At 51.8% G+C, this 144,179-nt stretch overlaps 4 protein-coding genes and 1 long non-coding RNA gene across 11 annotated transcripts in view; 3 read left to right on the forward strand and 2 right to left on the reverse strand.

The window, feature by feature from the left end:
- Positions 1-12,241: 12,241 nt before the first annotated feature.
- Positions 12,242-41,736, forward strand: TSC22D4 (TSC22 domain family member 4). 2 transcript variants are annotated; one of them, XM_069950038.1, is made up of 6 exons: positions 12,242-12,333; positions 15,715-15,762; positions 38,615-39,040; positions 39,153-39,316; positions 39,548-39,596; positions 41,160-41,736. In XM_069950038.1, the coding sequence occupies exons 3-6, from the start codon at positions 38,627-38,629 to the stop codon at positions 41,346-41,348; spliced, it is 816 nt and encodes a 271-aa protein (XP_069806139.1). In that variant the 5' UTR covers positions 12,242-12,333; positions 15,715-15,762; positions 38,615-38,626; the 3' UTR covers positions 41,349-41,736. The 2 variants fall into 2 exon arrangements, with proteins under 2 accessions (XP_069806139.1, XP_069806131.1); XM_069950030.1 differs by lacking the exons at positions 12,242-12,333; positions 15,715-15,762 and adding an exon at positions 34,740-34,949.
- A 7,470-nt stretch (positions 41,737-49,206) lies between these two features.
- On the forward strand, positions 49,207-74,627 carry SRRT (serrate, RNA effector molecule). Of its 3 annotated transcripts, none has more exons than XM_069949970.1 (20): positions 49,207-49,316; positions 57,470-57,600; positions 58,445-58,573; positions 58,711-58,857; positions 59,438-59,626; positions 62,107-62,276; positions 64,878-65,029; positions 65,265-65,369; positions 66,486-66,603; positions 66,693-66,847; positions 68,106-68,167; positions 69,830-69,908; positions 70,019-70,195; positions 71,418-71,591; positions 72,227-72,380; positions 72,676-72,869; positions 72,970-73,126; positions 73,928-74,017; positions 74,090-74,186; positions 74,266-74,627. In XM_069949970.1, exons 2-20 carry the CDS (start codon positions 57,482-57,484, stop codon positions 74,339-74,341), a joined length of 2,544 nt encoding a protein of 847 aa, XP_069806071.1. In that variant the 5' UTR covers positions 49,207-49,316; positions 57,470-57,481; the 3' UTR covers positions 74,342-74,627. The 3 variants fall into 3 exon arrangements, with proteins under 3 accessions (XP_069806071.1, XP_069806081.1, XP_069806064.1); XM_069949980.1 differs by having other exon boundaries at positions 74,093-74,186; XM_069949963.1 differs by having other exon boundaries at positions 73,928-74,186.
- Positions 74,628-85,477: 10,850 nt separating this feature from the next.
- Positions 85,478-121,967, reverse strand: LOC138770789 (beta-1,3-galactosyltransferase 5-like). The gene is made up of 3 exons (XM_069950017.1): positions 121,946-121,967; positions 88,562-89,147; positions 85,478-85,964 (listed from the first exon to the last, which is right to left on the reverse strand). The coding sequence occupies exons 2-3, from the start codon at positions 89,142-89,144 to the stop codon at positions 85,531-85,533; spliced, it is 1,017 nt and encodes a 338-aa protein (XP_069806118.1). The 5' UTR covers positions 89,145-89,147; positions 121,946-121,967; the 3' UTR covers positions 85,478-85,530.
- A 7,710-nt stretch (positions 121,968-129,677) lies between these two features.
- LOC138770804 (uncharacterized) lies at positions 129,678-130,205 on the forward strand. Its single transcript, XR_011359505.1, has 2 exons — positions 129,678-129,758; positions 129,944-130,205. It is a non-coding gene; the product is annotated as an uncharacterized lncRNA (long non-coding RNA).
- The window catches only part of LOC138770765 (beta-1,3-galactosyltransferase 5-like), a 107,743-nt gene continuing 93,460 nt past the window's right edge, over positions 129,897-144,179 (reverse strand). For 3 of the 4 annotated variants that reach the window (XM_069949998.1, XM_069950006.1, XM_069950011.1), the window contains exon 3: positions 129,898-130,753. In XM_069949998.1, the coding sequence (XP_069806099.1) occupies positions 130,299-130,753 (455 nt within the window). In that variant the 3' untranslated portion in view covers positions 129,898-130,298. Of the gene's footprint in view, positions 130,754-144,179 lie in introns of all 4 variants that reach the window. The other variant, XM_069949990.1, reaches the window with a different exon arrangement.

Genomic DNA, 144,179 nt, shown 5'->3' on the forward strand with positions numbered 1-144,179 from the left:
ACGCCTGATCAGGCGGTCTTCCTGCGGGTCAGTGAGCCTTGGAAGTTCTGCTGGGGACCAGCGCTCCCTGCCCCATTTACTCCCCCATTGGCCCCCATACACCTCAGACTATTGTCTGCCTAACCTGAGGATTCAGCCATCAATCTAACATGTATGGGGCCGTCCTGAACCAACACCATCAGTGATGATAGAGGTCAGCCGTGAAGGAAAATCATCGCCGACCCCTTTGTTCCAAAAGAGATAAGCCGTAGTGAGCGCACTTTCACTGTGGATTACCCCTCCCTATAGACAACACGGGAGAGATCCTCTGTGCCAAGCGCTCGGCTCTATGGGAAGGACAGGCGGGAGATTTAACTGCTTCTTACATCTACAGGGACTCATGTTATGGCCGATCCCTCCGATGAAGCGCCCCCTTGTGGACTGCAGTCAGTACTACCACTCTCTCGCCTCTTTATTTGTTCCCTGCAGCGGTGTTCACCGGTCAGGATGAAGTCATGATGGGTGTAGTTGTCTGGTCGGCCTGCGATCTGCCTCGGCATGCTTTGTGATGACTGTAGTTTGTCAGGTGTCTGACTTCAGAGTCTCTTACAGTCACTATTACATATGGTCTCCACATGATAGCAGCTCACTACCTCCTTCTGCTCCAATCCTGTAGGCTCCTGTCCTTTCTATATCAGGCAGAGGCTACACCCCTGCATACCCCTGTATATGACGCCATATAGGATGGAAATATAGTGCAGGATATAAAGGTTTGGTATAGCACTACGCCTTTTCCCATCCCATGTATTCAGCTTTTAGTAAGGGGAAAGCTGCGCTCTCTCCACCACTCGGTGCAGCACTGCCATCTGCTGGACACCAGGCACACTGCAGGCCCTGCGCTCAGCCACCTCAGGGCCAGTATCCAGTTTAGTCACATTCCAACCTTTCACTTGTTAAAACTTTTTACAAATATGTAAAACTTGTGGCGTAAAAACCTACAGAGCAGCACCAAGGTAACCCAACCTCCCCACATCCTGCCCCAGGGGGTAAATCCTATATATATATAATCCCACTATAAAATCCAGGAGCTGGTTGTAACACCCTATTATTTGGATACACCTCATTATTAGGATACACCCCTTTCATACACCACATTGTTGAATTCCTTCCCAAGTTGCATTGGGAGGACACAAAGTCCTTCTCTCCTGGTACATAGCAGCTCGCTTCCTGAAGAAGAAGCCAAGAGGATGCACACATGTTCCCTGCGGGCCTCATAGTCATGAAGGTAACTGTGTGAGCTCCTCTGGAGAGCGCACGGCTTGTGGTGGCCATGTCCTACATCAACAGTCAGAACAGGACATTGTGCTGCTACTTATACCGAGGTGAATGCTGTATGTGTGCGGCGTGATGGTGAAATATAATATGCTACATATCATCACTACAGCGGAGACCCCCATCACTACAGCAGAGACCCCCATCACTACTGCAGAGACCCCCATCACTACAGCGGAGACCCCTATCACTACAGCAGAGACCCCCCCCCCCCATCACTACAGCGGAGCCCCCCTATCACTACTGCAGAGACCCCCATCACTACAGCGGAGCCCCCCTATCACTACTGCAGAGACCCCCATCACTACTGCAGAGACCCCCATCACTACTGCAGAGACCCCCATCACTACAGCGGAGACCCCTATCACTACAGCAGAGACCCCCCCCATCACTACAGCGGAGCCCCCCTATCACTACTGCAGAGACCCCCATCACTACAGCGGAGACCCCCCATCACTACAGCGGAGACCCCCCATCACTACAGCGGAGACCCCCATCACTACTGCAGAGACCCCCTATCACTACAGCAGAGACCCCCCATCACTACAGCGGAGACCCCCTATCACTACAGCGGAGAACCCCCATCACTACAGTGGAGAACCCCTATCTATCTATCTATCTCCTATCTATCTATCTATCTATCTATCTATCTATCTATCTATCTATCTATCTCCTATCTATCTCCTATCTATCTATCTCCTATCTATCTCCTATCTATCTATCTATCTATCTCCTATCTATCTCCTATCTATCTATCTATCTATCTCCTATCTATCTATCTCCTATCTATCTATCTATCTATCTCCTATCTATCTATCTATCTATCTATCTATCTATCTATCTCCTATCTATCTCCTATCTATCTATCTATCTCCTATCTATCTATCTATCTATCTATCTATCTATCTATCTATCTATCTATCTATCTATCTATCTCCTATCTATCTATCTCCTATCTATCTATCTATCTATCTATCTATCTATCTCCTATCTATCTATCTATCTATCTATCTATCTATCTATCTATCTCCTATCTATCTCCTATCTATCTATCTATCTCCTATCTATCTCCTATCTATCTATCTATCTATCTCCTATCTATCTCCTATCTATCTATCTCCTATCTATCTATCTATCTATCTATCTATCTCCTATCTATCTATCTATCTATCTATCTATCTCCTATCTATCTCCTATCTATCTATCTATCTATCTATCTCCTATCTCCTATCTATCTATCTATCTATCTATCTCCTATCTATCTCCTATCTATCTATCTATCTATCTATCTATCTCCTATCTATCTATCTATCTATCTATCTATCTATCTATCTATCTCCTATCTATCATCTATCTCCTATCTATCTATCTATCTACAAAAGAAAATCCGTAGCACACCAGCGTCCGGTGAAAAAGAAGTGGTTTTTCTTTTGTATTTGTTGGGATCCCGTGCCAAGGGACTTACTCCGTATAGCACCCGCTACTTGGATTCGGAAGTGCGGCTTTCTCCTTTTTCTATTTATTTATCTATCTATTTATCTATCTCCTATCTATTTATCTGTCTATCTGTCAGGATTCGCCCTGTTGCCAAATGGCTTAGAAACTGCCCTTGCTATAATGTAAAGGTGTATAACAGGGTGAGCCCTTCCATTGTCTCTCCCATGCAGGATGGGCCTCTGCAGCATTCAGAAACCTTGGCGGCTGGGACCACAGTACTTTATTTCTAGTCAGCATAGTGGTCAGGTACCACACATGGAGGGCATTGTGTTTAGTATCAACCCCCATTGGATGAGCTGGTTAGGTGACCTGGTGAAGGTGCGTTCTCTGGAGTACGGGACGCTGGGGGCTGCTACAGCCTCTTGTTATTTGAGGGGTTCTCGCTTGCCTCAGGCCCATATTACACGGCCGAGTCACCAAGGTAAACAAGTGCTAATCTGCTAGATCTGCTCTCATTTACTGAGCCTATTATAAGGCTCGACTATCGGGCAGTAAGGGCTGCACAGACATTGTTAGCGATGTCCATGTGGTCCTTGCCTTTAGTGCAAAATAATGATGCTTAAAGGGGTTATCCAGTGCTACAAAAACATGGCCACTTTCTTTCAGAGACAACACGACTCTTGTCTCCAGTTCAGGTTCAGTTTGCAATTAAAGGGGTTATCCAACGCTACAAAAACATGGCCACTTTTCCCCCTACCGTTGTCTCCAGTTCAGGTGCAGTTCGCAATTAAAGGGGTTATCCAACGCTACAAAAACATGGCCACCTTTCCCCCTACCGTTGTCTCCAGTTCAGGTGCGGTTTGCAATAAAGCTCAATTTACTTCAATGGAACTGAGTTTCAAAACCCCACCCAATCTGGAGACAATAGTAGGGGTAAAGTGGCCATGTTTTTGTAGTGCTGGATAACCCCTTTAAGCTCCATTCACTTCAATGGAACTGAGCAACAAAACCCTGTGCAAGCTGAAGACAAGAGTGGGGCTGTCTCTGGAAGAAAGTGGCCATGTTTTTGTAGCGCTGGATAACCCCTTTAAACATACCTGTCCACTCTCCACATGCCCACGGTGTCTTCCTGGCTTCTGCCTGCTGCTGCTGTGACAACTGTAGAGATGGTCTCTGAAGTGAGAGGCTGCCCAGCCAATCACTGCCAGTTATTGGCTGAGCGGCTTGTCCTTTCAGAGACTGACTCTGAGCGGGCTGAAGCCAGGAATACACTGGGGAGGGGGCCGAAGCTGGGAATACACCAGGGAGCGGGCAGAAGCCAGCAATACACCTGGGAGCGGGCAGAAGCCAGCAATACACCTGGGAGCGGGCAGAAGCCAGGAATACACCTGGGAGCGGGCAGAAGCCATGAACACACCGGAGAGCGGGCAGAAGCCATAAACACACCGGAGAGCGGGCAGAAGCCAGGAACACACCTGGGAGCGGGCAGAAGCCATGAACACACCGGAGAGCGGGCAGAAGCCATAAACACACCGGAGAGCGGGCAGAAGCCAGGAACACACCGGTGAGCAGGCAGAAGCCAGGAACACACCGGAGAGCGGGCAGAAGCCAGGAACACACCGGAGAGCGGGCAGAAGCCAGGAACACACCGGGGAGCAGGCAGAAGCCAGGAATACACCGGGGAGCGGGCAGAAGCCAGGAGTACACCAGGGAGCGGGCAGAAGCCAGGAGTACACCGGGGAGCGGGCAGAAGCCAGGAGTACCTTGGGGAACGGGCAGAAGCCAGGAACACACCGGGGAGGAGGCAGAAGCCAGGAATACACCGGGGAGCAGGCAGAAGCCAGGAATACACCGGGGAGCGGGCAGAAGCCAGGAGTACACCGGGGAGCGGGCAGAAGCCAGGAGTACACCGGGGAGCGGGCAGAAGCCAGAAGTACCTTGGGGAACGGGCAGAAGCCAGGAACACACCGGGGAGGAGGCAGAAGCCAGGAATACACCGGGGAGCAGGCAGAAGCCAGGAATACACCGGGGAGCGGGCAGAAGCCAAGAATACACTTGGGAGCGGGCAGAAGCCAGGAACACACTGGGGAGCAGGCAGAAGCCAGGAACACAGGGGAGATGGCAGAAGCCAGCAATACACCTGGGAGCGGGCAGAAGCCAGCAATACACCTGGGAGCGGGCAGAAGCCAGGAACACACTGGGGAGCACTCAGAAGCCAGGAACACAGGGGAGATGGCAGAAGCCAGAAATACACCTGGGAGCGGGCAGAAGCCAGCAATACACCTGGGAGCGGGCAGAAGCCAGGAACACACCGGGGAGCGGGCAGAAGCCAGGAACACACCGGGGAGGAGGCCAAAGCCAGGAATACACCGGGGAACGGGCCGAAGCCAGGAATACACCGGGGAGCGGGAAGAAGCCAGCAATACACCTGGGAGCGGGCAGACGCCAGGAATACACCGGGGAGGAGGCCAAAGCCAGGAATACACCAGGGAACGGGCCGAAGCCGGGAATACACCGGGGAGCAGGCAGAAGCCAGAAATACACCGGGGAGCGGGCCGAAGCCAGGAATACACCGGGGAGGGGGCAGAAGCCAGGAATACACCGGGGAGCGGGCAGAAGCCAGCAATACACCTGGGAGGGGGCAGAAGTCAGGAACACACCGGGGAGGAGGCAGAAGCCAGGAACACAGGGGAGAGGGCCAAAGCCAGGAATACACCAGGGAGCGGGCAGAAGCCAGGAATACACCAGGGAGCGGGCAGAAGCCAGCAATACACCTGGGAGCGGGCAGAAGCCAGGAATACACCAGGGAGGAGGCCGAAGCTGGGAATACATCGGGGAGCGAGCAGACGCCAGGAATACTTCGGGGAGCGGGCAGAAGCCAGCAATACACCAGGGAGCGGGCAGAAGCCAGCAATATACCAGGGAGCGGGCAGAAGCCATGAACACACCGGGGAGTGGGCAGAAGCCAGGAACACACCGGGGAACAGACAGAAGCCAGGAATACACCAGGGAGTGGGCAGAAGCCAGGAACACATCGGGGAGCAGACAGAAGCCAGGAATACACCAGGGAGCGGGCAGAAGCCAGCAATACACCTGGGAGCGGGCAGAAGCCAGGAACACACCGGGGAGCGGGCAGAAGCCAGGAACACAGGGGAGAGGGCCAAAGCCAGGAATACATCTGGGAGTGGGCAGAAGCCGGGAATACACCAGGGAGCGGGCCGAAGCCAGGAATACACCGGGGAGGGGGCAGAAGCCAGCAATAGACCTGGGAGCGGGCAGAAGTCAGGAACACACCGGGGAGGAGGCCAAAGTCAGGAATACACCGGGGAGCGGGCCGAAGCCAGAAATACACCGGGGAGCGGGCAGAAACCAGGAATACACCGGGGAGCGGGCAGAAGCCAGGAATACACCGGGTAGCGGGCAAAAGTCAGGAATACACCGGGGAGTGGGCAGAAGCCAGGAATACACCGGGGAGTGGGCAGAAGCCAGCAATACACCTGGGAGCAGGCAAAATCCAGGAATACACCGGGAAGTGGGCAGAAGCCAGGAATACACTGGAGAAGGGGCAGAAGCCAGGAATACACCGGAGAAGGGGCAGAAGCCAGGAATACACCAGGGAGCGGGAAGAAGCCAGGAATACACCGGGGGGCGGGGTTTAGCCAGGAATACACTGGGGAGTGGGCAGAAGCCAGGAATACAGCTGAAAGTGGGCAGAAGCCAGGACTACACCGAGGAGCGGGCAGAAGCCAGGAATACACCGGGGAGCGGGCAGAAACCAGCAATACACCAGGGAGCGGGCCGAAGCCAGGAATACACCGAGGAGGAGGCCAAGAATACACCGGGGATCGTAAAGAAGGCAGGAATACACCGGGGAGTGGGCAGAAGCCAGGAATACACTGGGGAGTGTGCAGACGCCAGGAATACAGCTAAAAGTGGGCAGAAGCCAGGACTACACCGGGGAGCGGGCAGAAGCATTGGGAAGCATAGGCAGTTGTTTAAATACTTTATTATTTTCTTTACACATTCATCAAGCGTTGGTTACATATCGCTATTACACTTAACAATGCGCAGTCGGAGGCTGACAAAAAGACATGAACAGCTGATGATCGTTCCAATTCACCAGATGATCGTTGTCTTTATTACATGGAGCAATAACCTGCCAAGGTGGCCTGAGTCGGTAGAGTATTGCGTAATACGGCCCTGCGACTCCTCTTCTGGTGGTGGCTGATGCTGGCACATTAGGCTTCTGTGTTGTAGTTATCCTGGAATATAGGACTCCTGGGGCTCTAAGCTTGTGTATTTCTTTATATGTTAGTGTATTCTATTTTCGTTTTGTATATATATAGTCTCTTTGTGAGCACCTGGTGTTAGGGTTTAGAGCTAGGTAGGGGTGGAGAGGGTTTCAGTGGGAGTTTGGTAAGACTTACATACATGTATATAGAAAATCCTGGGCTTCTTCATGGATATCCGTGATCATGGGTATGTTTATATTAAAGTATTATATAGGTGTAGTATATATAGCTTATTAACATGTTACAGTTTATAGAAGTATAAAAATAATAAAAAGTATAGTAATATACGGACATGGAGAGAAAGGAGCGGCTGCCCATCACACCTATGGCGGACACTAATCCCTCTTGGCTACATTTAAAATCCAACGCCAGGATGTTGGTATATAATTTGATCGAACCATATTGCCCCATGTACCACATGCAGGTCCCCTGGTTCACGAGTCCCTACACGAACTCCACACTGTGTTGGTCAGGGACCGCCAACCCTGCAGAGCGAGCGCAAGCAGGGCAGGAAGGAATGGCCCTGCAACCCCACTGTCACCGGACCAAACTCTAAGGGCCTCCCCCAAACCCAGCAGGCGGCGCCGGCGGAGAAAGCAGCCACCAAGCAGTAAGACCTTGTTCACACTGTGTTGCTTGGTGTCCTCTTTCTCTGCCGGTGGCATCTGCTGGATTGGGGGGGGGGCACTTGGGGTTTGGTCCTGTAACAGTGGTATTGCAGGGCCATTCCGTGGCCTCCCTTCCCTGCTTGCGCTTGCTCTGCGGGGTTGGCGGTCGCTGACCGACACAGTGTTGAGTTAGTGTAGGCACTCATGTGGGCCAGGGGACCTGCACATGGTACATGAGGCAATATGGTTTTAATAGTATAATTAATACTATAGTATTATAGTATAGATTGTTCTATGAAAGATGTGCAGGGGTGGACGGGCGTTGTAACCTTATGCAATGGGGCACGTTACCATATCCATTTCTGAGTTTCGCAGATTTTTTTTGTAATGTTCTGGTAAGATACAGAATGTTTATTTCCATCATTATTTATGTCCTTACAGGATATGTTATTATGTTCTGATAAGATATAATAGGTCTAATTCTGGGATTATTATTATTATATTTTAAAATGTAATAAAACCATTAGGCTGTATCTTAAAGCATCAGCACACAGTAACGTCCTCGTCAGTATAGTGGTAAGTATCCCCCCTGGTTCAATTCCCCAATAGGGAGGCAAGGTTTCACTTCTATCTATATTCAACACTATCGGCAAACACATCACACTTACACATGCTCTGTCCACCGGAGATACTGGTTGGTGTACAGCCCACGCAGCATCATGTACTATCATATTTTAGTTGAGTTTTGAGCTTTTCACTATTACCTGAGAGATTGTAAGCCCTTGTGGGCAGGAACTCTCACCTATTTTACCTGATGATGGCTTGCTGTGATGACATAATTCTTCCTGACCAGTGTCCATGCGCTGATGATGACGATGGACGGTAGAGAGTTATCCCTTCACTAGTGTCCTCTCCTTCTCATCCTGGCTGGGTATAACGTATAACAGACCTATAATCATCTGGGGCATTCATAATCTTAGAGGGCTTTCCCACTTCATCCACCCCTTGGCTCGCGGGCACTTTTCCAGTTGTTTATGTCGTACACTGGGACTTTATCCAAGACATTTGCAGTAAGCTGCTCCCGAGTGTCCACTAATAATAATGTCTGGTAAGGTTCATTCCTCCTGAGCTCAGCACCTGCCGCCATCGCTCACAGCTTTCCTTCTATTAAGCCTGGCCTCTTCACTTCAGCTTTATATAAAGGCCAAGGTTGCTCTGCGAACGTCCAGGTCTTGGCTGCACTTTGTGTGTATGTTTATGACTTCTTCACACTTTTAGTTATTGCTGTCACTGACCATCTTGTATTACAGTAGTAATAAGGCAATCCTACCCTTATGCTGGCTATGCCCGGAGTGCGTCCAAGGAGATCTTGCGGGATGTATATGGTGGCCATGCATGGTGAGAAGCATATAGCGACCTGGAGCCTTGTAACGGTGAGCAGAACAGGTTGCCTTGGTTCACTGTTCCCAGGTAACAAGCAGGCTTTCTGAAGGGTGCGTGAACACCCGGGTGAGTCACCACCTACAGAATATCACCCTCTGGTGAAGGACATGATGAGGTTCATCCTCCTCTGTGGAAGCTGAGGAAATGGTAAGAAGAGGAGACATACAATGAGAAGAGACCAGGAAGTCCTCAGTATGACCGACATTGACAGCGTACAGAGAAGGTTTGGAAGAAGTCTACAAGTAATGGACTTTGTAAGTACTTCCCGCATTACTCATAAGTGACCTTGCATCCCCTGCTTGTTCAATTCTTAAAAGTTTACATACGACGCTAGAATTTTAGTTTTTTTTTGTCTTTTTTTTAAAGACTATGAATAACATAAACACCCCTCCCCCCTACAGGTTAGTGGTCGGATGACGCCATTTATTCTTACACTACTGTATTTTCTAATTTTTTTTTTAGATCAGAATGACAACCAAAACCATCCAAATGATCCTGATGAAAAGTTCCCATCCCTCAGTTCTTAATCCCGTGTATTGCCCCCTCTAACATCAATGGCAGCTTGGAGTCTTTGGCGCAGTTGTAAATAGGGCTCTTCATGTTCTCAGATGGTAAAGCCGCCCATTCTTCTTGGCAAAAAGCCTACATGGGGGAGTGGCCAGCATAAAGCCAGTACTGCGCAAATGCCACAAAGTATCTCACCTACCATACGCCAAACAGCACAGAGACAGAGAGGACAGAGACAGAGAGGACAGAGACAGCCCAGTGACAAGCCGCAAAACTTCTAGAACAAGGTCATTTGGAGTGATGAGTCCAAAAACTTTTTGGCCACAACCATAAACATTACATTTGTAGAGGTGTCAGTGCGGCCTATGACGGAAGGATCACCATTCCTACTGTAAAGCATGGGGGAGGATCGCTGAGGTTTTGGGGATGTGTGGGCTACAAAGGCTCAGGAAACTTAGTCAAAATTGAAGGAAAGAAGAATGTAGCCGGTTATCAGCCCCGGAGCTGGGCATGAGACGTACTTGGATATTTCAACATGACAATGATCCAAAGCACACAGCCAAGTCAACCTGTTATTAGCGACAGCAGAACAAAGTGAAGGTTCCGGAGTGGCCATCTTAGTCTCCTGACCTCAGTATCATTGAGCCACTCTGGGGAGATCTCCAATGTGCAGATCATGCAGGACAGCCCAGGAATTAACAGGAGCTGGAGGCTTTTTGCCAAGAAGAGTGGGCGGCTTTACCATCTGAGAACATAAATAGCCTCATCCATAACTACCACAAAAGACTTCAAGCTGCCATTGATATTAAAGGGGGGGGGGATACACGGATTAGGAACTGAGGGATGGGAACCTTTCATCAGGGTCATTATGATGTACAAAGAGAAAACACAGTAGTGTGACAATAAATGGCGTCACCCGACCACTGACCACAAGAAAGTTTTTGTATTACACAGGTCAACAAAAAAAAAAAATTTACTGGTGTCCAAAATATTTTAATGATTTTGGGGTATTTTGGGGGTGCTGATTCTGAATATGCTATCAGTTTAGCCAGATTGGCTCAAGTTTTTTTTCATGTCTTGTTCATTTTTGAAGATTACTTTCTAAAACTAGTTAAAATAAACTAAAATCAACATTTACTTTGTAAAATTTATTGTATTCATGACAATAGCAATAAAGTTAATGCGCGTGTAGCAAATTACGTCTTTTTTTTTTTACATATTTCACGAAAATTCTCAAAAATTTGAGCCAATCTGGCAAAACTGATGACATATTCAGAATCAGCACCCCAAAGTTACCCTAAATTCGTTGAAATATCTTTGGCCCCAAGAATGCTGTTGACCTGTGTTATCATTCATATTCTCTAAAAAAAAGCACAAGAAAGCAAAAATTCTGCCGGGGTATGTAAACTTTTAAGCATAACTGCTAACTGTTATACCTAGCGCTGTGTTCTCACTGCAGACCATGATGTTCCTTCCTATATCTCTTATCTTCATCTACAACCTGTCGGGATTTGTGCTCTCTGATCAGTGAATGACCTGTCTCTCAGTCTCTCTCACATCACGGTGCTGTCTCTATCAGTCTCTTTCACATCACGGTGCTGTCTCTCAGTCTCTCTCACATCACGGTGCTGTCTCTCAGTCTCTCTCACATCACAGTGTTGTCTCTCAGTCTCTTTCACATCACGGTGCTGTCTCTCAGTCTCTCTCACATCACGGTGCTGTCTCTCAGTCTCTCTCACATCACAGTGTTGTCTCTATAAGTCTCTCTCACATCACAGTGTTGTCTCTATCAGTCTCTCTCACATCACAGTGTTGTCTCTATCAGTCTCTCTCACATCACGGTGCTATCTCTCAGTCTCTCTCACATCACGGTGCTGTCTCTCAGTCTCTCTCACATCATGGTGCTGTCTCTCAGTCTCTCTCACATCATGGTGCTGTCTCTATCAGTCTCTCTCACATCACAGTGCTGTCTCTATCAATCTCTCTCACATCACGGTGCTGTCTCTCAGTCTCTCTCACATCACAGTGCTGTCTCTCAGTCTCTCTCACATCACGGTGTTGTCTATCAGTCTCTCGCACATCACAGTGCTGTCTCTCAGTCTCTCACATCACAGTGCTGTCTCTCAGTCTCTCGCACATCACGGTGCTGTCTCTCAGTCTCTCGCACATCATATTGCTGTCTCTCAGTCTGTCGCACATCATGGTGCTGTCTCTCAGTCTCTCGCACATCACAGTGCTGTCTCTCACACATCACAGTGCTGTCTCTCACACATCACAGTGCTGTCTCTCAGTCTCTCGCACATCATATTGCTGTCTCTCAGTCTCTCGCACATCACGGTGCTGTCTCTCAGTCTCTCGCACATCACGGTGCTGTCTCTCAGTCTCTCGCACATCACGGTGCTGTCTCAGTCTCTCGCACATCATGGTGCTGTCTCTCAGTCTCTCTCACATCACGGTGCTGTCTCTCAGTCTCTCGCACATCATGGTGCTGGACTTCTACCCTTGTTCTTGTCCTCAGAGCTCTTCCTCTTACACACCTTATCTCATCTCTTTCACAATCCAAGGACTCTATAAGATAGGCCGATCCCTATTCAGCCGATAGGGCTGGGGATCATCTGACCTACCTGCATTGCTCATGGATGATAGAAGGAAAGTGACCGTCTATCCGGAGCTGCCCGCACACTGGTTGTGTAAAGGCTCGGGAATCAAGTGTTCATCTATGGGATTGGTGTCCATTAACCTCTTAGTGACCGCCGATACGGCTTTTTACGGCGGTCACTAAGGGTCCTTATTCTGCTGCCATCAGCTTTTTACGGCGATGGCAGAGAATAAGGCTACGGGGCCGGGACGGCCCCCACCCCATCCCCCCGGCTACCGGAGGTAGCTGAGGGGTTGGGGCAGTGTGTGGGGTCCGTCCCGCTCTGTCACTGAACTATGATTACTGAGATAGAAAATATCACAGTAATCATAGTAATACAGTGAAAATGAATATGTAAAGTACAAAAAGTGACAAACATACAAAAAAATAAAACACACACTTTTTATTATAGTAATAATTGCAGTTTACTCCCAAATTACCCCTAACCCCTCCCCAGATTACCCCTAACCACCGCACGTTGCCCGTAACCACCGCACGTTGGCCGTAACCATCGCACGTTGCCCGTAACCACCGCACGTTGCCCGTAACCACCGCACGTTGCCAGTGACCCCCTCCCGATTGCCCGTAACCACCCCAAATTACATGTACCCACCCCAGATTACCTATAAGCACTTCAGTTTATCAGTAACAATCCCAGATTGTCTGTAACCCTTCCAGGTTGCACATAACCCCCCCAGGTTCCCCGTAATCACGCCAGATTACATGTAACCCCCCCCAGTTTGCACGTAACCACCGCGCGTTGCCTCTGACCACGCCACGATGCCTCTGACCACCGCACGTCACCTCTGACCACCGCACGTCGCCTCTGACCACCGCACGTCGCCTCTGACCACCGCACGTCGCCTCTGACCACCACACGTCGCCTCTGACCACGCCACGGCGCCTCTGACCACCCCAAATTGCCAATGACCCCCTCCAGATTGCGGTGCCCATGCCAGATTACAGGTATCCACCCCAGATTGCCTATAAGAACTTCAGTTTATCCGTAACCACCCCACATTGCCCGTAGCCACCCCACGTTGCCCGTAACCACCCCAGATTGTCAGTAAGCACTGCAGGTTGCCGTAACCACCCCACGTTGCCCGTAACCACCCCAGATTGTCTGTAAGCACTGCAGGTTGCCCGTAACCACCCCACGTTGCCCGTATCCACCCCAGATTGTCTGTAAGCACTGCAGGTTGCCCGTAACCACCCCACGTTTCCCGTAACCATCCCAGATTGTCTGTAAGCACAGCAGATTGCCCGTAACCAGCCCACGTTGCCGTAACCACAGCAGGTTGCCCGTGACCACCACACGTTGCCCATAACCACCCCTCGTTGCCCGTAACCACCCCACGTTGCCTGTAACCACCCCAGGTTGCCGTAACCACAGCAGGTTGCCCGTGACCACCCCATGTTGTCCGTAACCACCCCACATTACCTGTAATCTCATTTTTTTTATTTTATTTTAGTAACTGCGCTATTCTAATAACCATTACTAGCTGCGGTTTTGCTCCTGTAAATTGGCGCTCCTTCCCTTCTGAGCCCTGCTGTGTGCCCATACAGTGGTTTATGCCCACATATGGGGTACCGTTGTACTCAGGAGAACCTGCGTTACAGATTTTGGGGTACGTTTTCTCTCCTGTTCCTCGACAAATTGAGAAATTTCAAACTAAACCAACATATTATTGGAAAAATTCGAGTTTTTCATTTTTACTGGCCAATTTTGAATACTTTCCTCTAATACCTGTGGGGTAAAAATGGTCACCACACCCCAAGATGAATTCTTTGAGGGGTGTACTTTCCAAAATGGGGTGACTTTTGGGGGGAATCTATTCTGCTGACACTACAGGGGCTCTGCAAACGCACCTGGCGCTCAGAAACTTCTTCAGAAAAATCTGCACTGAAAATGCTAATTGGCGCTCCCTTCCTTCTGAGCCCGGCTGTGTGCCCATGCAGTGGTTTATGTCCACATATGGGGTACCGTTCTACTCAGGAGAACCTGCTTTACATATATTGGGGTGACATTTCTCTCCTGTTCCTCGAGAAATTGAGAAATTTCAAACTAAAGGAACATATTATTGGAAAAAATTGAGTTTTTCATTTTTACTGTCTACTTTTGAATACTTTCCTCAAATACCTGTGGGGTCAAAATGCTCACCACACCCCAAAATAAATTCTTTGAGGGGTGCACTTTCTAAAATTGAGTGACTTATTGGGAGATTTTACTCTGCGGACACTACAGGGGCACTGCAAACGCACCTGGCGCTCGGAAACTTCTGCAGCAAAATCTGCATTGAAAAAGCTAATTGGCGCTCCTTCCCTTCTGAGCCCTCCTGTGTGCCCATGCAGTGGTTTATGCCCACATATGGGGTACCATTGTACTCAGGAGAACCTGCGTTACAAATTTTGGGGTACTTTTTTCCTCTTGTTCCTCGTGAAATTGAGAAATTTCAAACTAAACGAACATATTATTGGAAGAATTCGAGTTTTTCATTTTTACTGTCTTCTTTTGAATACTTTCCTGTAATACCTGTGGGGTCAAAATGGTCACCACACACCAAGATGAATTCTTTGAGGGGTGTACTTTCCAAAATGGGGTGACTTATGGGGGGTTTTCTCTCTGCTGACACTACAGGGGCTCTGCAAACACACCTGGCGCTCAGAAACTTCTTCAGCAAAATTTGCATTGGAAAAGCTAATTGGCGCTCCCTTCCTTCTGAGCCCTGCTGTGTGCCCATACAGTGGTTTACGCCCACATATGGGGTACCATTGTACTCAAGAGAACCTGCATTACAAATTTTGGGGTGCTTTTTGTCTCATATTCCTTTTGAAAATGAGAAACTTTAATCTAAACGTATATATTATTGGAAAATTAAAATTTTCAATTTTTTTACTGCCTAATTGTGAATACTTTCCTCCAGCCCCTGTAGGGTTAAAATGTTCATTATACCCCTAGATTAATTCTTTAAGGTGTGTAGTTTCCAAAATGGGGTCACTTATGGGGGTTTTCAGGATACCAGACTTCTAAATCCATTTAAAAAAAGAACTGGTACCTAAAAAAATCAGTTTCACAAAAATGTGATAATTTGCTGATAAATTTCTAAGCCCCATAACACCCTAAAAAAGTAAAATATGTTTACCAAATTATGGCAGAATAAAGAGGACATATTGGTAATGTGATTTAGTAACTAATTTATGTGCTACGACTTTCTTTTTTTAGAAGCAGAGAATTTCAAAGTTCATAAAATGCAAATTTTTTAAGTTTTTCATGATATTTTGATGTTTTTCACAAAAAACACACAAAGTAGTGACCAAATTTTGCCACTAACATAAAGTGCCATATGTCACGAAAAAACAATCTCAGAATCGCTAGCATACGTTAAAGCATCACTGAGCTATAAGAGCATAAAGTGAGACAGGTCAGATTTTGAAAAATTAGCCTGGTCATTAAGGCCCAAACTGCAGCACGAAGGGGTTAAAAGGATCCGCTTGTCAGGCTCCTATCACACGGAAGGATTATTGGGTAAAAAACATTATTGTATCATTCAAATGTAAGCGATAATCTTTCCATGAGTACACAGGAACCATCAAACCACTAAAAATGTCGCATCTTTTGAGGATGATATGGGCCTGCTTGGCTGAGGGCTATCCCTATTACACAGGATGATATGGGCATGCTTGGCTGAGGGCTATCCCTATTACACAGGATGATATGGGCATGCTTGGCTGAGGGCTATCCCTATTACACAGGATGATATGAGCCTGCTTGGCTGAGGGCTATCCCTATTACACAGGATGATATAAGCATGCTTGGCTGAGGGCTATCCCTATTACACAGGATGATATAAGCATGCTTGGCTGAGGGCTATCCCTATTACACAGGATGATATGGGCATGCTTGGCTGAGGGCTATCCCTATTACACAGGATGATATGGGCATGCTTGGCTGAGGGCTATCCCTATTACACAGGATGATATGGGCCTGCTTGGCTGAGGGCTATCCCTATTACACAGGATGATATGGGCATGCTTGGCTGAGGGCTATCCCTATTACACAGGATGATATGGGCATGCTTGGCTGAGGGCTATCCCTATTACACAGGATGATATGGGCCTGCTTGGCTGAGGGCTATCCCTATTACACAAGATGATATGGGCCTGCTTGGCTGAGGGCTATCCCTATTACACAGGATGATATAAGCATGCTTGGCTGAGGGCTATCCCTATTACACAGGATGATATAAGCATGCTTGGCTGAGGGCTATCCCTATTACACAGGATGATATGGGCATGCTTGGCTGAGGGCTATCCCTATTACACAGGATGATATGGGCATGCTTGGCTGAGGGCTATCCCTATTACACAGGATGATATGGGCCTGCTTGGCTGAGGGCTATCCCTATTACACAGGATGATATGGGCATGCTTGGCTGAGGGCTATCCCTATTACACAGGATGATATGGGCCTGCTTGGCTGAGGGCTATCCCTATTACACAGGATGATATGGGCCTGCTTGGCTGAGGGCTATCCCTATTACACAAGATGATATGGGCCTGCTTGGCTGAGGGCTATCCCTATTACACAGGATGATATGGGCATGCTTGGCTGAGGGCTATCCCTATTACACAGGATGATATGGGCCTGCTTGGCTGAGGGCTATCCCTATTACACAGGATGATATGGGCATGCTTGGCTGAGGGCTATCCCTATTACACAGGATGATATGGGCATGCTTGGCTGAGGGCTATCCCTATTACACAGGATGATATGGGCATGCTTGGCTGAGGGCTATCCCTATTACACAGGATGATATGGGCATGCTTGGCTGAGGGCTATCCCTATTACACAGGATGATATGGGCCTGCTTGGCTGAGGGCTATCCCTATTACACAGGATGATATGGGCATGCTTGGCTGAGGGCTATCCCTATTACACAGGATGATATGGGCCTGCTTGGCTGAGGGCTATCCCTATTACACAGGATGATATGGGCATGCTTGGCTGAGGGCTTTCTCTATTACACAGGATGATATGGGCATGCTTGGCTAAGGGCTATCTCTATTACACAGGATGATATGGGCCTGCTTGGCTGAGGGCTATCCCTATTACACAGGATGATATGAGCCTGCTTGGCTGAGGGCTATCCCTATTACACAGGATGATATGGGCATGCTTGGCTGAGGGCTATCCCTATTACACAGGATGATATGGGCATGCTTGGCTGAGGGCTATCCCTATTACACAGGATGATATGGGCCTGCTTGGCTGAGGGCTATCCCTATTACACAGGATGATATGGGCATGCTTGGCTGAGGGCTATCCCTATTACACAGGATGATATGGGCCTGCTTGGCTGAGGGCTATCCCTATTACACAGGATGATATGGGCCTGCTTGGCTGAGGGCTATCCCTATTACACAGGATGATATGGGCATGCTTGGCTGAGGGCTATCCCTATTACACAGGATGATATGGGCATGCTTGGCTGAGGGCTATCCCTATTACACAGGATGATATGGGCATGCTTGGCTGAGGGCTATCCCTATTACACAGGATGATATGGGCATGCTTGGCTGAGGGCTATCCCTATTACACAGGATGATATGGGCATGCTTGGCTGAGGGCTATCCCTATTACACAGGATGATATGGGCATGCTTGGCTGAGGGCTATCCCTATTACACAGGATGATATGGGCATGCTTGGCTGAGGGCTATCCCTATTACACAGGATGATATGGGCCTGCTTGGCTGAGGGCTATCCCTATTACACAGGATGATATGGGCATGCTTGGCTGAGGGCTATCCCTATTACACAGGATGATATGGGCCTGCTTGGCTGAGGGCTATCCCTATTACACAGGATGATATGGGCATGCTTGGCTGAGGGCTATCCCTATTACACAGGATGATATGGGCATGCTTGGCTGAGGGCTATCGCTATTACACAGGATGATATGGGCATGCTTGGCTGAGGGCTATCCCTATTACACAGGATGATATGGGCATGCTTGGCTGAGGGCTATCCCTATTACACAGGATGATATGGGCCTGCTTGGCTGAGGGCTATCCCTATTACACAGGATGATATGGGCATGCTTGGCTGAGGGCTATCCCTATTACACAGGATGATATGGGCCTGCTTGGCTGAGGGCTATCCCTATTACACAGGATGATATGGGCATGCTTGGCTGAGGGCTTTCTCTATTACACAGGATGATATGGGCATGCTTGGCTAAGGGCTATCTCTATTACACAGGATGATATGGGCCTGCTTGGCTGAGGGCTATCCCTATTACACAGGATGATATGAGCCTGCTTGGCTGAGGGCTATCCCTATTACACAGGATGATATGGGCATGCTTGGCTGAGGGCTATCCCTATTACACAGGATGATATGGGCATGCTTGGCTGAGGGCTATCCCTATTACACAGGATGATATGGGCCTGCTTGGCTGAGGGCTATCCCTATTACACAGGATGATATGGGCATGCTTGGCTGAGGGCTATCCCTATTACACAGGATGATATGGGCCTGCTTGGCTGAGGGCTATCCCTATTACACAGGATGATATGGGCCTGCTTGGCTGAGGGCTATCCCTATTACACAGGATGATATGGGCATGCTTGGCTGAGGGCTATCCCTATTACACAGGATGATATGGGCATGCTTGGCTGAGGGCTATCCCTATTACACAGGATGATATGGGCATGCTTGGCTGAGGGCTATCCCTATTACACAGGATGATATGGGCATGCTTGGCTGAGGGCTATCCCTATTACACAGGATGATATGGGCATGCTTGGCTGAGGGCTATCCCTATTACACAGGATGATATGGGCATGCTTGGCTGAGGGCTATCCCTATTACACAGGATGATATGGGCATGCTTGGCTGAGGGCTATCCCTATTACACAGGATGATATGGGCATGCTTGGCTGAGGGCTATCCCTATTACACAGGATGATATGGGCCTGCTTGGCTGAGGGCTATCCCTATTAGGGTGGGTTCACACTGAGGAATTCTCGCGGATAAATTCAGCGGAATTCCGTTGGCTGTATGCGCACACGGCCGCGTGCCTTTTCGCCGGCCGTGTCAATTCTTTTGGCAGAATGCGGGAAAGGCGCGCGTCCGTCCGCGCGTACAGTTGATGAAATTCCGCTGATAAATTCCTCAGTGTGAACCCACCCTTACGCAGGATAATATGGGCATGCTTGGCTGAGGGCTATCCCTATTACATGGTGATCTGGGCCAGTTTGGCCAATAGTTACCCCATTTCATAGGGCTCCATACTCCATGTCCTCCACTGAGTCCTCCCCTCCACTACCTGACACTCCCTTTCCACTTTCCTCTAGTCCACAATGCTACATCTTTCATTCTGTGCTTTGTGTTAATAAGTTATCAGCCTTACCCTGACCTCCTCCTCCTCCTCCTCCTCATCATCATCATCATCATCATTACCATGCCTCTTCCCAGGTGGCACCAACCTAAATCTCTTCTCTCAGCCCTGCTGACTTTCTGATCTAAGTTTATAATCCTAGATTTATAACCCTGCCTATAAAAATCTGTCCTTGCTTCCTTCCTAGCCTCTAACGTGCTGGCCCCGATATCATGGTTCTCATCCTCTCTCTACAGCCAATCCATCCCCTCTCTCTTCTTTCCATCATCTCCTCTTCTTCTTTCAATCATCTCCTCTTCTTCTTTCAATCATCTCCTCTTCTTCTTCCCATCATCTCTTCTTTCCATCCCCTCCTCTTCTTTCCATCACCTACTCTTCTTTCCATCATCTCCTCTTCTTCTTTCCATCATCTCCTCTTCTTCTTTCCATCCCCTCCTCTTCTTCTTTCCATCATCTCCTCTTCTTCTTTCCATCATCTCCTCTTCTTCTTTTCATCCCCTCCTCTCCTTCCCATCTCCTCCTCTTCTTTCCATCATCTCCTCTTCTTCTTTACATCATCTCCTCTCCTTTTCATCCCCTCCTCTCCTTTCCATCTCCTCCTCTTCTTTCCATCATCTCCTCTTCTTTCCATCCCCTCCTCTCCTTTCCATCATCTCCTCTTCTTTCCATCATCTCTTCTTCTTTCCATCCCCTCCTCTTCTTCTTTCCATCATCTCCTCTTCTTTCCTTTCTATCATCTCCTCTCCTTTCCATCATCTCCTCTCCTTTCCATCATCTCCTCTCCTTTCCATCATCTCCTCTCCTTTCCATCATCTCTTCTTCTTTCCATCATCTCTTCTTCTTTCCATCATCTCCTCTTCTTTCCATCATCTCCTCTTCTTTCCATCATCTCCTCTCCTTTCCATTCCGTCTTCTTTCCATCATCTCCTCTTCTTTCCATCCCCTCCTCTTCTTTCCATCATCTCTTCTTCTTTCCATCCCCTCCTCTTCTTTCCATCCCCTCCTCTTCTTTCCATCCCCTCCTCTTCTTTCCATCCCCTCCTCTTCTTTCCATCATCTCTTCTTCTTTCCATCATCTCTTCTTCTTTCCATCATCTCTTCTTCTTTCCATCATCTCCTCTTCTTTCCATCATCTCCTCTTCTTTCCATCCCCTCCTCTTCTTTCCATCATCTCTTCTTCTTTCCATCCCCTCCTCTTCTTTCCATCCCGTCCTCTTCTTTCCATCCCGTCCTCTTCTTTCCATCATCTCTTCTTCTTTCCATCCCCTCCTCTTCTTTCCATCCCGTCCTCTTCTTTCCATCCCGTCCTCTTCTTTCCATCCCGTCCTCTTCTTTCCATCATCTCTTCTTCTTTCCATCCCCTCCTCTTCTTTCCATCCCCTCCTCTTCTTTCCATCATCTCCTCTTCTTTCCATCATCTCCTCTTCTTTCCATACCCTCCTCTTCTTTCCATCATCTCCTCTTCTTTCCATCATCTCCTCTCCTTTCCATTCAGTCTTCTTTCCATACCCTCCTCTTCTTTCCATCATCTCCTCTTCTTTCCATCATCTCTTCTTCTTTCCATCATCTCCTATTCTTTCCATCATCTCCTCTCCTTTCCATTCAGTCTTCTTTCCATACCCTCCTCTTCTTTCCATCCCCTCTTCTTTCCATCATCTCCTCTTCTTTCCATCATCTCCTCTTCTTTCCATCAGCTACTCTTCTTTCCATCATCTCCTCTTCTTTCCATCATCTCCTCTTCTTTCCATCATCTCTTCTTCTTTCCATCATCTCTTCTTCTTTCCATCATCTCTTCTTCTTTCCATCATCTCTTCTTCTTTCCATCATCTCCTCTTCTTTCCATCATCTCCTCTTCTTTCCATCATCTCCTATTCTTTCCATCATCTCCTATTCTTTCCATCATCTCTTCTCCTTTCCATCATCTCCTCTTCTTTCCATCATCTCCTCTTCTTTCCATCATCTCCTCTTCTTTCCTTCATCTCCTATTCTTTCCATACCCTCCTCTTCTTTCCATCCCCTCTTCTTTCCATCCCTTCTTCTTTCCATCATCTCTTCTTCTTCTTTCCATCATCTCTTCTTCTTCTTCTTTCCATCATCTCTTCTTCTTTCCATCCCCTTCCATCTTTTTCCCTTATTATAATTTCTCCCTTTGATTTCCTTGTCTTCTCTTGTGCTGCACCTCTCATCCAGTCCACAATGCTGCCCCTTACATCCTATATGTGTCTTCCAATCACTGTCAGGTATAATGGTCCTTATCCAGCCTCTCGCTCCCATCTCATGCCTGACCTAGAATCTGAGTCCACATTTTCTGGAGATACAACCCTTAGCTTCTTGGCAGCAATGCCCTCATCCTTCCTGCAGATGGGCTTGTATGGCGGGTGAACATTACCCTTTCCCATTACCTAGAAGATGGCTGTCATGTCATATTGTTCACTTAAAGGGGTTGTTGACCTAAAAAAATTCTTGCAAATCAACTGGTTTCAGAAAGTGCCAGAGATTTGTACTTCACTTCTATAAAAAAAAAATCTCCAGTCTTTCAGTACTTACCATCTACTGTATGTCCTGCAGGAAGTGGTGTATTCTCTCCAATCTGACACAGTGCTCTCTGCTGCCACCTCTGTCCATGTCAGGAACTGTCCAGAGCAGCAGCAAATCCCCATAGAAAACCTCTCCTGCTCTGGACAGTTCCTGACATGGACAGAGGTGGCAGCAGAGAGCACTGTGTCAGACTGAAGAGAATACACCCCATCCTGCAGGACATACAGCAGCTGATAAGTACTGGAAGACTGGAGATTTTTTACTAGAAGTAACTTACAAATTTCTGGCATCCGTTGATTTGAAAGAAATTTTTGGGTGAACAAGGAGTGTAATTTCCTGCAAATAGTGTATTTGTGCTGTGACCCATACACTCAGCACTCTGAGTACCCAGTAACATGGCTGCCGTGCCCGGGTAGGAGGGACTAGATGGAGACTATTAAGCGCTGTGTTTTGGCACCAGAAGGAGCAGGAGGTGCTGGGAGGGAAGGCTGAGGCTCGCACCTTGTGAGACTGACTGAAAGCCATAGAGAGTGAGAAGTGTGTGGGCAGCAGCTGACAAGTATCCGGCACAAGTGGCAGAGTGTGGCGGCACACGGAGGCCGGGACCTGCAGGGATAGAGGGGGAGGCCGGGCCATCTGCCTATCCCATGGACTCTCTATAGTATCCTGAGAGAGTCTTGTCAGTGGACTGGTCTCTGCTTCACCTGCAACCAATAAGCTGGGGGTCACCAGGTGAAGTCTGCAGAGAGCTGTGGACTGTAGAAGCCGCTGTTCTTTGTTTCCCCAGCGAGCGGGTGAGTCCGGGGGAAGCTGCGGGGTGGGCCGCCCGGGTGATCGCTGATCGTCCGGGCAGCCCATAGGATATAGCGGTGGTCTGATGCCTCCTACCACACGGGGCGGCGGCAGCAGATCACCGCTATGTTGTAAGACAAAAGACTTCAATGATCAGCCGACATGAATGATGTTGGCTGATTGTTGCCTCGGAATAGGGCCTTAACATCACTGTAGGTAGTGACTCTGCGGACAGCCAACAACCAACCAGGGAGTATGGGCTGGTGAAGCATCACCACCACCAGTCCACCCTGCAACCACTAAGCTGCCTATGCCGCCTTGTGAATATGCAACGCATGCTGTAAGTGTCAGGTTTACTGTGCTACTGAAACCATGAAGAGATTGTGCCGCCGCGTGTGAGGGGGAAGCTGTAACCTCCCTAGGTCTAATGTGTGGAGCAGCGTGGAGCGCACCTCCTGTGATCAGCTGATCGCTGTGTGATCTTCCTGGCATGGAGATGGAGTGTAACATGTGTGACTGTAACCCTTTGTGTGCAGGTGTGCAGATGGGCGTGCTCAGTGATATCACACAGCTAGGAGATTACCAGGGCAGAGGTCACCGGCCGATAGCATGCGGGCGCAGCCTCTACCCTCACCACCCTCCCCGGTCACCCACCGGCAGACAGCATGCGGGCGCAGCCGCCACCCTCACCACCCTCCCCGGTCACCCACCGGCAGATAGCATGCGGGCGCAGCCTCTACCCTCACCACCCTCCCCGGTCACCCACCGGCAGATAGCATGCGGGCGCAGCCTCTACCCTCACCACCCTCCCCGGTCACCCACCGGCAGATAGCATGCGGGCGCAGCCTCTACCCTCACCACCCTCCCCGGTCACCCACCGGCAGATAGCATGCGGGCGCAGCCTCTACCCTCACCACCCTCCCCGGTCACCCACCGGCAGATAGCATGCGGGCGCAGCCGCCACCCTCACCACCCTCCCCGGTCACCCACCGGCAGATAGCATGCGGGCGCAGCCTCTACCCTCACCACCCTCCCCGGTCACCCACCGGCCGATAGTATGTGGGCGCAGCCGCCACCCTCACCACCCTCCCCGGTCACCCACCGGCAGACAGCATGCGGGCGCAGCCGCCACCCTCACCACCCTCCCCGGTCACCCACCGGCAGATAGCATGCGGGCGCAGCCTCCACCCTCACCACCCTCCCCGGTCACCCACCGGCAGATAGCATGCGGGCGCAGCCTCTACCCTCACCACCCTCCCCGGTCACCCACCGGCAGATAGCATGCGGGCGCAGCCTCTACCCTCACCACCCTCCCCGGTCACCCACCGGCAGATAGCATGCGGGCGCAGCCTCTACCCTCACCACCCTCCCCGGTCACCCACCGGCAGATAGCATGCGGGCGCAGCCTCTACCCTCACCACCCTCCCCGGTCACCCACCGGCAGATAGCATGCGGGCGCAGCCGCCACCCTCACCACCCTCCCCGGTCACCCACCGGCAGATAGCATGCGGGCGCAGCCTCTACCCTTACCACCCTCCCCGGTCACCCACCGGCAGATAGCATGCGGGCGCAGCCTCTACCCTCACCACCCTCCCCGGTCACCCACCGGCAGATAGCATGCGGGCGCAGCCGCCACCCTCACCACCCTCCCCGATCACCCACCGGCAGATAGCATGCAGGCGCAGCCACCACCCTCACCACCCTCCCCGGTCACCCACCGGCAGATAGCATGCGGGCGCAGCCTCTACCCTCACCACCCTCCCCGGTCACCCACCGGCAGATAGTATGCGGGCGCAGCCGCCACCCTTCCCGGTCACCCACCGGCCGCCACTGCCCTGAGGTGAGAGGAGACCGAGGCAGGAAGGGTTAATAGCCAAAGACTAAGGTGCTGAGAACCTGCCAATATATACAGTGCGAAGAGGGGGGTGATACACGGAGGGGGGGGGGAGAGACAGCCCGATACAGAGAGACAGTCACACAGAGAGAGACAGCCCGATACAGAGAGACAGCCCGATACAGAGAGAGACAGCAGGATAAAGAGAGACAGCCGGATACAGAGAGACAGTCACACAGGGAGACAGCCCAATTCAGAGAGAGAGACAGTCACACAGAGAGAGACAGTGACACAGAGAGAGACAGTGACACAGAGAGAGACAGCCGGATACAGAGAGAGAGACGGATACAGAGAGAGAGAGCCCGATACAGAGAGAGAGAGCCCGATACAGAGAGAGACAGCCAGATACAGAGAGACAGTCACACAGGGAGACAGCCCAATTCAGAGAGACAGTCACACAGAGAGAGACAGCCGGATACAGAGAGAGACAGCAGGATAAAAAGAGACAGGAGGATACAGAGAGACAGTCACACAGGGAGACAGCCCAATTCAGAGAGCCAGATACAGAGAGAGAGCCGGATACAGAGAGAGAGAGCCGGATACAGAGAGAGACAGTCACACAGAGAGAGACAGCCGGATACAGAGAGACAGTCACACAGAGAGAGACAGCCGGATACAGAGAGACAGTCACACAGAGAGAGACAGCCGGATACAGAGAGACATCCCGATACAGAGAGAGACAGCCAGATACAGAGAAAGACAGCCAGATACAGAGAGACAGTCACACAGGGAGACAGCCCGATACAGAGAGACAGTCACACAGAGAGAGACAGCCCGATACAGAGAGACAGCCGGATACAGAGAGAGACAGCAGGATAAAGAGAGACAGACGGATACAGAGAGACAGTCACACAGGGAGACAGCCCAATTCAGAGAGAGCCCGATACAGAGAGAGACAGTCACACAGAGAGAGACAGCCGGATACAGAGAGAGAGCCGGATACAGAGAGAGAGCCCGATACAGAGAGAGACAGCCGGATACAGAGAGAGACAGCAGGATAAAAAGAGACAGGAGGATACAGAGAGACAGTCACACAGGGAGACAGCCCAATTCAGAGAGAGAGCCAGATACAGAGAGAGAGACCGATACAGAGAGAGAGCCCGATAAAGAGAGAGACAGTCACACAGAGAGAGACAGCCCGATACAGAGAGACAGACGGATACAGAGAGACAGTCACACAGAGAGAGACAGCCGGATACAGAGAGACAGTCACACAGAGAGAGACAGCCGGATACAGAGAGACATCCCGATACAGAGAGAGACATCCCGATACAGAGAGAGAGAGACCGATACAGAGAGAGACAGCCAGATACAGAGAGACAGTCACACAGGGAGACAGCCCAATTCAGAGAGACAGCCAGATACAGAGAGACAGTCACACAGGGAGACAGCCCAATTAAGAGAGGCAGTCACACAGAGAGAGACAGCCCGACACAGAGAGACAGCCGGATACAGAGATAGACAGTCACACAGAGAGAGACAGCCGGATACAGAGAGACAGCCCGATACAGAGAGAGAGAGCCCGATACAGAGAGAGAGAGCCCGATACAGAGAGACAGTCACAGTCACACAGGGAGACAGCCCAATTCAGAGAGACAGCCATATAGAGAGACAGTCACACAGGGAGACAGCCCAATTCAGAGAGACAGTCACACAGAGAGAGACAGCCTGATACAGAGAGAGACAGTCACACAGAGAGAGACAGCCGGATACAGAGAGACAGTCACACAGGGAGACAGCCCAATTCAGAGAGACAGCCAGATACAGAGAGACAGTCACACAGGGAGACAGCCCAATTAAGAGAGGCAGTCACACAGAGAGAGACAGCCCGACACAGAGAGACAGCCGGATACAGAGATAGACAGTCACACAGAGAGAGACAGCCGGATACAGAGAGACAGCCCGATACAGAGAGAGAGAGCCCGATACAGAGAGAGAGAGCCCGATACAGAGAGACAGTCACAGTCACACAGGGAGACAGCCCAATTCAGAGAGACAGCCATATACAGAGAGACAGTCACACAGGGAGACAGCCCAATTCAGAGAGACAGTCACACAGAGAGAGACAGCCTGATACAGAGAGAGACAGTCACACAGAGAGAGACAGCCGGATACAGAGAGACAGCCCGATACAGAGAGAGAGCCCGATACAGAGAGAGAGACAGCCCAATTCAGAGAGACAGTCACACAGAGAGAGACAGCCCGATGCAGAGAGAGACAGTCACACAGAGAGAGACAGCCGGATACAGAGAGAGAGAGCGATACAGAGAGAGAGACAGCCCGATACAGAGAGACAGTCACACAGAGAGACAGCCCAATTCAGAGAGACAGTCACACAGAGAGAGACAGCCGGATACAGAGAGAGACAGTCACACAGAGAGACAGCCGGATACAGAGAGACAGCCCGATACAGAGAGACAGTCAGAGAGACAGCCCGATACAGAGAGACAGCCCGATACAGAGAGAGACAGCCCGATACAGAGAGAGACAGCCCGATACAGAGAGACAACCCGATACAGAGAGACATTCACACAGAGACAGCCCGATACAGAGAGACAGCCCAATACTGAGAGACAGCCCGATACAGAGAGACAGTCAGAGAGACAGCCCGATACAGAGAGACAGCCCGATACAGAGAGAGACAGCCCGATACAGAGAGACAGCCCGATACAGAGAGACAGCCCGATACAGAGAGACAGCCCGATACAGAGAGAGAGACAGCCCGATACAGAGAGACATTCACACAGAGAGACAGCCCGATACAGAGAGACAGCCCAATACAGAGAGACAGTCGCATCACATAGAGAGACAGCCGGATACAGGGAGACAATCACAACACAAAGAGAGACAGCCAGATACAGAGAGACAGTCACATCGAGAGACAGACGAATACAGAGAGACATTCACATTGAGTGAAAGCAGAACACACAGAGAGACAGTCACATCAAGACACAGCGGGATACACAGAGACAGTCACAAAGAGACAGCAGGATACAGATAGACAGTCACATGGAGAGACAGCCACATAGAAAGGAAGCAGGATACAGAGAGACAATCCCATTGAGAGACAGCGGGACACAGAGAGACAGCAGGATACACAGAGACAGTCACATCGAGACACAGCGGGATACACAGAGACAACATTGAGAGACAGCAGGATACACAGAGGCAGCCACATAGAAAGGCAGCAGGATACAGAGAGACATGCAGAGAGACAGCCGGATACAGAGAGGCAGAAGGATACACAGTGACAGCCACATAGAGAAACAGCAGGAGAATGAAAGCCAGCCACATACAGAGAGAGAAAGTTACATAGAGACAGCAGGATACAGAGACAGACACATAGAGAGACAGTAATATAGAGACAGCAGGAAAACGACAGACAGCGGGACTGAGAGACAGTGGGATATTGAGAGACAGCAGGGGAGAGCAACATGAGACAACAACCAAAAGAGACAGAAAGAAAACAACTTATAGAGAGAGAAAGAAAGCGAGATATAGAGAAGACATTAAAAGAGACAGTAACATAAAAAAGATTCAGCCCTACATTGTGAGAGGTAGAGACAGCCCTACATTGTGAGAGGTAGAGACAGCCCTATATTGTGAGAGGTAGAGACAGCCCTACATTGTGAGAGGTAGAGACAGCCCTACATTGTGAGAGGTAGAGACAGCCCTACATTGTGAGAGGTAGAGACAGCCCTACATTGTGAGAGGTAGAGACAGCCCTACATTGTGAGAGGTAGAGACAGCCCTACATTGTAAGAAGGTAGAGACAGCCCTACATTGTAAGAAGGTAGAGACAGCCCTACATTGTGAGAGGTAGAGACAGCCCTACATTGTAAGAAGGTAGAGACAGCCCTACATTGTAAGAAGGTAGAGACAGCCCTACATTGTGAGAGGTAGAGACAGCCCTACATTGTGAGAGGTAGAGACAGCCCTACATTGTGAGAGGTAGAGACAGCCCTACATTGTGAGAGGTAGAGACAGTCCTACATTGTGAGAGGTAGAGACAGCCCTACATTGTGAGAGGTAGAGACAGCCCTACATTGTGAGAGGTAGAGACAGCCCTACATTGTGAGAGGTAGAGACAGCCCTACATTGTGAGAGGTAGAGACAGCCCTACATTGTGAGAGGTAGTGTGGTATCCCACCACTGGCGTTTCTTGTCTGTACACCCCTCGCAAAAGTCTGTACTTTAAAGTAAAAGTGGTAATGAAGTAGTACCTAAGTTCTGCCACTAGATGTTGCTAGTATGTATATTGTGTACCTAAGTATTGCACAGCTGGATGTAACTAAAGGGTTATTGCATTAGGATCTGTGCACCAATGGGAGCTCTTTCTCTTTATCTTGCACTCTCTTCTCACCCACTCAGAGCACACCTTACAAATGCTGTAGGAGGAAGTCACATGGGGAGACGAAGTGTAGCCACACCTTAGTGAGTCTTAGGGTGCGTTTACACAGAAAGATTTATCTGACAGATTTTGGAAGCCAAAGCCAGGAATGGATTTAAAAAGAGGATAGATCCCAGTCTTTCCTTTATGACCAGATCCCTGTTTATAGTCTACTCCTGGTTTTGGCTTCAAAGATCTGTCAGATAAATCTGTCTGTGTAAACGCACCATAACTCTGGCTGTTGTAGAGGAAGGATGCAAGCCAGAACGGTCCCTGTAGTAGCCGAGTAGGGCCCTGGCTTATGCCAGGTCCCCTGTGGACACTTCTTTTTGGTCTCTGTAGAGAACGGACGCACATGAGACACCTTAGCACTTGTTTCTTGAAAGCAGCCCTTCCACACAATATGCAGTGCTGAATGCACACTTAGAGAGGACAAGTCATGGATGACCCCAACCCACGCCGAGAACCAGTCTTACTGTGCAGGACAGTATCCTGAAAGAAAAGGAACTGATCCAGATAGAGCAAAGGTGCTAGAAGCCTACATGCTCTATCTTGCAGCGCGGGTGTCATCAGAGACCTCTGACCACTCTGCTCTTCCCAGGTAACAAGGTCTGGGGCTTGTGTCACCCTCTAGGACGGGTCGCCCGACACTGGTGGGCAATAGGTGGTGCAAAGACCAGAGAGTCAAAACACGGACACAAGTATTCTATCTACTCTTAAGTATTCTATGTATTCTCCTTATAAAGTTCCGGCAGAGCACAGTACCATATTGGGTTGGGACTCTCTCGACATCCTCCTCTCTGCTCTTCTGAACCTCTTCTAACTTTCAGCACGCAGCTTAGTCAGCACGACTATATGTCTCTTTAGGCTGAGGCGTAAGAAGAGACAGCCTTAGAATCAGAGGAGTAAAAAGTGACTGCCTTAGAATCAGAGGAGTAAAAAGTGACTGCCTGGGATACAGAGAGGAGTAAGAAGAGACTGCCTGGGATACACTGAGGAGTAAGAAGAGACTGCCCGTGATACACTCAGGAGTAAGAAGAGACTGCCTGTGATACACTGAGAAGTAAGAAGAGACTGCCTGTGATACACTGAGGAGTAAGAAGAGACTGCCCGTGATACACTCAGGAGTAAGAAGAGACTGCCTGGGATACACTGAGGAGTAAGAAGAGACTGCCCGTGATACACTCAGGAGTAAGAAGAGACTGCCCGTGATACACTCAGGAGTAAGAAGAGACTGCCCATGATACACTCAGGAGTAAGAAGAGACTGCCCGGGATACACTGAGGAGTAAGAAGAGACTGCCCGTGATACACTCAGGAGTAAAAAGAGACTGCCCGTGATACACTCAGGAGTAAGAAGAGACTGCCCGTGATACACTAAGGAGTAAGAAGCGCCTGGCAGAGATACACTGAGGAGTAAGAAGGGGCTGCCTGAGTAATGGTGGCCATATGAAAACAAAAATGTAAGAGAGTGCCATAAAGAAGCAGAGATGTAAGAGAGTGCCATATCGAAAAAGAGGAATAAGAGAGTGCCATAAAGAAGCAAGGAAGTAAGAGAGTGCAAGAAAGAACAGGGAAGCAAGCCATAACAGAGAAGACATGTAGGAGAGCGCAATAAGAGAGAAGACATGTGCGAGAGCGCCATACAAAAAGAAAAAAGTAAGTGTGCCTAAGGAGTCATAAAAATCACAGGGGTATGAGAGTGCAAAAGGAGGAGATAAAGAGTGCGAGAGAGAGAGAGAGAGAGAGAGAGAGAGAGAGAGAGAGAAAGGAGACTACCATAAAGACAAAGAGCCATGAAGATATAATGAGGTAAACAGAGAAAATATATAAGAGAGTGCCAGAGAGAAAGGTAACAGAGTGTCACAAAGAACCAGAGAAGAGAGTGCCAGAGAGAAAGGTAACAGAGTGTCACAAAGAACCAGAGAAGAGAGTGCCAGAGAGAAAGGTAACAGAGTGTCACAAAGAACCAGAGAACAGAGTGCCAGAGAGAAAGGTAACAGAGTGTCACAAAGAACCAGAGAAGAGAGTGCCAGAGAGAAAGGTAACAGAGTGCCACAAAGAACCAGAGAAGAGAGTGCCAGAGAGAAGGGTAACAGAGTGTCACAAAGAACCAGAGAAGAGAGTGCCAGAGAGAAGGGTAACAGAGTGTCACAAAGAACCAGAGAAGAGAGTGCCAGAGAGAAGGGTAACAGAGTGTCACAAAGAACCAGAGAACAGAGTGCCAGAGAGAAAGGTAACAGAGTGTCACAAAGAACCAGAGAAGAGAGTGCCAGAGAGAAAGGTAACAGAGTGCCACAAAGAACCAGAGAAGAGAGTGCCAGAGAGAAGGGTAACAGAGTGCCACAAAGAACCAGAGAAGAGAGTAATATAAATAAAGAGAGTGCCACAAAGAGCCAGAGAAGAGAGTGCCAGAGAGAATAACAGTGATAAAGTGTCATATAGAAACAAGAAAAAGAGTGTCAGGAGAAATAATGTGAGTGCTAGAGAGACAGAGACGTAAGAGAGTGCCATAATGCAGCAGAGGAAGACTATATGTGACTGGACAGAGAGCGAACAACAGGAGAGGAGACAACAGAACACAGTACACTCTCTCAGCTCAGCTACCTGCACAGTACACTCTCTCAGCTCTGCTTCCTACACTGCACAGTACACTCTCTCAGCTCTGCTTCCTACACTGCACAGTACACTCTCTCAGCTCTGCTTCATACGCTGCACAGAACACTCTCTCAGCTCTAACACCCTGCACAGTACACTCTCTCAGCTCTGCTTCAACCGCTGCACAGTACACTCTCAGCTCTGCTTCATACACTGCACAGAACACTCTCTCAGCTCTGCTTCATACACTGCACAGAACACTCTCTCAGCTCTGCTTCATACACTGCACAGAACACTCTCTCAGCTCTAACACCCTGCACAGTACACTCTCTCAGCTCTGCTTCAACCGCTGCACAGTACACTCTCAGCTCTGCTTCATACACTGCACAGTACACTCCCAGCTCTGCCTGACACACTGCACAGAACACTCTCTCAGCTCTGCTTCATCCACTGCACGGAACACTCTCTCAGCTCCAACACCCTGCACAGAACACTCTCTCAGCTCTGCTTCATACACTGCACAGTACACTCTTTCAGCTCTGCTTCATCCGCTGCACAGAACACTCTCTCAGCTCTGCTTCATCCGCTGCACAGAACACTCTCTCAGCTCTGCTTCATACACTGCACAGTACACTCTTTCAGCTCTGCTTCATCCGCTGCACAGAACACTCTCTCAGCTCTGCTTCATCCGCTGCACAGAACACTCTCTCAGCTCTGCTTCATACACTGCACAGTACACTCTTTTAGCTCTGCTTCATACACTGCACAGTACACTCTCTCAGCTCTGCTTCATACACTGCACAGTACACTCTCTCAGTTCTGCTTCATACGCTGCACAGAACACTCTCTCAGCTCTAACACCCTGCACAGTACACTCTCTCAGCTCTGCTTCAACCGCTGCACAGTACACTCTCAGCTCTGCTTCATACACTGCACAGAACACTCTCTCAGCTCTGCTTCATACACTGCACAGAACACTCTCTCAGCTCTGCTTCATCCACTGCACGGAACACTCTCTCAGCTCCAACACCCTGCACAGAACACTCTCTCAGCTCTGCTTCATACACTGCACAGAACACTCTTTCAGTTCTGCTTCATCCGCTGCACAGAACACTCTCTCAGCTCTGCTTCATCCGCTGCACAGAACACTCTCTCAGCTCTGCTTCATACACTGCACAGTACACTCTTTCAGCTCTGCTTCATCCGCTGCACAGAACACTCTCTCAGCTCTGCGTCATCCGCTGCACAGAACACTCTCTCAGCTCTGCTTCATACACTGCACAGTACACTCTTTCAGCTCTGCTTCATCCACTGCACAGAACACTCTCTCAGCTCTGCTTCATCCGCTGCACAGTACACTCTCTCAGCTCTGCTTCATCCGCTGCACAGTACACTCTCTCAGCTCTGCTTCATCCACTGCACAGAACACTCTCTCAGCTCTAACACCCTGCACAGTACACTCTCTCACCTCTGCTTCATACACTGCACAGTACACTCTCTCAGCTCTGCTTCATACACTGCACAGTACACTCTCTCAGCTCTGCTTCATACACTGCACAGAACACTCTCTCAGCCCTGCTTCATACACTGCACAGAACACTCTCTCAGCTCTGCTTCATACACTGCACAGTACACTCTCTCAGCTCTGCTTCATACACTGCACAGAACACTCTCTCAGCCCTGCTTCATACACTGCACAGAACACTCTCTCAGCTCTGCTTCATACACTGCACAGAACACTCTCTCAGCCCTGCTTCATACACTGCACAGAACACTCTCTCAGCTCTGCTTTATCCGCTGCACATAACACTCTCTCAGTTCGCTCTGCTTCATACACTGCACAGAACACTCTCTCAGCTCTGCTTCATACACTGCAGAGTACACTCTCTCAGCTCTGCTTCATCCACTGCACAGAACACTCTCTCAGCTCTGCTTCATACACTGCACAGAACACTCTCTCAGCTCTGCTTCATACACTGCACAGTACACTCTCTCAGCTCTGCTTCATACACTGCACAGAACACTCAGCTCTGCTTCATCCACTGCACAGTACACTCTCTCAGCTCTGCTTCATACACTGCAGAGTACACTCTCTCAGCTCTGCTTCACCCACTGCACAGAACACTCTCTCAGCTCTGCTTCATACACTGCACAGAACACTCTCTCAGCTCTGCTTCATCCACTGCACAGTACACTCTCTCAGCTCTGCTTCATCCACTGCACAGAACACTCTCTCAGCTCTGCTTCATACACTGCACAGAACACTCTCTCAGCTCTGCTTCATACACTGCACAGTACACTCTCTCAGCTCTGCTTCATACACTGCACAGAACACTCAGCTCTGCTTCATCCACTGCACAGTACACTCTCTCAGCTCTGCTTCATACACTGCACAGAACACTCTCTCAGCTCTGCTTCATACACTGCACAGAACACTCTCTCAGCTCTGCTTCATACACTGCACAGAACACTCTCAGCTCTGCCTGACACACTGCACAGAACACTCTCTCAGCTCTGCTTCATCCACTGCACAGTACACTCTCTCAGCTCTGCTTCATACACTGCACAGAACACTCTCTCAGCTCTGCTTCATCCGCTGCACAGTACACTCTCTCAGCTCTGCTTCATACACTGCACAGAACACTCTCTCAGCTCTGCTTCATACACTGCACACACCAGGAGAGGAGACCACAGGGACTGATGAGGGAGAAAATCCTGGACAGAAAGTTTAGAGGAAGATCCTGGAGTTAGTGGAGAGAGTGGATGGGGAGGGTGTCAGAGACAGCCCAGCAAGGACTGGAAGCAGCAGAGAGTGTGACAGAGACACCCTGAGAGGAGGGGGAGACAGCAGAAAGGGGAGGAGAGACAGAAAGAGAGTGAGAAGGAGAGAGAGAGGGAAGGAAGCACTTGGGGGACAGAGAGAGAGAAGAGGCCGGACTTCCTGACAGCAGAGATGTCAGCAGGGTGATCAGAGACAGCAGGGAAGGAGGATGAGGGGGGCAGCAGAGACAGGAGACCTGCAAACACCCTGCACAACTACCCTCAGCAACTAGCCCAGGACCACCACCCTGCTCCACAGCACCGCTCCACTACACAGCAGGTGAGTGACTGCTATATACCGCTGAGACAGTCCTAAGGGGAGGCGTGGAGGTGCCTGACACACGGATGTGTGACTGTGTATAGGAGCAGATGTTAGGAGAGTGCACGGGACACCATCACAGCTCTGCTAATACACCGCACGGGACACCATCACAGCTCTGCTAATACACCGCACACACCATCACAGCTCTGCTAATACACTGCACGGGACACCATCACAGCTCTGCTAATACACCGCACACACCATCACAGCTCTGCTAATACACTGCACGGGACACCATCACAGCTCTGCTAATACACCGCACACACCATCACAGCTCTGCTAATACACTGCACGGGACACCATCACAGCTCTGCTAATACACCGCACGGGACACCATCACAGCTCTGCTAATACACCGCACACACCATCACAGCTCTGCTAATACAGTGCACACCATCACAGCTCTGCTAATACACCGCACACACCATCACAGCTCTGCTAATACACCGCACACACCATCACAGCTCTGCTAATACACCGCACGGGACACCATCACAGCTCTGCTAATACACCGCACACACCATCACAGCTCTGCTAATACACCGCACACACCATCACAGCTCTGCTAATACACCGCACACACCATCACAGCTCTGCTAATACACCGCACACACCATTACAGCTCTGCTAATTACACTACACGGGACACCATCACAGCTCTGCTAATACACCGCACACACCATCACAGCTCTGCTAATACACCGCACAGGACACCATCACAGCTCTGCTAATACACCGCACACACCATCACAGCTCTGCTAATACACCGCACAGGACACCATCACAGCTCTGCTAATACACCGCACACACCATCACAGCTCTGCTAATACACCGCACGGGACACCATCACAGCTCTGCTAATACACTGCACGGGACACCATCACAGCTCTGCTAATACACCGCACACACCATCACAGCTCTGCTAATACACCGCACGGGACACCATCACAGCTCTGCTAATACACTGCACGGGACACCATCACAGCTCTGCTAACACATCGCACACACCATCACAGCTCTGCTAATACACCGCACACACCATCACAGCTCTGCTAATACACCGCACAGGACACCATCACAGCTCTGCTAATACACTGCACACACCATCACAGCTCTGCTAATACACTGCACGGGACACCATCACAGCTCTGCTAACACACCGCACACACCATCACAGCTCTGCTAATACACCGCACACACCATCACAGCTCTGCTAATACACCGCACAGGACACCATCACAGCTCTGCTAATACACTACACACCATCACAGCTCTGCTAATACACCGCACACACCATCACAGCTCTGCTAATACACTGCACACACCATCACAGCTCTGCTAATACATCGCACGGGACACCATCACAGCTCTGCTAATACACTGCACGGGACACCATCACAGCTCTGCTAATACACTGCACACCATCACAGCTCTGCTAATACACCGCACACACCATCACAGCTCTGCTAATACACTGCACGGGACACCATCACAGCTCTGCTAATACACTGCACGGGACACCATCACAGCTCTGCTAATACACTGCACACACCATCACAGCTCTGCTAATACACTGCACGGGACACCATCACAGCTCTGCTAATACACTGCACACACCATCACAGCTCTGCTAATACACCGCACACACCATCACAGCTCTGCTAATACACCGCACACACCATCACAGCTCTGCTAATACACCGCACACACCATTACAGCTCTGCTAATACACCGCACACACCATTACAGCTCTGCTAATACACCGCACACACCATCACAGCTCTGCTAATACACCGCACACACCATTACAGCTCTGCTAATACACTGCACGGGACACCATCACAGCTCTGCTAATACACCGCACACACCATTACAGCTGTGCTAATACACTGCACGGGACACCATCACAGCTGTGCTAATACACTGCACACACCATCACAGCTCTGCTAATACACCGCACACACCATCACAGCTCTGCTAATACACCGCACACACCATCACAGCTCTGCTAATACACTGCACACACCATCACAGCTCTGCTAATACACTGCACACACCATCACAGCTCTGCTAATACACTGCACGGGACACCATCACAGCTCTGCTAATACACCGCACGGGACACCATCACAGCTCTGCTAATACACTGCACGGGACACCATCACAGCTCTGCTAATACACTGCACACACCATCACAGCTCTGCTAATACACCGCACACACCATTACAGCTCTGCTAATACACTGCACGGGACACCATCACAGCTCTGCTAATACACCGCACACACCATCACAGCTCTGCTTATACACTGCACACACCATCACAGCTCTGCTAATACAGTGCACACCATCACAGCTCTGCTAATACACTGCACACCATCACAGCTCTGCTAATACACTGCACGGGACACCATCACAGCTCTGCTAATACACTGCACACACCATCACAGCTCTGCTAATACACCGCACACACCATCACAGCTCTGCTTATACACTGCACACACCATCACAGCTCTGCTAATACACTGCACACCATCACAGCTCTGCTAATACACTGCACACCATCACAGCTCTGCTTTATACGTTGCACAGAACACTCTGGGGTCACACATCTCCCAGAGCAGCGCTCCCAGTGGCCGCAGGGGGGACTGCAGCCGGCTCACCACCAGTCTCTTTGTATAATAGTCACAGCCAGAAATATCCCGGGCAACACTGCTCTGGTGTGTGATGTAGCAGAGCCGCAGTGCAGCATCTGGATGTGCTGGAATAGCAGAGTCTACATGGTTGTGTAGTGACATAGTGCTGTATCAGATAGCAGTGCTGGGATAGTAATGTATGGTGTGGGTGTACAGGAATAGCAGAGTGGATGTGTGATGTATGGTGTGGATGTACAGGAATAGCAGAGTGGATGTGTGATGTATGGTGTGGATGTACAGGAATAGCAGAGCGAATGTGTGATGTATGGTGTGGATGTACAGGAATAGCAGAGCGAATGTGTGATGTATGGTGTGGATGTACAGGAATAGCAGAGCGAATGTGTGATGTATGGTCGGGATGTACAGGAATAGCAGAGCGAATGTGTGATGTATGGTCAGGATGTACAGGAATAGCAGAGCGAATGTGTGATGTATGAGCTGTACGATGTGGTGTAGTGATATGGTAGTATAGTAGAGCTGTACGATGTGGTGTAGTGATATGGTAGTATAGTAGAGCTGTACGGTATAACGTGGTGTAGTGATATGGTAGTATAGTAGAGCTGTACGATGTGGTGTGGTGATATGGTAGTATAGTAGAGCTGTACGATGTGGTGTGGTGATATGGTAGTATAGTAGAGCTGTACAGTATAACTTGGTGTAGTGATATGGTAGTATAGTAGAGCTGTACGATGTGGTGTGGTGATATGGTAGTATAGTAGAGCTGTACAGTATAACTTGGTGTAGTGATATGGTAGTATAGTAGAGCTGTACGATGTGGTGTAGTGATATGGTAGTATAGTAGAGCTGTACGATGCGGTGTAGTGATATGGTAGTATAGTAGAGCTGTACGATGTGGTGTGGTGATATGGTAGTATAGTAGAGCTGTACAGTATAACGTGGTGTAGTGACGGTGTCTCTCTCTCCGGCAGGACGGCTCCACCATGAGTGGAGGGAAGAAGCGGAGCGGCTTCCAGATCACCAGTGTGACCAGTGACTACCAGCCGTCCTCGCCCATCTCCCCGCCCCCCGCCGGGCGCTCTCCGTCTCCGCCTAGTGGCCCTCGCTCGCCCCCCACCTCCCGCTTCCGGCTGGTGCGGTTAGACCAGGGCCCGCTGGGCGGGGGGCGGCGTTACCAGAAGGGGCGCTGGAGCTGTGTGGACTTCTATAACCTGGAGGTGGGCGGCCAACAGCAGCGAGCGGGGGCCGGCCACTCCCTGGACTCCGGCCTCCCCAGGTCTGCTCCAGCCAGCCCCCTACTACTCTCACCAGGAGGCGGGGCCAAGGGCCAGCAGGCCCCCCGCTCACAGGGGGCCCCTATATTCCCTGCAGGAACCAACAAGGAGCCAGCGGGTCAGGTGAGACCCCCCCCCCGCGTCATGTGACCAGTCACAGCCAATCAGGAGGCTAATGTTACACAGATATCTATACAATGTATCAGTGTGCGGTGTTCTCCCCTCCCCCACGCAGGTGTCTCCGCCCCTGTGTCCTGTGTCTCCGCCCCCATGTCCGGTGTCACCGCGAATCACTGTGCAGAACGAGCCGCGCCCCAACCGACCAGTGTCAGATGTCTTCAATGAACGCCTGCTCCTGGCCCGATCCGTCTTCAGTATCGATGAGAGCGAGAGCGACAGGTAAGGGGGCCGCCCGCCACCATACACCCCCCCCCCCGCTCTGGTGTGTTCCCCTTTAAGAATGTCGGTCAGTTTACTCAGGTAGTGAATAGCCCCCAGTGTGCGGGAGCAGAAAGCTGGAAGGTGTATGAGGAATGTGAGGCGCCATAGTCACAGCCACACACTAAACTAGTCCCGCAGCACCAGCACTGCTACATCATGCTGACCCTCCTCTCTGTCTCTCCCTCACAGCACGTCCAACAGCGCCGGCGCCATAGACAACAAGATCGAACAGGCCATGGTGAGTAACACACAGCTCTGCTATTCCTGCACACACACAACTCTGCTATTCCTGCACACACACAACTCTGCTACTCCTGCACACACACACAGAGAGCTCTGCTATTCCTGCACACACAACTCTGCTACTCCTGCACTGACCTCACACACAGAGCTCTGCTATTCCTGCACACACACAACTCTGCTATTCCTGCACACACACAACTCTGCTACTCCTGCACACACACACACAGAGCTCTGCTATTCCTGCACACACACAACTCTGCTACTCCTGCACTGACCTCACACACAGAGCTCTGCTATTCCTGCACACACACACACAGAGCTCTGCTATTCCTGCACTGACCTCACACACAGCTCTGCTATTCCTGCACACACACACAGCTCTGCTACTCCTGCACACACAGCTCTGCTATTCCTGCACTGACCTCACACACAGAGCTCTTCTATTCCTGCACACACACAGAGCTCTGCTATTCCTGCACACTAACACACACAGCTCTGCTCTTTCTGCCATGAGCTCACACACAGCTCTGCTACTCCTGCACGCACACACACACAGCTCCTGCACTGACCCCACACACACACACACACACACACACACACACGGCTCTGCTATTCCTGCCCTGAGCTCACACACAGCTCTGCTATTCCTGCACTTAGCTCACACACAGACAGCTCTGCTATTCCTACCCTGATCTCACACACACACAGCTCTGCTATTCCTGCCCTGAGCTCACACACACACACACAGCTCTGCTATTCCTGCCCTGAGCTCACACAGCTCTGCTGATCCTGCCCTGAGCTCACACACAGCTCTGCTACTTCTGCCCTGACCTCACACGCAGCTCTGCTATTCCTGCCCTGAGCTCACACGCAGCTCTGCTACTTCTGCCCTGAGATCACACACAGCTCTGCTATTCCTGCCCTGAGCTCACACACAGCTCTGCTATTCCTGCCCTGATCTCACACAGACAGCTCTGCTATTCCTACCCTGATCTCACACATACACAGCTCTGCTATTCCTGCCCTGAGCTCACACACAGCTCTGCTGATCCTGCCCTGAGCTCACACACAGCTCTGCTGATCCTGCCCTGAGCTCACACACAGCTCTGCTACTCCTGCCCTGAGATCACACACAGCTCTGCTATTCCTGCCCTGAGCTCACACACAGCTCTGCTATTCCTGCCCTGATCTCACACAGACAGCTCTGCTATTCCTACCCTGATCTCACACACAGCTCTGCTGATCCTGCCCTGAGCTCACACACAGCTCTGCTGATCCTGCCCTGAGCTCACACACAGCTCTGCTATTCCTGCCCTGAGCTCACACACAGCTCTGCTATTCCTGCCCTGAGCTCACACACAGCTCTGCTATTCCTGCCCTGACCTCACACACAGCTCTGCTATTCCTGCCCTGAGCTCACACACAGCTCTGCTATTCCTGCCCTGAGCTCACACACAGCTCTGCTATTCCTGCCCTGAGCTCACACACAGCTCTGCTATTCCTGCCCTGAGCTCACACACAGCTCTGCTATTCCATCCCCCTTGCTCTCTCCCCTCAGGACCTGGTGAAGACGCATCTCCTGTTCGCGGTCCGGGAGGAGGTGGAGGCGCTGAGGGATCAGATTAAGGATCTGACGGAGAGGAATAGTGTCCTGGAGCATGAGAACGGCCTCCTGCGCACCCTGGCCACCCCGCAGCAGCTGGCGGAGCTGAGCGCGCGCACCCAGGCCTCCCGGAAGCCGCTGTGACCCTGGAGGACTGTGATGTGTTGTGTGTAATGGAGGCCGATGGCGGAGAGCGGTGGAGACCCTCTGAGGAGGCGCGGCACCTTCTGCAGGCTGTGATGCTGCGGTGCTCGCTGTATCCGGACCAGACACGAGGACTGGCCCCGGAGAGACACCTTACACTGCCCCCCCCACACACTGTCTGGGGGCCCCTGCGCAGGGGGAGGGGCCACTACTAATCAATGTGATTAATGAACTAACATTGTGACCGACGTCGTGTGACAGGCGAACACCACGGCCGCCGATTAAAGGGAGATATTATATCGGTACCATACGTGTATCACTAATGGCGGCCGGCCCCAGCGTACACTCCAGTAACTGTACTGATAAATAAAACTATTTTTATACCAAAGGACGTTCTTTTTCAACACTGGAGGGCGACCGATGGTCTGCCCCTTTAAGCCAACATGTGACCATCAACAATATAAATGACCTCACACGGATCAGAATAATGGTTCATGTGTATGGAGGGATAGCTGGCTGCAGAATGATGGTTCATGTGTATGGAGGGATAGCTGGCTGTGTGTGTGTGTGTGTGTGTGTGTGTGTGTGTGCATGCGTGCGTACGTGCGCTATGGCTGCAGCAGGCTGCGTGTATGTGTATGCTATGGCTGCAGCAGGCTGTGTATGTATGCTATGGCTGCAGCAGGCTGTGTGTGTGTATGTATGCTATTGCTGCAGCAGGCTGCGTGTATGTGTATGCTATGACTGCAGCAGGCTGTGTATGTATGCTATGGCTGCAGCAGGCTGTGTGTGTGTATGTATGCTATGGCTGCAGCAGGCTGTGTGTGTGTGTGTGTGTGTGCGCCATGGCTGCAACAGGCGCTGTGTGTGTGTGTGTGTATGTATGCTATGGCTGCAGCAGGCTGTGTGTGTGTATGCTATGGCTGCAGCAGGTTGTGTGTGTGCTATGGCTGTAGCAGGCTGTGTGTGTGTATGTATGCTATGGCTGTAGCAGGCTGTGTGTGTGTATGTATGCTATGGCTGCAGCAGGCTGTTTATATGTGTGTGGGCTATGGCTGCAGCAAGCTGTGTGTGTGTGTGTGTATGTGTGTGTGTGCTATGGCTGCAGCAGGCTGTGTGTGTATGCTATGGCTGCAGCAGGCTGTGTGTGTGTGTGTGTGTATGCAGTGGCTGCAGCAGGCTGTGTGTGTGTGTGTGTGTGTGTGTGTGTATGTGTGCTATGGCTGCAGCAGGCTGTGTGTGTGTGCTATGGCTGCAGCAGGCTGTGTGTGTATGTGTGCTATGGCTGCAGCAGGCTGTGTGTATGTGTGCTATGGCTGCAGCAGGCTGTTTGTGTGTGTGTGTGTGCGCTATGGCTGCAGCAGGCTGTGTGTGTGTATGCTATGGCTGCAGAAGGCTGTGTGTGTATGTGTGCTATGGCTGCAGCAGGCTGTGTGTGCTATGGCTGCAGCAGGCTGTGTGTGTGTGTGTGCTATGGCTGCAGCAGGCTGTGTGTGTGTGTGTGTATGTGTGCTATGGCTGCAGCAGGCTGTGTGTGTGTGCTATGGCTGCAGCAGGCTGTGTGTGTGTGTATGTGTGCTATGGCTGCAGCAGGCTGTGTGTGTGTGTTATGGCTGCAGCTGTGTGTGTGTATGTGTGCTATGGCTGCAGCAGGCTGTGTGTATGTATGCTATGGCTGCAGCAGGCTGTGTGTGTGTGTGTGTGTGTGTGCGCTATGGCTGCAGCAGGCTGTGTGCGCTATGGCTGCAGCAGGCTGTGTGTGTGTGTGCTATGGCTGCAGCAGGCTGTGTGTGTGTGTGTGTGTGTGTTATGGCTGCAGCAGGCTGTGTGTGTGTGTTATGGCTGCAGCTGTGTGTGTGTGTGTGTGTGTTATGGCTGCAGCAGGCTGTGTGTGTCTGTTCAGGAGCTCTCTGTATGATGGCTGACTTTCTCTGGAGCTGGATAAATGACAGTCAGGTGACAGCAGAGAGCAGCCCATCTCCATAGAGCACAGGTATGGGAGCCCCCTCCCCCATCTCCATAGAGCACAGGTATGGGAGCCCCCTCCCCCATCTCCATAGAGCACAGGTATGGGAGCCCCCTCCCCCATCTCCATAGAGCACAGGTATGGGAGCCCCCTCCCTCATCTCCATAGAGCACAGGTATAGGAGCCCCCTCCCCCATAGAGCACAGGTATAGGAGCCCCCTCCCCCATCTCCATAGAGCACAGGTATAGGAGCCCCCTCCCCCATAGAGCACAGGTATAGGAGCCCCCTCCCCCATCTCCATAGAGCACAGGTATAGGAGCCCCCTCCCCCATCTCCATAGAGCACAGGTATAGGAGCCCCCCATCTCCATAGAGCACAGGTATAGGAGCCCCCTCCCCCATCTCCATAGAGCACAGGAATAGGAGCCCCCCCTCCCCCATCTCCATAGAGCACAGGTATAGGAGCCCCCTCCCCCATCTCCATAGAGCACAGGTATAGGAGCCCCCTCCCCCATCTCCATAGAGCACAGGTATAGGACCCTCCCCCATCTCCATAGAGCACAGGTATAGGACCCTCCCCCATCTCCATAGAGCACAGGTATAGGACCCTCCCCCATCTCCATAGAGCACAGGTATAGGACCCTCCCCCATCTCCATAGAGCACAGGAATAGGAGCCCCCTCCCCCATCTTCATAGAGCACAGGTATAGGACCCTCCCCCATCTCCATAGAGCACAGGTATAGGAGCCCCCTCCCCCATACAGCACAAGTATAGGAGCCCCCCTCCCCCATCTCCATAGAGCACAGGTATAGGAGCCCCCCTCCCCCATCTCCATAGAGCACAGGAATAGGACCCTCCCCCATTTCCATAGAGCACAGGTATAGGACCCTCCCCCATCTCCATAGAGCACAGGTATAGGAGCCCCCTCCCCCATCTCCATAGAGCACAGGTATAGGAGCCCCCTCCCCCATCTCCATAGAGCACAGGTATAGGAGCCCCCCTCCCCATCTCCATAGAGCACAGGTATAGGACCCTCCCCCATCTCCATAGAGCACAGGTATAGGAGCCCCCTCCCCCATCTCCATAGAGCACAGGTATAGGAGCCCCCTCCCCCATCTCCATAGAGCACAGGTATAGGAGCCCCCTCCCCCATCTCCATAGAGCACAGGTATAGGAGCCCCCCTCCCCATCTCCATAGAGCACAGGTATAGGAGCCCCCTCCCCATCTCCATAGAGCACAGGTATAGGAGCCCCCCTCCCCCATCTCCATAGAGCACAGGTATAGGACCCTCCCCCATCTCCATAGAGCACAGGTATAGGAGCCCCCTCCCCCATCTCCATAGAGCACAGGTATAGGAGCCCCCTCCCCCATCTCCATAGAGCACAGGTATAGGAGCCCCCTCCCCCATAGAGCACAGGTATAGGAGCCCCCCTCCCCCATAGAGCACAGGTATAGGAGCCCCCTCCCCCATCTCCATAGAGCACAGGTATAGGAGCCCCCTCCCCCATCTCCATAGAGCACAGGTATAGGAGCCCCCTCCCCCATAGAGCACAGGTATAGGAGCCCCCTGCCCCATCTCCATAGAGCACAGGTATAGGAGCCCCCTCCCCCATCTCCATAGAGCACAGGTATAGGAGCCCCCTCCCCCATCTCCATAGAGCACAGGTATAGGAGCCCCCTCCCCCATCTCCATAGAGCACAGGTATAGGAGCTCCCTCCCCCACAGAGCACAGGTATAGGAGCCCCCTCCCCCATCTCCATAGAGCACAGGTATAGGAGCTCCCTCCCCCATCTCCATAGAGCACAGGTATAGGAGATCCCCTCCCCCAAAGAGCACAGGTATAGGAGCCCCCCTCCCCCATAGAGCACAGGTATAGGAGCCCCCCCTCCCCCATCTCCATAGAGCACAGGTATAGGAGCCCCCCCCTCCCCCATCTCCATAGAGCACAGGTATAGGAGCCCCCTCCCCCATCTCCATAGAGTACAGGTATAGGAGCCCCCTCCCCCATCTCCATAGAGTACAGGTATAGGAGCCCCCTCCCCCATCTCCATAGAGCACAGGTATAGGAGCTCCCCCTCCCCCATCTCCATAGAGCACAGGTATAGGAGCCCCCTCCCCCATCTCCATAGAGCACAGGTATAGGAGCTCCCCCTCCCCCATCTCCATAGAGCACAGGTATAGGAGCCCCCCATCTCCATAGAGCACAGGTATAGGAGCCCCATCTCCATAGAGCACAGGTATAGGAGCCCCATCTCCATAGAGCACAGGTATAGGAGCCCCCCCCGCCCCCATCTCCATAGAGCACAGGTATAGGAGCCCCCCCTCCCCCTTCCCCATAGAGCACAGGTATAGGAGCCCCCTCCCCATCTCCATAGAGCACAGGTATAGGAGCCCCCTCCCCCATCTCCATAGAGCACAGGTATAGGAGCCCCCTCCCCCATCTCCATAGAGCACAGGTATTGGAGCCCCCTCCCCCATCTCCATAGAGCACAGGTATAGGAGCCCCCTCCCCCATCTTAATAGAGCACAGGTATAGGAGCCCCCTCCCCCATAGAGCACAGGTATAGGAGCCCCCTCCCCCATCTCCATAGAGCACAGGTATAGGAGCCCCCTCCTCCCCCATCTCAATAGAGCACAGGTATAGGAGCCCCCCTCCCCCTCCCCCATAGAGCACAGGTATAGGAGCCCCCCTCCCCCTCCCCCTCCCCCATAGAGCACAGGTATAGGAGCCCCCCTCCCCCATAGAGCACAGGTATAGGAGCCCCCCCTCCCCCATCTCCATAGAGCACAGGTATAGGAGCCCCCTCCCCCATCTCCATAGAGCACAGGTATAGGAGCCCCCTCCCCCATCTCCATAGAGCACAGGTATAGGAGCCCCCCTCCCCCATCTCCATAGAGCACAGGTATAGGAGCCCCCCTCCCCCATCTCCATAGAGCACAGGTATAGGAGCCCCCCTCCCCCATCTCCATAGTGCACAGGTATAGGAGCCCCCCTCCCCCATAGAGCACAGGTATAGGAGACCCCTCCCCCATCCCCATAGAGCACAGGTATAGGAGCCCCCCTCCCCCATCTCCATAGAGCACAGGTATAGGAGCCCCCCTCCCCCATAGAGCACAGGTATAGGAGCCCCCCTCCCCCATAGAGCACAGGTATAGGAGCCCCCTCCCCCATCCCCATAGAGCACAGGTATAGGAGCCCCCCCATCTCCATAGAGCACAGGTATAGGAGCCCCCTCCCCCATCTCCATAGTGCACAGGTATAAAAGCCCCCTCCCTCATCTCTATGGAGATGGGGCTCCTATACCTGTGCTCTATGGAGATGGGGGAGGAGGGGGCTCCTATACCGGTGCTCTATGGAGATGGGGGAGGGGGCTCCTATACCTGTGCTCTATGGGGATGGGGGAGGGGGCTCCTATACCTGTGCTCTATGGAGATGGGGGGCTCCTATACCTGTGCTCTATAAAGTTGGGGGGCTCCTATACCTGTGCTCTATGGAGATGGGGGGCTCCTATACCTGTGCTCTATGGAGATGGGGGAGGGGGCTCCTATACCTGTGCTCTATGGAGATGAGGGAGGGGGCTCCTATACCTGTGCTCTATGGAGATGAGGGAGGGGGCTCCTATACCTGTGCTCTATGGAGATGAGGGAGGGGGCTCCTATACCTGTGCTCTATGGAGATGGGGGGCTCCTATACCTGTGCTCTATGGAGATGGGGAAGGGGGCTCCTATACCTGTGCTCTATTGAGATGGGGGAGGAGGGGGCTCCTATACCTGTGCTCTATGGAGATGAGGGAGGGGGCTCCTATACCTGTCCTCCCCCATAGAGCACAGGTATAGGAGCCCCCCTCCCCCATCTCAATAGAGCACAGGTATAGGAGCCCCCTCCTCCCCCATCTCAATAGAGCACAGGTATAGGAGCCCCCATCTCCATAGAGCACAGGTATAGGAGCCCCTCCCCCATCTCCATAGAGCACAGGTATAGGAGCCCCCCATCTCCATAGAGCACAGGTATAGGAGGCCCCCAACTTTATAGAGCACAGGTATAGGAGCCCCCATCTCCATAGAGCACAGGTATAGGAGCCCCCCTCCCCCATCTCAATAAAGCACAGGTATAGGAGCCCCCTCCTCCCCCATCTCCATAGAGCACAGGTATAGGAGCCCCCATCTCCATAGAGCAGAGGTATAGGAGCCCCCATCTCCATAGAGCAGAGGTATAGGAGCCCCTCCCCCATCTCCATAGAGCACAGGTATAGGAGCTCCCCTTCCCGATAGAGCACAGGTATAGGAGCCCCCCTCCCCCATCTCCATAGAGCACAGGTATAGGAGCCCCCCTCCCCCATAAAGCACAGGTATAGGAGCCCCCTCCCCCATTTCCATAGAGCACAGGTATAGGAGCCCCCCTCCCCCATCTCCATAAAGCACAGGTATAGGACCCTCCCCCATCTCCATAGAGAACAGGTATAGGAGCCCCCCATCTCCATAGAGCACAGGTATAGGAGCCCCCCATCTCCATAGAGCACAGGTATAGGAGCCCCCTCCCCCATAGAGCACAGGTATAGGAGCCCCCTCCCCCATAGAGCACAGGTATAGGAGCCCCCTCCCCCATCTCCATAGAGCACAGGTATAGGAGCCCCCTCCCCCATCTCCATAGAGCACAGGTATAGGAGCCCCCTCCCCCATCTCCATAGAGCACAGGTATAGGAGCACCCCCCTCCCCCATAGAGCACAGGTATAGGAGCACCCCCCTCCCCCATAGAGCACAGGTATAGGAGCCCCCTCCCCCATAGAGCACAGGTATAGGAGCCCCCTCCCCCATAGAGCACAGGTATAGGAGCCCCCTCCCCCATCTCCATAGAGCACAGGTATAGGAGCCCCCTCCCCCATAGAGCACAGGTATAGGAGCCCCCTCCCCCATAGAGCACAGGTATAGGAGCCCCCTCCCCCATAGAGCACAGGTATAGGAGCCCCCTCCCCCATAGAGCACAGGTATAGGAGCCCCCCTCCCCCATAGAGCACAGGTATAGGAGCCCCCTCCCCCATAGAGCACAGGTATAGGAGCCCCCCCTCCCCCATAGAGCACAGGTATAGGAGCCCCCCTCCCCCATAGAGCACAGGTATAGGAGCCCCCCTCCCCCATAGAGCACAGGTATAGGAGCTCCCCTCCCCCATAGAGCACAGGTATAGGAGCCCCCCTCCCCCATAGAGCACAGGTATAGGAGCCCCCCTCCCCCATAGAGCACAGGTATAGGAGCCCCCCTCCCCCATAGAGCACAGGTATAGGAGCCCCCCTCCCCCATAGAGCACAGGTATAGGAGCCCCCTCCCCCATCTCCATAGAGCACAGGTATAGGAGCCCCCCTCCCCCATAGAGCCCAGGTATAGGAGCCCCCCTCCCCCATAGAGCACAGGTATAGGAGCCCCCTCCCCCATAGAGCACAGGTATAGGAGCCCCCCTCCCCCATAGAGCACAGGTATAGGAGCCCCCCTCCCCCATAGAGCACAGGTATAGGAGCCCCTCAGCCACATTGTGTGTGAACAGGTCAGGGGTCTACAGAGAAAGCTGGCAGCCTGGGGATTTTCTCCACATGTGTCCCGCCCATCCTCCATCACAGCCACATCCCAGCACATTGTCGGCTCTCCTCCCACGTGACGCCCGCTCCGCCATCTTTGTGTGGGGCAGTGGAGTTCGCCGTAGCTCCAGCTGTGTAATACGCCGTGCTCTATGATAGTCAGTGATGGAGCACCGAGACCTCCGCCATACTGCCCACTTACCTCACAGCTGCGTCTACTGTTCTTCTAATCAGTAAAAGGTGAATATTTGCCCTCAAGAAAATGGCGGCCACAATTCCTGCTCCCGCCTTTTCTTTAGTTTGGCCTATTGTGACGTACTTCCGTGAAGGGCAGGAAGTGACGTGATTTCACCTTCCCGCCTCCATCTTTGTTACCACTTGCAGAATACGAAAACCGGAGCGAGGAGGTCTGTTAGAATCCGCGGGATACGGTGAGGAGCAGGGGCCTGAGAAACCCCGTGTTACAGGGAAAAAGGTCCGCGGGACCCTGAGCATAGGAGGGCGGGAACGGGGGGGACCCGGCGGCGCGGGAGAGTCCAAGTAACAGAAGAGGGGGCAGCGGTATGGGAGAGTCCATGTAACAGAAGAGTGGGCAGCGGTATGGGAGAGTCCATGTAACAGAGAAGGGGGCAGCGGTATGGGAGAGTCCATGTAACAGAGCAGGGGGCAGCGGTATGGGAGAGTCCATGTAACAGAGCAGGGGGCAGCGGTATGGGAGAGTCCATGTAACAGAGCAGGGGGCAGCGGTATGGGAGAGTCCATGTAACAGAGCAGGGGGCAGCGGTATGGGAGAGTCCATGTAACAGAGCAGGGGGCAGCGGTATGGGAGAGTCCATGTAACAGAGCAGGGGCAGCGGTATGGGAGAGTCCATGTAACAGAAGAGGGGGCAGCGGTATGGGAGAGTTCATGTAACAGAGGAGGGGGCAGCGGTATGGGAGAGTCCATGTAACAGAAGAGGGGGCAGCGGTATGGGAGAGTCCATGTAACAGAGGAGGGGGCAGCGGTATGGGAGAGTCCATGTAACAGAGCAGGGGGCAGCGGTATGGGAGAGTCCATGTAACAGAGCAGGGGCAGCGGTATGGGAGAGTCCATGTAACAGAAGAGGGGGCAGCGGTATGCGAGAGTCCATGTAACAGAGCAGTGGGCAGCGGTATGGGAGAGTCCATGTAACAGAAGGGGGCAGCGGTATGGGAGAGTCCAGGTAACAGAGGAGGGGGTAGTGGTATGGGAGAGTCCATGTAACAGAAGAGGGGGCAGCGGTATGGGAGAGTCCATGTAACAGAAGAGGGGGTAGCGGTATGGGAGAGTCCAAGTAACAGAAGAGGGGGCAGCGGTATGGGAGAGTCCATGTAACAGAAGAGGGGGCAGCGGTATGGGAGAGTCCATGTAACGAGAAGAGGTGGCAACGGTATGGGAGAGTCCATGTAACAAAAGAGAGGGCGGCGGTATGGGTGAGTCCATGTAACAGAAGAGGGGGCAGCGGTATGGGAGAGTCCATGTAACAGAAGAGGGGGCAGCGGTATGGGAGAGTCCATGTAACAGAGCAGTGGGCAGCGGTATGGGAGAGTCCATGTAACAGAGGAGGGGGGCAGCGGTATGGGAGAGTCCATGTAACGAGAAGAGGGGGCAGCGGTATGGGAGAGTCCATGTAACAGAGGAGGGGGCAGCGGTATGGGAGAGTCCATGTAACAGAGGAGGGGGCAGCGGTATGGGAGAGTCCATGTAACAGAGCAGTGGGCAGCGGTATGGGAGAGTCCATGTAACAGAGGAGGGGGCAGCGATATGGGAGAGTCCATGTAACAGAGAAGGGGGCAGCGGTATGGGAGAGTCCATGTAACAGAGAAGGGGGCAGCGGTATGGGAGAGTCCATGTAACAGAAGAGGGGTAGCGGTATGGGAGAGTCCATGTAACAGAGAAGGGGGCAGCGGTATGGGAGAGTCCATGTAACAGAAGAGGGGGCGGCGGTATGGGAGAGTCACATGTAACAGAGCAGTGGGCAGCGGTATGGGAGAGTCCATGTAACAGAGCACTGGGCAGCGGTATGGGAGAGTCCATGTAACAGAGGAGGGGGCAGCGGTATGGGAGAGTCCATGTAACGAGAAGAGGGGGCAGCGGTATGGGAGAGTCCATGTAACAGAGGAGGGGGTAGCGGTATGGGAGAGTCCATGTAACAGAGGAGGGGGTAGCGGTATGGCAGAGTCCATGTAAGGGTGTGTTTACACAGAAAGATTTATCTGACAGATTTTGGAAGCCAAAGCCAGGAATGGATTTAAAAAGAGGATAGATCCCAGTCTTTCCTTTATGACCTGATCCCTGTTTATAGTCTGCTCCTGGTTTTGGCTTCAAAGATCTGTCAGATAAATCCGTCTGTGTAAACGCACCATAACAGAGCAGGGGGCAGTGATATGGGAGAGTCCATATAATGAGAAGAGGGGGCAGCGGTATGGGAGAGTCCATGTAACAGAAGAGGGGTAGCGGTATGGGAGAGTCCATGTAACAGAGCAGGGGGCAGCGGTATGGGAGAGTCCATGTAACAGAGGAGGGGGTAGTGGTATGGGAGAGTCCATGTAATGAGAAGAGGGGGCAGCGGTATGGGAGAGTCCATGTAACAGAAGAGGGGTAGCGGTATGGGAGAGTCCATGTAACAGAAGAGGGGTAGCGGTATGGGAGAGTCCATGTAACAGAGGAGGGGCAGCGGTATGGGAGAGTCCATGTAACAGAAGAGGGGGCAGCGGTATGGGAGAGTCCATGTAACAGAGCAGTGGGCAGCGGTATGGGAGAGTCCATGTAACAGAGGAGGGGGCAGCGGTATGGGAGAGTCCATGTAACAGAAGAGGGGTAGCGGTATGGGAGAGTCCATGTAACAGAAGAGGGGGCAGCGGTATGGGAGAGTCCATGTAACAGAGCAGGGGGCAGCGGTATGGGAGAGTCCATGTAACAGAGCAGGGGCAGCGGTATGGGAGAGTCCAGGTAACAGAGGAGGGGGCAGCGGTATGGGAGAGTCCATGTAACAGAAGAGGGGGCAGCGGTATGCGAGAGTCCATGTAACAGAGCAGTGGGCAGCGGTATGGGAGAGTCCATGTAACAGAAGAGGGGGCAACGGTATGGGAGAGTCCATGTAACAAAAGAGAGGGCGGCGGTATGGGAGAGTCCATGTAACAGAAGAGGGGGCAGCGGTATGGGAGAGTCCATGTAACAGAAGAGGGGGCAGCGGTATGGGAGAGTCCATGTAACAGAAGAGGGGGCAGCGGTATGGGAGAGTCCATGTAACAGAGAAGGGGGCAGCGGTATGGGAGAGTCCATGTAACAGAGCAGGGGGCAGCGGTATGGGAGAGTCCATGTAACAGAGCAGGGGGCAGCGGTATGGGAGAGTCCATGTAACAGAGCAGGGGCAGCGGTATGGGAGAGTCCATGTAACAGAAGAGGGGGCAGCGGTATGCGAGAGTCCATGTAACAGAGCAGTGGGCAGCGGTATGGGAGAGTCCATGTAACAGAAGGGGGCAGCGGTATGGGAGAGTCCAGGTAACAGAGGAGGGGGTAGTGGTATGGGAGAGTCCATGTAACAGAAGAGGGGGCAGCGGTATGGGAGAGTCCATGTAACAGAAGAGGGGGTAGCGGTATGGGAGAGTCCAAGTAACAGAAGAGGGGGCAGCGGTATGGGAGAGTCCATGTAACAGAAGAGAGGTAGCGGTATGGGAGAGTCCATGTAACGAGAAGAGGTGGCAACGGTATGGGAGAGTCCATGTAACAAAAGAGAGGGCGGCGGTATGGGAGAGTCCATGTAACAGAAGAGGGGGCAGCGGTATGGGAGAGTCCATGTAACAGAAGAGGGGGCAGCGGTATGGGAGAGTCCATGTAACAGAAGACGGGTAGCGTTATGGGAGAGTCCATGTAACAGAAGAGGGGGCAGCGGTATGGGTGAGTCCATGTAACAGAAGAGGGGGCAGCGGTATGGGAGAGTCCATGTAACAGAGCAGTGGGCAGCGGTATGGGAGAGTCCATGTAACAGAGGAGGGGGGCAGCGGTATGGGAGAGTCCATGTAACGAGAAGAGGGGGCAGTGGTATGGGAGAGTCCATGTAACAGAGGAGGGGGCAGCGGTATGGGAGAGTCCATGTAACAGAGGAGGGGGCAGCGGTATGGGAGAGTCCATGTAACAGAGCAGTGGGCAGCGGTATGGGAGAGTCCATGTAACAGAGGAGGGGGCAGCGATATGGGAGAGTCCATGTAACAGAGAAGGGGGCAGCGGTATGGGAGAGTCCATGTAACAGAGAAGGGGGCAGCGGTATGGGAGAGTCCATGTAACAGAAGAGGGGTAGCGGTATGGGAGAGTCCATGTAACAGAGAAGGGGGCAGCGGTATGGGAGAGTCCATGTAACAGAAGAGGGGGCGGCGGTATGGGAGAGTCCATGTAACAGAGCAGTGGGCAGCGGTATGGGAGAGTCCATGTAACGGGGGCAGCGGTATGGGAGAGTCCATGTAACAGAGAAGGGGGCAGCGGTATGGGAGAGTCCATGTAACAGAGCACTGGGCAGCGGTATGGGAGAGTCCATGTAACAGAGCAGGGGCAGCGGTATGGGAGAGTCCATGTAACAGAGCAGTGGGCAGCGGTATGGGAGAGTCCATGTAACAGAGGAGGGGGCAGCGGTATGGGAGAGTCCATGTAACAGAGAAGGGGGCAGCGGTATGGGAGAGTCCATGTAACAGAGCACTGGGCAGCGGTATGGGAGAGTCCATGTAACAGAGGAGGGGGCAGCGGTATGGGAGAGTCCATGTAACAGAAGATGGGGCAGCGGTATGGGAGAGTCCATGTAACAGAGCAGTGGGCAGCGTTATGGGAGAGTCCATGTAACAGAAGAGGGGTAGTGGTATGGGAGAGTCCATGTAACAGAGGAGGGGGGCAGCGGTATGGGAGAGTCCATGTAACGAGAAGAGGGGGCAGCGGTATGGGAGAGTCCATGTAACAGAGGAGGGGGTAGCGGTATGGGAGAGTCCATGTAACAGAGGAGGGGGTAGCGGTATGGCAGAGTCCATGTAAGGGTGTGTTTACACAGAAAGATTTATCTGACAGATTTTGGAAGCCAAAGCCAGGAATGGATTTAAAAAGAGGATAGATCCCAGTCTTTCCTTTATGACCTGATCCCTGTTTATAGTCTGCTCCTGGTTTTGGCTTCAAAGATCTGTCAGATAAATCCGTCTGTGTAAACGCACCATAACAGAGCAGGGGGCAGTGATATGGGAGAGTCCATGTAATGAGAAGAGGGGGCAGCGGTATGGGAGAGTCCATGTAACAGAAGAGGGGTAGCGGTATGGGAGAGTCCATGTAACAGAAGAGGGGTAGCGGTATGGGAGAGTCCATGTAACAGAGGAGGGGCAGCGGTATGGGAGAGTCCATGTAACAGAAGAGGGGGCAGCGGTATGGGAGAGTCCATGTAACAGAGCAGTGGGCAGCGGTATGGGAGAGTCCATGTAACAGAGGAGGGGGCAGCGGTATGGGAGAGTCCATGTAACAGAAGAGGGGTAGCGGTATGGGAGAGTCCATGTAACAGAAGAGGGGGCAGCGGTATGGGAGAGTCCATGTAACAGAGCAGGGGGCAGCGGTATGGGAGAGTCCATGTAACAGAGAAGGGGGCAGCGGTATGGGAGAGTCCATGTAACAGAAGAGGGGGCAGCGGTATGCGAGAGTCCATGTAACAGAAGAGGGGGCAGCGGTATGGGAGAGTCCATGTAACAGAGGAGGGGGCAGTGGTATGGGAGAGTCCATGTAACAGAGCAGTGGGCAGCGGTATGGGAGAGTCCATGTAACAGAAGAGGGGGCAGCGGTATGGGAGAGTCCATGTAACAGAGGAGGGGGCAGCGGTATGGTAGAGTCCATGTAACAGAAGAGGGGGCAGCGGTATGGGAGAGTCCATGTAACAGAAGAGGGGGCGGCGGTATGGGAGAGTCCATGTAACGAGAAGAGGGGGCAACGGTATGGGAGAGTCCATGTAACAGAGGAGGGGGCAGCGGTATGGGAGAGTCCATGTAACAGAGGAGGGGGCAGCGGTATGGGAGAGTCCATGTAACAGAGGAGGGGGTAGCGGTATGGGAGAGTCCATGTAACAGAGGAGGGGGCAGCGATATGGGAGAGTCCATGTAACAGAGGAGGGGGCAGTGATATGGGAGAGTCCAAGTAAGGCTATGTGCACACTGAGGAATTGTCGAGGAATTGAAGCAGAAAGTTTTCAAGCAGAATTTAAGCCCCCATTGACTTCTATAGGATTCCTCTAGCAGATCTACAGCAGAAAATTCTGCTCGGAAATTCTGCAGTGTGAACAACAGAGCAGAAAACCCATTGAACACAATGGGACTTTGCTCTGTTCCTTGCCTTTTCCTCAGTGTGCACATAGCCTAAGAGAGGAGGGGGCAGCGGTATGGGAGAGTCCATGTAACAGAGGAGGGGGCAGCGGTATGGGAGAGTCCATGTAACAGAAGAGGGGGCAGCGGTATGGGAGAGTCCATGTAACAGGAGGGGGCAGCGGTATGGGAGAGTCCATGTAACAGAGCAGTGGGCAGCGGTATGGGAGAGTCCATGTAACAGAGCAGTGGGCAGCGGTATGGGAGAGTCCATGTAACAGAGCAGGGGCAGCGGTATGGGAGAGTCCATGTAACAGAGCAGGGGCAGCGGTATGGGAGAGTCCATGTAACAGAGCAGGGGCAGCGGTATGGGAGAGTCCATGTAACAGAAGAGGGGTAGCGGTATGGGAGAGTCCATGTAACAGAAGAGGGGGCAGCGGTATGGGAGAGTCCATGTAACAGAGGAGGGGGCAGCGGTATGGGAGAGTCCATGTAACAGAGGAGGGGGCAGCGGTATGGGAGAGTCCATGTAACAGAGGAGGGGGCAGCGGTATGGGAGAGTCCATGTAACAGAGGAGGGGGCAGCGGTATGGTAGAGTCCATGTAACAGAGGAGGGGGCAGCGATATGGGAGAGTCCATGTAACAGAGAAGGGGGCAGCGGTATGGGAGAGTCCATGTAACAGAAGAGGGGTAGCGGTATGGGAGAGTCCATGTAACAGAGGAGGGGGCAGCGGTATGGGAGAGTCCATGTAACAGAAGAGGGGGCGGCGGTATGGGAGAGTCCATGTAACAGAGCAGTGGGCAGCGGTATGGGAGACTTCATGTAACAGAGGAGGGGGCAGCGGTATGGGAGAGTCCATGTAACAGAAGAGGGGGCAGCGGTATGGGAGAGTCCATGTAACAGAGGAGGGGGCAGCGGTATGGGAGAGTCCATGTAACAGAGGAGGGGGCAGCGGTATGGGAGAGTCCATGTAACAGAAGAGGGGGCAGCGGTATGGGAGAGTCCATGTAACAGAGGAGGGGGCAGCGGTATGGTAGAGTCCATGTAACAGAAGAGGGGGCAGCGGTATGGGAGAGTCCGTGTAACAGAAGAGGGGGCGGCGGTATGGGAGAGTCCATGTAACAGAAGAGGGGGCAGCGGTATGGGAGAGTCCATGTAACAGAGGAGGGGGCAGCGATATGGGAGAGTCCATGTAACGAGAGGAGGGGGCAGCGGTATGGGAGAGTCCATGTAACAGAAGAGGGGGCAGCGGTATGGGAGAGTCCATGTAACAGAGGAGGGGGCAGCGGTATGGGAGAGTTCATGTAACAGAGGAGGGGGCAGCGGTATGGGAGAGTCCATGTAACAGAGGAGGGGGTAGCGGTATGGGAGAGTCCATGTAACACAAGAGGGGGCAGCGGTATGGGAGAGTCCATGTAACACAAGAGGGGGCAGCGGTATGGGAGAGTCCATGTAACAGAGGAGGGGGCAGCGGTATGGGAGAGTCCATGTAACAGAGAAGGGGGCAGCGGTATGGTAGAGTCCATGTAACAGAAGAGGGGGCAGCGGTATGGGAGAGTCCATGTAACAGAGGAGGGGGCAGCGGTATGGGAGAGTCCATGTAACAGAGGAGGGGGCAGCGGTATGGGAGAGTCCATGTAACAGAGGAGGGGGCAGCGGTATGGGAGAGTCCATGTAACAGAGGAGGGGGTAGTGATATGGGAGAGTCCATGTAACAGAGGAGGGGGTAGTGATATGGGAGAGTCCATGTAACAGAGGAGGGGGCAGCGGTATGGGAGAGTCCATGTAACAGAGGAGGGGGTAGTGATATGGGAGAGTCCATGTAACAGAGAAGGGGGTAGTGATATGGGAGAGTCCATGTAACAGATGAGGGGGTAGTGATATGGGAGAGTCCATGTAACAGAAGAGGGGGCAGCGGTATGGGAGAGTCCATGTAGTGAAAGGGGGGGCAGTTGTGTAGGAGAGTCCATATAATGAAGGGGGCATTAGTATGGGAGAGTCCATGTAATGACGGGGGCAGTAGTATGGGAGAGTCCATGTAATGACGGGGGGCAGTATTATGGGAGAGTCCATGTAATGACGGGGGGCAGTAGTATGGGAGAGTCCATGTAATGACAGGGAGGGCAGTAGTATGGGAGAGTCCATGTAATGACGGGCGGGGGGGCAGTAGTATGGGAGAGTCCATGTAGTCGGGGGAGTCTGGATTCGGTGTTCTTCCTGTTACATCTTCCCCTTTGTCCTCTCAGTGAGGTCACATCATGGGGGACAGCGATGACGAGTACGACCGCCGCCGCAGAGACAAATTCAGGAGGGAGAGAAGCGACTACGACCGATCCCGGGAGAGAGAGGAGAGACGCCGAGACGATTGGAGTGACAGGTCAGTCTGGAGGCCGGTGCGTGCTGCTGTGTCCTGCAGGCGGGGGGGTCGGTGCGTGCTGCTGTGTCCTGCAGGCGGGGGGGTCGGTGCGTGCTGCTGTGTCCTGCAGGCGGGGTGGTCGGTGCGTGCTGCTGTGTCCTGCAGGCGGGGGGGTCGGTGCGTGCTGCTGTGTCCTGCAGGCGGGGGGGTCGGTGCGTGCTGCTGTGTCCTGCAGGCGGGGGGGTCGGTGCGTGCTGCTGTGTCCTGCAGGTGGGGGGGGTCGGTGCGTGCTGCTGTGTCCTGCAGGTGTGGGGGGTCGGTGCGTGCTGCTGTGTCCTGCAGGCGGGGGGGGGTCGGTGCGTGCTGCTGTGTCCTGCAGGTGTGGGGGGGTCGGTGCGTGCTGCTGTGTCCTGCAGGCGGGGGGGGGGGGGGGCCGGTGCGTGCTGCAGTGTCCTGCAGGTGTGGGGGGGTCAGTGCGTGCTGCTGTGTCCTGCAGGTGTGGGGGCCGGTGCGTGCTGCAGTGTCCTGCAGGTGTGGGGGGGGGGGGGGGGGGGGGGTGCTGCTGTGTCCTGCAGGTGTGGGGGGGCCGGTGCGTGCTGCTGTGTCCTGCAGGTGTGGGGGGGCCGGTGCGTGCTGCTGTGTCCTGCAGGTGTGGGGGGGGCCGGTGCGTGCTGCTGCGTCCCGCAGGTGTGGGGGCTGCCGTGTCCCGCGGGGGTGGGGGCTGCCGCGTCCTATGGCTGTGGAGGCCGGTGGGTGCTGCTGTTTTCTGTGGCTGGTGGGTGCGTCCCGCAGGTGTGGAGGCCGGTATGCGGCCGCACACAGCGCCCCCGCAGGAGAACTTATAACTGTTCTTTTCTTTATTAAGGGAATGGGACCGAGGCCGGGAGAGGAGGAGCCGCGGAGAGTACCGGGACTATGACCGCAGCCGCAGGGAGAGATTCTCCCCTCCCCGACATGAGATGAGCCCCCCTCAGAAACGCATCAGGAGGGACTGGTAAGAGCAGCGGGGAGCCCCCCCACCCCCGCGGGGTGGTGCAGGCCCGGGGAGCCCCCCCCCCCCCCCCCCCTGCGGGGTGGTGCAGGCCCGGGGAGCCCCCCTGCGGCTGCTGTTGATGGTGGTTTCTCTTTCAGGGATGATCACAGCTCAGACCCTTATCACAGTGGATATGACCTGCAGTACTCGGGCTCCTCGGGGGGCCCCTCATACGGACCCCCCCAGCCCTGGGCTCATCCAGACATGCACGTCATGCAGCATCATGGCATCCCCATACAGGCCAGGTAGGAGCCCGCTCCCCTATCATGTGACCTGTGTGTGTATACGTGTCAGTGCTTTTTATTTGCCTCCTCTCTCTCGCGCTCTCTGCATAGTATCGCGTCTCCTCTCTCTCTCGCGCGTGCGCTCTCTGCATAGTATCGCGTCTCCTCTCTCTCGCGCGCGCTCTCTGCATAGTATCGCGTCTCCTCTCTCTCTCGCGCGTGCGCTCTCTGCATAGTATCGCGTCTCCTCTCTCTCGCGCGTGCGCTCTCTGCATAGTATCGCGTCTCCTCTCTCTCGCGCGCGCTCTCTGCATAGTATTGCGTCTCCTCTCTCTCGCGCGTGCGCTCTCTGCATAGTATCGCGTCTCCTCTCTCGCGCGTGCGCTCTCTGCATAGTATCGCGTCTCCTCTCTCTCGCGCGTGCGCTCTCTGCATAGTATCGCGTCTCCTCTCTCTCGCGCGCGCTCTCTGCATAGTATCGCGTCTCCTCTCTCTCTCGCGCGCGCTCTCTGCATAGTATCGCGTCTCCTCTCTCTCTCGCGCGTGCGCTCTCTACATAGTATCGCGTCTCCTCTCTATATCTCACTTCTCCTCTTTTAAGGCTGGGGAACCTGCATGATGTGGATTTGGGGACTCCGGCTCCAGTCATGAAAACCTTTAAGGAGTTCCTGCTGTCTCTGGAGGATTCTGTGGATGAGACAGAAGCCGTGCGCCGCTACAACGAGTACAAGATGGAGTTCAGACGCCAACAGATGCAGGATTTCTTCCTGGCGCATAAAGACGAGGAGTGGTATGTGTCAATTGTGTATGACCTCTCTGTTCCTCCTCCGGTGTCTACCCGGATCTTCCCCCCACAGTGTCTTTCCTTCACTACTTGTGCTGTGTCCTCCCTCCCCTCCCTCCCCTTCTCCTGCAGTGTCCTCCCTCCCTTTCTCCTCCCTTCCTCTCCTGTTGTCCCCTCTTCCCCTTCCTCTCCTGCAGTGTCCTCTGTCCCTTCCTCCCCCTCCTCTCCTGCAGTGCCCTCTGTTTCTTCCTATGTCCTCTCTTCCCCCTCCTCTCCTGAAGTGTCCTCTGTTTCTTCCCCTGTCCCTTCCTCTCCTGCAGTGCCTTCTGTTTCTTCTGTCCTCTCTTCCCCCTCCTCTCCTGCAGTGTCCTCTGTTTCTTCCTCCCCTCCTCCCCCGCGTTATATTATAACATGATGATACCTGTGATTTGATGTTCGGTGTTTTCTCCCGCTTTTCTCCTTCTCTGAAGACGCTGAAGGTGCAGCCTCCTCCTCGTGGCGCCGTGTTTTTTTTTCTTTTTTACCCTCGGGTTCGCACTTTTTCCGCTCTTAGCCAGTCAGGTGTTTTTTGTTTTCTCTAGTTTCTGAATGTTTGAGGTCAGATAGCGAGGTAACCAAATAATCACACAATGCTCCAAGAGGTTCACGAAACTATAAATGCCTGGTGCCAAGCAGGTAACACTTGGGGTGGAGCCTGGGGGGGTCATCAACTGTGTGCTGGGGGAGGGGCTGGGGAGGGGCTACTGGACGTGTCACAAGTCTAAGGAAATGGTCTCATACAGTGACATCCCCCCATGTAACATCGTACACTCATCCTGTGCTCCAGTCACACCCAGAGCTGCAGTCACATCAGGTCTGATCCTCCAATCACACCCAGAGCTGCAGTCACATCAGGTCTGATCCTCCAATCACACCCAGAGCTGCAGTCACATCAGGTCTGATCCTCCAATCACACCCAGAGCTGCAGTCACATCAGGTCTGATCCTCCAATCACACCCAGAGCTGCAGTCACATCAGGTCTGATCCTCCAATCACACCCAGAGCTGCAGTCACATCAGGTCTGATCCTCCAATCACACCCAGAGCTGCAGTCACATCAGGTCTGATCCTCCAGTCACACCCAGAGCTCCAGTCACATCAGGTCTGATCCTCCAGTCACACCCAGAGCTGCAGTCACATCAGGTCTGATCCTCCAGTCACACCCAGAGCTGCAGTCACATCAGGTCTGATCCTCCAGTCACACCCAGAGCTGCAGTCACATCAGGTCTGATCCTCCAGTCACACCCAGAGCTGCAGTCACATCAGGTCTGATCCTCCAGTCACACCCAGAGCTGCAGTCACATCAGGTCTGATCCTCCAGTCACACCCAGAGCTGCAGTCACATCAGGTCTGATCCTCCAGTCACACCCAGAGCTGCAGTCACATCAGGTCTGATCCTCCAGTCACACCCAGAGCTGCAGTCACATCAGATCTGATCCTCCAGTCACACCCAGAGCTGCAGTCACATCAGGTCTGATCCTCCAGTCATACCCAGAGCTGCAGTCACATCAGGTCTGATCCTCCAGTCACACTCAGAGCTGCAGTCACATCAGGTCTGATCCTCCAGTCTCACCCATAGCTGCAGTCACATCAGGTCTGATCCTCCAGTCACACCCAGAGCTGCAGTCACATCAGGTCTGATCCTCCAGTCACACCCAGAGCTGCAGTCACATCAGGTCTGATCCTCCAGTCACACCCAGAGCTGCAGTCACATCAGGTCTGATCCTCCAGTCACACCCAGAGCTGCAGTCACATCAGGTCTGATCCTCCAGTCACACTCAGAGCTCCAGTCACATCAGGTCTGATCCTCCAGTCTCACCCATAGCTGCAGTCACATCAGGTCTGATCCTCCAGTCTCACCCATAGCTGCAGTCACATCAGGTCTGATCCTCCAGTCACACCCAGAGCTGCAGTCACATCAGGTCTGATCCTCCAGTCACATCAGGTCTGATCCTCCAGTAATACCCAGAGCTGCAGTCCATCACAGTATTGCAGTTATGTCATGTCCTATTCTCCGGTCACATCCAGAGCTGCTCACAATTCAGTATGCATCAGATCAGCTGGGATGTTTAGCACTCTGGATGCTCGCAGGACATCAGGAAAGTTGTGGGTGCAGCTCTGGATGTGACTGGAGAAGATGATTCACTGATGAAGGCTGTTGCGGCCCTTTTGGCGACTGGTGATGGCTGAGTACAGGCAGTGGTGGGCTGTAGGGTTACTGGTGAGTGTGGTGCCACCTGCTGCATGTTACATGACTATGGTACAGTGTGGGGGTTGCAGGATTATTGGTGAGTGTGGTGCCCCCTGCTGCCGGTCACATGACTGGTACAGTGTGGGGACAGGGCTGCAGGTGTACCGCTTTCCTCCCGACCCGTCTCATTATCTCCCCTTCTCTCCATCGCCATCTCTCTCCCCACCCTTCCATCTGCTGCCGCGATTTATCACCAGGTTCCGCTCCAAGTATCACCCAGACGAGGTGGGGCGCCACCGGCAGGAGTCACAGGCCGCGCTGCGCAACCGACTAAACGCCTTCCTCTATCTGATGGAGAACAGCTGGCTGAGCGAGATCCAGCTGGACATGGAGAAGGCACCCGCCATCATCAAAGTGCTGGACGCAGGTAACCGCAGACTGTCACCGAGACTGCACCCCCCCCCCCCCCCCCCCCGATCAGTGGATAATACAGCGCTGTCACCGAGACTGCCCCCCCTCCCCCCCCCACCCCGATCAGTGGATAATACAGCGCTGTCACAGAGACTGCACCCCCCGACCCCCCCCCCCCCCCCCCCGATCAGTGGATAATACAGCGCTGTCACCGAGACTGCCCCCCCTCCCCGATCAGTGGATAATACAGCGCTGTCACAGAGACTGCACACCCCCCCCCCCCGATCAGTGGATAATACAGCGCTGTCACAGAGACTGCACACCCCCCCCCCCCCGATCAGTGGATAATACAGCGCTGTCACAGAGACTGCCCCCCGATCAGTGGATAATACAGCGCTGTCACCGAGACTGCCCCCGATCAGTGGATAATACAGCGCTGTCACAGAGACTGTCCCCCGATCAGTGGATAATACAGCGCTGTCACAGAGACTACCCCCCCCCCCCCCCCCCCCCCCGATCAGTGGATAATACAGCGCTGTCACCGAGACTCCCCCCCCCGATCAGTGGATAATACAGCGCTGTCACCGAGACTGGCCCCCCCCCCCCCCCTCCCCGATCAGTAGATAATACAGCGCTGTCCCCGAGACTGTCCCCGATCAGTGGATAATACAGCGCTGTCACAGAGACTGCCTCCGATCAGTGGATAATACAGCGCTGTCACTGAGACTGCCCCCCGATCAGTGGATAATATAGCGACCTCACCGAGACTGTCCACCCCCCCCCCGATCAGTAGATAATACAGCGCTGTCACTGAGACTGCCCCCCCTCCCCGATCAGTAGATAATACAGCGCTGTCCCCGAGACTGTCCCCGATCAGTGGATAATACAGCGCTGTCACAGAGACTGCCCCCCGATCAGCGGATAATATAGCGACCTCACCAAGACTGTCCCCGATCAGTGGATAATACAGCGATGTCACTGAGACTGTCCTCCCATCACCCTACCCCCCCCCCCCGCCCCCCCCCCCCCCCCCCCCCCCCCCCCGATCAGTGGATAATATAGCGACCTCACCAAGACTGTCCCCGATCAGTGGATAATACAGCGATGTCACTGAGACTGTCCCCGATCAGTGGATAATATAGCGACCTCACCGATACTGTCCACCCCCCACCCCGATCAGTGGATAATACAGCGCTGTCACAGAGACTGCCCCCCGATCAGTGGATAATACAGCGATGTCACTGAGACTGTCCCCGATCAGTGGATAATACAGCGCTGTCACCGAGACTGTCCCCGATCAGTGGATAATACAGCGCTGTCACCGAGACTGTCCCCGATCAGTGGATAATACAGCGCTGTCACTGAGACTGCCCCCCCGATCAGCGGATAATATATCAACCTCACCGAGACTGTCCACCCCCCACCCCGATCAGTAGATAATACAGCGCTGTCACTGAGACTGTCCTCCCATCACCCTACCCCCCCACCCCGATCAGTGGATAATACAGCGCTGTCACCGAGACTGCAACCCCCCCCCCCCCCGATCAGTGGATAATACAGCGCTGTCACCGAGACTGCCCCCCCTCCCCGATCAGTAGATAATACAGCGCTGTCCCCGAGACTGTCCCCGATCAGTGGATAATACAGCGCTGTCACAGAGACTGCCCCCCGATCAGCGGATAATACAGCGCTGTCACCGAGACTGCCCCCCCTCCCCGATCAGTAGATAATACAGCGCTGTCCCCGAGACTGCCCCCCCTCCCCGATCAGTGGATAATACAGCGCTGTCCCCGAGACTGCCCCCCGATCAGTGGGTAATACAGCGATGTCACCGAGACTGCCCCCCGATCAGTGGATAATACAGCGCTGTCACTGAGACTGCCCCCCGATCAGTGGATAATACAGCGATGTCACTGAGACTGTCCTCCCATCACCCTACCCCCCCCCCCCCCCCCCCCCCCCCCCCGATCAGTGGATAATATAGCGACCTCACCGATACTGTCCACCCCCCACCCCGATCAGTGGATAATACAGCGCTGTCACAGACACTGCCCCCCGATCAGTGGATAATATAGCGACCTCACCTAGACTGTCCCAAATCAGTGGATAATACAGCGCTGTCACAGAGACTGCCCCCCCGATCAGCGGATAATACAGCGCTGTCACCGAGACTGCCCCCGCTCCCCGATCAGTAGATAATACAGCGCTGTCACTGAGACTGCCCCCCGATCAGTGGATAATACAGCGCTGTCACCGAGACTGCCTCCGATCAGTGGATAATACAGCGCTGTCCCAGAGACTGCCCCCGCTCCCCGATCAGTAGATAATACAGCGCTGTCCCCGAGACTGTCCCCGATCAGTGGATAATACAGCGCTGTCACAGAGACTGCCCCCCGATCAGCGGATAATATAGCGACCTCACCAAGACTGTCCCCGATCAGTGGATAATACAGCGCTGTCACCGAGACTGTCCCCGATCAGTGGATAATATAGCGACCTCACCGAGACTGTCCACCCCCCACCCCGATCAGTAGATAATACAGCGCTGTCACTGAGACTGTCCCCCCCGATCAGACTGCCCCATTCCCCCTTTAAGCTCTACTTCTGATTTTCGCAGCTGTAATAAAGATGGAGGGAGGCACAGAGATCGACCTGAAGATACTGGATGAGGAGGAGGAACAAGCCAAGCGTGAGGCTGCCAAGAAAGAGGAGGTGCGGACCACCGAGGGCCAGAGCAAGCCCCCAGAGGAGAAGGAGGCAGTGGTTAAGGTGAGGATGGGCAGCTGGGCCTGGTATATATGGGGGCTCTGGGGTCACTGTAGCCGGGGGTGTATATAAGTGTGCTCTGGGGTCACTATATGGGGGTTCTGGGGTCACTGTGGCCGGGGGTGTGTATATGTGGGCTCTGGGGTCACTGTGGCTGGGGGAGAGGGGTGGGGTATATGTAGGTCTGGGGTCACTATATGTGGTGTCTGGACTGAGTGATGCTCTTGCCTCTGTATAGCCGGACCCAGAGAAAGAGCCTGAAGAGGAAGAAAAACCCCCGAAACCAGAAGAGGAGGAAGAGAAGAAGGTGGAGAAGGAGGAGCCGGAACGGGAGAGCAGGAAGGTCAGTTGGGGGGGCGCGTGTCTGTCTGGGGTGGAGCACTGGTCCGGGTGGCGGGCGCAGTGTCTGTCTGGGATGGAGCATCGGTCCCGGTGGCGAGCAACGTGTCTGTCTGGGGTGGAGCACTGGTCCGGGTGGCGGGCGCCGTGTCTGTCTGGAGTGGCGGGCGCCCTGTCTGTCTGGGGTGGCGGGCGCCGTGTCTGTCTGGGGTGGAGCACTGGTCCGGGTGGCGGGCGCCGTGTCTGTCTGGGGTGGAGCACTGGTCCGGGTGGCGGGCGCCGTGTCTGTCTGGGGTGGAGCACTGGTCCGGGTGGCGAGCGCCGTGTCTGTCTGGGGTGGAGCACTGGTCCGGGTGGCGGGCGCCGTGTCTGTCTGGGGTGGAGCACTGGTCCGGGTGGCGAGCGCCGTGTCTGTCTGGGGTGGAGCACTGGTCCGGGTGGCGGGCGCCGTGTCTGTCTGGGGTGGAGCACTGGTCCGGGTGGCGGGCGCCGTGTCTGTCTGGGGTGGAGCACTGGTCCGGGTGGCGGGCGCCGTGTCTGTCTGGGGTGGAGCACTGGTCCGGGTGGCGGGCGCAGTGTCTGTCTGGGGTGGAGCACTGGTCCGGGTGGCGGGCGCAGTGTCTGTCTGGGGTGGAGCACTGGTCCGGGTGGCGGGCGCCGTGTCTGTCTGGGGTGGAGCACTGGTCCGGGTGGCGGGCGCAGTGTCTGTCTGGGGTGGAGCACTGGTCCGGGTGGCGGGTGCAGTGTCTGTCTGGGGTGGAGCACTGGTCCGGGTGGCGGGCGCAGTGTCTGTCTGGGGTGGAGCACTGGTGGCGGGCGCAGTGTCTGTCTGGGGTGGAGCACTGGTGGCGGGCGCAGTGTCTGTCTGGGGTGGAGCACTGGTGGCGGGCGCAGTGTCTGTCTGGGGTGGAGCACTGGTGGCGGGCGCAGTGTCTGTCTGGGGTGGAGCACTGGTGGCGGGCGCAGTGTCTGTCTGGGGTGGAGCACTGGTGGCGGGCGCAGTGTCTGTCTGGGGTGGAGCACTGGTGGCGGGCGCAGTGTCTGTCTGGGGTGGAGCACTGGTGGCGGGCTGTCCTCTGACCTGCACTCTTACTGTTTCACACTGTTCTCTCCTTCACAGTCGACTAAAAGAAAAAGGAAGCGGAGCGGTGACAGCGACGATGGGAGCGACTCTGAGTCCGGCTCTGGTTCTGAGCCTGGAAGCCCAAAACCGGAGAGTCAGACGCAGAACGGGCGAGGTGGGCGATAGCAGCGTACCACAGGGGGGGTGGAGCCCAGGTCACGTGATCCCCACTGTCATGTATATGACTTGTGTGTCTCCTTACAGAGGGATCTCCCAAGAAGGAGGAGGAGGAGGAGGAGGAAGACAAACAGAAGGAAAAGCCCAAGGAGGAGGTGGTGAAGCCCCGCCCACTGCATAAGACCTGCTCCCTCTTTATAAGAAATGTGGCCCCCAACATCTCTAAGGCCGAGATCACAGCGGTGAGTGTCATACATCAGTGAGTGCAGCTCTGGAGTATAATACAGGATGTAACTCAGGATCAGTATAGGATAAGTAATGTATGTACACAGTGACCCCACCAGCAGAATAGTGAGTGCAGCTCTGGGGTATAATACAGGATGTAACTCAGGATCAGTAATGTATGTACACAGTGACCCCACCAGCAGAATAGTGAGTGCAGCTCTGGGGTATAATACAGGATGTAACTCAGGATCAGTAATGTATGTACACAGTGACCCCACCAGCAGAATAGTGAGTGCAGCTCTGGGGTATAATACAGGATGTAACTCAGGATCAGTAATGTATGTACACAGTCACCTCAGCAGCAGAATACTGAGTGCAGCTCTGGAGTACTTTGTTTCACTCTGCTTTACACTTAGAGGGAATCGGTCACTGGGTTTATTCCACCTTAAATGGGTACTCCGGGCTGGGGTTATTTTCATTGTATGGCCGGAGAAGGGGTGGACATAGAAGGCCGCTGGTCACTTACATCCCCAGTTCCAGGACCGGGGTCCCGGAACGCGCTGCCCAGTTCTTCATCTAGTTGTCACTTCCTGGTCTGAGCTGCAGTTTGAGACATGACGTCTCCAGGCAGCTCGGCCATTCAGCGCCCGAGGCTTTACCCTGCTACGACCACTGAATGGCTGAGCTGCCTTGAGAAATCACGTCTCAAGCTGCAGCTCAGACCAGGAAGGGGCGGCGCGGTCTGAGACCCGACGCTGGAACCGGGGAGGTAATTGATCGGCGGCATCTGTATCCACCCATCCCCGGCTATACAGTAAAAATAACCCCAGCCCGGAGTACCTCTTTAAATAAACTAGTGACAGAAATGCTGAACAGATCGGTGTTTGACTTACATCAGTCTGTGCAGCTGTTCTCCTAATATGCAGGAGAATAGGATTCTTACCACACCCCTCACCCCGCCCTCTGGCTGCTGATTGACAGCTAACTGCCTGTACACAGCATAGATAGATAACTGCCAATCAGCAGCTGGTGGGCGGAGTTTCTGCTTTTCATGAATATTCAGCACTAATGAGCTCATGCACATAATGTTACTCTGGAGGAGATCTCTGGAACAGCTGCACAGTATAATGTAAGTGATCAATCATCGACGCCGTAACCCTGCTTGCCCCCGAGGCGGGGCGCCGTAACCGCTCCATTTATGTGCAGCCATGACGGACGGTATTGGAGCCTGAGTTGCACCTTTCCTCTGTAATGTCTTGTTTTCTCTCCCTCCAGCTCTGTAAGAGATATCCTGGCTTCCTCCGGGTGGCGCTGTCTGATCCTCAACCTGAGAGAAGGTGAGTTTTGTGACATGTTGGCGTTGGATTAGCGGCCAGGTTGGTGGTTGGGGGAGGGATTAGCGGCCAGGTTGGGGGGAGGGATTAGTGGCCATGTTGGTGGTTGGAGGGACTGATTAATGGCCATGTTGGTGGTTGGGGAATGGATTAGTGGCCGGGGGAGGGATAAGTGGTTGGGGGAGGGATTAGCGGCCATGTTGGTGGTTGGGGGAGGGATTAGTGGTTGGGGGAGGGATTAGTGGCCATGTTGGTGGTTGGGGGAGGGATTAGCGGCCATGTTGGTGGTTGGGGGAGGGATTAGCGGCCATGTTGGTGGTTGGGGGAGAGATTAGTGGCCATGTTGGGGGGAGGGATTAGCGGCCAGGTTGGGGGAGGGATTAGTGGCCATGTTGGTGGTTGGGGGAGGGATTAGCGGCCATGTTGGTGGTTGGGGGAGGGATTAGCGGCCAGGTTGGTGGTTGGGGGAGGGATTAGCGGCCAGGTTGGTGGTTGGGGGAGGGATTAGCGGCCAGGTTGGTGGTTGGGGGAGGGATTAGCGGCCAGGTTGGGGGGAGGGATTAGTGGCCATGTTGGTGGTTGGAGGGACTGATTAATGGCCATGTTGGTGGTTGGGGAATGGATTAGTGGCCGGGGGAGGGATAAGTGGTTGGGGGAGGGATTAGCGGCCATGTTGGTGGTTGGGGGAGGGATTAGTGGTTGGGGGAGGGATTAGCGGCCGTGTTGGTGGTTGGGGGAGGGATTAGCGGCCGTGTTGGTGGTTGGGGGGAGGGATTTGTGGCAATGTTGGTGGTTGGGGGGGATTAGTGGCCATGTTGGTGGTTGGGGGGAAAGGATTAGTGGCCATGTTGGTGGTTGGGGAATGGATTAGTGGCCGGGGGGAGGGATTAGCGGCCGTGTTGGTGGTTGGGGGAGGGATTAGTGGTTGGGGGAGGGATTAGTGGTTGGGGGAGGGATTAGTGGTTGGGGGAGGGATTAGCGGCCGTGTTGGTGGTTGGGGGAGGGATTAGTGGTTGGGGGAGGGATTAGCGGCCGTGTTGGTGGTTGGGGGAGGGATTAGCGGCCGTGTTGGTGGTTGGGGGGAGGGATTAGCGGCCGTGTTGGTGGTTGGGGGGAGGGATTAGCGGCCATGTTGGTGTTGGGGGAGGGATTAGCGGCCAGGTTGGGGGGGAGGGATTAGCGGCCATGTTGGTGGTTAGGGGGAGGGATTAGCGGCCATGTTGGTGGTTGGGGGAGGGATTAGCAACTATGTTGGTGGTTGGGGGAGGGATTAGCGGCCATGTTGGTGGTTGGGGGAGGGATTAGCGGCCATGTTGGTGGTTGGGGGAGAGATTAGTGGCCATGTTGGGGGGAGGGATTAGCGGCCAGGTTGGGGGGAGGGATTAGCGGCCATGTTGGTGGTTGGGGGGAGGGATTAGCGGCCATGTTGGTGGTTGGGGGAGGGATTAGCGGCCATGTTGGTGGTTGGGGGAGGGATTAGCGGCCATGTTGGTGGTTGGGGGAGAGATTAGTGGCCATGTTGGGGGGAGGGATTAGTGGCCAGGTTGGGGGGAGGGATTAGCGGCCATGTTGGGGGGAGGGATTAGCGGCCATGTTGGTGGTTGGGGGAGGGATTAGCGGCCGGGTTGGTGCGCATTGGTCACTTGTACTTATTGATTCCTATAGGTTTCTACGTAAAGGTTATGTGACGTTCGATCGGGGGGTGAACATTAAGGAGATCTGCTGGAATCTGCAGAATATCCGGGTATGGCGCCCCCTATTGCCTCTCCTGGCTCCTCCTTGCTGTTGTGTTGTAATTAAAGGCGCAGTGCCCCCTTTTCTGTCACTCACTATGTATCGGTTTCCTCTATGAAGCTCCGTGAGTGTGAACTGAGTCCGGTGGTGAACAGAGAACTGTCTTGGAGAATCCGACACGTGAGCGGGATCACACAGCACCGGCCCATTTTGCGCAATGACATCAAGCTTGCGGCCCGGCTCATCCACGCGCTTGACGAAAGGGGGCAGCTGTGGAAAGAGAGCCAGGACGGGGAGGTGAGGGGGGGGGGGGGAGTGCGGTGTGTCTGGGGAGAGGGGGGGGGGGGAGTGCGGTGTGTCTGGGGAGAGGGGGGGTGGAGTGTGGTGTGTCTGGGGAGAGGGGGGGGAGGCGTGGTGTGTCTGGGGAGAGGGGGGGGAGGCGTGGTGTGTCTGGGGAGAGGGGGGGGGAGTGCGGTGTGTCTGGGGAGAGGGGGGGGGAGTGCGGTGTGTCTGGGGAGAGGGGGGGGGAGTGCGGTGTGTCTGGGGAGAGGGGGGGAGGCGTGGTGTGTCTGGGGAGAGGGGGGGGGAGCGCGGTGTGTCTGGGGAGAGGGGGGGGGGCGTGGTGTGTCTGGGGAGAGGGGGGGGGAGGCGCGGTGTGTCTGGGGAGAGGGGGGGGGAGTGCAGTGTGTCTGGGGAGAGGGGGGGGGAGTGCAGTGTGTCTGGGGAGGGGGGGGTGTGCGGTGTGTCTGGGGATAAGGGGGGGTGGAGTGCGGTGTGTCTGGGGAGAGGGGGGGGGAGGCGTGGTGTGTCTGGGGAGAGGGGGGGTGGAGTGTGGTGTGTCTGGGGAGAGGGGGGGGGAGTGCGGTGTGTCTGGGGAGAGGGGGGGGGAGTGCGGTGTGTCTGGGGAGAGGGGGGGGAGTGCGGTGTGTCTGGGGAGAGGGGGGGGGGGAGTGCGGTGTGTCTGGGGAGAGGGGGGGGGAGGCGTGGTGTGTCTGGGGAGAGGGGGGGGGGAGGCGTGGTGTGTCTGGGGAGAGGGGGGGGGGGGGAGGCGTGGTGTGTCTGGGGAGAGGGGGGGGGAGTGCGGTGTGTCTGGGGAGAGGGGGGGGGGAGTGCGGTGTGTCTGGGGAGAGGGGGGGGAGTGCGGTGTGTCTGGGGAGAGGGGGGGGAGTGCGGTGTGTCTGGGGAGAGGGGGGGGAGGCGTGGTGTGTCTGGGGAGAGGGGGGGGGGGAGTGCGGTGTGTCTGGGGAGAGGGGGGGGGAGGCGTGGTGTGTCTGGGGAGAGGGGGGGGGGAGTGCGGTGTGTCTGGGGAGAGGGGGGGGGAGGCGTGGTGTGTCTGGGGAGAGGGGGGGGGGAGGCGTGGTGTGTCTGGGGAGAGGGGGGGGGGAGGCGTGGTGTGTCTGGGGAGAGGGGGGGGGGGAGGCGTGGTGTGTCTGGGGAGAGGGGGGGGAGTGCGGTGTGTCTGGGGGGGAAGCGGGTCTGTTATCCACCTCATGATTTCCCTCCCTATTTGTTCCTTTAGGAAGTCGCTGCTCAGAATCCCATACTAAAAAATATTACTGATTACCTCATCGATGAGGTCAGCGCTGAAGAGGAGGACCTGCTATGGGGGGCGGGGAGGACAGCAGGAGCCGAACCCCCAAAAGAAGGGAACCCCACTGAGATCAGCGTGGAGCGGGATGAAAAGCTCATAAAGGTGTGTGGGATTTCTGTATCCTGTCTGTGCCTCTATTCTGGTGTACAGGTATATAGTCTAAGCCGGGATCATATGACTGTTCAGCGTATGAAAGGTTAAAGGGTTTATCTCAAGATGAGAAGTTACCCTCTGATCCCCAGGAGCTGCACCCTCTGGTTCAAAGGAGCGGAGGAGTAATAGCCTGCATGAATGTTACCTAGACATGGTTTATGGAGGGTGGGAAGAGTCTGCTGGGATCTTTCTTTCTTAAAGGGATGTTGTGGCGATTCTCAATCTGAGGGGTTCACCTCACTGAGGAGCATGGTCCCTGCCTGGAGCAGTATGGTCCCTGCCTGGAGCAGTATGGTCCCTGCCTGGAGCAGTATGGTCCCTGCCTGGAGCAGTATGGTCCCTGCCTGGCGCAGTATGGTCCCTGCCTGGCGCAGTATGGTCCCTGCCTGGCGCAGTATGGTCCCTGCCGGGCGCAGTATGGTCCCTGCCTGGCGCAGTATGGTCCCTGCCTGGAGCAGTATGGTCCCTGCCTGGCGCAGTATGGTCCCTGCCTGGCGCAGTATGGTCCCTGCCTGGCGCAGTATGGTTGGGTACAGCATAGGGTTGGGTTATACAGGTGCTGATTGGTGATTGTTCTCTTTAAGGTTCTGGACAAGCTGCTTCTATATCTTCGCATTGTTCACTCTGTCGACTATTATATCAACTGCGACTACCCCAGCGAGGACGAGATGCCGACGCGCTGCGGGATCATGCACGTGCGAGGACCTATACCGCCCAACCGCGTCTCCCACAGAGAAGGTAACGTGGCCGTATGTTCTGCCGTTCTCCGGCTCCTCACCGCTCTCAGGATCTCTGAATCGGTGGTTCTCATGGCGGAGGGTTGGTTACTGCCCTTCGGCCTTTGAGCTTTTAGACTGACACACTGTAGCAAATTCTCAGCAGCATGAACAAGAGCGTTCACTGACAGCAAGCAGAGACCTCACTTTCAGGGAATTTTGGAAAGGAAAATAGGCCGGGAGCGGGAAGGTCTTGCTGTGGCGGCGAGGGTGAGGTCAGGTGACCGGCTGTTCCTTACCACATACTTTCCCTTTAGTGGCGGACTGGCAGAAGACATTTGAGGAGAAGCTGGCCCCTCTCTTTGCTGTACGGGAGACGCTCTCCGAGGAGGAGGCGCTGAAAGTCGGGAAGAAGGATCCCGAACAGGAAGTGGAGAAGTTTGTTACTGCCAACACCCAGGAGCTGGGCAAGGAGAAGTGGCTGTGCCCACTGAGCGGCAAGAAGTTCAAGGTATGGAGGGCGCAGGGTGGGGTGGTTGGGGCGCTGGGGTGTGTGTGTGGCATTGGGGCCACCGTGGATCCATCATCCCATCACCATCCTCTCCCCTCAGGGACCAGAGTTTGTTCGTAAACACATCTTCAATAAGCATGCCGAGAAGATCGAGGAGGTGAAGAAGGAGGTGGCGTTCTTCAATAACTTCCTGATGGACAGCAAGAGGCCTGCACTGCCCGAGGTCAAACCCATCCAGGCCCCCCTGGCCGGCCAAGGTAAGTCCTATCCTGTCTATCACCCTGCAGGGGGCGGGCTCATAGCTCCTCCTATCTGTATCACCCTGCAGGGGGTGGGCTCATAGCCCCTCCTATCTGTATCACCCTGCAGGGGGCGGGCTCATAGCTCCTCCTATCTGTATCACCCTGCAGGGGGCGGGCTCATAGCCCCTCCTATGTATCACTCTGCAGGAGGCGGGCTCATAGCCCCTCCTATCTGTATCACCCTGCAGGGGGCGGGCTTATAGCTCCTCCTATCTGTATCACCCTGCAGGGGGCGGGCTCATAGCTGCTCCTATCTGTATCACCCTGCAGGAGGGGGCGGGCTCATAGCTGCTCCTATCTGTATCACCCTGCAGGAGGGGGCGGGCTCATAGCTCCTCCTATCTGTATCACCCTGCAGGGGGCGGGCTCATAGCTCCTCCTATCTGTATCACCCTGCAGGGGGCAGGCTCATAGCCCCTCCTATCCTGTCTATCACCCTGCAGGGGGTGGGCTCATAGCCCCTCCTATCTGTATCACCCTGCAGGGGGCAGGCTCATAGCTCCTCCTATCTGTATCACCCTGCAGGGGGCAGGCTCATAGCTCCTCCTATCTGTATCACCCTGCAGGGGGCAGGCTCATAGCTCCTCCTATCTGTATCACCCTGCAGGGGGCGGGCTCATAGCTCCTTCTATCTGTATCACCCTGCAGGGGGCGGGCTCATAGCTCCTCCTATCTGTATCACCCTGCAGGGGTCGGGCTCATAGCTCCTCCACTCTTCTGTATGTCTCTGTATGATCACTTGCTCTTACTCTGCAGGTTTGGCCCCTGGGCTGCTGTACCCTCACCAGGGCCCTCAGGCTCTCCTACCATATGGTCAGCCGCGACCCCCGGTTATGGGGTATGGAGGTAAGCATGGAGGTTTGGGTCAGGGTGGGTGGAGTGTTGGTATTTCTGTAGTTGACGCTTCTCTTTCCCCAGCAGCGCCGCAGTTCCCCCCTAATCCTTATGGCGCAGGAAGAGGATATGATGCTTTCCGGGGCCAGGGGGGTGTCTACCCGGGCAAACCCCGCAACCGGTGAGTACTGATAGATCGTCCACCTATACCCCCTCCCCCGCACACACTCAGGGCTGATGACCCATTCCCCTCCACACAGGATGATGAGAGGAGACCCCCGCTCTATTATTGAGTACAGAGACCTGGATGCTCCGGAGGATGTGGACTTCTTTTAATGTGCTTGTTACATGCTTCCCCTCCCCCTGCCTCTCCAGTCACCGCCGCTCCTCGCCCTCCGCTCAGGTATTACCGCCGCTTCCCTACGTCGTTCCCTTCTTTTCTTTTTAAATAAATTTCTTGGACTGGGAGGAATATGACATTGGTTCTGCTCAGTGATCACATGACTCCGGCTGAAGCATTATACAGAGATCGGGGAATCTGCGGAACATGGCGGCTGTATACACTGGGGTCGGAGGACTCTCATTCTGTGATGTCATTTTTTTTAATAAAGCTGTAAATGTATCTAAGCTGTGTAGTATGTCCTATATACAGTGATACACTGAATGTACTATAAGCAATACACTCACACAGAGGGGTAACCTAGAACCACCAACCATTTGTATATAGGGGTGAGTAAAAATCAATATTGGGTCAGTATTTTCAACATTTTTGTTTTATATGGATACGGAGGCACCAGGGTGCAACTACAGACCAAATATTGGACCTTTAGGCAGAGCGGGAAAACCACTGAACGTGTGAATAAGGCCTAACGGTCTAGAACAGGTTCGGTTCCCCATCCCTGGTCTTGACTCCCGGAGGTCACTCACAGTCAGTGCACACCTTCTTAGAACCCGCCAGCGGATGTTGGCGCACTCTAGAAATTGTTGGTGCACTTCAGTATATTCGCTTTAAGTTTTGCACATGGATAGAAAAGCACCGGTGCGGAGAAGCCAGCGCCACAATCTTTTTCTTTTTTTTTGAACAGTGGTCCGATTCCCGCGTACGGCTCTGTACGTACGGCTACTCACGTTTCCTTTCTTTGGTCTAATGGACCGGAAGTCCATGTACTCCAAACCAAGTGGGCCATCACTGCTAAGAGTGACAAGGGCAGCTGATCGAGTCGGACGAGTTTTAATCGTTATGCACCATACACAAGGCTGCAATACCTCTCAATGTCGGCCTCCATTTTCGCACAGTAAAAACGGACACTAATGAGACTGGTAGTATTTTCTGTGCCCAAATCGTGCAAAGCCCCTAAGGCCATTTCTCTGAACTGAGTGGGTAACACTCGCTCTTGTTGAACCTCTCCTTGTTTATGTGGAGACTTCCGATGTAACAGTATTTTTCTCACAACTAAGGACTCTATCTGGTGAGCAAGCAGAATCTACTCTTCTATCCCTACCTCATTTCACTGACCACTGATGCCTTTGGATCCTGGAGGTTGGCCAGGCAAACGCAACAGGGCATCAGCATTTACATCTGTGCCGCCAGCATGATGCTTCAAGCTGAAGTCATATATTGGCAAAGCCACCTGTGTCCTGTTGCATCAAATGGAGCTTAGATAGATCAGGGGGTTGTCGTCATTGTAGACATGCAGTTTGTCCACTTTTGCGCCAGAAATTCCAACTTACGGACTTGGGTACTTGCATTCACTAGGAGTCAATCAATGGCTGACATTAAATTGGCCGTAGAGTGCCTCCATAATCTTGGTACAATATTGCTTTTAGTCCTACAATGCAGGGTCTACATGTAACACACAGGGCCGGCTGGAATCCACATAGGCCGTTACGGGAGCTTGTTAAGCCCATAGCTGCTTGAATGCTTTTTCACAAAAGGTTCATTGACTCGCATGTTTTTCCTTTCCATTTCATTTGATGGAGCTTGGCCATGTGCAGGCGGGATACCCTTGAGTGAAGATGGTTAAAGGCCTGGCAACCTTTGAGTACTGTAGTACAAATTGTCGATAACATCCACAAAATCCCAAAGCACTCTCTGCTTGTGGGGCTTGGCCGCACCACCCAGTACCCTGAACAGTCTCTGCTTATGTTCTTTAAGGGAGCGCCTAAATACGATGACATCACCTAGGTAGGCTATGTCCCACCACCTTGTCCCTACATCTGTGGAATGTAGCTTGGGGGCCGGTCACCCCTTGAGGCGGCATCAGAAATTGGTAGAAGTCTATAGGGCAGATAAAAGCTGTGTTTTTTATTTTTTTTTCTCGCTCACGGGAATCTGGTAATCACCACTGTGTGGTTCCAACCACCGGCTCCCCTGGAGACTAATACTTTGTCCATCTGGGTAAAGTATATTGGTCAGGAAGAGTATTGCTGTTTAAGGTGCGGGAAGCCACCCACATTGGAGATATCGGTTTTTTCCTTTTGCGCTCTTATTAGACTAAGCGATTATCAGTCAATGATATAATGATGATTGGCAGGATAATCGTCCCGTGAAATAGGACCGTAAGCCATACCGCCATGTTCAGAGTCTGCAAGGGCTAAGCTTCAAGACGTCTCTCACGGAAAGGCTTCTCATCAGTCACTCCTCAAGTTCCCAATCCCCTCAGGAGATGTTCCATCATTTCTTGTACCACCATCCTTCTTCTCTTTCTTTATATTGCCGCCTTTGAATCATGAGTCCAAACAATTGGCCCATGGCTCCTTCTGTTTCTGACCTAAACCTCCAGGCAGATTGTGAGAGTATGTGAGTAATATTCTCCTCCAGCTTCTCAGCACAACTGTGCTAGGGTACTGATGTGGGCATTGGTCCCGACTATGGTCCCTCATTAGAATGGGCCTCCGCCTAAGGGCACACTAAGGCTACAATGGATATTTCCTTCATGACACCTACAATGGCTTTTGGGAACTGAAGGGAGACTGTTACGTATCCCTGATAGGGGGGGAGCTTTGTTCATGAAGCCCCCAGACCACTCGTCCTGATGCTGGTTGCAGTATCACATCATGCACATACCTGTGGTCCCATTTCTCACACTACTTCTGCTGACCTACTCACCTGGCTTAGTCCAGGTTTCCAATATGGAGCAGCAGCATTTAGGAAGGATTTCACAGAGGGAATAGGTGTCAGGATCCTCTTCATTGGACACACAGGAGCAGGGCAGTGCTTATAGGAACAGACGGCACTCCTCCTTAAAAGGAATGCAGGAGCCCCCCAACCACAGACTGCACCATTCCTTACAGGAATGCAGGAAACCTTCCCCCCAACCAGACGGCACTCCTCCTTACAGGAATGCAGGAAACCCTCCCCCTAACCACAGACGGCACTCCTCCTTACAGGAATGCAGGAACCCCTCCCCCCAACCACAGACGGCACTCCTCCTTACAGGAATGCAGGAACCCCTCCCCCCAACCACAGACGGCACTCCTCCTTACAGGAATGCAGGAAACCCTCCCCCTAACCACAGACGGCACTCCTCCTTACAGGAATGCAGGAACCCCTCCCCCCAACCACAGACGGCACTCCTCCTTACAGGAATGCAGGAACCCCTCCCCCCAACCACAGACGGCACTCCTCCTTACAGGAATGCAGGAAACCCTCCCCCCAACCAGACGGCACTCCTCCTTACAGGAATGCAGGAAACCCTCCCCCTAACCACAGACTGCACTCCTCCTTACAGGAATGCAGGAAACCCTCCCCCTAACCACAGACGGCACTCCTCCTTACAGGAATGCAGGAACTCCCCAACCACAGACTGCACCACTCCTTACAGGAATGCAGGAAACCCTCCCCCCAACCACAGACGGCACTCCTCCTTACAGGAATGCTGGAAACCCTCCCCCCAACCAGACGGCACTCCTCCTTACAGGAATGCAGGAAACCCTCCCCCCAACCACAGACGGCACTCCTCCTTAAAAGGAATGCAGGAGCCCCCCAACCACAGACTGCACCACTCCTTACAGGAATGCAGGAAACCCTCCCCCCAACCAGACTGCACCACTCCTTACAGGAATGCAGGAAACCCTCCCCCCAACCACAGACTGCACTCCTCCTTACAGGAATGCAGGAAACCCTCCCCCCAACCACAGATGGCACTCCTCCTTACAGGAATGCAGGAACCCCTCCCCCCAACCACAGATGGCACTCCTCCTTACAGGAATGCAGGAAACCCTCCCCCCAACCACAGACTGCACTCCTCCTTACAGGAATGCAGGAAACCCTCCCCCCAACCACAGACTGCACTCCTCCTTACAGGAATGCAGGAACCCCTCCCCCCAACCACAGACTGCACCACTCCTTACAGGAATGCAGGAAACCCTCCCCCCAACCACAGATGGCACTCCTCCTTACAGGAATGCAGGAAACCCTCCCCCCAACCACAGACTGCACTCCTCCTTACAGGAATGCAGGAACCCCTCCCCCCAACCACAGGCTGCACTCCTGCTTATAGGAATGGAAGAATACTCCACCCACACAACCACAGACTGCACTCCTTATAGGAATGGAAGAATACCCCACCCACCCAACCACAGGCTGCACTCCTGCTTATAGGAATGGAAGACTACCCCACCACCACCAAAGACTGCTCTCCTCCTTATAGGAATGGAAGAATACCCCAACCAACCACAGACTGCACTCCTGCTCTATACACCTGTATAGAGAGGTAGTCACAGCCCCGCCCCCTGTATATCCTGTGTATAGAGGTAGTCACAGCCCCGCCCCCTGTATATCCTGTGTATAGAAGTAATCACAGCCCCACCCCCTGTATATCATGGATATAGAGAGGTAGTCACAGCCCCGCCCCCTGTATATCCTGTGTATAGAGAGGTAGTCTCACAGCCCTGCCCCCTGTATATCCTGTGTATAGAGAGGTAGTCACAGCCCCGCCCCCTGTATATCCTGTGTATAGAGAGGTAGTCACAGCCCCAACCCCTGTATATCATGGATATAGAGAGGGAGTCACAGCCCCGCACACTGTATATCCTGTGTATAGAGAGGTATTCACAGCCCCGCCCCCTGTATAGACAGGTAGTCACAGCCCCGCCCCCTGTGTATCCTCTGTATAGAGAGGTAGTCACAGCCCCCCCCCCTGTCTATCCTGTTTATAGAAAGGGAGTCACAGCCCCGCCCCCTGTATAGACAGGTAGTCACAGCCCCGCCCCCTGTATATCCCGTGTATAGAGAGGGAGTCACAGCATTGCCCCCTGTATATCCTGTGTATAGAGAGGTAGTCACAGCCCCGCCCCCTGTATTTTCTGTGTATAGAGAGGTAGTCACAGCCCCGCCCCGCCCCCTGTATAGACAGGTAGTCACAGCCCGCCCTCTGTGTATCCTGTTTATAGAGAGGGAGTCACAGCCCCGCCCCCTGTATATCCTGTGTGTAGACAGGTAGTCACAGCCCCGCCCTCTGTATATCCTGTGTATAGAGAGGGAGTCACAGCCCCGCCCCCCTGTATATACTGTGTATAGAGGTAATTACAGCCCCACCCCCTTTATATCATGGATATAGAGAGGTAGTCACAGCCCCGCCCCCTGTATATCCTGTGTATAGACAGGTAGTCACAGCACTGCCCCCTGTATAGACAGGTAGTCACAGCCCCGCCCCCTGTGTATCCTGTGTATAGAGAGGTAGTCACAGCCCCGCCCCCTGTATATCCTGTGTATAGAGAGGGAGTCACAGCCCCGCCCCCTGTATATCCTGTGTATAGAGAGATAATCACAGCCCTGCCCCCTGTATATCCTGTGTATAGAGGTAGGCACAGCCCTGCCCCCTGTATATCCTGTGTATAGAGAGGTAGTCACAGCCCCGCCCCCTGTATATCCTGTGTATAGAGAGGTAGTCACAGCCCCACCCCCTGTATATCATGGATATAGAGAGGTAGTCACAGCCCCGCACACTGTATATCCTGTGTATAGAGAGGTATTCACAGCCCCGCCCCCTGTATAGACAGGTAGTCACAGCCCCGCCCCCTGTGTATCCTGTGTATAGAGAGGTAGTCACAGCCCCGCCCCCTGTATATCCTGTGTATAGACAGGTAGTCACAGCCCCGCCCCCTGTGTATCCTGTGTATAGAGAGGTAGTCACAGCCCCGCCTCCTGTATATCCTGTGTATAGAGAGGGAGTTACAGCCCCGCCCCCTGTGTATAGAGGTAATCACAGCCCCACCCCCTGTATATCATGGATATAGAGAGGTAGTCACAGCCCCGCCCCCTGTATATCCTGTGTATAGAGAGGTAGTCACAGCCCCGCCCCCTGTATATCCTGTGTATAGAGAGGTAGTCACAGCCCCGTCCCCTGTATTTTCTGTGTATAGAGAGGTAGTCACAGCCCCGCCCCCTCTATATCCTGTGTATAGAGAGGTAGTCACAGCCCCGCCCCCTGTATATCCTGTGTATAGAGAGGTAGTCACAGCCCCGTCCCCTGTATTTTCTGTGTATAGAGAGGTAGTCACAGCCCCGCCCCCTGTATAGACAGGTAGTCACAGCCCCGCCCCTGTATATCATGGATATAGAGAGGTAGTCACAGCCCCGCCCCCTGTATATCCTGTGTATAGAGAGGGAGTCACAGCATTGCCCCCTGTATATCCTGTGTATAGAGAGGGAGTCACAGCCCCGCCCCCTGTCTATCCTGTTTATAGAGAGGGAGTCACAGCCCCGCCCCCTGTATATCCTGTGTATAGACAGGTAGTCACAGCCCCGCCCCTGTATATCCTGTGTATAGAGAGGGAGTCACAGCCCCGCCCCCCTGTATATACTGTGTATAGAGGTAATCACAGCCCCACCCCCTGTATATCATGGATATAGAGAGGTAGTCACAGCCCCGCCCCCTGTATATCCTGTGTATAAAGTGGTAGTCACAGCCCCACCCCCTGTATATCCTGTGTATAGAGAGGTAGTCACAGCCCCGCCCCCTGTATATCCTGTGTATAGAGAGGTAGTCACAGCCTCGCCCCCTGTATATCCTGTGTATAGACAGGTAGTCACAGCCCCGCCCCCTGTATATCCTGTGTATAGAGAGATAATCACAGCCCCGCCCTTTGTATATCCTGTGTATAGAGAGGTAGTCACAGCCCCGCCCCTGTATATCCTGTGTATAGAGAGGTAGTCACAGCCCCGCCCCTGTATATCCTGTGTATAGAGAGGTAGTCACAGCCCCGCCCCCTGTATATCCTGTGTATAGAGAGGTAGTCACAGCCCCGTCCCCTGTATTTTCTGTGTATAGAGAGGTAGTCACAGCCCCGCCCCCTGTATAGACAGGTAGTCACAGCCCGCCCCCTGTGTATAGAGAGGGAGTCACAGCACTGCCCCCTGTATATCCTGTGTATAGAGAGGTAGTCACAGCCCCGCCCCCTGTATATGCTGTGTATAGAGAGGTAGTCACAGCCCCGCCCCCTGTATATCCTGTGTATAGAGAGGTAGTCACAGCCCCGCCCCCTGTATAGACAGGTAGTCACAGCCCGCCCCCTGTGTATAGAGAGGTAGTCACAGCCCCACCCCCTGTATATCCTGTGTATAGAGAGGTAGTCACAGCCCCGCCCCCTGTATATCCTGTGTATAGAGAGGTAGTCACAGCCTCTCCCCCTGTATATCCTGTGTATAGAGAGGTAGTCACAGCCCCGCCCCCTGTATATCCTGTGTATAGAGAAGTAGTCACAGCCCCGCCCCCTGTATATCCTGTGTATAGAGAAGTAGTCACAGCCCCGCCCCCTGTATATCCTGTGTATAGACAGGTAGTCACAGCCCCGCCCCCTGTATATCCTGTGTATAGAGAGATAATCACAGCCCCGCCCTTTGTATATCCTGTGTATAGAGAGGTAGTCACAGCCCCGCCCCCTGTATTTTCTGTGTATAGAGAGGGAGTCACAGCACTGCCCCCTGTATATCCTGTGTATAGAGGTAGTCACAGCCCCGCCCCCTGTATATGCTGTGTATAGAGAGGTAGTCACAGCCCCGCCCCCTGTATATCCTGTGTATAGAGAGGTAGTCACAGCCCCGTCCCCTGTATTTTCTGTGTATAGAGAGGTAGTCACAGCCCCGCCCCTGTATATCCTGTGTATAGAGAGGTAGTCACAGCCCCACCCCCTGTCTATCCTGTTTATAGAGAGGGAGTCACAGCCCCGCCCCCTGTATATCCTGTGTATAGACAGGTAGTCACAGCCCCGCCCCCTGTGTATCCTGTGTATAGAGAGGTAGTCATAGCCCCGCCCCCTGTATATCCTGTGTATAGAGATGTAGTCACAGCCCCAACCCCCTGTATATCCTGTGTATAGAGAGGGAGTCACAGCCCCGCCCCCTGTATATCCTGTGTATAGAGGTAATCACAGCCCCACCCCCTGTATATCATGGCTATAGAGAGGTAGTCACAGCCCCGCCCCCTGTATATCCTGTGTATAGAGAGGTAGTCACAGCCCCGCCCCCTGTATATCCTGTGTATAGAGAGGGAGTCACAGCATTGCCCCCTGTATATCCTGTGTATAGAAAGGTAGTCACAGCCCCGCCCCCTGTCTATCCTGTTTATAGAGAGGGAGTCACAGCCCCGCCCCCTGTATATCATGTGTATAGACAGGTAGTCACAGCCCCGCCCCCTGTATATCCTGTGTATAGAGAGGGAGTCACAGCCCCGCCCCCCTGTATATACTGTGTATAGAGGTAATCACAGCCCCACCCCCTGTATATCATGGATATAGAGAGGTAGTCACAGCCCCGCCCCCTGTATATCCTGTGTATAGAGAGGTAGTCACAGCCTCGCCCCCTGTATATCCTGTGTATAGAGAGGTAGTCACAGCCCCGCCCCCTGTATATCCTGTGTATAGAGAAGTAGTCACAGCCCCGCCCCCTGTATATCCTGTGTATAGAGAGGTAGTCACAGCCCCGCCCCCTGTATATCCTGTGTATAGAGAGATAATCACAGCCCCGCCCCCTGTATATCCTGTGTATAGAGAGGTAGTCACAGCCCCGCCCCCTGTATATCCCGTGTATAGAGAGGGAGTCATAGCACTGCCCCCTGTATATCCTGTGTATAGAGAGGTAGTCACAGCCCCGCCCCCTGTATATCCTGTGTATAGAGTGGTAGTCACAGCCCCGCCCCCTGTATATCCTGTGTATAGAGAGGTAGTCACAGCCCCGCCCCCTGTATATCCTGTGTATAGAGAGGTAGTCACAGCCCCGCCCCCTGTATATCCTGTGTATAGAGAGGTAGTCACAGCCCCGCCCCCTGTATATCCTGTGTATAGATAGGGAGTCACAGCCCCGCCCCCTGTATATCCTGTGTATAGAGAGGTAGTCACAGCCCCGCCCCCTGTATATCCTGTGTATAGAGAGGTAGTCACAGCCCCGCCCCCTGTATATCCTGTGTATAGAGAGGTAGTCACAGCCCCGCCCCCTGCATATCCTGTGTATAGAGAGGTAGTTACAGCCCGCCCCCTGTATATCCTGTGTATAGAGAGGTAGTCACAGCCCCGCCCCCTGTATATCCTGTGTATAGAGAGGTAGTCATAGCCCCGCCCCCTGTATATCCTGTGTATAGAGAGGTAGTCACAGCCCCGCCCCCTGTATATCCTGTGTATAGAGAGGTAGTCACAGCCCCGCCCCCTGTATATCCTGTGTTAAGAGAGGTAGTCACAGCCCTGCCCTCTGTATATCCTGTGTATAGACAGGTAGTCACAGCCCTGCCCCCTGTATATCCTGTGTATAGAGAGTCACAGCCCCGCCCCCTGTATATCCTGTGTATAGAGAGGTAGTCACAGCCCCGCCCCCTGTATATCCTGTGTATAGAGAGGTAGTCACAGCCCCGCCCCCTGTATATCCTGTGTATAGAGAGGTAGTCACAGCCCCGCCCCCTGTATATCCTGTGTACAGAGAGGTAGTCACAGCCCCGCCCCCTGTATATCCTGTGTATAGAGGGAGTCACAGCCCCGCCCCCTGTATATCCTGTGTATAGAGGGAGTCACAGCCCCGCCCCCTGTATATCCTGTGTATAGAGAGGGAGTCACAGCCCCGCCCCCTGTATATCCTGTGTATAGAGAGGTAGTCACAGCCCCGCCCCCTGTATATCCTGTGTATAGAGAGGGAGTCACAGCCCCGCCCCCTGTATATCCTGTGTATAGAGAGGTAGTCACAGCCCCGCCCCCTGTATATCCTGTGTATAGAGGGAGTCACAGCCCCGCCCCCTGTATATCCTGTGTATAGAGGGAGTCACAGCCCCACCCCCAGGAATTTGCGCATTCTTTCCCGGGTTCATGGGAAGGAAAGCTGCACGTTTCTTTGGAATGGTGTGGACACGTCAGGTGATGGTTCCCTGCCTATTTTCACCCCCTTTCCCACGTCCTCATTCTCCAGCAGAAGTGGTTGGGCATCAGCGCATTGGACGTGTGGCTGGATCACAACATCAATGGGAGAAGAATCCTCAAAGGCCAATAGTGATTGCTCCATTCCAAGTAATGGCTCATAGCGTTTACAAGATTTGCAAGGGGGTGAAGTGGAGGGGTCCCTGCTTTCAGCAGCAGAGGAGCGGGTGAGGGGCCACCCCATGGAACTGGAAAGCAACCAAAGCCTCCACTTGCTCTTGACTGATTTGGTGAGTGATATTGGGGATTGGCGGTATTGGCCTAACCGTGACCCTTAATGTTGTTTGTTTAACACTTTGATTGCCTATCTGGCCCAACACGTGTATCTATTAGCCACACACTGGTTGTCTAACTGGCCACCACTGGTATCTGTTTGCTGCACTCTGAAGCAACAGCAGTTAGTGGCTAACTCATAGGCCCTGGCCCCCAGATGCTTATTTACGACACTCTAGCCCCCCACCTCCTAATTCACGGACATTCTGACCCCAAATTCCTAATTCAAATATGTTGACATGTTGCTGCACGGCAGGGAAACGGACGTGGTGCCGCACGGCAGGGAAATGGACGTGGTGCCGCACGGCAGGGAAATGGATGTGGTGCCGCACGGCAGGGAAATGGATGTGGTGCCGCACGGCAGGGAAATGGATGTGGTGCTGCACGGCAGGGAAATGGACGTGGTACTGCAGGGCAATGGACGTGGTGCTGCATGGCAGGGAAATGGATGTGGTGCTGCAGGGCAATGGACGTGGTGCTGCATGGCAGGGAAATGGATGTGGTGCTGCAGGGCAATGGACGTGGTGCTGCATGGCAGGGAAATGGATGTGGTACTGCAGGGAAAGGGACGCGGTGCTGCACGTCAGGGAAGTGGACGCGGTGCTGCACGTCAGGGAAGTGGACATGTTGCCGCACGGCAGGGCAATGGACGTGGTGCTGCATGGCAGGAAAGTGGACGTGGTGGTGCTGCAGGGCAATGGACGTGGAGCTTCACGGCAGGGAAGTGGACCTCACAGGAGGAGGCACTGGGGAGGCCAGGTACGGACTACATCACTATTAGAAAAATATAGACTTTATTCGTGTAGAGCCCCCCATATAATATCGTAGTGACCCAACCCCCCGATATATTTTTATTAGCAGTCGCTCTCGTTCACATCTCTCCATATTATAAGCAGTCTCTCTGGGCTGATTCCGTGTACAAGCAATGTCTTCTTGTAGCTACAGACGTCATACTTCATCCCCTGAACACGAAAACGACGGTCGTGTCTATAAGTCAAATTTGCAGCCAAAGCCAGAAAGCCAAAGTACACATCATCCAATGGGAAAACGGGCATCATACGAGAGGCTTCATATAGGCTGGGTACTGCCGGTCCTGGGAAGATAAAGCCCCCACCGGACACAAAGCCAGGATACCTCGCCAATGGGTAGAGGGTGTGCGAGATGCTGTATTTGGTGTAACGCATCACACCTGGGCGATGCTGGTGGAAGCCATGGATCACAGCAGGAGAACCAAAATCCTTAATAAGATCAAGAACCACTTCTGTGTTCACAAACACATCATCATCACCTGCCGGAAGAACAAGAGAATCAGTGACTGCCGCGATAGTGGTGTCACACACTCAGGATTCCTATATGTTATAGGGTCAGTGACTGCCGAGATGGTGGTGTCACACACTCAGGATTCCTATATGTTATAGGGTCAGTGACTGCCGAGATGGTGGTGTCACACACTCAGGATTCCTATATGTTATAGGGTCAGTGACTGCCGAGATGGTGGTGTCACACACTCTGGATTCCTATATGTTATAGGGTCAGTGACTGCCGAGATAGTGGTGTCACACACTCAGGATTCCTATATGTTATAGGGTCAGTGACTGCCGAGATGGTGGTGTCACACACTCAGGATTCCTATATGTTATAGTGTCAGTGACTGCTCCTGTGATAAGTGTCACACACACAGGATTCCTATATGTTATAGGGTCAGTGACTGCCGAGATAGTGGTGTCACACCCTCAGGATTCCTATATCTTATAGGGTCAGTGACTGCCGAGATAGTGGTGTGACACACTCAGGATTCCTGTATGTTATATTGTCAGTGACCGCTCCTGTAATAATAGTGTCACACACACAGGATTCCTATGTGTTATAGGGTCAGTGACCTCTCCTGGCATAGTAGTGTCACACTCAGGATTCCTATATGTTATAGGGTCAGTGACCTCCCCTGTGATAATAGTGTCACACACACAGGATTCCTATGTGTTATAGGGTCAGTGACATCTCCTGGCATAGTAGTGTCACACACAGGATTCCTATATGTTATAGGGTTAGTGACCGCTCCTGTGATAATAGTGTCACACACACAGGATTCCTATGTGTTATAGGGTCAGTGACCTCTCCTGGCATAGTAGTGTCACACACAGGATTCCAATATGTTATAGGGTCAGTGACCTCTCCTGGCATAGTAGTGTCACACACAGGATTCCTATGTGTTATAGGGTCAGTGACCTCCCCTGTGATAATAGTGTCACACACCCAGGATTCCTATGTGTTATAGGGTCAGTGACCTCCCCTGTGATAATAGTGTCACACACACACAGGATTCCTATATGTTATAGGGTCAGTGACCTCCCCTGTGATAATATTGTCACACACACAGGATTCCTATAGGTTATAGGGTCAGTGACCGCTCCTGTGATAATAGTGTCACACACACAGGATTCCTATATGTTATAGAAAGTGACTGCCGAGATAGCGGTGTCACACACTCAGGATTCCTATATGTTATAGGGTCAGTGACTGCCGAGATAGTGGTGTCACACACTCAGGATTCCTATATGTTATAGGGTCAGTGACTGCCGAGATAGTGGTGTCACACACTCAGGATTCCTATATGATATAGGGTCAGTGACTGCCGAGATGGTGGTGTCACACACTCAGGATTCCTATATGTTATAGGGTCAGTGACTGCCGAGATAGTGGTGTCACACACTCAGGATTCCTATATGATATAGGGTCAGTGACTGCCGAGATGGTGGTGTCACACACTCAGGATTCCTATATGTTATAGGGTCAGTGACTGCCGAGATGGTGGTGTCACACACTCAGGATTCCTATATGTTATAGAAAGTGACTGCTGAGATAGTGGTGTCACACACTCAGCATTCCTATATGTTATAGAAAGTGACTGCCGAGATAGTGGTGTGACACACTCAGGATTCCTATATGTTATAGGGTCAGTAACTGCCGAGATAGTGGTGTCACACACTCAGGATTCCTATATGTTATAGAAAGTGACTGCCGAGATAGTGGTGTCACACACTCAGGATTCCTATATGTTATAGGGTCCGTGACTGCCGAGATAGTGGTGTCACACACTCAGGATTCCTATATGTTATAGGGTCAGTGACTGCCGAGATGGTGGTGTCACACACTCAGGATTCCTATATGTTATAGAAAGTGACTGCTGAGATAGTGGTGTCACACACTCAGCATTCCTATATGTTATAGAGTCAGTGACCTCCCCTGTGATAATAGTGTCACACACTCAGGATTCCTATATGTTATAGGGTCAGTGACCTCCCCTGTGATAATAGTGTCACACACACAGGATTCCTATATGTTATAGGGTCAGTGACCGCTCCTGTGATAATAGTGTCACACACTCAGGATTCCTATATGTTATAGGGTCAGTGACCTCCCCTGTGATAATAGTGTCACACACTCAGGATTCCTATATGTTATAGGGTCAGTGACCTCCCCTGTGATAATAGTGTCACACACTTAGGATTCCTATATGTTATAGGGTTAAGGCCATATTACACCAAGCCATTATCGGCCAATTATAATCACTTGGTGTAATAGCTCCTGTGAAAAGGCAGCGATCAGCCGACATGCACGATATCGACTGATCCTTGTCATTCAACATGTTGAAAGATTTTTGAATGATAATGAGGGTCTGCTGGCCGTTGCTCCGTTTAATAGGAAGGGTGGCAGCAGACCGCCGCTCTCTTCTGTAAGCTCTCCGGACAATCTTTACAGCACCCCCACTCTGACCCGCTCGCTGTCATGGCATGTAGTAGCACCGGCAGCGAACTGGGACCAAGGAGCAGGTGAGTACTGGTCTGCCCGTGTAATAGGGACATTATCGATGGCTTCTCTACTCACCCTTGAAGATGTAATCGGCCTCGGGGACGTTGTGGTTCAGCCACTCCAGGAAGCATCGTTCCTTCAGAGATAAGTTGTAGTGGCTCTCGGTCATGTCCCATTGTAGGATGTCTCCATACACAGCACTCTCCACCTTCACTATCTCCATGTGCCCCGACACCTCCGTCCTCCCCACCAGAAAGACTCGTCTTATCTTGTAGCCTTTCAGTTCCTGTTCCTTGGACCAAGTCTGTCGTATAGCAGATCTCCTGGTTCCGGCCCTTGGATGGGATTTTACGGCCATAATTATTAGCGGTAGATCACTGTCATCATACGGTGCAACAGGCGGACTGAGGGTCACCGAGCACTGGTACCTCTGCAGGTGTGGGAACTCCGACTCAAAGCTGGAGAGGTTTAAGTGATAATGATATTTTCCATCATTAAGAGTCAATGACCTTCTCAGCACTGGAATCATGTTTGTGACCTTGGGCGTCCTAAGAGGAACTCTAGACACAACAACGTCCGACGCACCAATCCATCTCCATGTCAGGAAAATGGTGGCAGAGAGGAGGCTGGAGGTGAGGAAGAAAATCTTCAGTTTCATGTCCTGATAGGAGAAAGCCAAGAGATTATAGAAGTATTGGATGAGCCTTATCAGGCAAAGCTAAAGGGGGTCTCCCATGAGAGGAGTTGTTCTGCATTTGACCCCCAGTGTCTCGAGAAGTTAGATGCTGCCCTAGTGCTGCTAGGAAACCATGGTACAGTCTATGGCATCTAACTTCTCCAGACAGTCAAATGATAAGCATTGGGGTTTGGAGAATGTTACCAAACCCAAACAGTTCAGAAACTCCGCTCCGTGCTGTATACCTGGCTATCCTCGGCAGATCTATAGTGATTGAAAGGAGTGACGGTCGAGCATGCTCACTGCCCATCGATTTATCAGGCAAAGAGGGACCTCCAGTCTCGTGATCTCTGGATGTTCCACCACTTGGACCACTACTGATCTGATAGTTATCCCTTGTCCTGTGGATAGGGTATGAGTTAAGCATGGGCGACCCCCTTGTAAAGGAATTACTCGCCATTCCCTGGAGCAAACGGAACGAAATCCCTATTATCCATATATCTCTCCCAGACATGGATATGTAGGTGTATCTCATCAATTTGGATATGTAGGTGTATCTCATCAATTTGGATATGTAGGTGTATCTCATCGGTTTGGATATGTAGGTGTATCTCATTGGTTTGGATATGTAGGTGTATCTAATCGATTTGGATATGTAGGTGTATCTCATCGGTTTGGATATGTAGGTGTATCTCATTGGTTTGGATATGTAGGTGTATCTAATCGATTTGGATATGTAGGTGTATCTCATCGATTTGGATATGTAGGTGTATCTAATCGATTTGGATATGTAGGTGTATCTCATCGATTTGGATATGTAGGTGTATCTCATCGTATGGGGACACCGACCACTTTTCTCTCATGGTGATAGGTGATATACACTGTATCACTGGAGGAGGGGCGGGAGATGATAGCCCTCCAGTCCTCTCTCTGCCGGTGGTCTATGTCGATCCCCACCACTCATCTATCACTGGAGGAGGGGCGGGAGATGATAGCCCTCCAGTCCTCTCTCTGCCGGTGGTCTATGTCGATCCCCACCACTCATCTATCACTGGAGGAGGGGCGGGAGATGATAGCCCTCCAGTCCTCTCTCTGCCGGTGGTCTTCGTTGATCCCCACCACTCATCTATCACTGGAGGAGGGGCGGGAGATGATAGCCCTCCAGTCCTCTCTCTGCCGGTGGTCTTTGTCGATCCCCACCACTCATCTATCACTGGAGGAGGGGCGGGAGATGATAGCCCTCCAGTCCTCTCTCTGCCGGTGGTCTTCGTTGATCCCCACCACTCATCTATCACTGGAGGAGGGGCGGGAGATGATAGCCCTCCAGTCCTCTCTCTGTCGGTGGTCTTCGTTGATCCCCACCACTCATCTATCACTGGAGGAGGGGCGGGAGATGATAGCCCTCCAGTCCTCTCTGTCGGTGGTCTTCGTTGATCCCCACCACTCATCTATCACTGGAGGAGGGGCGGGAGGTGATAGCCCTCCAGTCCTCTCTCTGCCGGTGGTCTATGTCGATCCCCACCACTCATCTATCAGCCAAGACCCATCAGACACCTGGAAACTGGAGCGGCTAATTTTGGTAGATTGCACCTACAGATGATGTGTGAGGACAGAAGGAACTGGCATTTCATCATCCTGATGACCTAAGGGAGACAAGCTGCCACTAGAAGAGTCCTGGGGCGGAGAAGGAGACTGGAGGAGGAGGGGACGGATGAGTCTTGAGATCACTAAGAAGTCTGGAGGAGCAGAAGTCTAAGGGTGCTATTACATGAAGCCAATTTTCGACAGTCAACGATGAACAAACTCAAACAACCGCTATGGCGAATGGCCGGAACTTGTTCACCCAATTACACGGAGCAATGATCGTTACTTATGATTGTTATTGCGTTCGTCTTGTCGTCGCCACTACGTTCACCACCACTGCGAATGAAGGACACCTTAAGAAGGACAATCAACTCTGGAGGGACAGAAAGTTTGAAGAAAACAAAGGGATGTAGATGGGACAGAGGAGTCTGAAGGGTACAGAGGGATCTGGAGGAGGACAGAGGAGTCTGAAGGGTACAGAGGGATCTGGAGGAGGACAGAGGAGTCTGAAGGAGGACAGAGGTGTCTGGAGGAGGACAGAAGAGTCTGGAGGAGGACAGAGTGGTATGAGGGGCACAGAGGAGTCTGGAAGAGGACAGAGGGGTCTAGAGGAGGACAGAGGGGTACGAGGGGCACAGAGGAGTCTGGAAGAGGACAGGGGTCTGGAGGAGGACAGAGGGGTATGAGGGGCACAGGGGTATGAGGGGCACAGAGGAGTCTGGAAGAGGACAGGGGTCTGGAGGAGGACAGAGGGGTATGAGGGGCACAGAGGAGTCTGGAAGAGGACAGAGGGGTCTGGAGGAGGACAGAGGGGTATGAGGGGCACAGAGGAGTCTGGAAGAGGACAGAGGGGTCTGGAGGAGGACAGAGGGGTATGAGGGGCACAGAGGAGTCTGGAAGAGGACAGAGGGGTCTGGAGGAGGACAGATGGGTATGAGGGGCACAGAGGAGTCTGGAAGAGGACAGAGGGGTCTGGAGGAGGACAGAGGGGTATGAGGGGCACAGAGGAGTCTGGAAGAGGACAGGGGTCTGGAGGAGGACAGAGGGGTATGAGGGGCACAGAGGAGTCTGGAAGAGGACAGAGGGGTCTGGAGGAGGACAGAGGGGTATGAGGGGCACAGAGGAGTCTGGAAGAGGACAGAGGGGTCTGGAGGAGGACAGATGGGTATGAGGGGCACAGAGGAGTCTGGAAGAGGACAGAGGGGTCTGGAGGAGGACACAGGGGTATGAGGGGCACAGAGGAGTCTGGAAGAGGACAGGGGTCTGGAGGAGGACAGAGGGGTATGAGGGGCACAGAGGAGTCTGGAAGAGGACAGAGGGGTCTGGAGGAGGACAGATGGGTATGAGGGGCACAGAGGAGTCTGGAAGAGGACAGAGGGGTCTGGAGGAGGACAGATGGGTATGAGGGGCACAGAGGAGTCTGGAAGAGGACAGAGGGGTCTGGAGGAGGACAGATGGGTATGAGGGGCACAGAGGAGTCTGGAAGAGGACAGGGGTCTGGAGGAGGACAGAGGGGTATGAGGGGCACAGAGGAGTCTGGAAGAGGACAGAGGGGTCTGGAGGAGGACAGATGGGTATGAGGGGCACAGAGGAGTCTGGAAGAGGACAGGGGTCTGGAGGAGGACAGAGGGGTATGAGGGGCACAGAGGAGTCTGGAAGAGGACAGAGGGGTCTGGAGGAGGACAGAGGGGTATGAGGGGCACAGAGGAGTCTGGAAGAGGACAGAGGGGTCTGGAGGAGGACAGAGGGGTATGAGGGGCACAGAGGAGTCTGGAAGAGGACAGAGGGGTCTGGAGGAGGACAGATGGGTATGAGGGGCACAGAGGAGTCTGGAAGAGGACAGGGGTCTGGAGGAGGACAGAGGGGTATGAGGGGCACAGAGGAGTCTGGAAGAGGACAGAGGGGTCTGGAGGAGGACAGATGGGTATGAGGGGCACAGAGGAGTCTGGAAGAGGAGAGGGGTCTGGAGGAGGACAGAGGGGTATGAGGGGCACAGAGGAGTCTGGAAGAGGACAGAGGGGTCTGGAGGAGGACAGAGGGGTATGAGGGGCACAGAGGAGTCTGGAAGAGGACAGAGGTCTGGAGGAGGACACAGGGGTATGAGGGGCACAGAGGAGTCTGGAAGAGGACAGAGGGGTCTGGAGGGGTATGAGGGGCACAGAGGAGTCTGGAAGAGGACAGGGGTCAGGAGGAGGACAGAGGGGTATGAGGGACACAGAGGAGTCTGAAGGGGTACAGAAGAGTCTGGAGGAGGACAGAGTGGTATGAAGGGCACAGAGGGGTATGAGGGGCACAGAGGAGTCTCAAAGGGGGCAGAGGAGTCTGGAAGGGATAGAGGAGTCTGGAGGGGGCAGAGGAGTCTGAAGGGGGGCAGAGTGGTATGAAGGGTACAGAGGAGTCTGAAGGGGGGCAGGGGAGTCTGAAGGGGTACAGAGTGGTATGAAGGGTACAGAGACGTCAGGAGGGGGGCAGAGGATTCTGGAAGAAGACAGAGGGGTCTGAAGGGAATAGAGGAGCCTGGAGGCAGGGGAGACAAATCTGGATGGGGCAGATGAGTCTGGAGGAGGACAGAGTCGTATGAAGGGCACAGAGGAGTCTCAAAGGGGGCAGAGGAGTCTGGAGGGGATAGAGGAGTCTGGAGGCAGGGGAGACAAATCTGGATGGGGCAGATGAGTCTGGAGGAGGACAGAGTGGTATGAGGGGCACAGAGGAGTCTGGAAGAGGACAGGGGTCAGGAGGAGGACAGAGGGGTATGAGGGGCACAGAGGAGTCTCAAGGGGGGAGCAGAGGAGTCTGGAGGGCTAGAGAAGTCTGGTAGCTGCTTCCCTCTACATTGATAACATGTGAACATTGGTGAAGCTGAGCTTGATGATGTGGAGCTAAACATCTTTTCTCCTTACACAGTATAATAGAATTGATCAGTTCTTCCACCCACAGCGCCACTCTTGTGGTTGGGTGCGGTAGTGCAGCTTAATTCCAGTGAAATGAAAGGAGTACCACACACATCCTGAGGACAAGGGTGGCAGTTTTTAGAAGAAAGCAGACATGTTTTTCTACTCTTACATATTCTCTTTATATATATATATATATTTTAATCCTTGGAGCTGGATCCCAGTGGCTTCAGGTTTTAGCCCATGTAAAGTCAATTAGGCTGGGTAACAGCTCCTCCCTCCCCCCCAGAGACGGGCAAAAAACTCTTTGTATATACACCTTGCATATGGGTTTTTATTCAGATTTTACCTAATTTTTTATAATTGGAAAATTTGTTACAAGAAAACAAAGTAACGATATACATTAAATATAAGGTGAATTACATTCCCAAAAAAGACAAAAATCTAGGAAAAAAATCTTGACTGTAAATTATATAAAATAAATAGAAATCAGAATCTAAAATGTTCCAGGAGAAAAACACAAAAATGTTTTCAAAAACAGACAAATTTTTATGAATTATTTCAGGGTTATTTTAAAAAAATTCTTTTTCTTGGTATTTTTGAGTTTTGAAAATCCAATAATTTATAGATTGCGGAAATGTCACAAAAGTCATAAAAAATAAATCAGAATTTGGTCACAATCAATGAAGTAAAAGAAAAAAAACAGAAAAAGATGAATAAAAGAAGAGAAAAAACTGGGGGAGGGAAAGTATTAACTGTAAATCTAGCTAGTTGTCATCTTTCTGGTCTATCCTCTTTTCTTCTCTGTATATACTGGATATGCTGCTCTGGATTTATGTCCCAATGTTTGTAAAAAAAATTATGAGAAAATAAAAAAAAAATGTAATCCCTCCATACTATAGGAGAGATTACATCAGGACAACAAATTCTATTATTCACAAAATAAAAAATTGCAAGAAAAGAAAAATTCTCTCCGATATTTGATTTGTACCTGTTTTTGGACCCACATGTTGTGTAGCTGGGGGGTACCTGCTGTCCCGCTGCCGCCGCCGCTGTCTGTGCTGTCTCGGGGATGTCTCCTGAGTGTGCATGCAGGAAATATATATAATATATACTAATTGATAACATCTCTTATTATCTGCTGCCTTATATGTAAATTTGCTTCCTCTATAAAGGGTTACCAATTAACCTCAATGCCTGAGAGGGAAGCCGAGGGCACGGATATGCCTGATCTCTGCTGCCACATCTCAGGGAATTGTGTATATACATTTATTGGCAGGATATGCCTGTGCTCACATGTCCGCACCTTATGTCTTCCCCATTCTGTGAGAGCAGTAATGGTAAGTGTAATACCATATCCATACTTGTGTTGTTTGGGGGCAGCCTTCTCCGCCGGTGGTGCTGGCCGGGTTCTGGTGGGGCTTTTTGGGTCTGGTCCTGTGACATTGGGGTTGCAGGGCCGTTCCACGGCCTCCCTTCCCTGCATGTGAACGCTTTGTGGGGTTAGCGGTTGCTGACCGATACAGTGTGGGGTTAGCGTAGGGACCCGTGTGAACCAGGAGACCGGCATGTGGTACACGGGGCAGTATGGTTTGATCAAATTATATACATATATAACATCCTTGCATATTATGCCGAGCGGCATTAGTATCAGCCATAGGTGGGTTGTGCAGCCGCTCCTCTCTCTCTATGTCGCTATATACAATTATTCTGTGATCCACCAGAGGCGTGTCAGTGACACTGTGCCCGCCCTGCGCTCCGCCCAACACTGCCTCTTCAGTCTCCCTGCTTGCCCTATATCCTATCCCTGCTGCCTGTCTATATACCAGTGAGTCTCCTGCTTGCCCTCTATACTATCCCTGCTGCCTCTCTATATACCAGTGAGTATCCTGCTTGCCCTCTATCCTATCCCTGCTGCCTGTCTATATACCAGTGAGTCTCCTGCTTGCCCTATATCCTATCCCTGCTGCCTGTCTATATACCAGTGAGTCTCCTGCTTGCCCTCTATACTACCCCTGCTGCCTGTCTATATACCAGTGAGTCTCCTGCTTGCCCTATATCCTATCCCTGCTGCCTGTCTATATACCAGTGAGTATCCTGCTTGCCCTCTATCCTATCCCTGCTGCCTGTCTATATACCAGTGAGTCTCCTGTTTGCCCTCTATCCTATCCCTGCTGCCTGTCTATGTACCAGTGAGTCTCCTGCTTGCCCTCTATCCTATCCCTGCTGCCTGTCTATATACCAGTGAGTCTCCTGCTTGCCCTCTATCCTATCCCTGCTGCCTGTCTATATACCAGTGAGTCTCCTGCTTGCCCTCTATCCTATCCCTGCTGCCTGTCTATATACCAGTGAGTATCCTGCTTGCCCTCTATCCTACCCCTGCTGCCTCTCTATATACCAGTGAGTCTCCCTGCTTGCCCTCTATACTACCCCTGCTGCCTGTCTATATACCAGTGAGTCTCATGCTTTCCCTCTATCCTACCCCTGCTGCCTTTCTATATACCAGTGAGTCTCCTGCTTGCCCTCTATCCTATCCCTGCTGCCTGTCTATATACCAGTGAGTCTCCCTGCTTGCCCTCTATCCTATCCCTGCTGCCTGTCTATATACCAGTGAGTCTCCCTGCTTGCCCTCTATCCTATCCCTGCTGCCTGTCTATATACCAGTGAGTCTCCTGCTTGCCCTCTATACTACCCCTGCTGCCTGTCTATATACCAGTGAGTCTCCTGCTTGCCCTATATCCTATCCCTGCTGCCTGTCTATATACCAGTGAGTATCCTGCTTGCCCTCTATCCTATCCCTGCTGCCTGTCTATATACCAGTGAGTCTCCTGTTTGCCCTCTATCCTATCCCTGCTGCCTGTCTATGTACCAGTGAGTCTCCTGCTTGCCCTCTATCCTATCCCTGCTGCCTGTCTATATACCAGTGAGTCTCCTGCTTGCCCTCTATCCTATCCCTGCTGCCTGTCTATATACCAGTGAGTCTCCTGTTTGCCCTCTATCCTATCCCTGCTGCCTGTCTATATACCAGTGAGTATCCTGCTTGCCCTCTATCCTACCCCTGCTGCCTCTCTATATACCAGTGAGTCTCCCTGCTTGCCCTCTATACTACCCCTGCTGCCTGTCTATATACCAGTGAGTCTCATGCTTTCCCTCTATCCTATCCCTGCTGCCTCTCTATATACCAGTGAGTCTCCCTGCTTGCCCTCTATCCTATCCCTGCTGCCTGTCTATATACCAGTGAGTCTCCTGCTTGCCCTCTATCCTATCCCTGCTGCCTGTCTATATACCAGTGAGTCTCCCTGCTTGCCCTCTATCCTATCCCTGCTGCCTGTCTATATACCAGTGAGTCTCCCTGCTTGCCCTCTATCCTATCCCTGCTGCCTGTCTATATACCAGTGAGTCTCATGCTTTCCCTCTATCCTACCCCTGCTGCCTTTCTATATACCAGTGAGTCTCCTGCTTGCCCTCTATCCTATCCCTGCTGCCTGTCTATATACCAGTGAGTCTCCCTGCTTGCCCTCTATCCTACCCCTGCTGCCTTTCTATATACCAGTGAGTCTCCTGCTTGCCCTCTATCCTATCCCTGCTGCCTGTCTATATACCAGTGAGTCTCCCTGCTTGCCCTCTATCCTATCCCTGCTGCCTGTCTATATACCAGTGAGTCTCCCTGCTTTCCCTCTATCCTACCCCTGCTGCCTGTCTATATACCAGTGAGTCTCCTGCTTGCCCTATATCCTATCCCTGCTGCCTGTCTATATACCAGTGAGTCTCCTGCTTGCACTCTATACTATCCCTGCTGCCTGTCTATATACCAGTGAGTCTCCTACTTGCCCTCTATCCTACCCCTGCTGCCTTTCTATATACCAGTGAGTCTCCTGCTTGCACTCTATCCTACCCCTGCTGCCTGTCTATATACCAGTGAGTCTCCTGCTTGCACTCTATCCTATCCCTGCTGCCTGTCTATATACCAGTGAGTCTCCTGCTTGCCCTATATCCTATCCCTGCTGCCTGACTATATACCAGTGAGTCTCCTGATTGCACTCTATCCTATCCCTGCTGCCTGTCTATATACCAGTGAGTCTCCCTGCTTGCCCTCTATACTACCCCTGCTGCCTGTCTATATACCAGTGAGTCTCCTGCTTGCACTGTATTCTTTCCCTGCTGCCTTTCTATATACCAGTGAGTCTCCTGATTGCACTCTATCCTATCCCTGCTGCCTGTCTATATACCAGTGAGTCTCCTGCTTGCACTCTATCCTATCCCTGCTGCCTGTCTATATACCAGTGAGTCTCCTGCTTGCCCTATATCCTATCCCTGCTGCCTGACTATATACCAGTGAGTCTCCCTGCTTGCACTGTATTCTTTCCCTGCTGCCTGTCTATATACCAGTGAGTCTCCCTGTTTGCCCTCTATCCTATCCCTGCTGCCTGACTATAGACCAGTGAGTCTCCCTGTTTGCCCTCTATCCTATCCCTGCTGCCTGTCTATATACCAGTGAGTCTCCTGCTTGCCCTCTATCCTATCCCTGCTGCCTGTCTATATACCAGTGAGTCTCCTGCTTGCCCCCTATCCTATCCCTGCTGCCTGTCTATATACCAGTGAGTCTCCTCCTGCTTGCCCTATATCCTATCCCTGCTGCCTTTCTATATACCAGTGAGTCTCCTGCTTGCCCTCTATCCTACCCCTGCTGCCTGTCTATATACCAGTGAGTCTCCTGCTTGCACTCTATACTACCCCTGCTGCCTCTCTATATACCAGTGAGTCTCCTGCTTGCCCTCTATCCTACCCCTGCTGCCTGTCTATATACCAGTGAGTCTCCTGCTTGCCCTCTATCCTACCCCTGCTGCCTGTCTATATACCAGTGAGTCTCCTGCTTGCCCTCTATCCTACCCCTGCTGCCTCTCTATATACCACTGAGTCTCCTGCTTGCACTGTATTCTTTCCCTGCTGCCTCTCTATATACCAGTGAGTCTCCTGCTTGCCCTCTATCCTATCCCTGCTGCCTGACTATATACCAGTGAGTCTACTGCTTGCCCTCTATCCTATCCCTGCTGCCTGTCTATATACCAGTGAGTCTTCCTGCTTGCCCTCTATCCTATCCCTGCTGCCTGTCTATATACCAGTGAGTCTCCTGCTTGCCCTATATCCTATCCCTGCTGCCTGTCTATATACCAGTGAGTCTCCTGCTTGCACTGTATCCTATCCCTGCTGCCTGTCTATATACCAGTGAGTCTCCCTGCTTGCCCTCTATACTACCCCTGCTGCCTGTCTATATACCAGTGAGTCTCCCTGCTTGCCCTCTATCCTATCCCTGCTGCCTGTCTATATACCAGTGAGTCTCCTGCTTGCCCTCTATCCTATCCCTGCTGCCTCTCTATATACCAGTGAGTCTCCTGCTTGCCCTCTATCCTATCCCTGCTGCCTGTCTATATACCAGTGAGTCTCCTGCTTGCCCTCTATCCTACCCCTGCTGCCTGTCTATATACCAGTGAGTCTCCTGCTTGCCCTATATCCTATCCCTGCTGCCTGTCTATATACCAGTGAGTCTCCTGCTTGCACTCTATACTACCCCTGCTGCCTGTCTATATACCAGTGAGTCTCCTGCTTGCCCTCTATCCTACCCCTGCTGCCTGTCTATATACCAGTGAGTCTCCTGCTTGCACTGTATTCTTTCCCTGCTGCCCTTCTATATACCAGTGAGTCTCCTGCTTGCACTTTATCCTATCCCTGCTGCCTTTCTATATACCAGTGAGTCTCCTGCTTGCACTGTATTCTTTCCCTGCTGCCTGTCTATATATCAGTGAGTCTCCTGCTTGCACTGTATTCTTTCCCTGCTGCCTGTCTATATACCAGTGAGTCTCCTGCTTGCACTGTATTCTTTCCCTGCTGCCTGTCTATATACCAGTGAGTCTCCTGCTTGCACTGTATTCTTTCCCTGCTGCCTGTCTATATACCAGTGAGTCTCCTGCTTGCACTGTATTCTTTCCCTGCTGCCTGTCTATATACCAGTGAGTCTCCTGCTTGCACTGTATTCTTTCCCTGCTGCCTGTCTATATACCAGTGAGTCTCCTGCTTGCCCTCTATCCTATCCCTGCTGCCTTTCTATATACCAGTGAGTCTCCTGCTTGCACTGTATTCTTTCCCTGCTGCCTGTCTATATACCAGTGAGTCTCCTGCTTGCACTGTATTCTTTCCCTGCTGCCTGTCTATATACCAGTGAGTCTCCTGCTTGCACTGTATTCTTTCCCTGCTGCCTGTCTATTTACCAGTGAGTCCAGTTTATGCTGCTATTAATGTATATAGAGGGAGTAGTATTGAGCGGAGGGGCTGAGCTCTTCGGGTTCGGCAATGTTCTCCGATGTGACTGCAGCCTATGGCCTGTGACTGTATCTATGTTCCTCTGGACTCCTTGGGGCGGCATCTTACTGAAGCAGCAGGAACGTTATTGATCCCCTGTAGTTTGGCCTAAGGGACGTGCTGCAGATGTGCGGAGCCCAGGATGGTGGTGGCGGCTGATCTGTAAAGTAATGGTGGCGGACTGGGATCTGTAAAGTAATGGTGGCGGACTGGGATGGAGAAGAAATGGAAAGAGAAAGACTCAGATCAGAGACCACATCACCCGTGATATACTGCAGGCCTGCCCCACCCCCATCCCAGCAGGAAAAGGGTTAAGTTACTTTGTTGCTGGGCCGAGTGCAGCGTTTGTAACAAAAAAAAAATACACAATAACGATCCTATTATAGCTGAAAGTGTCAAAATAATCATGAAAAAGTTACCTTTATATTGATGGGTAATATCATAATAACAGACTGAATTAAGGAACGCCAAATATGGAATTAAAGAGTGCCAAACACGGAATTAAAGAGTGCCAAACACGGAACTAAAGAGTGCCAAACACGGAACTAAAGAGCGCCAAACACGGAACTAAAGAGCGCCAAACACGGAACTAAAGAGCGCCAAACACGGAACTAAAGAGCGCCAAACACGGAACTAAAGAGCGCCAAACACGGAACTAAAGAGCGCCAAACACGGAACTAAAGAGCGCCAAACACGGAACTAAGAAGCGCCAAACACGGAACTAAAGAGTGCCAAACACGGAACTAAAGAACGACAAACACGGAACTAAGAAGCGCCAAACACGGAACTAAAGAGCGACAAACACTGAACTAAAGAGTGCCAAACACTGAACTAAAGAGCACCAAACACGGAACTAAAGAACGACAAACACGGAACTAAAGAGCGACAAACACGAAACTAAGGAGCGCCAAACACTGAACTAAGGAGCGCCAAACACTGAACTAAAGAGCGCCAAACACTGAACTAAAGAGCGCCAAACACTGAACTAAAGAGTGCCAAACACGGAACTAAAGAGCGACAAACACGGAACTAAAGAGTGCCAAACACGGAACTAAAGAGTGCCAAACACTGAACTAAAGAACGACAAACACGGAACTAAAAAGCGCCAAACACGGAACTAAAGAGCGACAAACACTGAACTAAAGAGCGCCAAACACTGAACTAAAGAGCGCCAAACACGGAACTAAAGAGCGCCAAACACGGAACTAAAGAGTGCCAAACACGGAACTAAAGAGCGCCAAACACGGAACTAAAGAGCGCCAAACACGGAACTAAAGAGCGCCAAACACTAAACTAAAGAGCGCCAAACACGGAACTAAAGAGCGACAAACACGGAACTAAAGAGCGCCAAACACGGAACTAAAGAGCGCCAAACACTGAACTAAAGAACGCCTTCATATTATAGTTTCCTTCAGAGCTGCTATACCAGCAGCATCCACCTGGGGTCAGTGTGAGTCTCTTTGTGTAATGTACCAGTGAGGGCTCCGCTATAACTTTTCATCCCCCTGTGAGAGGGTCGGAGTGGATACAGCGGGAAGCTGGAACCAACTCACCTACAGTCAGGTAATGGAGTTATATCGTCTTACGGCAAAGTGACAGGACCCCACTAACTCTGATACTGGACCCCACTAACTCTGATACAGGACCCCCCCACTAACTCTGATACAGGACCCCCCCACTAACTCTGATACAGGACCCCCCCACTAACTCTGATACAGGACCCCCCCACTAACTCTGATACAGGACCCCATTAACTCTGATACAGGACCCCACTAACTCTGATACAGGACCCCCACTAACTCTGATACAGGACCCCAATAGCCCTGATACAGGACCCCCACTAACTCTGATACAGGACCCCACTAACTCTGATACAGGACCCACACTAACTCTGATACAATTAAATTAAATTAAAGAGTGCCAAACACGGAACTAAAGAGCGCCAAACACGGAACTAAAGAGCGCCAAACACGGAACTAAAGAGCGCCAAACACGGAACTAAAGAGCGCCAAACACGGAACTAAAGAGCGCCAAACACGGAACTAAAGAGCGCCAAACACGGAACTAAAGAGCGCCAAACACGGAACTAAAGAGTGCCAAACACTGAACTGAAGAGCGGCAAACACGAAATTGAAGAGCGCCAAACACGGAATTAAAGAGCGCCAAACACTGAACTAAAGAGTGCCAAACACGGCATTAAAGAGCGCCAAACACGGCATTAAAGAGCGCCAAACATAGAACTAAAGAGCGCCAAACACTAAACTAAAGAGTGGCAAACACGGAACTGAAGAGTGCCAGCCAAATATGGAACTAAAGAGTGCAAAACATGGAAATAAAGAGCGCCAAACACTGAACTAAAGAGGGCAAAACACGGAACTAAAGAGCGCCAAAAACTGAATTAGAGTGCAATACACGGAACTAAAGAGTGCCAAACACAGAACTAAAGAGCGCCAAAAACTGAATTAGAGTGCAATACACGGAACTAAAGAGTGCCAAACACGGAACTAAAGAGTGCCAAACACGGAACTAAAGAGTGCCAAACACGGAACTAAAGAGCGCCAAACATGCAACTAAAGAGCGCCAAAAATTGAATTAAAGAGTGCAATACACTAAACTAAAGAGTGCCAAACACGGAATTAAAGAGTGCCAAACATTGAACTAAAGAGCGTCAAACACGGAACTAAAGAGCACCAAAAACTGAATTAGAGTGCAATACACTGAACTAAAGAGTGCCAAACACGGAATTAAAGAGCACCGAACACTGAACTAAAGAGCGACAAACACTGAACTAAGGAGCGCCAAACACGGAACTAAAGAGCGACAAACACGGAACTAAGAAGCGCCAAACACGGGACTAAAGAGCGCCAAACATGGAACTAAAGAGCGCCAAACACGGAACTAAGAAGCGCCAAACACGGAACTAAAGAGTGCCAAACACGGAACTAAAGAACGACAAACACGGAACTAAGAAGCGCCAAACACGGAACTAAAGAGCGACAAACACTGAACTAAAGAGCGCCAAACACGGAACTAAAGAGTGCCAAACACGGAACTAAAGAGTGCCAAACACTGAACTAAAGAGCTCCAAACACTGAACTAAAGAGTGCCAAACACGGAACTAAAGAGTGCCAAACACTGAACTAAAGAGCGCCAAACACTGAACTAAAGAGCGCCAAACACGGAACTAAAGAGCGCCAAACACTGAACTAAAGAGTGCCAAACACTGAACTAAAGAGTGCCAAACACGGAACTAAAGAGTGCCAAACACGGAACTAAAGAGTGCCAAACACGGAACTAAAGAACGACAAACACGGAACTAAAGAGCGACAAACACGGAACTAAGGAGCGCCAAACACTGAACTAAAGAGCGCCAAACACTGAACTAAAGAGCGCCAAACACGGAACTAAAGAACGACAAACACGGAACTAAAGAGCGACAAACACGGAACTAAGGAGCGCCAAACACTGAACTAAAGAGTGCCAAACACGGAACTAAAGAGCGACAAACACGGAACTAAGGAGCGCCAAACACGGAACTAAAGAGCGCCAAACACGGAACTAAAGAGCGCCAAACACTGAACTAAAGAGTGCCAAACACTGAACTAAAGAGCGACAAACACGGAACTAAAGAGTGCCAAACACGGAACTAAAGAGTGCCAAACACTGAACTAAAGAACGACAAACACGGAACTAAAAAGCGCCAAACACGGAACTAAAGAGCGCCAAACACTGAACTAAAGAGCGCCAAACACGGAACTAAAGAGCGCCAAACACGGAACTAAAGAGCGCCAAACACGGAACTAAAGAGCGCCAAACACGGAACTAAAGAGCGCCAAACACTAAACTAAAGAGCGCCAAACACGGAACTAAAGAGCGACAAACACGGAACTAAAGAGCGCCAAACACGGAACTAAAGAGCGCCAAACACGGAACTAAAGAGCGCCAAACACGGAACTAAAGAGCGCCAAACACGGAACTAAAGAGCGCCAAACACGGAACTAAAGAGCGCCAAACACTGAACTAAAGAACGCCTTCATATTATAGTTTCCTTCAGAGCTGCTATACCAGCAGCATCCACCTGGGGTCAGTGTGAGTCTCTTTGTGTAATGTACCAGTGAGGGCTCCGCTGTAACTTCTCATCCCCCTGTGAGAGGGTCGGAGTGGATACAGCGGGAAGCTGGAACCAACTCACCTACAGTCAGGTAATGGAGTTATATCGTCTTACGGCAAAGTGACAGGACCCCACTAACTCTGATACAGGACCCCCCCACTAACTCTGATACAGGACCCCCCCACTAACTCTGATACAGGACCCCAATAGCCCTGATACAGGACCCCCACTAACTCTGATACAGGACCCCCACTAACTCTGATACAGGACCCCCCCACTAACTCTGATACAGGACCCCACTAACTCTGATACAGGACCCCCCCACTAACTCTGATACTGGACCCCACTAACTCTGATACAGGACCCCCCCACTAACTCTGATACAGGACCCCCCCACTAACTCTGATACAGGACCCCATTAACTCTGATACAGGACCCCCACTAACTCTGATACAGGACCCCAATAGCCCTGATACAGGACCCCACTAACTCTGATACAGGACCCCACTAACTCTGATACAGGACCCCCCCACTAACTCTGATACAGGACCCCCCCACTAACTCTGATACAGGACCCCACTAACTCTGATACTGGACCCCACTAACTCTGATACAGGACCCCCCCACTAACTCTGATACAGGACCCCACTAACTCTGATACAGGACCCCCACTAACTCTGATACAGGACCCCAATAGCCCTGATACAGGACCCCACTAACTCTGATACTGGACCCCACTAACTCTGATACAGGACCCCCCCACTAACTCTGATACTGGACCCCACTAACTCTGATACAGGACCCCACTAACTCTGATACAGGACCCCCCCACTAACTCTGATACTGGACCCCACTAACTCTGATACAGGACCCCACTAACTCTGATACAGGACCCCCCCACTAACTCTGATACTGGACCCCACTAACTCTGATACAGGACCCCACTAACTCTGATACAGGACCCCACTAACTCTGATACTGGACCCCACTAACTCTGATACAGGACCCCACTAACTCTGATACAGGACCCCACTAACTCTGATACTGGACCCCACTAACTCTGATACAGGACCCCACTAACTCTGATACTGGACCCCACTAACTCTGATACAGGACCCCACTAACTCTGATACAGGACCCCCACTAACTCTGATACAGGACCCCACTAACTCTGATACAGGACCCCACTAACTCTGATACTGGACCCCACCAGTGGCGGATTAAATGTACCCTGGGCCCCGGGCTGTCCACCCAACCTGGGCCCCCCCCCCCAGTCAATCTGCCCACATTATGATCCGCTACTGCCCCCCCCCCCCCCCCCCCACACTGTCCCCAAAAAAACACTGCCTGCCTCCCCTCCCTGCTGACCCCAATAAACATAATGTTTGGTCCCTTGCTGCTACCCCCAGTAAGCATTGCCCACCCCATCTCCCCCAATAAACATATTGCCAACTCACCCTGATGTTGCCCCCCCCCCCAAGGTCACAGCAGCACAGAGGATGACAGGAGAGGAGGGGGCTGATCTTATAGGGGAGGTCACAGCAGCACAGAGGATGTCAGGAGAGGAGGGGGCTGATCTTATAGGAGAGGTCACAGCAGCACAGAGGATGTCAGGAGAGGAGGGGGCTGATCTTATAGGGGAGGTCACAGCAGCACAGAGGATGTTAGGAGAGGAGGGTGCTGATCTTATAGGGGAGGTCACAGCAGCACAGAGGATGTCAGGAGAGGAGGGGGCTGATCTTATAGGGGAGGTCACAGCAGCACAGAGGATGTCAGGAGAGGAGGGGGCTGATCTTATAGGGGAGGTCACAGCAGCACAGAGGATGTCAGGAGAGGAGGGTGCTGGTCTATAGGGGAGGACACAGCAGCACAGAGGATGTCAGGAGAGGAGGGTGCTAATCCTATAGGAGATGGTCCCCCTCTCCCCCCCCCCTTATAGATGGTCCCCCTTTCCCCCCCCTTTATAGATGGTCCCCCTCTTCCCCCTTTATACATGGTCCCCCTCTTTCCCCCTTTATAGATGGTCCCCCTCTCCCCTCCCTTATAGATGGTCCCCCTCTTCCCCCCCTTATAGATGGTCCCCCTCTCCCCCCCTTTATAGATGGTCCCCCTCTCCCCCCTCCCTTATAGATGGTCCCCCTCTCCCCCCCCTTATAGATGGTCCCCCTCTCCCCTCCTTTATAGATGGTCCCCCTCTCCCCCCTCCCTTATAGATGGTCCCCCTCTTTTCCCCTTTATAGATGGTCCCCCTCTTTTTCCCCTTTATAGATGGTCCCCCTCCTTCCCCCCTTTATAGATGGTCCCCCTCTGCTCCCCCCCTTATAGATGGTCCCCCTCTTTCCCCCCTCCCTTATAGATGGTCCCCCTCTCCCCCCCCCCCTTATAGGTGGTCCCCCTCTGCTCCCCCCCTTATAGGTGGTCCCCCTCTCCCCCCCCCTTATAGATGGTCCCCCCTCTGCTCCCCCCCTTATAGATGGTCCCCCTCTGCTCCCCCCCTTATAGATGGTCCCCCTCTCCCTCCCTTATAGATGGTCCCCTCTTCCCCCCCTTATAGATGGTCCCCCTCTGCTCCCCCCCTTATAGATGGTCCCCCTCTGCTCCCCCCCCCTTATAGATGGTCCCCCTCTGCTCCCCCCCCCTTATAGATGGTCCCCCTCTGCTCCCCCCCCTTATAGATGGTCCCCCTCTGCTCCCCCCTTATAGATGGTCCCCCTCTGCTCCCCCCCCCTTATAGATGGTCCCCCTCTGCTCCCCCCCCTTATAGATGGTCCCCCTCTGCTCCCCCCCCCTTATAGATGGTCCCCCTCTGCTCCCCCCCTTATAGATGGTCCCCCTCTCCCCCCCCCCTTATAGATGGTCCCCCTCTGCTCCCCCCCTTATAGATGGTCCCCCTCTCCCCCCCCCCCTTATAGATGGTCCCCCTCTCCCCCCCCCTTATAGATGGTCCCCCTCTCCCCCCTTATAGATGGTCCCCCTCTCCCCCCCCTTATAGATGGTCCCCCTCTGCTCCCCCCCTTATAGATGGTCCCCCTCTCCCCTCCCCCCCTATAGATGGTCCCCCTCTCCCCCCCCTTATAGATGGTCCCCCTCTCCCCCCCCTTATAGGTGGTCCCCCTCTGCTCCCCCCCACCTTATAGATGGTCCCCCTCTGCTCCCCCCCTTATAGATGGTCCCCCTCTCCCCCCCCTTATAGATGGTCCCCCCCCCCTTATAGATGGTCCCCCTTTGCTCCCCCCCCCCTTATAGATGGTCCCCCTCTGCCCCCCCCCCTTGCACAGCAGTCAGTAAATAAAAAAACAAAACACAACTCACCTGCCATCCGTTCCCCCGTCGATCCTCTCGGCTCCTGGTCTGTCCCCGGCTGCCTCCGGCTGATGTGCGGCTGCCGGGGGTGTTTTGTCCTCTCCCCGGCAGCGCGCGCATCACACAGCTCACTGTGCCACCTGGGCCCTGACTTCCGGTGCAGAGCGTCTCTAACGTGCGCTCTTAATACCGGAAGTCAGGGCCCCAGGCGGCACTAGGAGCTGTGTGATGCGCGCGCTGCCGGGGAGAGGACCGGACACCCCCGGCAGCCGCACATCAGCCGGAGGCAGCCGGGGACTCCTGTGACCGCAAGCGAAATAATGCTTGCGGTCACAAGAGTGCAGTGGCGGGCCGGGCCGCAGCGGCGTGGGCGGATTATAATGTGGGCGGCGCGGCATGGGCCCCCCCGGAGCCTCAGGCCTCGGGCCCCGGGCGGCCGCCCAAACCGCCCACATTATAATCCGCCACTGGACCCCACTAACTCTGATACAGGACCCTACTAACTCTGATACAGGACCCCACTAACTCTGATACAGGACCCCACTAACTCTGATACAGGACCCCCCCACTAACTCTGATACAGGACCCCCCCACTAACTCTGATACAGGACCCCCCCACTAACTCTGATACAGGACCCCCACTAACTCTGATACAGGACCCCCCCACTAACTCTGATAGAGGACCCCACTAACTCTGATACAGGACCCCCCCCACTAACTCTGATACAGGACCCCCCCACTAACTCTGATACAGGACCCCCACTAACTCTGATACAGGACCCCACTAACTCTGATACAGGACCCCCCCACTAACTCTGATACAGGACCCCCCCACTAACTCTGATACAGGACCCCCACTAACTCTGATACAGGACCCCACTAACTCTGATACAGGACCCCCCCACTAACTCTGATACAGGACCCCCCCACTAACTCTGATACAGGACCCCCCCACTAACTCTGATACAGGACCCCACTAACTCTGATACAGGACCCCACTAACTCTGATACAGGACCCCCCCACTAACTCTGATACAGGACCCCCACTAACTCTGATACAGGACCCCACTAACTCTGATACAGGACCCCACTAACTCTGATACAGGACCCCCACTAACTCTGATACAGGACCCCCACTAACTCTGATACAGGACCCCACTAACTCTGATACAGGACCCCACTAACTCTGATACAGGACCCCACTAACTCTGATATACAACGGGAGAGATGACAGAACAGACGCTCAATATTCCTGTATAAAGTGGACGTTCCCCGTCAGCCCCAGGAGCAGGGACGGTGTAAGTAGCAGGAATGGTGTAAGGAACAGGGACAGTGTAAGGAACAGGGACATGTAAGGACAGGGACGGTGTAAGGAGCAGGGACAGTGTAATGACACGGACGGTGTAAGGAGCAGGGAGGGTGTAAAGAGCAGGGAGGGTGTAAGTAGCAGGGACGGTGTAAGTAGCAGGGACGGTGTAAGTAGCAGGGACGGTGTAAATACAGGGACTGTGTAAGGCGTAGGGACAGGGACAGTGTAAGGAGCAGGGACGGTGTAAGGAGCAGGGAGGGTGTGAGGACAGGGACGGTGTAAGTTACAGGGACGGTGTAAGGAGCAGGGAGGGTGTGAGGACAGGGACGGTGTAAGGGACAGGGACGGTGTAAGGACAGGGACGGTGTAAGGAGCAGGGACGGTGTAAGGAGCAGGGACGGTGTAAGGAGCAGGGACGGTGTAAGGAGCAGGGACGGTGTAAGGAGCAGGGACGGTGTAAAGAGCAGGGACGGTGTAAGGAGCAGGGACTGTGTAAGGAATAGGGACGGTGTAAGGACAGGTACGGTGTAAGGAGCAGGGACTGTGTAAGGAGCAGGGAGAGTGTGAGGACAGTGACGGTGTAAGGAGCAGGGACGGTGTAAGGACAGGGACGGTGTAAGGAGCAGGGACGGTGTAAGGACAGGGACGGTGTAAGGAGCAGGGACGGTGTAAGGACAGGGACGGTGTAAGGAGCAGGGACGGTGTAAAGACATGGACGGTGTAAGGAGCAGGGACGGTGTAAGGACAGGGACGGTGTAAGGAGCAGGGACGGTGTAAGGACAGGGACGGTGTAAGGAGCAGGGACGGTGTAAAGACATGGACGGTGTAAGGAGCAGGGACGGTGTAAGGAGCAGGGACGGTGTAAGGAGCAGGGAGGGTGTAAGGAGCAGGGACGGTGTGAGGACAGGGACGGTGTAAGGGACAGGGACGGTGTAAGGAGCAGGGAGGGTGTGAGGACAGGGACGGTGTAAGGGACGGTGTAAGGGACAGGGAGGGTGTAAGGAGCAGGGAGGGTGTAAAGAGCAGGGAGGGTGTAAGGAGCAGGGATTGTGTAAGGAATAAGGACGGTGTAAGTAGCAGTGACGGTGTAAGGAGCAGGGACGGTGTAAGGAGCAGGGACGGTGTAAGGACAAGGACGGTGTAAGGAGCAGGGACTGTGTAAGGAGCAGGGAGAGTGTGAGGACAGTGACGGTGTAAGTAGCAGTGACGGTGTAAGGAGCAGGGACGGTGTAAGGAGCAGGGTGTAAGGACAAGGACGGTGTAAGGAGCAGGGACTGTGTAAGGAGCAGGGAGAGTGTGAGGACAGTGACGGTGTAAGTAGCAGTGACGGTGTAAGGAGCAGGGACGGTGTAAGGAGCAGGGAGAGTGTGAGGACAGTGACGGTGTAAGTAGCAGGGACGGTGTAAGGACAAGGACGGTGTAAGGAGCAGGGACGGTGTAAGGAGCAGGGAGGGTGTGAGGAGCAGGGACGTCTTCCGGCAGGGGGAGCACCTTTGTCATGAGGCTGTGGTCGTCGTGTCAGAAATGTCGCCGGCGGGGTCTATAAGAGCTCCGCGTGTCCGGATCCGCCAATAGCTCTGGATCTATCATCCCGTATTGTCCGATAACACTGGTCAACAGCCAAAAAGGTTCCGACATGAAAACAGTTGAACATAACTAATTTGGGGGCTGAGATCGAAAATGATGTTCAAATTTTGAAATTGTCGGTAATTTTCCAGATATAGACGAACTTTCTATACTTCTCACAGCCTGTGATACAATACTGGGAAACGTTTGCATCATCAACTGGTATATTGCATCATCTTAGAATGACCAACAGTTATGGTATAAGGCTAGGTTCACACTGCGTTTTTGCTATCTGTGTTTTTCAACCGTTTTTTGCGAAAAACGGATGAAAAAAACAGATGCATCTGTGTGCATTCGTTTTGATCTGCTTTTCCGTTGACTTCCATTATAAAAAAAAACAAACAAATGGATCCGTTTTTTTTTTTACGGACACAAAAGTATTGTCAACACTACTTTTGTGTCCGTTAAAAAAAACGGATCCGTTTCGATCCGTTTTTTTTTTCTTTTTTTTTTATATTGGAAGTCAATGGAAAAACGGATCAAAACGGATGCACACAAATGCATCTGTTTTTGCATCCTTTTTTTTTTGCAAAAAAAAACTGATAAAAAAAACGGATTACAAAAACTCAGTGTGAACCTAGCCCAAGGTATCGGGGTAAATGGAAGCCATCAATGCTTGCAGATTACTGTTGGACAGTTATCAGACACAATCCCATGTATGAATACAAAAGACAGGTGTAAATGCAGCGAGAAGCCATTGAATAAGGAGCGACATCCCAGAGGTCAATAAACAGAATTAGTGTGTAACAATTCTTGGATCTGCCTGTAAATTGTAGATGATTTCAGATAGAACTAAGTTTCCTATGAATATATTTCAGTTTATGATCAGTAACCGAGTTCCTTATGATGCAGAAGTAATAAATCTGTCGGCTATTATACTGGATCCTATACAAATCACAGTAACATGAGAACTCTCCCATATCAGAGAAACTAGAGACAATTCACACTTTTCCTTGTGATATTTGAATTCAGCCCAGAAAAATCATTAAGAAATGGAGAATTTTATTTCTGAACCAAACAACTTTTGAAAATTTGTTGCCGAGTGTAATCGATTGTCTCTGTCCGTGATTGGAGAATCGGTCAGAGGAAGTGGATGACGTTACTGCGCGATGCGCTAATACATAGTCCATAGACTCCTATCTCCTATATGCGCTAAACTACCAGGCGGCAGGACTGGAATGACGTACATGCGCTAAGCGGTGCGCTAAGTGTCATACTCTGAGCGCTTGTGACCCATGTATAACCAGCGTATACCTGCCAGGAGCATACGTGCCACAGCGTACAGGGGGCTCCTGCCGGACCCTGGAGATTCCCTACTAAGAGGGGATTCATAGGTAGCGTCTATGTGCGGATCAGGAGGAGAGAAACTCTGAGGACCCCTCATCCACACATATAGCCGAATGGGGCCGGGCCTAAGGGTAAGTATATATATATATATATATATATATATATACACACACATATCTATAGGGCTACCCCCACCATGCAAATATGTCCAGGCAGAAGGGTACATATGTGTGTATATGTGTATATATATATATATTATTTATGCATTCACTCCTCGCACTATAATGGTCATATACCCTGACGTGGATGTTGGTGTACACACATATATATATATATATACACATCTGCGGATTTCAAGTGTCTTATCTATGAAGCGGTGTAATGTACATTGCACAATGGTCGCGGTGTGTTGAACTGCACCAGGACCTGATAGATTCGCCACAATTCTCACAGTAAGTGGTAGGAATTGGATGTTTCTGGGACTATATATCCCGTTGTTATTGTATATATACGTAACAGAGCGTGTTATATGGAGGCTGTACATGCGGAGCTCTCATTGTGTATCCATCGGGGTTCTTCCTTCCAGATTCCCCCCACGCTCTCCTGATCCCCCTAATGGGGCTGTATGTGAGTCGCCGTGTACTGCCGCACTATGGATGTGTCAGATGGCCTGAGATGCGGCGCCGTAGCGGTTGTATCGTCTTGCACACGGGGTCAGGAATCACGCACACGACCCCCGTGGACTGGCAGTCCATGTAGTCACAGATTTTGTACTTTTTCCCATCGGGGGGTTAATAAAGGATACAGCTTTGGCCGTGTATTTGCCCAGTGCGCATTGTCCGCACAGGAAAGAACCAACCACAGGGGTATTAGCCAGCCCAGTGGCCGTTGTTTCTATAGTGGCTTTTCACAAGATGTTCTCCCAAGGTGCCACCTCTACGGTCAGTAATGGTGAGGTACGGAGTGCCAGGATGCCATCTGATCACCGATGCACCTAATGATCTCGGAGCTTCGGTTCTGAACTACTGTTTACAAGGTCATTTGGTGAAGCCGCCCGGCAAACGCTCAATGTAGAGTCTTTGGGTATCCGCGAGCTATAAAGCGCTGGTATAAAAGATTGGATTCAGTCCCTAGCGTGAAGCATGGAGAAGGGGGGGGGGCATCATTCTGCAAAGGGGACAGGAACGGTTGGTGGGTAAGTATAGTGACATAGGGGAAGGGTTGGTAGGTAAGGATAGTGACATAGAAAAAGGGTTGGTGGATAAGGATAGTGACATAGGAGAAGGGTTGGTAGGTAAGGATAGTGACATAGGAGAAAGGTTGGTGGGTAAGGTTAGTGACATAGGAGAAGGTGTAAGGATAGTGACATAGGAGAAGTATGGTAGGTAAGGATAGTGACATAGGAGAAGGGTTGGTAGGTAAGGATAGTGATATAGGAGAAGGGTTGGTAGGTAAGGATAGTGACATAGGAGAAGGGTTGGTAGGTAAGGATAGTGACATAGGAGAAGCGTTGGTAGGTAAGGATAGTGACATAGGAGAAGGTTTGGTAGGTAAGGATAGTGACATAGAAGGGTTAGTGGGTAAGGATAGTGACATAGGAGGGTTGGTAGGTAAGGATAGTGACATAGGAGAAGGGCTGGTAGGTAAGGATAGTGACATAGGAGAAGGGTTGGTGGGTAAGGATAGTGACATAGGAGAAGGGTTGGTAGGTAAGGATAGTGACAAAGGAGAAGGGTTGGTGGGTAAGGATAGTGACATGGAAGGGTTGGTAGGTAAGTATAGTGACATAGGAGAAGGTTTGGTAGGTAAGGATAGTGACATAGAAAAAGGGTTGGTGGATAAGGATAGTGACATAGGAGAAGGGTTGGTAGGTAAGGATAGTGACATAGAAGGGTTGGTGGGTAAGGATAGTGACATAGAAGGGTTGGTGGGTAAGGATAGTGACATAGGAGAAGGGTTGGTAGGTAAGGATAGTGACATAGAAGGGTTGGTGGGTAAGGATAGTGACATAGGAGAAGGGTTGGTGGGTAAGGATAGTGACATAGGAGAAGGGTTGGTGGGTAAGGATAGTGACAGGAGAAGGGTTGGTAGGTAAGGATAGTGACATAGGAGAAAGGTTGGTGGGTAAGGATAGTGACATAGGAGAAGGGTTGGTAGGTAAGGATAGTGACATAGAAAAAGGGTTGGTGGATAAGGATAGTGACATAGGAGAAGGGTTGGTAGGTAAGGATAGTGACATAGGAGAAAGGTTGGTGGGTAAGGATAGTGACATAGGAGAAGGGTTGGTAGGTAAGGATAGTGATATAGGAGAAGGGTTGGTAGGTAAGGATAGTGACATAGGAGAAGGGTTGGTAGGTAAGGATAGTGACATAGGAGAAGTGTTGGTAGGTAAGGATAGTGACATAGGAGAAGGTTTGGTAGGTAAGGATAGTGACATAGAAGGGTTAGTGGGTAAGGATAGGGACATAGGAGGGTTGGTAGGTAAGGATAGTGACATAGGAGAAGGGCTGGTAGGTAAGGATAGTGACATAGGAGAAGGGTTGGTGGGTAAGGATAGTGACATAGGAGAAGGGTTGGTAGGTAAGGATAGTGACAAAGGAGAAGGGTTGGTGGGTAAGGATAGTGACATGGAAGGGTTGGTAGGTAAGTATAGTGACATAGGAGAAGGTTTGGTAGGTAAGGATAGTGACATAGGAGAAGGTTTGGTAGGTAAGGATAGTGATATAGGAGAAGGTTTGGTAGGTAAGGATAGTGATATAGGAGAAGGTTTGGTAGGTAAGGATAGTGACATAGGAGAAGGGTTGGTAGGTAAGGATAGTGACATAGGAGAAGCATTGGTAGGTAAGGATAGTGACATAGGAGAAGGGTTGGTGGGTAAGGATAGTGACATAGGAGAAGGTTTGGTAGGTAAGGATAGTGACATAGGAGAAGGGTTGGTAGGTAAGGATAGTGACATAGAAAAAGGGTTGGTGGTTAAGGATAGTGACATAGGAGAAGGGTTGGTAGGTAAGGATAGTGACATAGGAGAAGGTTTGGTAGGTAAGGATAGTGACATAGGAGAAGGTTGGTAGGTAAGGATAGTGACATAGGAGAAGGTTGGTAGGTAAGGATAGTGACATAGGGGAAGGGTTGGTGGGTAATGATAGTGACATAGGAGAAGGGTTGGTGGGTAAGGATAGTGACATAGGAGAAGGGTTGGTGGGTAAGGATAGTGACATAGGAGAAGGGTTGGAAGGTAAGGATAGTGACATAGGAGAAGGGTTGGAAGGTAAGGATAGTGACATAGGAGAAGGTTCGGTAGGTAAGGATAGTGACATAGGAGAAGGGTTGGTAGGTAAGGATAGTGACATAGGAGAAGGTTTGGTGGGTAAGGATAGTGACTTAGGAGAAGGGTTGGTGGGTAAGGATAGTGATATAGGAGAAGGATTGGTAGGTAAGGATAGTGACATAGGAGAAGGGTTGGTAGGTAAGGATAGTGACATAGAAAAAGGGTTGGTGGTTAAGGATAGTGACATAGGAGAAGGGTTGGTAGGTAAGGATAGTGACATAGGAGAAGGGTTGGTAGGTAAGGATAGTGACATAGGAGAAGGGTTGGTAGGTAAGGATAGTGACATAGAAAAAGGGTTGGTGGTTAAGGATAGTGACATAGGAGAAGGGTTGGTAGGTAAGGATAGTGACATAGGAGAAGGTTTGGTAGGTAAGGATAGTGACATAGGAGAAGGTTGGTAGGTAAGGATAGTGACATAGGAGAGGGATTGGTAGGTAAGTATAGTGACATAGGGGAAGGGTTGGTAGGTAAGGATAGTGACATAGAAAAAGGGTTGGTGGGTAAGGATAGTGACATAGGAGAAGGGTTGGTAGGTAAGGATAGTGACATAGGAGAAGGGTTGGTGGGTAAGGATAGTGACATAGAAGGGTTAGTGGTTAAGGATAGTGACATAGGAGAAGGGTTGGTTGGTAAGGATAGTGACAGGAGAAGGGTTGGTAGGTAAGGATAGTGACATAGGAGAAGGGTCGGTAGGTAAGGATAGTGACATAGGAAAAGGGTTGGTGGGTAAGGATAGTGACATAGGAGAAGGGTTGGTAGGTAAGGATAGTGACATAGGAAAAGGGTTGGTGGGTAAGGATAGTGACATAGAAGGGTTGGTAGGTAAGGATAGTGACATAGGGGAAGCGTTGGTAGGTAAGGGTAGTGACATAGAAAAAGGGTTGGTGGTTAAGGATAGTGACATAGGAGAAGGGTTGGTAGGTAAGGATAGTGACATGGGAGAAGGGTTGGTGGGTAAGGATAGTGACATAGGAGAAAGGTTGGTGGGTAAGGATAGTGACATAGGAGAAGGGTTGGTAGGTAAGGATAGTGATATAGAAGAAGGGTTGGTAGGTAAGGATAGTGACATAGGAGAAGGGTTTGTAGGTAAGGATAGTGACATAGAAAAAGGGTTGGTGGTTAAGGATGGTGACATAGGAGAAGGGTTGGTAGGTAAGGATAGTGACATAGGAGAAGGTTTGGTAGGTAAGGATAGTGACATAGGAGAAGGGTTGGTGGGTAATAATAGTGACATAGGAGAAGGGTTGGAAGGTAAGGATAGTGACATAGGAGAAGGTTTGGTAGGTAAGGATAGTGACATAGGAGGGTTGGTAGTAAGGATAGTGACATAGAAGAAGGCTTGGTATGTAAGGATAGTGACATAGGAGAAGGTTTGGTAGGTAAGGATAGTGATATAGGAGAAGGGTTGGTAGGTAAGGATAGTGACATAGGGGAAGGGTTGGTAGGTAAGGATAGTGACATAGGAAAAGGGTTGGTGGGTAAGGATAGTGACATAGGAGAAGGTTTGGTAGGTAAGGATAGTGACATAGGAAAAGAGTTTGTGGGTAAGGATGGCGACATAGGAGAAGGTTCGGTAGGTAAGGATAGTGACATAGGAGAAGGGTTGGTAGGTAAGTATAGTGACATAGGAGAAGGGTTGGTAGGTAAGGATAGTGACATAGGAGAAGGGTTGGTGGGTAAGGATAGTGACATAGAAGGGTTAGTGGTTAAGGATAGTGACATAGGAGAAGGGTTGGTGGGTAAGGATAGTGACATAGGAGAAGGGTTGGTAGGTAAGGATAGTGACATAGGAGAAGGGTCGGTAGGTAAGGATAGTGACATAGGAAAAGGGTTGGTGGGTAAGGATAGTGACATAGGAGAAGGGTTGGTGGGTAAGGATAGTGACATAGAAGGGTTGGTAGGTAAGGATAGTGACATAGGGGAAGCGTTGGTAGGTAAGGGTAGTGACATAGAAAAAGGGTTGGTGGTTAAGGATAGTGACATAGGAGAAGGGTTGGTAGGTAAGGATAGTGATATAGGAGAAGGTTTGGTGGGTAAGGATAGTGACATAGGAGAAGGGTTGGTAGGTAAGGATAGTGACATAGGAGAAGGGTTGGTGGGTAAGGATAGTGACATAGAAGGGTTGGTGGGTAAGGATAGTGACATAGGAGAAGGTTTGGTAGGTAAGGATAGTGACATAGGAGAAGGGTTGGTAGGTAAGGATAGTGACATAGAAAAAGGGTTGGTGGTTAAGGATAGTGACATAGGAGAAGGGTTGGTAGGTAAGGATAGTGACATAGGAGAAGGTTTGGTAGGTAAGGATAGTGACATAGGAGAAGGTTGGTAGGTAAGGATAGTGACATAGGAGAAGGTTGGTAGGTAAGGATAGTGACATAGGGGAAGGGTTGGTGGGTAATGATAGTGACATAGGAGAATGGTTGGTGGGTAAGGATAGTGACATAGGAGAAGGGTTGGTGGGTAAGGATAGTGACATAGGAGAAGGGTTGGAAGGTAAGGATAGTGACATAGGAGAAGGTTCGGTAGGTAAGGATAGTGACATAGGAGAAGAGTTGGTAGGTAAGGATAGTGACATAGGAGAAGCATTGGTAGGTAAGGATAGTGACATAGGAGAAGGGTTGGTGGGTAAGGATAGTGACATAGGAGAAGGGTTGGTAGGTAAGGATAGTGACATAGGAGAAGGGTTGGTAGGTAAGGATAGTGACATAGAAAAAGGGTTGGTGGTTAAGGATAGTGACATAGGAGAAGGGTTGGTAGGTAAGGATAGTGACATAGGAGAAGGTTTGGTAGGTAAGGATAGTGACATAGGAGAAGGTTGGTAGGTAAGGATAGTGACATAGGAGAGGGATTGGTAGGTAAGTATAGTGACATAGGGGAAGGGTTGGTAGGTAAGGATAGTGACATAGGGGAAGGGTTGGTAGGTAAGGATAGTGACATAGGGGAAGGGTTGGTAGGTAAGGATAGTGACATAGGAGAAGGGTTGGTGGGTAAGGATAGTGACATAGGAGAAGGTTTGGTAGGTAAGGATAGTGACATAGGAGAAGGGTTGGTAGGTAAGGATAGTGACATAGGAGAAGGGTTGGTGGGTAAGGATAGTGACATAGAAGGGTTTGTGGTTAAGGATAGTGACATAGGAGAAGGGTTGGTGGGTAAGGATAGTGACATAGGAGAAGGGTTGGTAGGTAAGGATAGTGACATAGGAGAAGGGTCGGTAGGTAAGGATAGTGACATAGGAAAAGGGTTGGTGGGTAAGGATAGTGACATAGGAGAAGGGTTGGTAGGTAAGGATAGTGACATAGGAAAAGGGTTGGTGGGTAAGGATAGTGACATAGAAGGGTTGGTAGGTAAGGATAGTGACATAGGGGAAGCGTTGGTAGGTAAGGGTAGTGACATAGAAAAAGGGCTGGTGGTTAAGGATAGTGACATAGGAGAAGGGTTGGTAGGTAAGGATAGTGACATGGGAGAAGGGTTGGTGGGTAAGGATAGTGACATAGAAGGGTTAGTGGTTAAGGATAGTGACATAGGAGAAGGGTTGGTGGGTAAGGATAGTGACATAGGAGAAGGGTTGGTAGGTAAGGATAGTGACATAGGAGAAGGGTCGGTAGGTAAGGATAGTGACATAGGAAAAGGGTTGGTGGGTAAGGATAGTGACATAGGAGAAGGGTTGGTAGGTAAGGATAGTGACATAGGAAAAGGGTTGGTGGGTAAGGATAGTGACATAGAAGGGTTGGTAGGTAAGGATAGTGACATAGGGGAAGCGTTGGTAGGTAAGGGTAGTGACATAGAAAAAGGGTTGGTGGTTAAGGATAGTGACATAGGAGAAGGGTTGGTAGGTAAGGATAGTGACATGGGAGAAGGGTTGGTGGGTAAGGATAGTGACATTGGAGAAAGGTTGGTGGGTAAGGATAGTGACATAGGAGAAGGGTTGGTAGGTAAGGATAGTGATATAGAAGAAGGGTTGGTAGGTAAGGATAGTGACATAGGAGAAGGGTTGGTAGGTAAGGATAGTGACATAGGAGAAGGGTTGGTAGGTAAGGATAGTGACATAGGAGAAGCGTTGGTAGGTAAGGATAGTGACATAGGAGAAGGTTTGGTAGGTAAGGATAGTGACATAGAAGGGTTTGTAGGTAAGGATAGTGACATAGAAAAAGGGTTGGTGGTTAAGGATGGTGACATAGGAGAAGGGTTGGTAGGTAAGGATAGTGACATAGGAGAAGGTTTGGTAGGTAAGGATAGTGACATAGGAGAAGGGTTGGTGGGTAATAATAGTGACATAGGAGAAGGGTTGGAAGGTAAGGATAGTGACATAGGAGAAGGTTTGGTAGGTAAGGATAGTGACATAGGAGGGTTGGTAGTAAGGATAGTGACATAGAAGAAGGCTTGGTATGTAAGGATAGTGACATAGGAGAAGGTTTGGTAGGTAAGGATAGTGATATAGGAGAAGGGTTGGTAGGTAAGGATAGTGACATAGGGGAAGGGTTGGTAGGTAAGGATAGTGACATAGGAGAAGGGTTGGTGGGTAAGGATAGTGACATAGGAGAAGGTTTGGTAGGTAAGGATAGTGACATAGGAAAAGAGTTTGTGGGTAAGGATGGCGACATAGGAGAAGGTTCGGTAGGTAAGGATAGTGACATAGGAGAAGGGTTGGTAGGTAAGTATAGTGACATAGGAGAAGGGTTGGTAGGTAAGGATAGTGACATAGGAGAAGGGTTGGTGGGTAAGGATAGTGACATAGAAGGGTTAGTGGTTAAGGATAGTGACATAGGAGAAGGGTTGGTGGGTAAGGATAGTGACATAGGAGAAGGGTTGGTAGGTAAGCATAGTGACATAGAAGGGTTAGTGGTTAAGGATAGTGACATAGGAGAAGGGGTGGTGGGTAAGGATAGTGACATAGGAGAAGGGTTGGTAGGTAAGGATAGTGACATAGGAGAAGGGTCGGTAGGTAAGGATAGTGACATAGGAAAAGGGTTGGTGGGTAAGGATAGTGACATAGGAGAAGGGTTGGTGGGTAAGGATAGTGACATAGAAGGGTTGGTAGGTAAGGATAGTGACATAGGGGAAGCGTTGGTAGGTAAGGGTAGTGACATAGAAAAAGGGTTGGTGGTTAAGGATAGTGACATAGGAGAAGGGTTGGTAGGTAAGGATAGTGACATAGGAGAAGGGTTGGAAGGTAAGGATAGTGACATAGGAGAAGGGTTGGTAGTAAGGATAGTGACATAGAAGAAGGCTTGGTAGGTAAGGATAGTGACATAGGAGAAGGTTTGGTAGGTAAGGATAGTGACATAGGAAAAGAGTTTGTGGGTAAGTATGGCGACATAGGAGAAGGGTAGGTGGGTAAGGATAGTGATATAGGAGAAGGGTTGGTGGGTAAGGATAGTGACATAGGAGGAGGGTTGGTAGGTAAGGATAGTGACATAGGAGAAGGTTTGATAGGTAAGGATAGTGACATAGAAGGGTTGGTAGGTAAGGATAGTGACATAGGAGAAGGTTGGTAGGTAAGAATAGTGACATAGGAGAAGGGTTGGTAGGTAACGATAGTGACATAGGAGAAGGGTTGGTAGGTAAGGATAGTGACATAGGAGAAGGGTTGGTAGGTAAGGATAGTGATATAGGAGAAGGGTTGGTGGGTAAGGATAGTGACATAGGAGAAGGGTTGGTAGGTAAGGATAGTGATATAGGAGAAGGGTTGGTAGGTAAGAATAGTGACATAGGAGAAGGGTTGGTGGGTAAGGATAGTGACATAGGAGAAGGGTTGGTAGGTAACGATAGTGACATAGGAGAAAGGTTGGTGGGTAAGTATTGTCTTTTAGATACAATAGGGCTGATATTCCTGGAGGAATACTGGCACTCTCATGAGGGCACTCTTGTACTGACACCTCATATGGGCACTCTCTTATGGGCACTCTTGTACTAACACACTCATGCGGCCACTCTCGTACTGACACACTCATGTGGGCACTCTCGTACTGACACTCTCATTCGGGTACTGTCGTACTGACACTCTCATGCGGGTACTCTTATTCAGGCACTCTCATACTGACACTCTCATGCGGGTGCTCTCGTACTGACACTCTCATGCGGGCGCTCTCGTACTGACACTCATGCGGGTACTCTTATGCGGGCACTCTCATACTGTCACTCTCATACGGGCACTCTCATACTGGCACTCTCATACAGGCACTCTCGTACTGACACTCATGTGGGTACTGTCGTACTGACACTCTCATGCGGGCACTCTCGTACTGACACTCTCATGCGGGTACTCTTATGCGGACACTCTCATGCGGGTACTCTTATGCGGGCACTCTCATACTGACACTCTCATGCGGACACTCTCATGCGGGTGCTCTCATACTGACACTCTCATACTGACACTCTCATGCGGGTACTCTCATACTGACACTCTCATGCGGGTACTCTTATGTGGGCACTCTCATACTGACACTCTCATGTGGGTACTCTCATACTGACACTCTCATGTGGGTACTCTCATACTGACACTCTCATGCGGGTACTCTTATGTGGGCACTCTCATACTGACACTCTCATGCGGGTGCTCTCATACTGACACTCTCATACTGACACTCTCATGCGGGTACTCTCATACTGACACTCTCATGCGGGTACTCTTATGTGGGCACTCTCATACTGACACTCTCATGCGGGTGCTCTCATACTGACACTCTCATACTGACACTCTCATGCGGGTACTCTCATACTGACACTCTCATGCGGGTACTCTTATGTGGGCACTCTCATACTGACACTCTCATGTGGGTACTCTCATACTGACACTCTCATGTGGGTACTCTCATACTGACACTCATGCGAGTACTCTCATGCGGGCACTCTCGTACTGACACTCTCATTCTGGCACATACATGCTCTCACACTCACATACCCTGAATAGCGCTTTCCTCCCGCCTCCACTTTGCACATGCCATCAGCCCTAGATGTCTCCTACAATATAACACAGTGGTGGACACTCACCTGCGGAGGACTTTGCACTCTCTTGTCTGTCGCTTTGTGAGTCTTTTACATTTTTGGTTATTTTTATAGATATTTTACAGACACGGAGCAGACAATGGAGCGATTATTATAGCTGCAAAATAAACAACTATAAAAGCAATAATTGCTGCGGATGTCTGGGCGGTTCAATCCGGTGTCGCATGGGTCAGCCCCCCAGCTTGTGTTGCCATGAAGTCCGCCGTGTCAGTACACATGGCGGATATGCTTCCCAGTACGAGGACACGTGGCGGATATGTTCCCCAGTACGAGGACACATGGCAGATATGTTCCCCAGTACAGGGACAGAGGACACATGGCGGATATGCTCCCCAGTACGAGGACAGAGGACACATGGAAGATATGCTCCCCAGTACGAGGACAGAGGACACATGGCGGATATGCTCCCCAGTACGAGGACACATGGCGGATATGCTCCCCAGTATGGGGACAGAGGACACATGGCGGATATGTTCCCCAGTACGAGGACACATGGCGGATATGCTCCCCAGTACGGGGACAGAGGACACATGGCGGATATGCTCCCCAGTACGAGGACAGAGGACACATGGAAGATATGCTCCCCAGTACGAGGACAGAGGACACATGGCGGATATGCTCCCCAGTACGAGGACACATGGCGGATATGCTCCCCAGTACGGGGACAGAGGACACATGGCGGATATGCTCCCCAGTACGAGGACAGAGGACACATGGCGGATATGCTCCCCAGTACGGGGACAGAGGACACATGGCGGATATGCTCCCCAGTACGGGGACAGAGGACACATGGCGGATATGCTCCCCAGTACGAGGACAGAGGACACATGGCAGATATGCTCCCCAGTACGAGGACAGAGGACACATGGCGGATATGCTCCCCAGTACGGGGACAGAGGACACATGGCGGATATGCTCCCCAGTACGGGGACAGAGGACACATGGAAGATATGCTCCCCAGTACGGGGACAGAGGACACATGGAAGATATGCTCCCCAGTACGAGGACAGAGGACACATGGCGGATATGCTTCCCAGTACGAGGACAGAGGACACATGGAAGATATGCTCCCCAGTACGAGGACAGAGGACACATGGCGGATTTGCTCCCTAGTACAGGGACAGAGGACACATGGCGGATATGCTTCCCAGTACGGGGACAGAGGACACATGGCAGATATGCTCCCCAGTACAAGGACACATGGCGGATATGCTCCCCAGTACGAGGACACATGGCAGATATGCTCCCCAGTACGGGGACCGAGGACACATGGAAGATATGCTCCCCAGCACAAGGACACATGGCAGATATGCTCCCCAGTACGAGGACACATGGCGGATATGTTCCCCAGTACGAGGACACATGGCAGATATGCTCCCCAGTACGGGGACCGAGGACACATGGAAGATATGCTCCCCAGCACAAGGACACATGGCAGATATGCTCCCCAGTACGAGGACACATGGCGGATATGTTCCCCAGTACGAGGACACATGGCAGATATGCTCCCCAGTATGAGGACACATGGCGGATATGTTCCCCAGTACGAGGACACATGGCAGATATACTCCCCAGTACGAGGACACATGGCGGATATGCTCCCCAGTACGAGGACACATGGCGGATATGTTCCCCAGTACGAGGACACATGGCAGATATGCTCCCCAGTACGAGGACACATGGCGGATATGCTCCCCAGTACGAGGACACATGGCAGATATGCTCCCCAGTACGAGGACACATGGCGGATATGTTCCCCAGTACGAGGACACATGGCAGATATGCTCCCCAGTACGAGGACACATGGCGGATATGCTTGCCAGTACGAGGACAGAGGACGCATGGCAGATATGTACCCCAGTACAGGGACAGATGACACATGGAAGATATGCTCCCCAGTATGTGGACAGGGGACACATGGTGGATATGCTCCCCAGTATGAGGACACATGGTGGATATGCTCCCCAGTATGAGGACACATGGTGGATATGCTCCCCAGTGTGGGGACAGAGGACACATGGCGGATATGCTCCCCAGTACGAGGACACATGGCGGATATGCTCCCCAGTACGAGGACACATGGCAGATATGCTCCCCAGTACAGGGACAAAGGACACATGGCGGATATGCTCCCCAGTACGAGGACACATGGCGGATATGCTCCCCAGTACGAGGACACATGGCAGATATGCCCCCCAGTACGAGGACACATGGCAGATATGCTCCCCAGTACAGGGACAGAGGACACATGGCAGATATGCTCCCCAGTACAGGGACAGAGGACACATGGCAGATATGCTCCCCAGTACAAGGACACATGGCAGATATGCTCCCCAGTACAAGGACACATGGCAGATATGCTCCCCAGTACGAGGACACATGGCAGATATGCCCCCCAGTACGAGGACACATGGCGGATATGCTCCCCAGTACGAGGACACATGGCAGATATGCTCCCCAGTACGAGGACACATGGCAGATATGCCCCCCAGTACGAGGACACATGGCGGATATGCTCCCCAGTACGAGGACACATGGCAGATATGCTCCCCAGTACGATGACACATGGCAGATATGCTCCCCAGTACTGGAACAAAGGGCACATGGCAGATATGCTCCCCAGTACTGGGACAGAGGACACATGGCAGATATGCTCCCCAGCACAAGGACACATGGCAGATATGCTCCCCAGTACGAGGACACATGGCAGATATGCTCCCCAGTACGAGGACACATGGCAGATATGCTCCTCAGTACAGGGACAGAGGACACATGGCAGATATGCTCCCCAGTACAGGGACAGAGGACACATGGCAGATATGCTCCCCAGTACGAGGACACATGGCGGATATGCTCCCCAGTACGAGGACACATGGCAGATATGCTCCCCAGTACGAGGACACATGGCAGATATGCTCCTCAGTACGAGGACAGAGGACACATGGCGGATATGCTCCCCAGTACGGGGACAGAGGACACATGGCGGATATGCTCCCCAGTACGGGGACAGAGGACACATGGAAGATATGCTCCCCAGTACGAGGACAGAGGACACATGGCGGATATGCTCCCCAGTACAGGGACAGAGGACACATGGCGGATATGCTTCCCAGTACGAGGACAGAGGACACATGGCGGATATGCTTCCCAGTACGAGGACAGAGGACACATGGAAGATATGCTCCCCAGTACGAGGACAGAGGACACATGGCGGATTTGCTCCCCAGTACAGGGACAGAGGACACATGGCGGATATGCTTCCCAGTTCGGGGACAGAGGACACATGGCAGATATGCTCCCCAGTACAAGGACACATGGCGGATATGCTCCCCAGTACGAGGACACATGGCAGATATGCTCCCCAGTACGGGGACCGAGGACACATGGAAGATATGCTCCCCAGCACAAGGACACATGGCAGATATGCTCCCCAGTACGAGGACACATGGCGGATATGTTCCCCAGTACGAGGACACATGGCAGATATGCTCCCCAGTATGAGGACACATGGCGGATATGTTCCCCAGTACGAGGACACATGGCAGATATGCTCCCCAGTACGAGGACACATGGCGGATATGCTCCCCAGTACGAGGACACATGGCGGATATGTTCCCCAGTACGAGGACACATGGCGGATATGCTCCCCAGTACGAGGACACATGGCGGATATGCTCCCCAGTACGAGGACACATGGCAGATATGCTCCCCAGTACGAGGACACATGGCGGATATGTTCCCCAGTACGAGGACACATGGCAGATATGCTCCCCAGTACGAGGACACATGGCGGATATGCTTGTCAGTACGAGGACAGAGGACGCATGGCAGATATGTACCCCAGTACAGGGACAGATGACACATGGAAGATATGCTCCCCAGTATGTGGACAGGGGACACATGGTGGATATGCTCCCCAGTATGAGGACACATGGTGGATATGCTCCCCAGTATGAGGACACATGGTGGATATGCTCCCCAGTGTGGGGACAGAGGACACATGGCGGATATGCTCCCCAGTACGAGGACACATGGCGGATATGCTCCCCAGTACGAGGACACATGGCGGATATGCTCCCCAGTACGAGGACACATGGCGGATATGCTCCCCAGTACGAGGACACATGGCAGATATGCCCCCCAGTACGAGGACACATGGCAGACATGCTCCCCAGTACAGGGACAGAGGACACATGGCAGATATGCTCCCCAGTACAGGGACAGAGGACACATGGCAGATATGCTCCCCAGTACAAGGACACATGGCAGATATGCTCCCCAGTACGAGGACACATGGCAGATATGCCCCCCAGTACGAGGACACATGGCGGATATGCTCCCCAGTACGAGGACACATGGCAGATATGCTCCCCAGTACGAGGACACATGGCAGATATGCCCCCCAGTACGAGGACACATGGCGGATATGCTCCCCAGTACGAGGACACATGGCAGATATGCTCCCCAGTACGATGACACATGGCAGATATGCTCCCCAGTACTGGAACAAAGGGCACATGGCAGATATGCTCCCCAGTACGAGGACACATGGCAGATATGCTCCCCAGTACGAGGACACATGGCAGATATGCTCCCCAGTACGAGGACACATGGCAGATATGCTCCTCAGTACAGGGACAGAGGACACATGGCAGATATGCTCCCCAGTACTGGGACAGAGGACACATGGCAGATATGCTCCCCAGTACTGGGACAGAGGACACATGGCAGATATGCTCCCCAGTACGAGGACACATGGCGGATATGCTCCCCAGTACGAGGACACATGGCAGATATGCTCCCCAGTACGAGGACACATGGCAGCTATGCTCCCCAGCACAAGGACACATGGCGGATATGCTCCCCAGTACGAGGACACATGGCGGATATGCTCCCCAGTACGAGGACACATGGCGGATATGCTCCCCAGTACGAGGACACATGGCAGATATGCTCCCCAGTACGAGGACACATGGCAGATATGCTCCCCAGTACGAGGACACATGGCGGATATGCTCCCCAGTACGAGGACACATGGCAGATATGCTCCCCAGTACGAGGACACATGGCAGATATGCTCCCCAGTACGAGGACACATGGCGGATATGCTCCCCAGTACGAGGACACATGGCGGATATGCTCCTCAGTACAGGGACAAAGGACACATGGCTGATATGCTCCTCAGTGCAGTTATTCTGGGAGGTAATAAGGCTCATACAACATTCTGTCACACCTGTGCGGGAGCTCTCCTACCTGTAGGGGCAGTAAGGAGGCACTATCATTGTGTAGGGGAAGTAAGGGGGCACTATCATTGTGTAGGGGAAGTAAGGGGGCACTATCATTGTGTAGGGGAAGTAAGGGGGCACTATCATTGTGTAGGGGAAGTAAGGGGGCACTATCATTGTGTAGGGGAAGTAAGGGGGCACGATCATTGTGTAGGGGAAGTAAGGGGGCACTATCATTGTGTAGGGGCAGTAAGAAGGCACTATTATTGTGTAGGGGTTGTAAGCAGGCACTATTATCATGTAGGGGCAGTAAGGAGGCACTATCATTGTGTAGCGGCAGTAAGAGGGCACTATCATTGTGTAGGGGCAGTAAGGGGGCACGATCATTGTGCAGGGGCAGTAAGGGGGCACGATCATTGTGCAGGGGCAGTAAGGGGACACTATCATTGCATAGGGACAGTAAGAGGGCACTATCACTGTAAGGGGGCACTATTATCATGTAGGGACAGTAAGGGGGCACTATTATCATGTAGGGACAGTAAGGGGGCACTATCATCGTGTAAGGGCAGTAAGGGGGACTATCACTGTAAGGGGGCACTATTATCATGTAGGGACAGTAAGGGGGCACTATCATCGTGGGGGGGGGGGGCACAGAGTTGAGGATCTGCACGATTTCCTGTGGGATTCTGGGCATTTTCCGGTAAGTGTAAGCGTGCCCTGAGGGGTTAATATCTCGCTGTTTCCTTGTTCTTCTCACTGGGCCGGGACACACAGGACATTGTGTATCTGATAATAACCCTGTAATAAACTGCACTCCGTGTACACGTGATTCCAGAACCTTCCGCCACCTGAGATGTCACCCCCCACACTCTGAGGACCTAGAGATACAGTGGGGGGGGGGGGGGGTCTCTGGGTGCCAGGGGGTCTCCTCCATATAGTATTCACACAATATTACCTCTTCTATCCTTGTAACGGCCCATTCACACTGTGCAGCATTACATTGCCTCTGCAGCTCCAATAGAGGATTTACACCAGTATACAGGTCACATATACATCCAGATACAGGACAGGTGATTACAGCAGGAGGAGGGACCCAGATACAGGGCAGGTGATTACAGCAGGAGGAGGGACCCAGATACAGGACAGGTGATTACAGCAGTAGGGACCCAGATACAGGACAGGTGATTACAGCAGGAGGAGGGACCCAGATACAGGACAGGTGATTACAGCAGGAAGTACCCAGATACAGGACAGGTGATTACAGCAGGAGGGACCCAGTTACAGGACAGGTGATTACAGAAGGAGGGGCCCAGATACAGGACAGGTGATTACAGCAGGAGGGACCCAGATACAGGACAGGTGATTACAGCAGGAGGAGGGACCCAGATACAGGACAGGTGATTACAGCAGGAGGAGGGACCCAGATACAGGACAGGTGATTACAGCAGGAGGAGGGACCTAGATACAGGACAGGTGATTACAGCAGAAAGGGCCCAGATACAGGACAGGTGATTACAGCAGAAAGGGCCCAGATACAGGACAGGTGATTACAGCAGAAAGGGCCCAGATACAGGACAGGTGATTACAGCAGGAGGGACCCAGATACAGGACAGGTGATTACAGCAGAAAGGGCCCAGATACAGGACAGGTGATTACAGCAGGAGGGACCCAGATACAGGACAGGTGATTACAGCAGGAGGAGGGACCCAGATACAGGACAGGTGATTACAGCAGGAAGGACCCAGATACAGGACAGGTGATTACAGCAGGAGGGACCCAGTTACAGGACAGGTGATTACAGAAGGAGGGGCCCAGATACAGGACAGGTGATATCAGCAGGAGGGGCCCAGATACAGGACAGGTGATTACAGCAGGAAGGACCCAGATACAGGACAGGTGATTACAGCAGGAGGGGCCCAGATACAGGACAGGTGATTACAGCAGGAGGAGGGACCCAGATACAGGACAGGTGATTACAGCAGGAGGAGGGACCCAGATACAGGACAGGTGATTACAGCAGGAGGGACCCAGATACAGGACAGGTGATTACAGCAGGAGGGACCTAGATACAGAACAGGTGATTACAGCAGGAGGGACCCAGATACAGGACAGGTGATTACAGCAGGAGGGGACCAGATACAGGACAGGTGATTACAGCAGGAGGGACCTAGATACAGAACAGGTGATTACAGCAGGAGGGACCCAGATACAGGACAGGTGATTACAGCAGGAGGGGCCCAGATACAGGACAGGTGATTACAGCAGGAGGGGCCCAGATACAGGACAGGTGATTACAGCAGGAGGGACCCAGATACAGGACAGGTGATTACAGCAGGAGGAGGGACCCAGATACAGGACAGGTGATTACAGCAGGAGGGGCCCAGATACAGGACAGGTGATTACAGCAGGAGGGACTTAGATACAGGACAGGTGATTACAGCAGGAGGGGCCCAGATACAGGACAGGTGATTACAGCAGGAGAGACTTAGATACAGGACAGGTGAATACAGCAGGAGGGACCCAGATACAGGACAGGTGATTACAGCAGGAGGAGGGACCCAGATACAGGACAGGTGATTAACAGATTGTGGACATTGTATAGGCTTATATAAGATTAGGAATACTGCTGGGGTATAGACTTGTTTGGTTTTGTATACTCCTGGGAAGTGCTATACCTGTACATTGGAATGTATAAACATCATTGTACTGTAAGAGAAGTAAAGTTGATCACAGAGTTTTTACTTTTTTTTACTAAAAGAAAATGTTTCCAAGTTTCCATCTGTTTGAGCATGAGATCCCCAAAGAGAAGTCTGTGCGACACCGCGAGGAGGATCCTGTGACCCAACGTGCAGTTTCCCAATGTTCCTAATACAGGAGTGAGCCCGACAGCTTGATGTTCCCGTATTCTCCGATAAGATGACGCCATGAGAACCAGCTCTTCTACATCTGCCCAGTACTAGGTGCGCTTGCTCCCTGTAGACATAAGCCTCCAATAATAAATATTTCCATACAAAAATAAATTATCCTGGATTTTGTGTCATTGCTGATTCCTTTGCGGCCTCCCGAGAAGCCTTGGCGCTGTATGTTTCCCCGTCCTGGTCGCCCTCCATCACTTAAGTGGCCCCTGGGCTATTACACTGGGCTTCTTGGACTAGATCCCAGATATGTAGCAGGAATTCGGACTGTATCTTGTGCACCACAAAAGCTCGCTGGTAGTCACAAGGGTCGAATTTTAGTCCAAAAACATGAAAGCGATCGTCATGGTGAAGAGTCAGATTGGCGGCTAAACACAAGAACCCAAAATATACATCATCCAGTGGAAATACAGGAATCTTCTGGGATGTGTGGTACAGGAGCGCAACCAAGGCTCCTGGGAACAGGAAACCTCCACCGGACAGGAAGTAGGGATATTTAGCGTTTGGGAGCAAGTTTTTTGAGACTTGGTACTTGGAGTAGCGAAGAACGTTGGAATGTCTCTGGAGTGCACCAAGCAACATCAATGGGGATGAAGTGTGAGCCTTAATGTGCTGGACCAAGGAGGCTGGATTCACAAAGACATCATCATCTCCTACAAGACAAGAACCACGGAATGAAAGACAATACTAAGAAGACATCAACACCAAAAGGCAATACACACAAACATAACAACACAAGACATCACCACCAAGAGGCAATACACACAAACGTAACAACACAAGACATCACCACCAAGGGGTAATACACACAAACATAACAACACAAGACATCACCACCAAGGGGTAATACACACAAACATAACAACACAAGACATCACCACCAAGGGGCAATACACACAAACGTAACAACACATCACCACCAAGGGGCAATACACACAAACATAACAACACAAGACATCACCACCAAGAGGCAATACACACAAACATAACAACACAAGACATCACCACCAAGGGGTAATACACACAAACATAACAACACAAGACATCACCACCAAGGGGCAATACACACAAACGTAACAACACAAGACATCACCACCAAGGGGCAATACACACAAACGTAACAACACAAGACATCACCACCAAGGGGCAATACACACAAACGTAACAACACAAGACATCACCACCAAGGGGCAATACACACAAACGTAACAACACAAGACATCACCACCAAGGGGCAATACACACAAACGTAACAACACAAGACATCACCACCAAGAGGCAATACACACAAACGTAACAACACAAGACATCACCACCAAGGGGCAATACACACAAACGTAACAACACAAGACATCACCACCAAGAGGCAATACACACAAACATAACAACACAAGACATCACCACCAAGGGGCAATACACACAAACGTAACAACACAAGACATCACCACCAAGGGGCAATACACACAAACGTAACAACACAAGACATCACCACCAAGGGGCAATACACACAAACGTAACAACACAAGACATCACCACCAAGAGGCAATACACACAAACATAACAACACAAGACATCACCACCAAGGGGCAATACACACAAACGTAACAACACAAGACATCACCACCAAGAGGCAATACACACAAACATAACAACACAAGACATTACCACAAAGGGGCAATACACAAAAACGTAACAACACAAGACATCACCACCCAGAGGCAATACACAAAAACGTAACAACACAAGATATCACCACCAAGAGGCAATACACAAAAACGTAACAACACAAGACATCACCACCAAGAGGCAATACACAAAAACGTAACAACACAAGACATCACCACCAAGAGGCAATACACAAAAACGTAACAACACAAGACATCACCACCAAGGGGCAATACACACAAACGTAACAACACATGCCATTAGCGCCTAGAGGACAACACACATAGCATCCCCACCTAGAGGACAACACACATGACATAACAACCTGGAGGACAACACACATGACATCATCACCTAGAAGACATCACACATGACATCATCTCCTAGGAGACAACACACATGACATCATCACCTAGAAGACAACACACAAGACATCACCACCAAGAGGCATTACACACAAACATAACAACACATGACATCACCACCTAGAAGACAACATACATGACATCACCACCTAGAAGACAACACACTGACATCACCACCTGGAGGACAACACACATGACATCACCACCTAGAGTACAACACATGTGACATCACCACCTAGAGGACAACACACATGACATCACCACCTGGAGGACAACACACATGACATCACCACCTAGAAGAGAACACACATGACATCACCACCTAGAGGACAACACACGTGACATCACCACCTAGAGGACAACACACGTGACATCATCACCTAGAGGACAACACACGTGACATCATCACCTAGAAGACAAAACCATGACATTGTCTCCTAGAAGACAACACACATGACATCACCTAGAGGAGAACACACATGACATCACCACCAAGTGGACAACACACAAGACATCACCACCTAGAAGACAACACACATGACATCATCTCCTAGGAGACAACACACATGACATCATCTTCTAGAGGACAACACACATGGTGGTGACACTCCTTATACTGGGGGCGAGAGATGAACAAGTAGTAGTAGAATACTGAAGACTTGAAAATAGAAGTTTACTTTTTCCCGTGTTTCAACCTTATCTGTCGTGTACCACCAGTTGCCCTACAGTGTCTGGTCCCCCATTCTATGAGGGTGACACAAGCCCCAGACCTTGTTACCTGAGATGAGCAGAGTGGCCAAGATCTCCTGGTTACACCCGCGCTGCAAGATAGAGTACGTAGGCTTCTAGCAACTTTGCTCTATCCGGATCAGTTCCTCTTGTTTCAGGACACTGTCCTGCACCTTTAGAAATGTTCTTGGCGTGGGTTGGGGTGATCTCTGACTTGTCCTTTCCTTGTCCACACTTCAGACTACACTGGACTAGGTGTGGGGACCTGGAAAAGCCAGGGCCCAGATGGACTACAGCAGGGACCAACTTGTCTTGCGTCCTCTCTCTACCAAGAGTTGGTTAAGACTCCCTAAGTGTGGGTGTATACTTCTTCTCCCCATGTGACAACTTCCTACAGGAGGTGTAATGTCCCCTGTGAGTGGTGGAGAAGAAAGCATAGAGAGAAACAAGCTAATAGATAGGTAGAGAAGAAAAGAGGGTTCTCATTGGTACACAGAATACAACAAACAATAACCCTTTAGTTACCTACAGCTGTGCAAAATAAAGGTACAGTTACATACAATAACGACATCTTGTGGCAAAACTTAGGAACTACTTCATTACCATAGTTATTTGAAGTAAAGACTTTTCCGTGGGGTGTAAAAATCAGCAACACCCGTGGTGGGACACCACAGTGCTGACCTTCATTATACTGGGGGAAAGAACAAGGTGGTGACCCTCCTTCTACTGGAGGAGAGAGCCTGGTGGTGACCCTCCTTATACTGGGGGAGAGAGCCTGGCGGTGACCCTCCTTATACCAGGGGAGAGCCTGGTGGTGACCCTCCTTATACTGGGGGAGAGAGCCTGGTGGTGACCCTCCTTATACTGGGGGAGAGAGCCTGGTGGTGACCCTCCTTATACTGGGGGAGAGCCTGGTGGTGACCTTCCTTACACCGGGGGAGAGAGCCTGGTGGTGACCCTCCTTATACTGGGGGAGAGCCTGGCGGTGACCCTCCTTATACCAGGGGAGAGCCTGGTGGTGACCCTCCTTATACTGGGGGAGAGAGCCTGGTGGTGACCCTCCTTATACCGGGGGAGAGAGCCTGGTGGTGAACTTCCTTATACTGGGAGAGAGCCTGGCGGTGACCCTCCTTACACCGGGGGAGAGAGCCTGGTGGTCACCCTCCTTATACTGGGGGAGAGCCTGGTGGTGATCCTACTTATTAAAGGAGAAGTCCGGTGAAAATTTTTATTAAAGTATTGTATTGCCCCCGAAAAGTTATACAAATCACCAATTTACACTTACTACTGCGTCAAGGCTTCACTTCCTGGATAACATGGTGATGTCACTTCCTGGATAACTCTGTGATGTCACTTCCTGGATAACACGGTGATGTCACTTCCTGGATAACATGGTGATGTCACTTCCTGGATAACATGGTGATGTCCCTTCCTGGATAACATGGGGATGTCACTTCCTGGATAACATGGTGATGTTCCTTCCTCGATAAGACGGGGATGTCCCTTCCTGGATAACATGGTGATGTCCCTTCCTGGATAACATGGTGATGTCCCTTCCTGGATAACATGGTGATGTCCCTTCCTGGATAACATGGTGATGTCCCTTCCTGGATAACATTGTGATGTCACTTCCTGCATAACATGCTGATGTCCCTTCCTAGGTAACAAGGTGATGTCACGACCCGACTCACAGAGCTGTGCGGGCTGTGGCTGCTGGAGAGGATGATGGCAGAGGGATGTTCAGTGTCCCTTAGTGTCCTCCTGCCATCATCCTCTCCAGCAGCCACAGCCCACACAGCTCTGGGAGTCGTGACATCCCCATGTTATCCAGTAAGTGACATCACCATGTTATCCAGGAAGTGACATCACCATGTTATCCAGGAAGTGACATCACCATGTTATCCAGGAAGGGACATCCCCATGTTATCCGGGAAGTGACATCACCATGTTATCCAGGAAGTGACATCCCCGTGTTATCCAGGAAGTGAAGCCTTGATGCAGTAGTAAGTGCAGGGAAAAAAGCCCTTTATAAGCATTTCTCCTTTAAGCCAGAATCCTGCTCCACAGTGATGAGGATGTCTGTGGATGGATACCTGGCCTTAATATGGTGGTTTTGGTGGTTTCCCTACAGGAGCCGCCCCTTGGCTGGGACCTTCCTGGAGGGATAAGAAGCAATAGCTTACCATATTCTGTTATTCCCTCCCAGGCGGGGGACACAAGGAAGGGAATGTGGATTGGTGGGTTTACATCACACTGTTGAAAGTCTTAGGGTGCCCTCACACCCAGCGACTCGCAGTGTAAATTACGCTGCGAGTCAGGTAGGTCCTGGCAGATCACTTTCACTACATACACAGACCGCTGTGTGTATGTAATTCTGCCGGCCCCTTAAGCTCCTGCCCGGCTCCCGCTCTGTATACATTACCTGTCCTTGCTGCACGGGTCCCAGCTTAATGCCAATCAGTGGCTGCGGCAGGGCAACACACTGATTGGTCGGGCGGTAGAGCAGTATGCTGGGACCTGTGCAGTGAGGACAGGTAATGTATACAGAGCGGGAGCCGGGCAGCAGCTGAAGGGGTTAAGGGGCCGGCAGAATTACATACACGCAGTGGTCGTTCAGACTGCTGTGTGTATGTAGTGAAAGTGATCTGCCAGGACCTACCCGACTCGCAGTGTAATTTACGCTGCGAGTCGCTAGGTGTGAAGGCACCCTTAAGGAAAATTGCATCTTCTATGGAGGTTCAGACGTTTGGTTTTTTACTCTGCTGTCTGACAGTTTTTAAATGACCATACCCACAGCTTCATAAAAGGGACCTGGGAAAAGCTGCCGAAGATTCCACATGGCAAGATGGCGCTGACAAAGCTGGCGGGGGAGAACTGAACAACTGCAAAAAAGTGGTGGAAAAAAATTCCGACAATCTACAATCCTTATTTATTTCTGAGGAAATGTATTGTAAATGTAAATGTATGTTTTGTATGTATTTGTTATAGTGCACTATATTGTAATCCGTATTCTTCTTCTTCTTCTTCTTCTTCCAGCCATTTTTCTGCGCATAATACAGCCCGAACCGCTTTGTGCACACACTCCGTTCAAACTGCGTTTCGAAGCCCTCGGCGGTGTGTGGTGTGCTTTCTATTTTTCGTTTCGATCGGATTTGTCGTTTTTAAGAAATTTACGTTAAACGACCCCAAATTTCCCATAGAAAATAATGGCCCATTGCAAATAATGGCCACACTCTAACCGCTAACAGCCAATCACAGCACATATGCAAATAGCTGAAATATAGCAGCCAATAGGAACTCTAAGGTCTCGTCATGCAATGTATCACACCATCCACAGTCACATGTCCACTATTGGCCAATAGAAGATGTAATATATGGAAGGTCCTTAACGATTTTGTCTCCCCGACATGAGTAAGATTGTCATGGTAACCGAGCAATGATCTTTACCATTATAAGTACTCAGATCGCTCTTAAAGGGACCCAGGTCACCCTTAAAGGAACGCAAGTCGCTCTTAAAGGGACCCAAGTCTCTATTAAAGGGACGGGAGCCATGTCGCTCTTAAAGGGACCCAAGTTGCTCTTAAAGGGACGGGAGCCATGTCGCTCTTAAAGGGACCCAAGTCGTTCTTAAAGGTACCCAAGTCGCTCTTAAAGTGGCAGGACCCAAGTCGCTCTTAAAGGGACGGGACTCAAGTCGCTCTTAAAGGGTCCCATGTAGCTCTTAAAGGGATCCAAGTCGCTCTTAAAGGGACGGGACCCAAGTTGCTCTTAAACGGATGGGACACTCCAAAAGGTATGGGACCCATGTCGCTCTTAAAGAGACCCATGTCGCTAGAGCGACCTGGGTCCCTTTAAGAGCGGCCCGGGTCCCTTTTAAGAGCGACATGGGTCCTTTTAAGAGCGAAATATGTCCCTTCAAGAGCGACCAAGGTCCCTTTAAGAGCGAAATTGGTCCCTTTAAGAGCAACCTGGGTCCCTTCTAGAGCAAAATATGTCCCTTTAAGAGCGACCTGGGTCCCTTTAAGAGCGAAATATGTCCCTTTAAGAGCGAAATATGTCCCTTTAAGAGCGAAATATATCCCTTTATGAGCGACCGGGGTCCCTTTAAGAGCGAAATATGTCGCTTTAAGAGCAAAATGGGTCCTTTTAAGAGCAACCTGGGTCCCTTTAAGAGTGAAATGGGTCCCTTTAAGAGAAAAATGGGTCCCTTTAAGAGCGATCTGGGTCCCTTTAAGAGCAAAATGGGTCCCTTTAAGAGCGAAATGGGTCCCTTTAAGAGCGAAATGGGTCCCTTTAAGAGCGACCTGGGTCCCTTTAAGAGCAAAATATGTCCCTTTAAGAGCAAAATATGTCCCTTTAAGAGCGAAATATGTCCCTTTAAGAGCAAAATATGTCCCTTTAAGAGCAAAATGGGTCCCTTTAAGAGCGACCTGGGTCCCTTTAAGAGCGAAATTGGTCCCTTTAAGCGTGAAATTGGTCCCTTTAAGAGCGACCTGGGTCCCTTTAAGAGCAAAATGGGTCCCTTTAAGAGCGACCTGGGTCCCTTTAAGAGCGAAATGGGTCCCTTTAACCCTTTAAGGACATGGCCCATTTTCGTTTTTACGTTTTCGGTTTTTCCTCCTTGTGTTTAAAAGGCCATAGCACTTGCATTTTTCCACCTAGAAACCCACATGAGCCCTTATTTTTTGCCTCACTAATTGTACTTTGCAATGACGGCTGAATTTTTGCATAAAGTACACTGCGAAACCAGAAAAAAAATTCAAAGTGTGGTGAAATTGAAAAAAAAACCGCATTTCTTTTATTTGGGGGAACTGTGTTTTTACGCCATTCGCCCTGGGGTAAAACTGACTTGTTATGCATGTTCCTCAAGTCGTTACGATTAAAACGATATATAACATGTATAACTTATATTGTATCTGATGGCCTGTAAAAAATTCAAACCGTTGTTAACCAATATACGTTCCTTACAATCGCCCCATTCCCAGGCTTATAGCACTTTTATCCTTTGGTCTATGGGGCTGTGTCAGGTGTCATTTTTTGCGCCATGACATGTTCTTTCTATCGGTACCTTGATTGCGCATATACGACTTTTTGATCGCTTTTTATTAAATTTTTTCTGGATTTGATGCGACCAAAAATGCGCAATTTTGCACTTTGGGATTTTTTTGCGCTGACGCCGTTTACCGTGCGAGATCAGGAATGTGATTAATTAATAGTTCGGGCGATTACGCACGCGGCGATAGCAAACATGTTTATTTATTTATTTATTTGTTTACTTTTATTTATAACCTGGGAAAAGGGGGGTGATTCAGACTTTTATTAGGGGAGGGGGCTTTTTACTATTAACAACACTTTATTTATTTTTTTTACACATATACTAGAAGCCCCCCTGGGGTTAGGGTTATTCCCCCTGGGGTTAGGGTTATTCCCCCCCTGGGGTTAGGGTTATTCCCCCTGGGGGACTTCTAGTATATACACTGTGATCTCTCATAGAGATCTCTGCAGCATAGATATGCTGCAGAGATCCATGAGATCGGCACTCGTTTGCTTTCGGCTGCTGCAGCCGAAAACGAACGAGTGCCGAGCCGAGGACGGCGCCATCTTGGACGCGTCCCCGGCCGGCATCATTAACGGAGATCGCTCCTCCGGGACAAGGTCCCGGAGGAGCGATCTCCCCCACTAGACACCAGGGAAACGTTGCCTCCGGTAATCGGAGGCAGCTGTCAACTTTGACAGCTGCCTCCGATTAGCTAATTAGCGGGCACGGCGATCAGACCGTGCCCGCTAATAGCAGCGGTCCCGGGCTACTCGCGGCACCCGGGATCGCGGCACTTCAAAGCGGGGCCGCCGCGCGGCCCCGCTTTGAAGTGCAAGTGAGGACATAGGACTTACCGGTACGTCCTATGTCCTTAAGAGGTTAAGTGCAACCTGGGTCCCTTTAAGAGCAAAATGGGTCCCTTTAAGAGCAAAATGGGTCCCTTTAAGAGCGACCTGGGTCCCTTTAAGAGCAAAATATGTCCCTTTAAGAGCGAAATATGTCCCTTTAAGAGCAAAATATGTCCCTTTAAAAGCGAAATATGTCCCTTTAAGAGCAACATGGGTCCCTTTAAGAGCGACCTGGGTCCCTTTAAGAGCGAAATTGGTTCCTTTAAGTGCAAAATCGGTCCATTTAAGAGCGACCTTGGTCCCTTTTTGAGCGAAATATGTCCCTTCAAGAGCGAAATGTGTCCCTTTAAGAGCAAAATGGGTCCCTTTAAGAGAGAAATATGTCCCTTTAAGAGATAAATCAGTCCCTTTAAGAGCGACCTTGGTCCCTTTAACAGCGAAATATGTCCCTTTAAGAGCGAAATATATCCCTTTAAGAGCAAAATGGGTGCCTTTAAGAGCGACCTGGGCCCCTTTAAGAGCAAAATGGGTCCCTTTAAGAGCGACCTGGGTCCCTTTAAGAGCGACCTGGGTCCCTTTAAGAGCGACCTGGGTCCCTTTAAGAGCGAAATAGGTCCCTTTAAGAGCTAAATGGGTCCCTTTAAGAGCGACCTGGGTCCCTTTAAGAGCGACCTGGGTCCCATTAAGAGCGACTTGGGTCCCTTTATGAGCAAAATTATTCCCTTTAAAGAGCGACCTGGGTCCCTTTAAGGGACCCAGGTCGCTCTTAAAGGGATCCAAGTCGCTCTTAAAGGGATCCATGTAGCTCTTAAAGGGATCCATGTAGCTCTTAAAGGGACGGGACCCAAGTCACTCTTAAATGGACCCAAGTCGCTCTTAAAGGTATGGGACCCAAGTCACTCTTATTGGGACGGGACCCATGTCGCTCTTAAAGGAATGGGATCCAGGTTTCTCTTAAAGGGAAGTCACTGGTAAAGGGGCGCTCTTTTCAAGCACTATGTATTTTCCTGGAAATGCAAATCTAGTTTACATTGAGATGTGAATCTGCTGACAATTTGTTTGGTGGCTCTATAAGATGGCAGCTAAGGCCGCTGGCAAGGGCGCAGTTAGACTTCACCCAAAAGGAAAAAGAGACATTTCTAAAAACTTCCCGTAACAAAAAAGGGTGGGACTACAGACAGACTATGACCTATGACCTACCTCGGTGGGAGGTACCCTGGGGCTAGATTCTCAGTGCTGGGAGAGCTTACCGCCAGGGACGAGCTGGTCAGCTCCCCCCCCCCCCCATGGACCGTCTTATTTATGGACCGCCTTATTTATGGACCGTCTTATTTATGGACCGTCTTGTTTATGGACCGTCTTATTATGGACCGTCTTATTTATGGACCTCCTTATTATGGACCGTCTTATTTATGGACAGCCTTATTATGAACCGTCTTATTTATGGACCGTCTTATTATGGACAGCCTTATTATGGACTGTTTTATTTATGTACCACCTTATTTATGGACCGTCTTATTTATGGACCGTCTTATTTATGGACCTCCTTATTATGGACCGTCTTATTTATGGACCGTCTTATTTATGGACCTCCTTATTATGGACCGTCTTATTTATGGACAGCCTTATTATGGACTGTTTTATTTATGTACCACCTTATTTATGGACCGTCTTATTTATGGACCTCCTTATTATGGACCGTCTTATTTATGGACCTCCTTATTATGGACCGTCTTATTTATTGACCTTCTTATTTACCTTACGTCCTCAGCAGCAGCACGAATGGGGAAGATCCTATCTTCCTGCAATGGTAGGATAGATGGTACTAATAAAAGAAGACTGATTAGGAGCCCTATAAGAAGGCCATACAGACCCCTCCTCCTTGTGTTTTTTTCTGTCCTCCTGTGGGACAGGTGGTAGGATAGGAGCAGGCTCAGGCCTATGTTTGTGTCTGACTTTCCTTTCCAAAGATTCTTCCTTTTCACATGGTCGTGTGGAGAGGGGAAGTTTATAAAAATGTTGTTTTTCCTGCTCTGCTGTATCAGTCATGGTTTTGTATGTATTTGTTTGCATTGAGATGTGAATCTGCTGACAATTTGTTTGGTGGCTCTATAAGATGGCAGCTAAGGCCGCTGGCAAGGGCGCGGTTAGACTTCACCCAAAAGAAAAAAGATAGAGACATTTCTAAAAACTTCCCGTAACAAAAAAAGGTGGGACTACAGACAGACTATGACCTATGACCTACCCCGGTGGGAGGTACCCTGGGGCTAGAATCTCAGTGCTGGGAGAGCTTACCGCCAGGGACGAGCTGGTCAGCTCCCCCCCCCCATGGACCGTCTTATTTATGGACCGCCTTATTTATGGACCGTCTTATTTATGTATGAAGCCGCTGTGTGAGGAAAGCCATGAAGCTGCTGCAGTAAGTATCATGGTGCTGCCAGATCTGTGTCCTCACCTGGGCGGCTGCTGCAGTAAGTATCATGGTGCTGCCAGATCTGTGTCCTCACCTGGGCGGCTGCTGCAGTAAGTATCATGGTGCTGCCAGATCTGTGTCCTCACCTGGGCAGCTGCTGCAGTAAGTATCATGGTGCTGCCAGATCTGTGTCCTCACCTGGGCGGCTGCTGCAGTAAGTATCATGGTGCTGCCAGATCTGTGTCCTCACCTGGGCGGCTGCTGCAGTAAGTATCATGGTGCTGCCAGATCTGTGTCCTCACCTGGGCAGCTGCTGCAGTAAGTATCATGGTGCTGCCAGATCTGTGTCCTCACCTGGGCAGCTGCTGCAGTAAGTATCATGGTGCTGCCAGATCTGTGTCCTCACCTGGGCGGCTGCTGCTGCAGTAAGTATCATGGTGCTGCCAGATCTGTGTCCTCACCTGGGCGGCTGCTGCAGTAAGTATCATGGTGCTGCCAGATCTGTGTCCTCACCTGGGCGGCTGCTGCTGCAGTAAGTATCATGGTGCTACCAGATCTGTGTCCTCACCTGGGCGGCTGCTGCAGTAAGTATCATGGTGCTGCCAGATCTGTGTCCTCACCTGGGCGGCGGCTGCAGTAAGTATCATGGTGCTGCCGGATCTGTGTCCTCACCTGGGCGGCTGCTGCAGTAAGTATCATGGTGCTGCCAGATCTGTGTCCTCACCTGGGCGGCTGCTGCAGTAAGTATCATGGTGCTGCCAGATCTGTGTCCTCACCTGGGCAGCTGCTGCAGTAAGTATCATGGTGCTGCCAGATCTGTGTCCTCACCTGGGCGGCTGCTGCAGTAAGTATCATGGTGCTGCCAGATCTGTGTCCTCACCTGGGCGACTGCTGCAGTAAGTATCATGGTGCTGCCAGATCTGTGTCCTCACCTGGGCGGCTGCTGCAGTAAGTATCATGGTGCTGCCAGATCTGTGTCCTCACCTGGGCGGCTGCTGCAGTAAGTATCATGGTGCTGCCAGATCTGTGTCCTCACCTGGGCGGCTGCTGCAGTAAGTATCATGGTGCTGCCAGATCTGTGTCCTCACCTGGGCGGCTGCTGCAGTAAGTATCATGGTGCTGCCAGATCTGTGTCCTCACCTGGGCGGCTGCTGCAGTAAGTATCATGGCGCTGCCAGATCTGTGTCCTCACCTGGGCGGCCGCTGCAGTAAGTATCATGGTGCTGCCAGATCTGTGTCCTCACCTGGGCGGCCGCTGCAGTAAGTATCATGGTGCTGCCAGATCTGTGTCCTCACCTGGGCGGCCGCTGCTGCAGTAAGTATCATGGTGCTGCCAGATCTGTGTCCTCACCTGGGCGGCTGCTGCAGTAAGTATCATGGTGCTGCCAGATCTGTGTCCTCACCTGGGCGGCTGCTGCAGTAAGTATCATGGTGCTGCCAGATCTGTGTCCTCACCTGGGCGGCTGCTGCTGCAGTAAGTATCATGGTGCTGCCAGATCTGTGTCCTCACCTGGGCGGCTGCTGCTGCCAGATCTGTGTCCTCACCTGGGCGGCTGCTGCAGTAAGTATCATGGCGCTGCCAGATCTGTGTCCTCACCTGGGCGGCCGCTGCTGCAGTAAGTATCATGGCGCTGCCAGATCTGTGTCCTCACCTGGGCGGCTGCTGATGTTTCTTGATACTTCAGAAGGTAAGATATGCTGCTTTTTGTTTTTGAGCTGGAAGCCTGGCCTGTGTGTCAGGAGGATTATTGGATATATATATATGTTGTATGAGGCTTTTACGCCTCAAATGTTTCGTTTCAATATCTTTCACTTTTTTAACATTTGTTGTCCTGTTAGACTGCTTCACTATATGAGTGACCTATGTGACTATAGTGTGTATACATGAACACAGCTTTAGAGCTGCTAGTTGTGTATTTGTACACCTGCTGTCTCATTATTTTCTCCAGTACTGCTACAATGAAGCTATGAAACTGTGTGTGTGTGAACACAGCCCTAGAGCTGCTAGTTGTGCATTGTGAACACCTGCTGCCTGATTACTTGCTATAGTACTACCATCTTTCTGAAACTCTTTGTGAACACAGCCCTAGAACTGCTAATTGTGCACACCTGCTGCCTGATTACTTTCTATAGTACTGCTACCAGATGATGCAGTGAAGCTATGAAATTGTGAGTGTGAACACAGCCTTAGAATTGTAGTTGTGTAGTGTGTATACCTGCGGTCTGATTACTTATCCAGTATTTCTATCAGATGATACAATGAAGCTATAAAACTCTGTGTGTGAACACAGTCTTAGGGTACAAACATACACACCGTATATGCAGCAGATCTGCAGCAGATTTGATGGTGAAGACTTGATGCTGTGTTCAGTTATGTAGATCTAATCTGCTGCGTATCGTGTGTTTGTACCCTAGAGTTATTGTGTAGTGGTAGATACACCTCCTGTCTAATAACTTTTACTAATACTGCTATCAGATGATGCAGTAGACATATAAGACTACGGTGTGTGTCAGCACCTGCTTAGAGCTGCTGGATGTGTACTGGATACACCTGCTATCTGATTACTTTTCCTAATACCGCCATCAGATCATATAGTAACCATATAGAGATATGTGTGTGAGCAGATGTATAGAGCTGCTGGATGTACTGGATACACCTGCTATCTGACTACTTTCCCTAATACCGCCATCAGATGATACAGTGACCATATAGAGATATGTGTGTGAGCAGATGCTTAGAGCTAATGAATGTGTACTGGATACACCTGCTATCTGATTACTTTTCCTAATACCGCCATCAGATGATACAGTGACCATATAGAGATATGTGTGTGAGCAGATGTATAGAGCTGCTGGATGTGTACTGGATACACCTGCTGATTACTTTCCCTAATACCGCCATCAGATGATACAGTGACCATATAGAGATATGTGTGTGAGCAGATGTATAGAGCTGCTGGATGTGTACTGGATACACCTGCTATCTGACTACTTTCCCTAATACCGCCATCAGATGATACA

This window comes from Dendropsophus ebraccatus, chromosome 1, assembly GCF_027789765.1.
Source record: "Dendropsophus ebraccatus isolate aDenEbr1 chromosome 1, aDenEbr1.pat, whole genome shotgun sequence".
Classification (NCBI taxonomy): Eukaryota; Metazoa; Chordata; class Amphibia; order Anura; family Hylidae; genus Dendropsophus; species Dendropsophus ebraccatus.

Bases quoted from the DNA above. Each gene is read 5' to 3' on its own strand.
- LOC138770789 (XM_069950017.1), bottom strand. From the start codon at position 89,144: ATGAAACTGAAGATTTTCTTCCTCACCTCCAGCCTCCTCTCTGCCACC. The intron at 85,965-88,561 runs GTGAGTAGAGAA...TTCTTCCGGCAG, and splicing joins GGCCGATTACATCTTCAAGG to GTGATGATGATGTGTTTGTG.
- TSC22D4 (XM_069950038.1), top strand. From the start codon at position 38,627: ATGAGTGGAGGGAAGAAGCGGAGCGGCTTCCAGATCACCAGTGTGACC. The intron at 39,041-39,152 runs GTGAGACCCCCC...TCCCCCACGCAG, and splicing joins ACAAGGAGCCAGCGGGTCAG to GTGTCTCCGCCCCTGTGTCC. The intron at 39,317-39,547 runs GTAAGGGGGCCG...TCTCCCTCACAG, and splicing joins GATGAGAGCGAGAGCGACAG to CACGTCCAACAGCGCCGGCG.
- SRRT (XM_069949963.1), top strand. From the start codon at position 57,482: ATGGGGGACAGCGATGACGAGTACGACCGCCGCCGCAGAGACAAATTC. The intron at 65,030-65,264 runs GTGAGGATGGGC...GCCTCTGTATAG, and splicing joins AGAAGGAGGCAGTGGTTAAG to CCGGACCCAGAGAAAGAGCC. The intron at 72,381-72,675 runs GTAACGTGGCCG...CTTTCCCTTTAG, and splicing joins CCGCGTCTCCCACAGAGAAG to TGGCGGACTGGCAGAAGACA.